This window comes from Sus scrofa, chromosome 2 (assembly GCF_054392235.1).
Source record: "Sus scrofa isolate SSC_HxYL_T2T_F1_AM1 chromosome 2, Sscrofa_HxYL_maternal_Yorkshire_Landrace_v2.0, whole genome shotgun sequence".
Lineage (NCBI taxonomy): Eukaryota > Metazoa > Chordata > Mammalia > Artiodactyla > Suidae > Sus > Sus scrofa.
The window spans coordinates 157,864,382-157,965,844 of record NC_139384.1 but is presented as its reverse complement, the minus strand read 5'-3'; the positions used below and the strand labels follow the sequence as shown (position 1 = coordinate 157,965,844).

The 101,463-nt window shown below is 41.0% G+C and overlaps 1 protein-coding gene across 3 annotated transcripts; it reads left to right on the top strand.

The window, feature by feature from the left end:
* Positions 1 to 13,199: 13,199 nt before the first annotated feature.
* Positions 13,200 to 86,665, top strand: LARS1 (leucyl-tRNA synthetase 1). 3 transcript variants are annotated; one of them, XM_021084961.2, is made up of 32 exons: positions 13,200 to 13,363; positions 21,460 to 21,578; positions 24,931 to 25,018; positions 25,422 to 25,502; positions 27,916 to 28,053; positions 32,098 to 32,259; positions 32,979 to 33,091; positions 34,549 to 34,612; positions 36,997 to 37,064; positions 37,170 to 37,395; positions 41,489 to 41,576; positions 41,662 to 41,738; positions 47,141 to 47,194; positions 48,264 to 48,404; positions 51,148 to 51,225; positions 56,280 to 56,365; positions 56,452 to 56,517; positions 56,614 to 56,696; positions 57,096 to 57,234; positions 57,571 to 57,783; positions 60,508 to 60,565; positions 62,973 to 63,036; positions 66,594 to 66,777; positions 68,694 to 68,784; positions 70,312 to 70,452; positions 71,449 to 71,589; positions 71,829 to 71,939; positions 75,496 to 75,606; positions 78,106 to 78,210; positions 79,648 to 79,743; positions 81,540 to 81,672; positions 86,262 to 86,665. In XM_021084961.2, exons 1-32 carry the CDS (start codon positions 13,358 to 13,360, stop codon positions 86,465 to 86,467), a joined length of 3,531 nt encoding a protein of 1,176 aa, XP_020940620.2. In that variant the 5' UTR covers positions 13,200 to 13,357; the 3' UTR covers positions 86,468 to 86,665. The 3 variants fall into 3 exon arrangements, with proteins under 3 accessions (XP_020940620.2, XP_084871046.1, XP_084871045.1); XM_085014920.1 differs by having other exon boundaries at positions 21,440 to 21,578; XM_085014919.1 differs by lacking the exon at positions 13,200 to 13,363 and adding an exon at positions 13,398 to 13,735.
* Positions 86,666 to 101,463: the final 14,798 nt, after the last annotated feature.

Here is a 101,463-nt window from a genome sequence, read left to right as displayed (position 1 = left end):
TGGAAGTGGAATACAGTACAATATAGTCAGTCCCAATCCCCTTCCCCGTCACTCCATTTGCTAAATAGTTGGTTCAGCTTTGATCAGTAGCCATGGCCCAGAATTTTCCATATACTTTATTCAGTAGCATCTGTTGCATGACAGAACCAACTCTTCTTCAGCCCATGAATGAATGAGGAATTGATTTCAGTCATTTGGTTATTGGGCTACCCTGAAGGCAATGCATCCATATATGTATTAATTCGACACACCTATTCAGGGCTGATAACCAGGTACCAGATTCTGTGTTCTGAGCCAGGGCAGAGACAAAAGTTTGAGGAGTTACACCCAGTCTCTATCTTTTGGGAGCTCAGATGCGGGGGGACTAATAGGCATTGCAAACAGCAGTCAGAGCCAAAGCTGTTGAGTAAATACTCTATGCTGGCCCTAGGCTAGGTATGTTAGGTACCCCTGAGTAGTACAATAGTAGACAAGATTCATACACAAGAACGTTGCATCCCAGGAAGTTCATGAAGCTGATGCGTGGAAAGGCCCAGCCCTGGCCATCTGGATTTGATTCCAAAGCCTACACCTATAATCTTCATTTGGCCACTTCGGTCACAAACACCGACGTTTGAACTCTAGGGCTCATTCAAAATTCACTCAGTAACTATGTATTGAGTCCATTTCCATCTAACAGTCACTGTTATTGGATAAAATGGAGGAAGACTGATTTTATTTACTATTTCTTTATTTATTGTCTTGTTAGGGCCACACTGGCAGCATATGGAGGTTCCCAGGCTAGGGATCGAATTGGAGCTATAGCTGCTGGCTTATACCACAGCCCCAGCAACATGGGATCGGAGCCGCATCTGCAACCTAGACCACAGCTCATGGCAAAGCCGGATCCTTAACCCACTGAGTGGGCAAGGGATCAAACCCAAGTCCTCATGGATGCTAGTCGGGTTCGTTAACCACTGAGCCACGATGGGAACTCCAGAGGAAGACTGATTTTAAATAAATGTTCTTCGCTTAGTTAAGGTGGATTTTAAAATGGATACTTAAAAGGAGTTCCGGTTGTGGCTCCATGGTAACAAACCTGACCAGTATCCATGAGGATGCAGGTTTGATCTCTGGCTCTGCTCAGGGGATTAAGGACCTTGAGTTGCTGTGTGGTTGTGGTGTAAGCTGCAGGCAGGTGTGGCTGTAATTCAGCCCCTAGCCTGGGAACTTCCATATACCATGAAAGTGACCCTGAAAAAAAGCAAAAAGCAAAAAAATGAAATAAAAAGATACTTTTAAAAAATTGACTTTTTTTTTTTTTCTGTCTTTTTAGGGCCGCACCCATGGCATATGGAGATTCCCAGGCCAAGGGTCGAATCGGAGCTATAGCTGCCAGCCTACACCACAGCCACAGCAACACAGGATGCGAGCTGTGTCTGCGACCTACACCTCAGCTCACTGAGCGGGCCAGGGATCAAACTCTCATCCTCATGGATACCAGTCTGATTCGTTAACCACTGAGCCACAAAGGGAACTCCAAAATATTGACTTTTCTCTCAGTTTATTTTCACAGGAGGAGAAAGCAAGTGATGCCCATTTATCCAAGAAAAAAAGAGATTATTAATATGGGGCATTGAAAAGAGAGAGTGCCTACAAGAAGAAAAGATACCTAAATCATCCTTCTTCAAACCAAGTTCACTTTCTTGGCTGAAGGATAACTGTGCCTCCACCAGGAAGAACTACCAATGGTGTCATTTCATACATGTCGACAGAGGTAGTCAGGTCTTCCAAAATTGGAGTGTATCATGCCCACTTTGGGGGTTGGTTGGTTGGTTTGGTTTTGGTCCTTATTCTCCACCCTGTGGCTAAGAATGTCCCAGATGTACAATGAGAGAAGTCGAGAGTCATTTTTCTCTGTTTACTCTGTGAAATTTACAATCAGAATATGCTTCTTTTACTTGTTAAATTAAGCTTTGTTAGAATTTCAAACTAGGAAGCTCCTGCTTATGAACAGACCCTCTCGTGTCTACACATTTGTAGAAGCTCAGCTAATTCAACAATGTAATTATCAAAATGTCAGTCTCTCCTGAGTTTGGGTCACCTGGAGCAGCCCACCTGCTCCGAGAAGAGTCACATCAATAAAAGTCACTTGAATCTTAGTTATGCAAAGGGAACGTGAGTTGGCAGACAAATAGTCATTCAATCAGAACAGTCTCTCTTCTACAAAACAAAATGTAGATTTGTTTTCTTAGGAGAACTTTCTTATAAAGAGCTTTTTTTTAAGAAAAAAATTGCTTCAGTAGTTCCCGCTGTGGACAATATGATTGGTAGTGACTCTGGAGCCCTGGGATGAAGGTTTGATCCCCAGCCTGGCACAGTGGGTTAAGGATCCATTGTTGCTGCAGCTGCAGCATAGATCACAACTGCAGCTGCCGTGCAGCAGGTTGAGGTTGCCTCTGAGGCAGCAAGGCTTCAATCCCTGGCCCAGCACACTGGTTTAAGGATGCAGGGTTGCCGCAGCTGTGGTGTAGGTTCCAACTGCAGTTTGGATTTGATCCCTGGCCCAGGAATTTTCATAGGCTATGGAGACAGCTGGGGAAAAAAAAAAAAAAAAGAGTGGCTAGTATAAAAAAGTGACAATGCTAAATACTCATAAGGATACAAAAAAACTAAATTGCTCATACTTTGCGGATGTAATATAAAATAGTACAGCTACTCTGAAAAACATTGGTGTTTTCTCTCAAAACTAAACATATGGAGTTCCTGTTGTGGCTCAGCACATTAAGAATCCAACTAGAATCCATGAGGATGCAGGTTAGATCCCTGGCCTGGCTCAGTGGGTTACAGATCCAGTGTTGCCACAAGCTGGGGCATAGGTAGCAGATGAGGCTCGGAGCTGGCGTTGCTGTGGCTGTGGTGTAGGCTGACAACTGCAGCTCTGATTCGATCCCTAGCCCAGGAACTTCCATATGCTGCAGGTGTGGCCCTGGGGGGGGGGGGGGGGAAGACAATAACCAAAAAAACCTAAACATGCAACTACCATATGACCCATCAATTACACTCCTGGCATTTATCCCAGAGAAGTAGAAACATGTTCACTCACAAAAACCTATGCACAAATGTTATAGCAGCTTTATTTATAGTAGCCAGAATGAGAATCATCCATCAGTTCAAACGACACCAGGTGAATGGTGAACCTGTGTGATGCACACATACCCTGGAATGATACTCCATGCTTCCCTCCAGCAAGGAAGGAGTTACTGATACATGCCACAATTTGTTTGACCTATGATGAGTAAGGAAAAAAGCCAATCCCCAAAGTTTATATATTATATGGTTCCATTTATATAACACTTGAAAATGACATAATTTAGGAACAGAGGTCAGAGGTGGGGGTGTGGAGGGAAAGGAGGGGTCGTTATTAAAGGGCAGCATGAAGGATCCTTGCTGTGCTGGAACTGCTTTGTATCTTGGCTGTGGGTATGGACACAGAAACCACAGAGGTGATAACATTGTATAGAATTATACACACATAGATGCACAAATGAATACGCATAAAACATGTCAGATTATACTATACTAGAGTTTTACAAATGTTACCACTGGGGGAAGTCAGGAGAAGTGTGTGGAAAGCCCTCCCTGCATTGTTTCTCACAACTGCATATGACTCTGCAAATACATCAATTTTTTTTTTTAAAGTTGCTTTGGAGTTCCCACTGTGGCTCAGTGGATTACTGATCTGGCTTGTCTCCGTGGAGGCGTTGGTTTGATCCCCAGCCTGGCACAGTGAGGTAAGGATATGGCATTGCATGGCCACAGCTATGGCATAGGTCACAGCTCCAGCTCAGATTTGATCCCTGGCAGGGAAACTTCCATATGCCTGTGGGGGCAGCCAAAAAAAGACCAGAAAAAAAAAAGCTGCTCACACATTCAGAGCAGTGGTAACAGGGAGGAAAGGTTGAAAGTGGCATCTCTGGGTGCGTGCATGCCTGATACAGTCCTTGCCCCACCCTCTGACGGTTTCCTGGGGACCCAGGTTAGGAGCTATCCTGGCAGATTAGCAAAGCATCCAGGAGAAATGTGCAAAGCTCCATTGCAGTAGAGAAAAAATTTTTTTTCTCTTTAGGGCCACACCCATGGCATATGGAGGTTTCCAGGCGAGGGGTCGAATCGGAGCTACAGCTGTCGGCCTATGCCACAGCCGCACCAGACCCTTAACCCACCGAGCAAGGCCAGGGATCAAATCCGCAACCTCATGGTTACTAGTCAGATGCATTTACACTGCGCCAGCCCCGGTGCTCTCCTCTGGTCACTATTCTGATACTAGAAGACCACAGCCCTCCCTTCCTTAGATTGAATAAGGCCCCAGGATTTGGACAGATCACATAATAATAACTCATACTCCTTGTGTGCCAGGCACTCTGCCAACCCACTTTGCATGGATTAGCCTCTTTCAGTTCCTGCCTTCAGCCTTTCTTTCTTTCAGGAAATATTGATTGCAGACCTATCATTGTTCTAGGCTCTGGGGATACAGCAGTGGAAAAAAAAATAGGCATTCTCTTGAAGACCTATTTTGGCAGGAGGTGAATGATGACAAATAAACAACGCTATCATGTGTCAGGTGGAATACGTTCTGTACAGAAGAATAAGGCAAAATGAGGGGAGAGAGAGTGATGGGGAAGTTCAAGGACTCCGAGCAGAGCAGTGGTCTGGAGGTAGTCAGGTCACGTGGATACGTGAGAAAAGAGCTTTCCAGGGCGTGCAAAGACCCTGAGGCAAGAACTAATTTGGCAAGTCTGAGGAAAGCAGGAGAGCTCTGGGGCTGGAGCAGAGTGAGCCAGGGGGCTAGAGAAGTAGTTAGGAGACCCATCACGCAGGACTTGACTGGCCATTGTAATAAGGACTTTGAATTTTTATTCTGAGTGAGACTGAAAGACACTGAAGGGTTTTTGTCTTTTGTGGGTTTTTTTTTTTTTTTTTGTCTTCTGTCTTTCATCTTTTTAGGTCCTTACCCTCGGCATTTGGAGGCTCCCAGGCTAGGGGTTGAATCAGAGCTGTAACTGCCGGCCTACCCCACAGCCCAGCAACACAGAATCTGAGCCACATCTGTGGCTACACCAGAGCTCATAGCAATGCTGGATTCTTAACCCACTGAGCAAGGCCAGGGATCGAACCTGTGACCTCATGAATGCTAGTCAGATTCGTTTCCACTGAGCCATGATGGGAACACTGACACTGAAGGTTTTAAAGAAAGGAATAAAATTATCTGGCTTAGTTTTTTAAGTAGGATCACAGTGGCTGCTTTATGGTTATCAGATTGGAGGGGACACAAGAGAAGGTAGAAAGGCCAGTCAGGAAGCAAAATTGCACGCAAGATACGACAGCGGTTTGGACTAGGCAAGCGCTGAGGTGGTAAGAAGTTGGATGCTGTATATATTTTGAGGTTAGACTCAGTGACTTTTAGTGACAGATGAGTTGTGGTATGAAACACAAAGGAGTCAAGGATGACACCAAGGGTTTGGCCTGAGATGGGGAATATGAGGGAAGAGCAGATTTGGAGAGTGGTTGGTGGACATTGAATTCAGTTTGGGACTTAAATTAGGCCTTAGACATTGTCTTAGACATAGGACACAGCGGTAGCCAGCCTCTGAGATGCCCCGAGCCTTACCTCCTAGGAGTCACACCCCTGTGGACTTTGCTCTCACAGTGGATCAGGCCTTGTCTGGGTGCCCAGGAGATCACACTGCAAGTGATGCCATTGACTCCAAGCCTAGGATAAAAAGCACTGCAGCTCCTATTTTGTTTTTAATTGCTTTCTTGCTTTTTAGGGCTTCAGGTGCGGCATATGGAAGTTCCCAGGCTACGGGTCGAATCAGAGCTACAGCTGCCAGCTACACCAAAGCCACAGCAATTCCAGACCCAAGCTGCATCTGTGGCCCTACACCACAGTTCATGGCAATGCTGGATCCTTAACCCACTAAGTGAGGCCAGGGATTGAACCTGTGTCCTCATGGATGCAAGTCAGATTTGTTTCCAACTGAGCTACAGCAGGAACTCCTGTAGCTCCTGTTCTGGGGAAAGCCAGTCACCATGTCAAAAGGCACTCAATCAACACTGTTTTTTTCTTTTTTTGTCTTTTTATGGCCACACCCAAAGCATATGGAAGTTTCCAGGCTAGGGTTGGAGTCAGAGCTACAGCTGCCAGCCACAATAATGCCAGATCCACGCTGCGCCTGCAACCTACATCACAGCTCATGGCAACACCAGATTCTTAACTCACTGAGCGAAGCCACTGCGTCCTCATGGGTGCTAGTCAGATTCGTTACCCCTGAGCCACAACAGGAGCTCCCTCAGTCAACACTTTGGAGAGGTCCACATTGAGAGGAACTGAGGCTTTTTAAACCAATAGCCAGGGCTAACTCTCTAGCCTTGCGAGTGAGCCGTGTTAGAAACATCTTCCAGCCCCAGTCAAACCCTCAGATGATGTAGCCCTGGTCAGCATCTCACTGCAATTTCATGAAAGCCCCAAGCCAGAACTACCCAGTCAAGCTGCTCCCAAACTCCTGACCTACAGAAACTGTGAGAGGTGATAAATGGTTATTGTTGTTTTAAGCCACTACATTTTGGGGTAATTTGTTAGGCATAACAGAGGATTAATATAAAAATTCTCGTAGAGATGTTTAGTAGAGAGATGGATCTAAGAGTCTGGACTTTATGACAGGGATTAGCTTGGTGTTAAAAACGAGGGGCCCATCAGCATGTGACGTGTGGATAAGATTATCTAGGAAGTGAGTACGTAGCAGGAAAGGCCAGTAGGGCATTCTCCTCCTTAGAAGGAAGGGGAATGCTACCTGGTAAAGTAAACTGAGAAGCAGGGCCAGTGAGGAAGAAGAACAGAGGGAGAAGAATTGTCTTAGGAAAGGTGGAGTTTTCAACTGTGTCAAATGAACTTCTTAACATCAAGAGAGATAAGGATACAAAACTGACCATTGGGGAGTTCCCGTCATGGCATAGCAAGTTTGGAATGGGGGTGGGGGGTATCCAAAGTCAGGCAGTCTGGTACTAGAGCCCAAATTCTCAGACACTATATAGAACAGCATTTAGAGGAAGATGCTGACTTCTGGCCTCTAGGACAATAGGAGCTTGACCAATTAATAGGGAGTAAAAAAGTAGGACCATGGATTTTCTGCTGTGGTGCAGCAGAAACGAATCCAACTAGGAACCACGAGGTTGCAGGTTTGATCCCAGGCCTCGCTCAGTGGCTTAAGGATCGGGCGTTGCTGTGAGCTGTGGTGTAGGTCACAGATGCTGCTCGGATCCCGTGTCGCTGTGGCTGTGGTGAAGGCAGGCAGCTGTAGCTCTGATCTGACCCCTATCCTGGGAACCGCCATATGCCAAGGGTTCGGGCCTAAAAAGGCAAAACAAAAAAAAAAAGCAGGACCATGATTGTACAGCCAATTTCTATAGTTTACCCCAGTTTCCATTTCACTAATACTGCAAAAAGGAGACGTAAATGTTGTAAATGCACAAAAAATCTTAAAAATAGTCACAGAAATGGGATCCCAATAACAGGTGATTCGCTGTCTTTACCTGTTTCTTCGCTCTTTTTCTTTCCCCTTCCTCTTTTCCATCTGTCCATCCCTCCTCCCCTCCTTCCTTCCTCCTGTGTCTTAAGAAGCCCCAGACCCCTTCATACTGGTGATGGAAATGGTAGCAGCAGTTTGGATAGGAAAGCTATTTCGGAACCACAGGAGCGTCTTGATGACTCAGCTGTCACGTTGCCCGTAGGACTCCATGACCCGGCTGGCAAAGCTCTGCGGAATGTTGACGGGAGCAGGCTGAAGCACGTGGGTCCAGAGACTGGTGTGGCGTAGCATGACTGAGGCATTTCTAATTCCTGAGAATTACAAGTATCGCCACCTTAGGAGAAATCCAGGCAGCGGGGATTGTGCAAAATTTTAGTACTTGAGAAGTGCAACGTTTCTAATTTGGTTATGTTTTTCTAAATACAAAAGCTCCCTGATAAACATGGCTACTTGTTCCTAGCTCGTGTCCATCAGATTTAGAATTCCCATTAATTGCCTTAGTCTGTCTGGGCTGTTAGAACAAAATTCAACAGACTAGGTGCCTTAAAAACAATAGAAATTTATTTTGCGCAGTTCTGGAGGTGGAGAGTCTAATGTTAGGGTGCCAGCATGGCTGGGTGAGGACCTTCTTCCAGGCCGAACCCTTCTTTTTGTATCCTAACAAGGTGGAGAGAGGCGGGGAGCTTCTGGGTTCTCCTTTATAAGAGCATTAATCCCAGGCAAAAGGGCTTCATCCTCCTGACCTAAGCACCTTGCAGATCTTAATACCATCACACTGGACATTAGGATTCAACTAATGTTGAATGTGTGGGAAGACAAAACATTCAGATCACAGCAGCGATCAAACTGACTTCCTTCTTCCTCCCCTCCTTCCTTCTTTCCATGGCCATACCCGCAGCACATAGAAGTTCCCAGGCCAGGGACCGATTCCAGGCCACAGCTGCAACCAACACCACAGCCGCAGCAACACCAGATCCTTTTAGCCGGGGATCAAACCCAAACTTCCGCATGGATCTGAGCCACTCAGTCAGATTATTAACCCACTGTGCCATGGTGGGAACTCCTCTTTCTTTTTTTCTTTTGGTCTTTTTAGGGCCACACCCACTGCATACGGAGGTTCCCAGGCTAGGGTTCAGATCAGAGCTGTAGTTTCCAGCCTACACCACAGCCATAGCAACATAGGATCCGAGCCATGTCTGCGACCTACACCGAAGCTCACGGCAATGCTGAATCTGTAACCCACTCAGCGAGGCCAGGGATCAAACCTGTGTCCTCATGGGTGCTAGTCAGATTCGTTTCCACTGAGCCACGGTGGGAACTCTGGAACTCCGCTTTCTTTCTCTTTAGCTTAATTTCTTGAGCACTTAGACCATGAGCCACTCGTTGGGATAATCACCTTGCTTGGTAGCGCTCATTTTCCATTCTCAGCTAGATATGAGGACCCAGTGTCATCCTAAGGTTGAAGGAGCAGAGCTAGCACAGGACAGAGCTTCGGATCAGACCCAGGCTTCTTATTCCAAAGCCAGTGAGCACAAGCACTGCACACACTGTCTCTGCTGCCCAGTGCTGCCAGAGGTTGCACACAGAGCAGCCCTGGGATCAGCCGAGGTCCATAAACCCTAGAAAGCTCTTTCCTTCTCTTTCAACTCATTGCCTGTGTCAGAAAGAAAAATCTGTTTGCTGTTTGTGAAACAATAAAAGTAAAGGCACAACCCTAACGTTGGAAATGAAACCATTTTGAAAGCAAAAGATGTCTAATAGGGTAAGTGACAACCATATTTACTGATGGCACATGTTTGTTGAACAGATGTAGGAAAGTACATGCCCACATGTATTCCTTGGCCTGCCTTGTATAAAGTTTGGGAAGTTAGGTCAATATGCATGAAAAACAAATATAAAGAGACTCAGAGACAAGCCAAAGCTAATTATAGTTTTATGGATCTAAATTTAGAAATGTTGATTCAATTGGCTTGAGTAGAGTGGTGGAAAAAACGAAGCAAAACAAGGAGCAAGTGAGTCTGTTGTGGAATTTTGAAGAATGAGGACAACATGGTTTGAGAGTTGTTGACGGTCTCTCACACAATTATACAGCAATAAGCAGTTCAGTTAGGCTAGGAAAGATTATTAGGGGGTGTAGGCAAGCTTTTTCTATTTTAATTAAATAGAAAATGTTTCTGGACCAATTTTCCCAAAATAATAACAAAAAATAGCTGACATTTCAAAGTGCTTACTGTATTTTATATATGTATATATATATGCCCATATACATATTACTCTCTAATCTTCATAGCAATCCTATGAGGTACTATTACCACCTTTATTTTATAGAGTGGTTAATTGAATTGCCAGAGGTCACCCAGCTAGTAAATGATGAACTTCGTCTCTGATTCAGAGCTTGAGTTCTTATCCACTATCCTATCAACTTCATTTATCTACAGGGGGTATTCCACATGGGATAGCAAAGAATCGACAATTCCCAAATAAAAGGCCACATTACTCAGCTGTAATAACTTTGATTTTCTATCTTTTCACTCTGTCCAGCTTTCCCCACCCTGACTGCCACCCCCATCGTCTAAACCACCATCACCTCTGACCTGGACAAGGGCAATAGACTTCTGCTTCCACTTTTGCTCCCTTCCAGTCCTTTTTGAGAATGTTTTATTTTGTTTTGTTTTTTTTGCCTTTTCTAGAGCCGCTCCTGTGGCATATGGAGGTTCCCAGGCTAGGGGTCTAACCAGAGCTGCAGCAACACCTGATCCCAGCCGCGTCTGCGACCTACACCACAGCTCACGGCAGCGCCGGATCCTTAACCCACTGAGCAAGGGCAGGGATCGAACCCGCAACCTCATGGTTCCTAGTTGGATTCGTTAACCACTGCGCCACAACGGGAACTGCCGAGAATTATTTTTACAAGACACAAATAGGACCATGTCCCTTCCTCACTTACAACGCTTCCAGGTCCTCCCATTGCTCCCCCTGATTCAATGTTTGCATCTTCCGGCAGATGTAAGCTCTCCGGACGAGGTAACTGTGCTTGCGTTGTTCAAGTCTTGTATCTTCAATATCTGGCATAGGGCCTTGTCCATAGTAAAAGCTCAACAAATTAGTTCAGTGAATGAAAACCAAATGACCCTTGGGAAAAAAAGAGTAGTTGTCGCTGAAACTCTAAAATTAGTAAGGATGAAGTTGGAGGCATATAGGTAGAGCTTTCATGTTTTGTCATCACAGGTACTTGTTTATTTTTTTCTTTAAGGGCACATGCCCTTTAAACTGTAAGCTCCATGAGGGCGGCGGCCACGTCTGTGTTGTTACCTGTGTTCCCTACTATGTCCTACCTCGCTGTCATGTTCACAGGTGCTTAATATTTCTTGTATGAACAATTTCAGTTACCGACGCAGACTGGAAGCTGATGAGTCAAAGATGACAAATGGTACTGGTTAGGGCAGAATTGGAATAGGAAAGCCTAACTATAGTTATAACAGCTGTGGAGGATAAGGATTCTTTCATTCATTCAATACGTATTTACAAGGCACCTACTATGTGCCAGACACTATGTGCTAGGCAGCCTCTGCTGTTATGGAGCTTACATCTAACGATAAACCAACAGGCACTTCAAATTCAGTAAGATAATTTTCCCAAGGGAGGGGAGGAAGGCAGCGCTTCAGCAAACATCTAGGAAGGGACATTCAACCCAGATCTGGGCTGTCAGGGAGTGACGTCTAAATAGTTAGTAGCTAAAGGAGGAGGGTGTGGTAAGTGATGGAGAGTATTTTTATGTGTGAGAGCACAAAGGTGGGAGAGCCATTGGTAGGTTCTCTATAATCTAAAGTTCCTTCTTAACTTCCTTTCATCTAATAAATTTTCAGTGAGCCCATACCATGTGCCAGGCATTGTTTTAGACCATCGTTAAATTTGTATTTCAAAACTAGTGGTTCAAGAGTTCCTTGGGAGCTCAGCAGGTTAAGGATCAGCATGGATCCCTGACCCTAGAACTTCTGCAAGCTGAGGGTGTGGCCAAAAAGCAAACAAACAAAGAAATAAAAACTAGTGGTTGAAAAATGTAAACATAATATATATATTACACATATATAACAACATTTTTATTAAAGAAATCCCCTCTCCCAGTTTTTTGCTTTTTCCTTGTTTTTTTTTTTTTTGTATTTATTTATTTTTCTGATGTACAGCATGGGGACCCAGTTACATGCTTTTTCCTGCTGCACCTGTAGCACATGGAAGTTCCTGGACTAAGGGTCTAACTGTAGCTGCAAGCTGCGGTCTACACCACAGCCGTGGCAACACTAAATCCAAGCCACATCAGCAAACCACACTGCAGCTTGCCACAACCCTGGGATTCTTAACCCACTGAGCAAGGCCAGGAATGGACCTCTCATCCTCATGGGCAAACTCCCCCCCACCCACTTATTCTTTTAGGAAGACACACTTCTGGTCTGGGCACACCCAGCTCCTTCAAGTGCTTTGTAGATGCTTAATAAATGTTAACAAATTATAAAGGAACGCAGGTGAGAGTAATAATCTGACTACCAGAAAGTAAAAATCTTGGATCAGCGCTTTTCAATCAATCTTTCTTTGATGATGGAAATGTTTTATATCCACCCTCGCTGTCCGGATATGGAACAACTAGCCATGTGGACTTTCTACATGAAAAGTGGCATTAGTGCGACTGAAGAACTACATTTAAAATTTTATTTTATTATTATTATTTTGTCTTTTTGCTATTTCTTTGGGCCACTCCCACGGCATATGGAGGTTCCCAGGCTAGGGGTCGAATCGGAGCTGTAGCTGCCGGCCTATGCCAGAGCCACAGCAACGCGGGATCCGAGCCGCATCTGCAACCTACACCACAGCTCACGCAACGCCTGATCGTTAACCCACTGAGCAAGAGCAGGGACCGAACCCGCAACCTCATGGTTCCTGGTCGGATTCGTTAACCACTGCGCCACGACGGGAACTCTTAAATTTTATTTTAAATTGGTTAATTTAAATAGCCATTTATGGCTAGTAACCAGTACTTCAGACAACAGAGTCTTGGTAAGATGAACCAGTCTGAGCCGGGCACTGGGAGCAGGTAGGTTTCCACCCTTTCCTTTAAAAAAAATGTAAAAAATGAGGATTGTTAATACATGGCTATAAAATGTCTAAATTTTGGATTTTGAATTGGATTGTGATGATCATTGTATAACTACAGGTGTGATAAATTCACTAAGAAATAAAAAAAATTTTTTTGGATTTTGAATGCCACCAACAGTCGTAAACATGTCATAGTTAGCACCTCAGTCCCTGAAGACGACTACAACTTGCGTCCAGGCATCCAGACAAGCCACCTAACCCAGCTCCATAAGGTGAAAAGGTTGGTGGCCCGGGATCTCTACGTCACTCAGGGCGCGCTCACAGCGATCTGCGACCCCGAACTGCATCATGGGCTTTGTAGTTCAACATACACGTGACGTCACTACCGGTTTCCCCCCCGGGGGGTGGTGTGGCTGGACTTAGACTTCCGGTGGCTCTGTTGTTCTCTGGGAAATGTAGTCAATACGTGCCTGCTGGACGTGAGCTCTAGGGTTCTGGGAACTACAACTCCCAGCAGGCCACGAGATGGCCCCGGAGGTAGTTAGAGAGCCGGTGATTGCCTCATCAGGTGTGAAGCGTGTGCTTCAGAGAGGTGGTGGGCCTGACTCCCGCGAGAGGGAGGGAAGAAGTTGTAACCACTCCTTTGAGGGGGGGTCCTCGAGGTCGCTGTCGTGGGTTTGTGCAGTCGGCTGGGCGGCGCCATGGCGGTGAGTTTTGGCGGGAAGAGGGTCCGCGCGGCCGGACTGCCTGCTTTTGCCAGTGTAGGGGCGCCGTGTGGTAGCCTATGTCCTGAGGGAAAACCCTTTTCTAAAGAAAAAGGAGGCCTTGCCCCCCGCGTTTAAGGCTTGGCTGTTGTGAGCATGTGCCTTTTCTTGCTAGCTGACGAGGCGCTAAGGTTTTTAGCTTTAAAGACTGTTTAACGTCACGCGTTATTTCACCAAAGGTTCTAAAAACTGATTTGGAGAGAGAGGAGTATGGAGCATTGACGACTCCTTCAAACAGAAAATTACGGAGCGCCTCTTTGTAGACAGAAGTTCCTGCCTTCATGGTGTTTACGTCTATGCGTGCTACATTTTGAAGTATGTGGTTTAAAAAAAAACAAATGTGTGTGCAGTGTGTCAGGTGCCGCTCTGTGCAATAGAAATGAATAGAGCAGGGAGGGGGCATGTAGAAGCCCGCGCTGAGAAGGTGGCATTTGGGCCGAAAGCGGGTAAGGAGTAAGCCGTGCACCTGGGCAGAGGAAGAGCTTTCCGGACGGCGGCAGCAGTGCGAGTGAGGAACCGGGCGGGCTGTGCGGCCAGAGGGGTCCTCCGGGGGAGGTGGTGTGGACGGCCTGTGTGTTTGTGTGTCGCCTGGCGGTGGAGGTGGAGGACTGAGCCCTGGGAGGGTGTAGATCCTGGGAAGCCTCGTAGGTTGCTGATCAGGAAAGCATGGCTCAGTGGAAACGAACCTCACTAGCATCCCTGAGGACGCAGGTTCGGTCCCTGGCCTCGCTCAGTGCGTTAGGGATCCAGCTTTGCCCAGACCTGTAGTGTAGGTCGCAGAGGCGGCACGGATGGATCTGGCGTGGCTGTGGCTGTGGTGTAGGCCGGCGGCTACAGCTCCAATTGGACCCCAAGCCTGGGAACCTCCATGTACCGCCGGGTGCGGTCCTAGAAAGACCAAAAAAAAAAAAAAAAAAAAATGGGAAGAGAGGGGCTACGGCCAACTCTTTTGAGGAATTATGTAAAGGAGACTAGAATGGGGGTGAGGGTTGAAAGAGGGCTTTTTTTTTTTTTTTTTTTTTTAAGAAAGGAGGAATTATATAGTGCTTGTATGCTTATGGCAATTGCCCTGCAGGAAGGGAAAATTTATGCAGATCTTTTTTGTAGAGGACGCCTATTGCTGGAGTGATGTTCCTGAACAGAAGAGAGGGGGTGAGATCTCATTTTAGAAGTAGAATTTTAATTCATTTGATCCCATTCTGGAGATCATTCTCTTAATCACTGTACTGTTTGCAATTGTAAACTAATTGGGTAATTTATTTTGCAAGCACACTCCTTTAACGAAAGTTTTCCACTTCTTTCTAGGAGAAACCTTACCAATAGTATAAGATAGTAAACATAGAATAGCATGGATATAAAATTAGTTTTTATGTTATAATTAAATTTGTAAAAAGAGCAAACAATATAATTTTCTTTATATCCTGGGAATGTTTATTTTATAGCACTTTTGACAGTTTTAACCCCTTTAGTTACATATCAGACTTGTAGACAGGGCCTGGGGATGTGATGTAATAAGGATAATATCCTTATTTTATCAATATAATTTTATTTTTAAAATTTTCATTTGGGGAGTTCCTGTTGCGGCACAGCAGAAACGAATCTGACTGGTATCCATGAGGATGTGGGTTCAATCCCTGGCCTTAATCGGTGGGTTGGGGATCTGGCATTGCCCTGAGCTGTGGTGTAGGTCGCAGACATGGCTCTTGGATCCCGAGTTGCTAGGGCTGTGGTGTAGGCTGACAGCTACAGATCCGCATCAGTCCCTAACGTGGGAAGTTACACATGCTACAGGTGCGGCCCTAAAAAACAAATAAATAAATAAAGCTAATTAAAAAAAATTTATTTTGGTAAATTTAAATACTGAGCAAAGTAGAGATAATAACAATATTATGTACTTACATATACCCATCACTCAACTTCAATAATTGGTATTTCAGGCCCAGTCTTCTTTCATTCCTACCTTTACCAGGCCCTGAAATGCCATTTTTGACACATAATAAAAAGTACATGATATCTAGTTGTCTTTCTGTAGTAATGATTATAGCATTATTGAAATTTTACCATGGGTCCAGCACCATGTTAAGTTCTTCCTTTTTTTTTTTTTTTTTTTTCCTGTTTTCCTTTTAGAGCCACACCTGTAGCTTATGGAAGTTCCCAGGCTAGGATTTGAATTGGAGCTGCAGCTGTTGACCTATGTCACAGCCACATCAATGTGGGACCCGAGCTGCATCTGTGACTAACACTGCAGCTTGTGGCAATGCTGGATCCTTTACCCACTGCGCAGGGCAGGGTTCAAACCCGTGTCCTCATGGATACGAGTTGGATTCTTAACCTGCTGAGCCATAACGGGAACTCCACATCTTTTAATCCTCATAATAACAGTACAAGGTAGGAGTTTTCTGTTGGCTCAGCAGGTTAAGGGTCCAGTGTTGTCAGTGCTGTGGCTCAGGTCCCTGCTGTGGCATAGGTTTGATCTTTGCCTTGGGAATGTGGTGGCCAGAAAAATAGCGCAAGGTAGATGTGTTTAATTTCCTCACCTTATAGATAGGTAGAGAAATGGGGGCTTAAAGAGGTTAAGGGACTTGTCTAGGATTCTACAGCTGGTAGTTGGTAGAGCTGGGATATGGCCAGAGTACCAAGAGAAAAGCAGAAATGAAAGATGAGTGTTTTCGTCCGGCCTGACCATTTGCTGGCATGATGATCTCTGAGCTTTGGGTTCATCATCTTGGGAATGGTTATCAGTGGTCTGGTCCCTCCCTAAGGTGATTGTTGCCCCCCTCTCAGGGTTGTTGTTAATATCAAATAGGTTAATGTTCATAAAAGTCTTAAGAACTGCAGAATACTATGAGTGTATGAAAAAGTTTATTATCTAGTTTTGCCATTCTTTGCTGGGGTGACTTTGTCCTCCAGAGAACATTTGGTTTGGAGGCTCAAGAAGATCACACTTGGGGGTATGTTGCTAGCAGCAGGTGCGTAGAAGGCAGGGATGTTCCTAAACAACTTATAATGCACTGCAGCCCCAGAAAACAAATAATTATTTGGCTCTACACATCAGTAGAGCCAAAGTTCAGGAACTCAGTTCTCATTAACCTTTTAACAAATTAGAGTAACCAGTCATTTAGTTGAGTAACTAATGAAGAAGCTTAGGCTCAGATTGATCAAGTGACTTGCTCAAAGTTATACAAGTTGATGCTGGGCCAGAATCAGATTTTGTTACAATTGACCTCTGAGGTTTTTTTTGTTTTGTTTTGTTTTTTGCTTTTTTAGAGCCACACCTGTAGCACATGGAAGCTCCCAGGCTAGGGTTGAATCGGAGCTGCAGCTGTCAGCCTACACCACAGCCACAGCAATGCTAGATCCTTAACCCACTGACTGAGGCCAGGGATTGAACCTTCATCCTCATAGATACTAGTAGGTTTCATTACCGCTGAGCCATGATGGGAATTCCATTTGGTGATGTCATTTTTAAGCAAAAATATTTGTCATGTAACTTCTGTGTTCATTGGCATTGTATATGGTGCTGAGGTGACTAAAAAGTTGCTGTCTGCCAGGAGTTCACAACCCATTTGGGTTAATGTCTTAGGGATTATTTGGTTATATGCAATGGAAACCAGCTCAAATTGGTTTAAGGAAAAAGGAACTTAGTATTGATAGAGTGGGCTTTCCTATGACCCATGACCCCAAGGTAGGCTAGGTACAGCTAGGCTTCATGAAGTCCTAGATACGTTTGCCTTTGTGGGCTCCTTCCTCTGTAAAAAACAAAACAAAACAAAACTAGGAATTACATTCTATAGCTGTGTTGGTATAAAGACAGATATATATTAAAGTTTTTTCCTTTTACCCTAAAATTTATTTTTTTCTTCTGATTTTATTTATTTATTTATTTTTTGTCTTTTTGCTATTTCTTGGGCCACTCCCGCGGCATATGGAGGTTCCCAGGCTAGGGGTCGAATCGGAGCTGTAGTCTCCGGCCTACGCCAGAGCCACAGCAACGCGGGATCCGAGCCGCGTCTGCAACCTACACCACAACTCACGGCAATGCCGGATCCTTAACCCACTGAGCAAGGGCAGGGACCGAACCCGCAACCTCATGGTTCCTAGTCGGATTCGTTAACCACTGTGCCACGACAGGAACTCCTTTCTTCTGATTTTAAATGAAATTAAAATATTAAATATTTTGAGCCCCTAGAAGTATCGTGGGCTGCAGGCACTGTGCTTCTTCTAACTGTAGGTGAAGCTGGCTGAGGAGTTGTACAGCGTGTTTTAAGCGAGTGGAAGTGACTTTCTTCTGCTCAAATCTCCTTTGCCAGAACCCAGTCCAAATTCGTGAATTCACAAATTGGAGTTATGAAATCATGAACAAGTGTGCTTAACCACCTCTGCTGCACTACCCTAAACAAGACTGGGCTTTTTGATGCTGAGGAAGAAAGGGAAGGAGTATCACGGAGACAAACTGCCATCTCGGCCGTAGCTTTTTTCAAACAGTAGTCCTTGTGTATTAGAATTGAAAGTGGGTCAGCATATACATGTATAGGAGTAGAGAGACCTCCTTATAACTTACAGGTTATTTGTTAAGAAGAGGATTTTGCAGAGTTCCCATTGTATCTCAGAGGGTTAAGAAACTGACCAAGTTTGATCCTTGGCCTCGCTCAGTAGGTTAAGGATCCAGCGTTGCTGTGAGCTGTGGTGTAGGTCGTAGACGTGGCTCAGATCCCATGTTGCTGTGGCTCTGGTGTAGGCTGGCAGCCACGGTTCATATTTGACCCTTAGCTTGGGAACTTACATATGCTGCGGATGTGGCCCTAAAAAAGACGGGGAAAAAAAAAAAAAGAACACATTAAAAGACAGATTCCTAGGCCCCACCCTAAAAAAAACAGAAAAAAAAAAAAGGATTTTTCAGTAAGAGGGGCAAAGGAGCTGAGGGTGTAAATGAAGGTTGGTGGCAGGAGTGGGAAGGAGTGAGTGGGTGACAGGGCCTTATTCTTTCTTGGAAAAGGAAATGCCTTAGGCAACCACACTTAGTTTTATGGAAATTCTTGGGAAAGAGTCCACACTGCTTAGCACCTTGATTCCAATATGCAACCCAGTTCCTAGTCTGTGTTATTTTGTTTTGGCCACAGTATGCAAAAGCTGGCAATGTGTTACACGTTTCTCTTTTTATTTTTATTATTTTATTTTATTTTTTAAATTAATTTATTTTTTTTACTTTTTTGTCTTTTTAGGGCCACACCTGTGGCATATGGAGGTTCCCAGGCTAGGGGTCTAATTGGAGCTGTAGCTATTGGCCTACACCACAGTCACAGCAACACAGGATCCGAGCCATGTCTGCAACCTACACCACAGCTCATGGCAACGCCAGATCCTTAACCCCTGAGCAAGGCCAGGGATCGAACCCACAATCTCATGGTTCTAGGGGGTTTCGTTTCTGCTGCGCCACGATGGGAACTCTTTATTTCTCTTTTTAAATCTTTAAATATTCACGGATATTTGAGAACCTGCTATAGGCTTAGATATTGAGGATATAATGAGAAAGGAGGTACAGTTCCCTCTGTGAGTGAACTTACAGTCCTGTGGGAAAGGCAGACTGATACTGACACCAGTGTGTGGTTAGTGCCATCCTGGGGGTAATACTGTAGGTCGGAACGTATTAAGAGTGGCGTGTCTTACACTTTTGGGGAAATCCAGGCGGGTGATTAGGTGAGACCTGAAGGATGAGATAGCCAGGCAGAGAGACTGGTGGGCCAGGAGGGCAGAGAAAATAGCTTGAAGAAAGGCCCAGAGGGGAAGGAGGGAGCTTAGCACACTTGGGAAGTGCAGGTGGCTGAATAGGCCTGGAGTGGAGGTGAGAAGGGAGGAGGGAGGGGCCCAGCCAAGAGGAGATGAGAAGGGCCTTGAGTGCCGGGTTTAAGACTCCATCCAGAGAACTGTAGAGAGCCTCTGAACAGGAAGTGACTCTGTGAGATTTGTGTTGTGATGTAATTTCTACTCACTGCCCTTATGATCTGCCCTTCTGGTCAGGATTCATAGAAAAAGAATTTACTTGCCATTTTTATTTTCCTTTGGTTACTAGAAATGCTTGTAACATCCATGACTTTTCAGTTGTGGAATTCTTTCTCATTTCCTCTCTGCCTTTGTGGCAAGGTTTTTTTAATCCATCATCGCATCACCTCCTTGTTAAGCAGACATTTTCATCTTTCTGTAGCTTGTACTCTTCTGTCTTGAACTTGCTTAAAAAAATAAAAAGGAGTAGTAAACTATTCTTTGATTTAAAATATAGAGAACTGAAAATAGTAAAAGTAGGATTTCCTCTCATGGCTTAGTTAACCCAGTTAGTATCCATGAAGCCACAGGTTCAATCCCTGGCCTTGGTCAGTGGGTTAAGGATCACACATTGCCATGAGCTGTGGTTAGGTCACAGACATGGCTCGAATCTTACAGGATGGCTGTGACTCTGGTGTAGGCCAGCAGCTGCAGCTCCAATTGGACCCCTAGGCTGGGAACTTTCATGTGCCGTGGGTGCAGCCCTAAAAAAGCAAAAAAAAAAAAAGTAAAAATAGTTGACAACTTTATAGTACATATGTACTGAATCTTACCTAATTTTAATGTTATTTTTATGACAATGTACAAGGTATCTTTAACATAAAATACTTATTAAAGAAATAGTGGTAAGTTTTTTTTTTTTATTGCACAAATTCCTTTTGGCATAGTATTTAGATTTGTATAACTTTTAAAAAATAGCTGTCTGAAAATGCTGTAAATCTGTGATGTGAGTAGAAAGCATGTTTTAAATTGTTGGATGGGGAGTTCTCATCGTGGCTCAGCGGTTAACGAACCTGGCTAGTATCTGTGAGAATGCAGGTTCAATCCCTGGCCTTGCTCAGTGGGTTAAGGATCCGGTATTGCTGTGAGCTCTGGTATAGGTCGCAGATGTGGCTCAGATCCTGTGTTGTTGTGTTGTGGCGTAAGCTGGTGGCTTCAGCTCTGATTTGACCCCTAGCCTGAGAACCTCCATATGCTGTAGGTGCGGCCCTAAAAAGACCAAAAAAAAAAAAAAAAAATTGTTGGGTGGAAGGACAGGGGGAGGCATGATATGACTTGGCAAGATCAACTGCCTAGTAGGTTGTAAAAGTATAAATAGAACCTGGGTATTTTCTCATTTGAAAATGCTGCAGAATCTGGAAATGTTAGCATGTACGAAGGGGGAGAAAATCTAATTTTGGTTCAGATAATTTTGTACCAGAAAATAAAATTCTAGAACCTAATATTAGGTTTTCAGGACAGAATTAGATTTGTGTATGGTCCATTGGTATCACACTTTCACACTTGCTAGTTCTGTAAGTGCTGTGTTCCCCTCCGGCTTCACGTGTTTTTAGCAGCAAATTCTTTTTCAAGAGTCACACACTGAGAAGGAAGCCCTCACTCCTCCTCTGTTTCAGAGTTAGAATGATCATGTATGTTCTTTCCTTTCCCTTACCTCCGAGGGTGGCGTGAGGGATGATGGGAATATTGCCATGTAAATCCAATATGCTAGAGGTATGCTTGCCGTTCTCTGTTTCACTTTATTGTCATATTCATAGCCTGGTAACCATTTTAGAGAGATGTTCTCCATCAGCTTCCCAGGGAAAAAACACGCTTATGACTAAGCCTCCCTTAGCTTTTACTCATTGGGCCTTGTGGTCCTCCTTTGGTGGGCATCATTGCAGGTGGGCAAGCAGGCACTGCTCCATCCTATGCTTTTCTAGTATTCACATATTTTAACTAAATAGGAGCATTTGCAACAGTATTATATTGTAGTATGTAATTAAAAGCAAGTTTTCCAAACCTTTTTATGTATAAGTAATTCTTTAATCATCCCTTTGAGGTTTGAAGTGGAGGGGTTATAACCCTAATTTTTAATCTTACTCATTTAAATTTCGGGACAACCATGGAAGAATTAACCTATTAGTAAACAGCTCAATTGCGTGTGAACCGAGTTTTTTTCTTTTTTCTAAAGCAAGCCTATTGAAATAGAGTGGATAGTTGTCTTTTGTGTCTGACAGGAAAGAAAAGGAACAACCAAAGTGGATTTTTTGAAGAAGATTGAGAAAGAAATCCAACAAAAATGGGATACCGAGAAAGTGTTTGAGGTCAATGCATCTAATTTAGAGAAGCAGACTAGGTGAGTAACAGTTTGTGAAGTTCTACATGTTGTGTTTGCAGAACCAGTGGGTGCAGAAACTGCTGTGTGGAAAGAGTAAGACAGACTGTATTTATAATGCCTGAAATTGGCTGAAGGAGGTGACTTCCACTTTCTGAATTTCAAATTACCATCCTCTTTTCTGTGAAAATTTTAAAGGATTTTTTTTAAAAAATATTTTTTGGAGTTTTTCTTCTGGTGTAGCAGCTTGAGGATCTGGTGTTGTCACTGCAGTGGCTCAGGTTGCTACTGGGGCGTGGGTTCAGTCCCTAGACTGGAAACGTTGACATGCTGTAGGCACGTCCAAAAACCTCAACTAGTATTTTTCATATTTAGACAGAGGTGGATGTTTAATCTTTTGAAGTTTTATCTTTAATGACAAAGGAAAATTATTGTTACTGAGATTCATATTATAGTGATAATTATCTCCAAGGCACAAAGTATAAATTTTGAAGGGTTTCTGTATTAGAAGATCTTATTTTGTAAAACTCTTGCCTAATGTTAAGAATCCTAGATAATAATGTAGACTGGTGGCTACAGTGCCAATTCAACCCCTAGCCTGGGAACTTCCATATGGCACAGGTGCGGCCCTAAAAAGATTAAAAAAAAAAAAAAAAAAAGATTTACAGATTATTGATACGTAATTGTAAATCAGTTATACTTTAATAAAAAAATACAAAAAATATATATATATCTAACTAATAAAAAAAGAACCATAGGTTAGAAGGCAGACCATAGATAATGATATGATGTTGGAGAAAAGCAAAAACAAAATAATTGCCATAATGTAATGCCATAATAAATATCTGCATCAATTATAAGTTGTATCTCAGTTTCAGCTATGTTAGAATGTAGAAAAATGTGCCTTTTAAGAGTCGGGGAAAGGAGTTCTCCTATGGCACAGCAGGTTAAGGATCCAGCGTTGTCACTGCAGTGGCTTGGGTGCTGCTGTGGGTGGGTTTGATCCCTGGCCCAGGAACTTCTACATGCTACAGGCTCAGCTGAAAAGGAAAGAGTTGAGGAAATAGATTGACAGCAATATATTGGTAATAGTAGCTAATATTGATCTCTTAATTATTCAGTATGCCAAGCCATTAGGAAATAGGCCCTTTTTGTTTTGTCCTCTGCTCTCCTCCCAAGACTGGAAATAGGAATTTAGTTAATTAGTTATTTCTGAACTCAAGGCATTTGGAAGTTCCTGGGGCAGGGATTGAATTTAAGCCACAGCTATGACCTACACCACAGCTGTGGCAATGCCTGATCCTTAATCCACTGTGCCAGGCTGGGAATCAAATGCGTGTCACCACAGAGATGATGTGGGATCTTGAACCTACTGCACCACAGCAGGAACTCCAGTTGCCGTATTTTAACATGCATGTTCTCATTTAATCCTTCCTTTCCTTGGCCGCACCTGCAGCATATGGAAGTTCCCTGGGTAGGGGTGGAATCGGAGCTGCAGCTACCGGCTTATACCACAGCCACGGCAACGCCAGATCCAAGCTATATATGCAACCTACACAGCAGCTTGTGGCAAGGCTGGATCCTTAACCCACTGAGCAAGGCCAGGGATGGGACCTGCATCCTCGTGGACACTACGTTGGGTTCTTAACCCACTGAACCACAGCAGGAACTCCTCATTTGATTTTCTTAATAAACTTTTAAGGTGACCAGTATTTTAATTCTTTTATTTTATTGATGGGAGTACTGAGATACAGAGAGATTAAGTAACCAGCCCAAGGTTGCATAGGTAGGAAATGACAGGGCTTGGACTTATCAGGACTTATTGATTCCAAAGTCTGTCCTTGTTGTTACTAAGCTGCATTCTAATGGAATTTTTTTTTTTTTTAAGAAAAAAGGAGTTTTCTCTAACTCAAAGTATATGATGTTATACTTTAAAGTATAATTTGAAGCTTCTATTTGGTTCTAGAACTTTGGTCAATTATAAGGTAATTTCAAGTAATTGAAAGTGAATTAGAAAGCTGTTTTGCTCAATGAAAGAAAATGAACTGAAGCAACTTAGAAATATAACTGAGTGAAAAAGGCAAATGGCAGAAATCTTTATGAATTAGACTTTTTTTAATAAAGTTCACTAGTTAGTGAAACTATGATACATTGTTTAAGGGCACAGATATAGGTGCAAACTATTCAGAAATGAGAGTATGACAGAAGTAAATTTCAAGGTAACGGTTATCTCTAGTGGGAGGGTGGAGGGGAGCACACAGGAAGCTTCAGTGAGTATGTAAGTTGGGTGATGTGTTTACAAGTGTTCATTTTATTCATACATGTCTTTTAGATACACTTGATTCATTAAAAAAAAGAATATAACAATACATTAAGTGGCTTTAAAAAAGTGCCTTTTTTTTTTTTTTTTTTTTCCCTTTAGGACCGCACCTGCAGCATATGGAGGTTCCCAGTCTAGGGATCGAATTGGAGCTGTAGCTGCCGGCTTACACCATAGCCACAGAAACGCAGGGTCCAAGCCTTGTTTTCAACTTAACACAACGCCAGATCCTTAAGTCACTGAGCAAGGCCAGGGATAGAACCTGCATCCTCATGGATGCTGGTCAGAGTTGCTTCTGGTGAGCCATGGTGGAAACTCCAAAAAAGTGCTGTTTAAGTGAATTTATGACATATAATGTAATTCTGAGAATGTTTTATCTGAGGGCCTTCAAATTGCTTAAAATGTATCTAATGAATGCATATCTCATTTAATCAGTAAAACATTAAATTAATCCATTTTCCTAAGAGTATTAGTATTACTCGTAGCATATCTTTTTTTTTTTTTTTTTTTTTGGTCTTTTTGCCTTTTCTAGGGCCATTCCCACAGCATATGGAGGTTCCTTCCCAGGCTAGGGGTCTGATCAGAGCTGTAGCTGCCGGCCTACACCACAGCCACAGCAATGCAGGATCCGAGCCGCGTCTGCAACCTACACCAAAGCTCATGGCAACGCCGGATCGTTAACCCACTGAGCAAGGGCAGGGACCGAACCCGCAACCTCATGGTTCCTAGTTGGATTCGTTAACCACTGAGCCACGACGGGAACTCCTTAGTATATCATTTTTACTCAGTATTTTAGCTTAAGGTAAATTTTCTACAGGGAAATTTAGTTCTTTAACAGCTGCCTGTAAGTATCTTGCTTTTTCTAAATCCAAAGTAAGTTTCAATTTTAGAGAGTTTTTAATTTCTGGATTTATAAATTTAATTTTCAGTGTCTTTTAAATAACTAAATTTTAAGTAATTTGTAGTAGAAGTTTCCACAACACCACCTTTAATTGTAAAAGGAACTTAACGTTTTCTTTTTTGTACTGTGTTTTTCACGTGACTGTTTTGCAGCAAGGACAAGTACTTTGTAACCTTCCCATATCCGTATATGAATGGGCGCCTTCACTTGGGACACACGTTTTCTTTATCTAAATGTGAGGTAAATCTTCCTCTGTGTCTAATGTAATGGGATGGGGGGTCCTAAATAAGTAGTATGCTGAAGAAAATGGTATCTATGGAATTTACTTCCTATTAAGGAATTTAAACATCCCTTAATTTTAAGCATAATTTTTATATTTAAGTAATTTAATTTCTATATTTTCATGTGCTGTATGTATATGTGTGCAGGGGTCTGGGTATGTATACATGTTCATAAGTAATTCCTAGATGAGTGGAAAGACAAAAAGGGATAGTGTGCTAGAATTTTGGAATGATTATAAATCTAACTGGTGTTCTAAAGAAGATGTGAGGAGGAGAGCGAAACTAATGAGATCTGTGAAAAGTCAGCCTTTTGTATTGCTTAGCCTTTAAACTTGTATTTGAAATTTAATTTCTTTCTGTAGTTTGCAGTAGGGTACCAGAGACTGAAAGGAAAAACTTGTCTGTATCCCTTCGGTTTACACTGTACTGGAATGCCTATTAAGGTAAGATGGCTTTGGGGGTTGCTGTCTACTCTTTTTAGCTTAGAGCAAGTGGTAATATCCAATTCAAGAGCTTGAAGTAGGGTTTTCACATACATGTGTTCTGTATTATGTTAAAGTGTCTTTTGAAATGAGTTGAATTTATTATGGTGAACCAAATTTTTAGAAAACATTTGAGTGAAGAAGTGTTTTAGTAGAGGGTGTACATTAAGGTCTAAGTGATATCTAAGTAATTTTGATATCTTTTGGTTACCTTATACATTCATGTAACTATTAACAAGCAAAATGGGCTCGTTTTATGCATTCATGACATATTTAGACTATTAGCATAAAAATGATAAACAGGCCTATCATATTTTGGTCATATTTGTAAATGTCTTAAGTTTGTCATAAACTTATATTAAAAATAATTTTCAATAAAGAATGGGCCAGAAAACTGGGGTTGAAAGAACTCCCTAAATCCTTAGGAATTGGGAAATTTAACTCTTATTTCTTTTTATTATCCAGTCTTCTACTTTGAAAAATGTCCAGCCTGTAAGAAAGGTAGTAGAATAGTAAGGTGAACACCCACGTACCCTTCACTTCAAGTTACCAAGTAGTAACATTTGCCACAGTTGCTTTAGTTCTGTCTCTCAGCATATAATAAATGCATGCCCGGGAGTTCCTGCTGTAGCACAGCAGAAACGAATCTGACTAGTATCCATGAGGTTGCAGGTTTGATCCCTAGCCTCGATCAGTAGGTCAGGGATCTGGTGTTGCTGTGAGCTGTGGCATAGGTTGCATACGCGCCTCAAATCTGGTGTTGCTGTGGCTGTGGTGTAGGCTGGCAGCTGTAGTTCCAATTCGACCTCTAGCCTAGGAACTTCCATATGCCTCGGGTGCCGCCCTAAAAATCAAAAAAAAAAAATAAATAAATAAAATAAATGCATGCCGATGAAAGATAATATAGGAAAAGGAATCTATATGTATCACTGGGTCACTTTGCTGTATAGCAGAAATTGGCATATTGTAAATCTACTATACTTTAATTTTTAAAAAGGTGAAAAAAAAATGGCATTCTTCCACATTGTCGCAGTCCCCTTAACCCCTCCGAGAAGTTGAACATTGACGTAATATTATCATTAACCCATAGTCAGATCTCTTTGGTTGTCCTAAAACGTCCTTTCTGACAGTTTTCCACTTCTGTTGCATTCGGTTACCACCAGTACTACTTTGGTGAGTGGAAACTTCCCACTGTATCACATCAAAAGGCATATAATGACAACTTGTCTCATTTTTGTGATGTTAAGTTAATACCTGTCAGATTTCTTCATTCTAAAAGTAATTTTTTTCTTTTTTAATTAAAAAGTAGTCTGTGGGATGATACTTTAAGAGCCTTTGAATATGTAGTTACCCAGTGGTTACCCAGTGGTTTCAGCATCCTTTGATGACCCTTGTCTTTCGTTATTGAATGCATGGTTGTAAAATAGTGCCTTTCTTGATGTCTCATTCTTCTCCTTTTTATTAACTGAAATTGTTCATAGAAGAGTCCCCTGGTTTAAAACATATAATTCTATATTTGTATTTTTCTCATACCTTTAGCATTGTCTGCTTGGTGTCATCTTTGTGACATGGACTCATTGTGGTACACTTGAAAAGAGCTGAGGTTGAAAGTGCAGGTTTATGCGTTAATTTTGCTGCTTACTAGTTTTATAACCTTGGATAAATCACTTTTATCATTTAATGTCTGTTTTCTGGCTTAATATCTATCCCGTCTCATAGCAGGCTTCTGATGATAACTAATATATGAGACAGTAATCTTTAAATTGAGAAAAGCAGTTATTAATGTTGTTATTCAAAATGAAAATACTAATATCTATCTTTATACTTCTTTTTTTTTTTTTTTTTTTTCTTTTGTCTTTTTGACATTTCTTGGGCCGCTCCCAAGGCACATGGAGGTTCCCAGGCTAGGGGTCTAATCGGAGCTGTAGCTACTGGCCTACACCAGAGCCACAGCAATGCGGGATTCCAGCCGCATCTGCAACCTACACCACAGCTCACGGCAACGCCGGATTGTTAACCCACTGAGCAAAGGCAGGGATCGAACCCGCAACCTCATGGTTCCTAGTCAGATTCGTTAACCACTGTGCCACGACGGGAACTCCTGTACTTCTAATGCCTAATGTATATAGTGTACTATATTGAGTAGTCTGGGTATTGAATTCAAGCGATTGCTGAGTAAATGGTGTGTATTAGTGAATTTTTAGATACATGATTTCTGTTATTTGAGTTTTCCCTAATTATCACTTATTATGAAAGTATAGATATATTGTAAAAAATTTCACTGTCAGTTTTAATTGGCCATACAAACAAAAACACTCGACTTGTTTGTACCTTGAATTTTGAAATCTATCGTTTCCCATGTTTTTTGTTATAGGCATGTGCTGATAAATTGAAAAGAGAAATAGAGCTTTATGGTTGCCCCCCGGATTTTCCAGATGAAGAAGAGGAAGAGGAAGAAATCAATGCTAAAACAGAAGATATAATACTTAAGGATAAAGCTAAAGGAAAAAAGGTTTGTTGGTTTGATGCTACTTATTTTGGTTGAAGTTTTATATTTGTAATTGTCTCGTTTATACTTACATTCCCAGTCCCAGCATGGTACTTGACACATAAAAAGTACTCAGTAATTTTTAGAAAGTAACACAAAATCATCTTTCTCATTTTTTCATTGCTTTTTTCTCCTTTTTTAGCTTTATTTTGAGATAATTTTAGACTTAGGAATTGCAAGATTATCTAGGTTTCCTTAGAATCCTCATTCAGCTACATCTTATGTAACCATATACAGTCCTCAAGACAAATCAGCATTCCATCAGTACTGTTTAAGAAACTAGAGACTTCATTTGGATTCACGAGTTTTTCCTTACTATCCTTATTTTGTTGCTAGATCCAATCCAAGATCCCACTTGGCATTTATTGTCGTATTTTCTTTATTTGCTGTGATCCTGGCTCTTTTGAAGAATTCTGGTCAGATAATGTATAGAATGTCCCTCAATTTTGGGGTTTGTCTACTGCTTTCTCATGAATAGATTGGGAGGTAAGGTGTCTTCAGTGTATCATACCAGGGAGTGTAAGACCTCAATATGTCTTATTACTGGGGATGGTAACCTTGATCGTTTGGTTCAGGTGGTGTCTGCCAGTTTTTTCTCCCATAAAGATTCCATTTTCTTCATTGTAATTCATACATATTCTGGGAGAAATACTTTTTTTTTTTTTTTTTGCTTTTTAGGGCCGCACTTGGGGCATATGGAAGTTCCCAGGCTAGGTGTCTAACCGGAGATACAGCTGCTGGCCTACACCACAGCAATGCAAGATCTGAGCTGCATCTGCGACCTACACCACAGCTCACCGCAGTGCCAGATCCTCAACCCACTGATCGAGACCAGGGATCAAACCCGCAACCCCATGGTTCCTAGTCGAATTCGTTTCTGCTGCACCATGATGGGAACTCCTAGGAGAGATACTTTGAGGCTCTGGAAATAATGTCTTACTTCTTTTAAAGTATTTGCTAAGTTTATGGAGTTCCCGTCATGGCTCAGTGGTTAACAAATCTGACTAGGAACCATGAGGTTTCAGGTTCCATTCCTGGCTTCGCTCAGTGGGTTGAGGATCCCATGTTGCTGTGAGCTGTGGTGTGGGCTGCGGGCGTGGCTTGGATCCCACATTGCTGTGGCTCTGACATAGGCTTGCAGCTATGGCTCTGATTAGACCCCTAGCCTGGGAATCTCCATATGACTAGGGAGCGGCCCTTAGAAAAAAAAAGGGAAAAAAGACAAAAAAAAAAAAAAAAAAAATTTGGTAAGTTTAGCCTTCATCAGTAGATCTTGCCTGCAACAGTTATTACTATTGTGTTCTACTGGTGATTTTCCATTTCCTTCCTTCCTTCTACGTTTATTATCTGGAATTCTTCTGAAAGGAAGAGTTGTCCTTTTTTTATATAATATTAGTGTGAGTTCATGGTCATTTATTTATTCTTTGGGTTATAATCCAATGCTGCTGGGTTTTTGTTGTTGCTCAAATTTTTCTAGCTGTGGCCATTGGGAGTCTTTTAAGTTGGCTGCTGTGTCCATCTGACAAGCCCTTATCTCGTCTTTTTCTTATTTCTTGCTTTCTTTTCTTTTGAGCACTTCCTCATTTTTTAGTGCTACAGAATGCTTCAGGCTCATTTTGTGTTTTTCTTGTTTTAGCCCTGGGATCAACCACTTTACCAGGGAGTCCTTTTGCTTTTTATTGAAAAATAGTATTCAGAAACTAAGCTCTAGAGTGCCAGGCTCTCTGTAGAAGGAGCAAGGAAATTTATGTGTGTATACTAACCCACTTACATGTATTTGTCTGTATTTATTTATCTCCCTATTTTTTATTTTAGAAGTGCATACTGATATCCCTGGCTCTGATTCAGCACCGTGGGGCTCATTTTGGCACTGTCCCTTTGCTTATTTGTGACTTTTTTCTCCAGTAGTGAGAAATCTGGGCTACTTAGAGTATCTCTGTTATTTGTTCAATTATCTACCAGTAGCTTCAAAATTACCAACCTGTATTCCTGAGAGAAATAGTTTTACCAACTAAAGTATAGTGTATAGTGCTTGTGTATAGGTCTTTTTTTTTTTTTTTTTTGGCTGTGCCTGTGGCATGTGGAAGTTCCCAGGTGAGGGATTGAACCTGCGCTGTAGCAGCGACCTGAGACGCTGCAGTGACTAAGTCACATTCTTATATGCTGCACCACAGGAGAACTTGTGTAGCTCTTTTTGTCTTTAGAATCTAGTCAACACACTGTTTTCCAAAGTTACTTCTAAATCTCCTTTCTTTTCCACTCCCTTTGTGTGTTTATATCACAGGGCTGCACCCTTGGCATATGGAGGTTCCCAAGCTGGGGGTCGATTTGGAGCTACAGCTGCCAGCCTGCACCACAGCCACAGCAACTCAGGATCTGAGACCCGTCTGCGACCTACACCACAGCTCATGGCAGTGCCGAATTGCCAACCCACTGAGAGAGGCCAGGGATCTAACTCACATTCTTTTTTTTTTTTTTTTGGTCTTTTTGCTATTTCTTGGGCCGCTCCCATGGCATATGGAGGTTCCCAGGCTAGGAGTCGAATCGGAGCGGTAGCCTCCGGCCTACGCCAGAGCCACAACAACGTGGGATCCGAGCCGAATCTGCAGCCTACACCACAGCTCACGGCAACGCCAGATCGTTAACCCACTGAGCAAGGGCAGGGACTGAACCCGCAACCTCATGGTTCCTAGTCGGATTCGTTAACCACTGCTCCATGACGGGAACTCCTAACTCACATTCTCAACCCACATCCTTATGGATGCCAGTCAGATTCATTTCCGCTGAGCCACGACGGGAACGCCACCGTATTTGTAATATAGTTAGATACATTTGTCACAGTCTGTATTTCATCCTGGGTTCCTCCAATATCCTGGTCAATTAAAAAAAATTTTTTTCCATGCAGTAAAATTCACTCTTTATAGTCTGTCATCATTTTGGTTTGACAAACTCACAGTCATGTTTCTACCACCACAATACCATACAGAGCTGTTTTCTTACCCTCTAAATTCCTTGTCCTGCCTTTTTACAGTTTTGTTCAAGTCCTTCTAATCCCTGGCACTTGATTGTCTTTATGATATTGGTAAATGTCGGAAAAGGAAGAAACTCTTGTTAGTGCTTATTCGTAACTAAAAAAGATGCATGTGGCACTAGAAAAAAAGGAAATAAAGGAGGTTTGGTGCTAAGGTCTTATCTTTGTGATGATAATTCTTTATGGTTCCATTCATTTAGTTATCTTCAGTTTCAGAATCTAGGTATTAGACTCTGTGGTTTGACAGACAAAATAGTATGTCCTTCAATATTCTGACATATCAACAGCATCATGTTGGAGTTAAAAAATTTTAAATAGGGGAGTTCCCGTCATGGCTCAGTGGTTAACGAATCTGACTAGGAACAATGAGGTTTCGGGTTCAACCCCTGGCCTCGCTCAGTGGGTTAAGGATATGGCGTTGCCATGATCTGTGGTGTAGGTCGAAGATGCGGCTTGGATCGCACGTTGCTGTGGCTGTGGCATAGGCCGTCAGCTATGGCTCCGTTTAGACCCCTAGCTTGGGAACCTCCATATGCCGCAGATGTGGACCTAGAAAATACAAAAAAAAAAAAAAAAAAATTCCAAATAGGTTTATTTTTATTTTGTTTTTATTTTATTTATTTATTTATTTATTTTTGTCTTGCTAGGCCGCTCCCGCGGCATATGGAGGTTCCTAGGCCAGGGGTCCTGTCATAGCTGCATCCACCAGCCTGTGCCCAGAGCCACAGCAACGCGGGATCCGAGCCACATCTGCAACCTACACCACAGCTCACAGCAATGCCGGATCGTTAACCCACTGAGCAAGGGCAGGGACCGAACCCGCAACCTCATGGTTCCTAGTCGGATTCGTTAACCACTGCGCCACAAGGGGAAGTCCCCAAATAGGTTTATTTACTTAAAATTATTATGGTCCTAGAATTTGTTAACCGGTTGTTGGTTGTTCTTTGATGGAGTTTGGTTTTGCTGATGATTTTCAGAGTAAAGCTTCTGCTAAAACTGGATCTTCGAAATACCAGTGGGACATTATGAAATCCCTTGGTCTGTCTGATGAAGAGATCGTCAAATTTTCTGAAGCAGAACATTGGCTCGAGTATTTCCCACCACTGGCTATCCAGGATCTGAAGAGAATGGGTTTGAAGGTATGCCCATCACCCCATAGTTGAAGAAAATAGGAAAAACACATTTATATTTGTGTGATTGTATGAGATTTGGACATCTTAATTTAGAAATAATGTATTCCACCGATACTCCACTCATGTCTTGTTACTGTTATTGTCAGATTAGAACCAAATGGGACCTCGGTGTAAGCAGTGAAGTACTTTCAGAGTTGTTGGTTTGGGCTGTATAAATATATATATATGTATTTTTTTTTTGCTTTTTGGGCCACATCCATGGCATACAGTGGTTCCCAGGCTAGGGGTCCAATTGAAGCTGCAGCTGCCGGCCTACCCCACAGCCACAGCAACATCAGAACCAAGCTGAGTCTGACCTGCACCATAGGTCATGGCAACGCTGGATCCTTAACCTAGTGAGCGAGGCCAGGGATCGAACCCGAAACCTCATGGTTCCTAGTCAGATTCATTTCCGCTGTGCCACGATGGGAACGCGTAATTCCTGTATCTTTAATATATAAATGTGTGTATTTAAAAAAACCTATGCATTAAGCACAAAGTAATGTATCCGTTGTGATAAATAACTAATAGATGGAACTTGAAAATTTTTGGTTTGCTTTTGATATTTGATGTAATTCTAAATTGGAAAATCTAAGGGGGAAGAGTAAGTAATTGATACGTGGGAATTCTCATGCATAGAGACTATGGACTGCTCAAAAACTACCTTTTCCTTTCTCCTTCTGTAGGTAGACTGGCGGCGTTCCTTCATCACGACTGACGTTAATCCTTACTATGATTCATTTGTTAGGTGGCAGTTTTTAACATTAAGAGAAAGAAACAAAATTAAATTTGGGAAACGGTGAGTCTCTTGTTCTTTGATCTAATAAAGGAAAAATCGTGTAATTCCTGCACTGTAATTGTGTGCCCCATAGCTTATTTTCTTCCATTATACTTTCTTTTTTTGGCCTCTTGTTTTCTTTGTTTTCCTTTTTGTCTTGCCCATGTCTTAATTTCTCTGAGCTACTTAGTATTTGTGACAGATAGAACCAGGGAGAACACGGGTGTTAGCTTTTTTTGGTTTCACTAAAGACTCTCGTAAGAATTCTAACCAACAGGAAAATTGTTTCATTTGTGCGTGTGAAAAAAATTTTTTTTTTAAATGCTTTGCTCTGTAAATTGTTCCATAAGGTTCTTCTTTAACGATATGGATTCATTAAGAGTTATTTGCATTTCCAGGGAGTTGCCATTGTGGCTCAGTGGTAGCAAATCTGACTAGTATCCATGATGAGGCAGGTTCCATCCCTGGCCTCACTCAATGGGTTAAGAATCCAGCATTTCCGTGAGCTGTGGTGTGGGTTACAGACGAGGCTTGGATTGGGTGTGGCTGTGGTGTAGGCCAGCAGCTACAGCATTGATTCTACCCCTAGCTGGGGAACTTCTGTATGCTGTGAGTGCAATCCTAAAAAGACAAAGAAATAATAAAAATCTATTCACATTTCCAAAGTGAATACGTATTTTATAATCTTTTGTTTCATACTACAAAGCCAAGATCCGTGAATCTTTTTCATTGGTATTACCTTTGATGAAGGCAGAAAACTTTCGTTAAATAACTGTTGTCGGTAGAACTCCCTATAAAAGCATAAAAATGACGTAGACCTTTGCTCAGAGGTTTTAGTTAGAAGAAATACTGTTGGATGTTAGGAGCAATACTGGCAAATATGTTAGGGTAAAACTTTTATGTTTTTTTTTTTTTTTTTGTCTTTTTGCCATTTCTTGGGCCGCTCCCGCAGCATATGGAGGTTCCCAGGCTAGGGGTCGAATCGGAGCTGTAGCCACCAGCCTACGCCAGAGCCACAGCAACGCGGGATTCGAGCCACGTCTGCAACCTACACCACAGCTCACGGCAACGCTGGATCGTTAACCCACTGAGCAAGGGCAGGAACCGAACCCACAACCTCATGGTTCCTAGTGGGATTCGTTAACCACTGCGCCACGAGGGGAACTCCCCAAAACTTTTATATTATAATATTGTTTGTGGATTTCCTGTCATGGCTTGGTGATAACGAAGCCAACTAGTATTCATGAGGACATGGGTTTGATCCCTGGTCTTGCTCAGTGTGTTAAGGATCTGGCATTGCTGTGAGCTGTGGTGTAGGTCAAAGACGTGGCTTGGATCTGGCGTTGCTGTGGCTGTGGCGTAGGATGGCAGCTGCAACTCCGATTCAACCCCTAGCCTGGGAACTTAAATATGCCATGAGTATGACCCTAAGATGACCAAAAATATATATATATTGTTTGTCACTTATTTGTTTTTAGGTACACTATTTATTCTCCAAAAGATGGACAGCCTTGTATGGATCATGACAGACAAACTGGAGAGGTAATTATTTGTGTAATTTTTTTTTTTTTTTTTTTGGTCTTTTGTCTTTTTCAGGGTCGCACCCGTGGCACATGGAGGTCCTCAGGCTGGGGGTCAAATCGGAGCTATAGCTGCTGGCCAATGCCAGAGCCACAGCAACGCCAGATCTGGGCTGTATCTGTGACCTACACCATAGCTCATGGCAATGCTGGATCCTTAACCCCCTGAGTGAGGCAAGGGATCAAACCCACAACCTCATGGTTCCTAGTTGGATTCATTTCCACTGTGCCAGGATGGGAACTCCATTTGTGTGATAATTCTTTATAGGGTCATAGAGTTTAAGAAGTGGGTCAGAAACTTAAAAATGACTTTATTGTGGTACTGAGGTGTATAGTCATGATGCTCTGGTGGCTGTGAGGAGGGAGGCAGAATATCGTCATAGGTACCTGTGTCTTGTCTGGGACCTTTCTACTACGTGGGGGGGCAGGGGCGTTAGGTAGGTTCAGCTACAGCAGCTTCTGTTAGGAACTTCTTGGAAGTTCCTCTGTGGCTCAGTGGATCGAGGATTTGGCATTGATGTAGCTGGCGCAGGTTCAGTCCCTGGCCCAGGAACTTCTGTGTGCCGAGAGCATGGCCAAAAAAAAAAAAAAAAAAAAACCTATTCTTGAGCCTCATCCCAAAATTGCTGAATCAGAAGCTCAGGTGGGGCCTAGGATTAGGTCTTTTAATGTGTTTTTTTGTCTTTTTTAGAGCATGACCTTTGGCAAATGGAAGTTCCCAGGCCAGGGGTTGAATGGGAGCTGTAGCTGCCGGCCTACACGACAGCCACAGCAACACAAGATTCTTAACCCACTGAGCGAGGCCAGGGATCGAACTGTGTCCTCATGGATACTAGTCGGGTTCATTACTGCTGAGCCACAGTGGGAACTCCCTTTACTGTGTTCTTAATGTGATTCACACGGCTGCTAATGTTTGAGAAGCCCTGCGTGAGGAATGCACTGCTCTGAAAGGAGAGCATGGGGACGGGCAGTGAGATAGGTAGTTAAATGGTATGCGCAGATTCTGTTTATACTTGCTTTGGTCATGTGCCCACTTACTGCCAGAGTACTTCTCGCATGTGTGGCATCAGCTCACTCTGCGTTCCTGCAGGACATGTTAATACTTGAGTGAAGCAAGAGTAAGTCGTGTGCCTAAAGCCTTGGCACAGTAGATCAACAGCAGTGCCAGGACCTGAACTTTGGGGTCCCCACGAACGCATCATTCTTTGTTACCACCTCTGAATACATTTGTAAGTCTAGCCACGCCTTTCCAAAATCAGCCTTCAGTTATGATGTAACTTACCTGATAGGAGTGAGTTGGTCAAAATTTCGAAAGATTTGAGAGACTTCAGAAGGCCCAGTTTCCTGTTTTTTGTTTGTTTGTTTGGTTGGGTTTTTTTGTCTTTTTGTCTTTTTAGGGCCACACTCGCAGCATATGGAGATTCCCAGGCTAGGGATCCAACCGGAGCTGTAGCCACCAGCCTATACTAGAGCCACAGCAGCTCGGGATCCGAGCCACATCTGTGACCGACACCACAGCTCACGGCAGTGCCGGATCCTTAACCCACTGAGCTAGGCCAGGTTTCTAGTCCGGTTCGCTAACCGCTTAGCCACAGTGGGAACTCCATGACTGTATTAAGCTTTAGGGTAATCAGTGGTAACAATATCCTAAATTTCAGTAACACGTCATAGTTTTTCAAAGCACTTTCCTGTCATTATCTTATGTGTTCCTCAGCACAGTCCCGAGTGTGCCTGGCATAGTTGTTTTGCAAGGAGGCAATGAAGGCTCAGAGCGATTGTGACTCCTTGGTTCCAGGGTCCAAGCTAGGTTTTTGAATCTATATCATTTGACCTCTTGTTCAGTGTGTGTCTGTGATGACTGCTCATGTTGTCTTCTGACTCCCATTTTGGCTGATTAATCCAAGTCACTTCTCTTTTTTTTTTCCTGTTCTTCCCTCTCAGCGGTGTCCTTAGCAAACCTTACTCAGCACACTCTGGGCCTCCTTGGCCAGTTCTCGTCTAGTGTGAGGCGGGATGGTGGTCTCTGACGTCACTTCTTTCACAGTAGGCTTCCATGTGGCCAGCACGCAACTGGCCGTCTCTTCATTGGAAGAAAGAATTCTAATGATGCAAGAATCCACCTTAGAAATTTGAATCAAATCTCTCACATGGATTTGCAGGTTTAATTCAAGTCCTTTTTCCCCATTTAAAATTTTTTTGGCTGCACTATTGGCATGTGGAAGCTCCTGGTCTAGGGATTGAACCCTCAACAGCAGAAACTTGAGCCACTGCAGTGACAACATCAAATCCTTAACTCACTGCCCTACAAGAGCACTCTCCCCTTTAAATTTTTGTTTATTTTTTTAGGGTGTTGGACCTCAGGAATATACCTTAATCAAGTTGAAAGTGCTTGAGCCATACCCATGCAAATTAAGGTAAGTTTGCTGAAGAATTGTTGCTTCATCTTTTTGAAATATCATATGGTTGTGATAGAGTCAGCAACATTTTTTTTGCATAAACATGTATTTTTTTCTTCTTAGTGGCTTGAAAGGGAAAAATGTCTTCTTGGTAGCTGCCACTCTCAGACCTGAGACTATGTTTGGACAGACGAACTGTTGGGTTCACCCTGAGATTAAGTACATTGGATTTGAGACAGTGAATGGTGATATCTTCATCTGCACCCCAAGAGCTGCGAGGAATATGTCCTATCAGGGCTTCACCAAGGACAACGGGGTGGTGCCTGTCGTTAAGGAGTTGATGGGAGAGGTGAGTTGGGTAGCAGACTTTTAATCTTGGTGCACAAATTTCGAGGGCAACGGGAGTTCCTGCTGTGGCATAGTGGCATCGGCAGTGTCTCTGCAGCACCAGGATGCAGGTTCCATCCTTGGCCGGTGCTGTGGCTTAAAGGGTCCGTTGTTGCCACAGGCTTAGATCTGATACTTGACCTGGGAACTCCCTATCTGTGGGGTGGCCAAAAAGAGGAAAAAAAAATGTCAGCAATGAAGCTCGAGAGAATATTTAAAGAACTTTTAAATTGGGATGTACATGCAGTCAGATGTGGAAGTCTTAAGTGTCTATTTTGGTGTGTTTTCACATCCTTATATACTCATGTGAGTACCACCCAGTCAAGGTCTGGAACAGTTCCCACACTCCAGAAGGGGCTCCCCTGTGTGTTTCACATGAGTACTCAGCGGGCTCCTGAAAAGGTAACAACTGCTGTGACTTTGTCACTAGGGATTAGTTGCTGTTCTTCACCTTACACAATGGAATTTTATACTCTGTACCCTTTTGTTTCCACCTTCTTTGGCTCAACATGATGACTGTGAGATTCACACATGTGTGTAGGAGTAGTTTGTCATCATCGCTGTTTTTTAGGGCCAAACCCACGGCATGTGGAAGTTCCCAGGCTAGGGGTTGAATCAGAGCTGCAGCTGCCAGCCTACACCGCAGCCACAGCAACGTGGGATCCGAGGCTCGTCTGTGACCTACACCGTAGCTCACAGCAACACTGGATCCTTAACTCACTGACCAGGGCCAGGGGTCAAACTTGCGTCCTCATGGATACTAGTCAGGTTCGTTACCACTGAGCCGCAACGGGAACTGCAGTTGTTTTTGTTTTTCTTTTAATTGATGAGGAGTATTCATTGTGTGAGGTTGAAAAATACGAGATTTAATAGCTGCAGCAGACACTATATTACTTGTTAAGTGTGATTACCTGCATTCCTGGTGTAGAATTGCAGCTGCTTTTTTTCTGAAAAGAAAGTCATAGTTGATCTTAACTAAATCTAGATGGTTACAAAGCTCTTAGAGTTTATTTACTTACTAGTATTTTTGAGTATGTTTTATTCCCTTTGGTACATACTGATTTTTGGTATCATAATAATCTTTTAAAAGAAAAAAATGAGTAGAATACCATCACAATTCATTTTTTTTTTTTTTAATGGCTACACCTGCAGCATATGGAAGTTCCTGGGCTAGGGATTGAATCAGAGCTGAAGCTGCACCTTACGCCACAGCCATGGCAACAACAAATCTGAGCTGCATCTGAGACCTGCGTCATAGCTCATGGCAATGCTGGATCCTTAACCCACTGAGCCAGGCCAGGGATTGAACCCACATCCTCACAGAGACAGTGTTGGGTCCTCAACCTGCTGGAGCACAGCAGGAGCTCCTCAGTTCTCCTTTTGAATTGGACTTCCATTTCTTACTTAGTTGGTAAACTTATTTCTTTATTTTTGGCCACACCTATGGCATGTGCATATACCTGGGCCAGGGATTGAACCTGCCCCACAGCTGTAACCAGAGCCACAGCAATGACGGCAGTGGATCTCTACCCCGCTGAGATACGTGGGGACTCCTGTAAACTTTTATTTTGACTGGATTGTTAAATATTCATAAGTCTCAAAATTCAAAAGACAAAAGGATATACAAAATACACCCAGTAACTCAATTCTCCCTTGCTAGGCAGTCAGTAAAATCACTGTCCTGTGTATCCTTCTAGGAGTATTTCATGTTTATACAAACAAATGTATAAGTGTATATTCCTTTGCCTTCTTTTTCACACGCACACAGAGCTACATATACGTTACTACATTGTTCTGTGTTTTGCTTTCTTTTTTACTTAACTGTGTCTTGGTAATCATTTTATCACCACCTAAACATCTTCCTTGTTCTTAGTTTTTACTGTTACACAGGGTTCTGTTGTTTGGCTCTGCCACAAGTTATTTAACGATTCTCTATAATGCACATTTGAATTGCTTGTTTTTTTTTATAAGCATCGCTGCCACATCTCATTAGTTCCTGAGTTCTGTCTGAGAATAGGATTAATGACACAAATTTTTTCCTGTTCCTTTTTTTGTTTTTTTTTTTTTTGCCTTTTCTGGGGCCGCTCCCTCGGCATATGGAGGTTCCCAGACTAGGGGTCGAATCGGAGCTGCAGCTGCCAGCCTACACCAGAGCTGCAGCAATGTGGGATCTGAGCCACATCTGTGACCTACACCACAGCTCACGGCAACGCGGGATCCTTGACCACTGAGCAAGGCTAGGGACTGAACCTGCAACCTCCTGGTTCCTAGTCAGATTCGTTAACCACTGGGCCACAACGGGAACTCCTTTTTCCTGTTCTTAAATACAGTCTCTTTCCATGTTAATTTGGGCAGATTCTGGAGTGAAGAAAATTGGCAGAGTATAAATGAAAAAAGATAGTTCTCAGTCTTTAAGATTGTACTGATATTTAGCCTTTAACATATGAGTATAAATTTTGTAAAAACAGATTATCAGTGAAGTGGCTGGGTATTCATTGTGTGGAATTAAAAAATGCACTCCTTAGCTAAAATAAACAGCTGCAAGCTGCTGATGCATGAGAATATGGGTTCAGTATTGTCAGATACCAGCTCTTACGATTTTTTAAAGAGAAGCTAGATACATTTTTTTTTTTCTTTTGCTATTTTGAGGCCGCACCCGCAGCATATGGAGGTTCCCAAGCAAGGCCTCAAATTGGAGCTACAGCTTTCAGCCTACACAGCCACAGCAATGTCAGATCCAAGCCCCATTTAGACCCACACCACAGCTCACGGCAACGCTGGATCCATGACCTACTGAGTGAGGCCAGGGATTGAACCCGTGTCCTCATGGATCCTAGTCAGGTTTGTTAACCACTGAGCCATGAAGGGAACTCCTAGATGCGTCTGTGTATTTCAGTTGTTGGTATCTCATATTTTATTAAGTGATTTTTCTATCATTTAAAGTTTTAGTTGTTTCAGGTTTTGCTAATGTAGTTAATACAGCTTTGGGCAGATTCTCAAAAAATAATTTTTTTTCCTTTCTGGAAAATTCGTAAGATTGGACTGCTGGGTCCCAGTCGTGTGAATATTTGTGTGTCTCTTGCTGTGGATTCCTATATTGTTTTCCTAATGGAGTACAACGTTAAAAGCAGTGTATTAGTGGGTGTTCCCCCTGTGATACAGTGGGTTAAGAATGTGACTATAGGGCCTCAGGTCACTGAGGAGGCTTGAGTTTGATCCCCAACCTGGTGCAGTGTGTTAAAGGACCCTGCATTGCTACAGCTGGGGTGTAGGTCGCACCCGTGGCTCAGATTCAATTCTTGGCCCTGGAATATCCATATGCTTTGGGTTCAGCCTATTAGTGTACTAATTTCCTCACAAGATTTGGGTATTAGAATTGTTTTAAAATTTCTTTTAGTCTAGTAGGTATAAAAGAATGAGTTGTTTTGCTTTTTTTAAGATTTTTTTGCTTTTTAGGGCTGAATGTGTGGCATATGGAAGTTCCCAGGCTAGGGGTCCAATCAGAGCTCCAGCTGCTGGCCAACACCACAGCTGCAACATTGAGGGATCCAAGCCACATGTGCGACCTACCCCACAGCTCACAGCAATTCCAGATCCCCAGCCCACTGAGCGAGGCTGGGGATTGAATCTGCATCCTCATGGTTACTAGTCTGATTGTTTCCGCCGCATCACAACAGGAACTCTGAGTTGTTTTACTTTATGTATTTTCTTTCTTTCTATCTATCTATCTATCTGTCTACCTACCTACCTATCTATTTATTTATTTTTTAGAACTGAACCCATGGCATATGGAAGTTCCCAGGCTAGGGGTAGAATCAGAGCTGTAGCCACTGGCCTACACCACAGCCACGGCAACATGGGATCCGAGCCACGTCAGCAACCTACACCGCAGCTCATGGCAACACTGGGTCCTTAACTCCACTCAGCAAGGCCAGGGATCAAACCCTCGTCCTCCTGGATATTAGTTTGAGCCACGATGGAAACTCCACCACTGTTTTAAATTTTAATAATTAGAATGTTATTTCCTATTTTATGCCGATCTTTTTCTTACATAGGAAATTCTTGGGGCATCACTTTCTGCACCTTTAACGTCTTATAAGGTGATCTATGTTCTCCCAATGCTCACTATCAAGGAGGATAAAGGTAAAGAGTTTGTTTCTTTCTAGAAATTCTTTGGTTGGAAACATATTCTAGTTGTATTAGTTAATTCCACACTTTCTTTTATAAGGGACTGGTGTGGTCACGAGTGTTCCTTCTGACTCCCCTGATGATTTCGCTGCCTTCAGAGACTTGAAGAAAAAGCAGGTGAGGATCTGTGTTTCATGTTCCTCATCTCCGTGGTTAGCAGATGAGTCCAGCTGACTGTTGGATTAGGCTAAGTCTGTGTGCGCATCTGTGAAGTGCTGGGCTTCACCTGTTTCTTGATGTTTGCATGTTTTCCTGTGGTTTGAATTTTAAATGTAATATTTCATAGAATCTTTTTTTAAGCATTTTTTTACAGCAATTTTAGGTTCATAATTAAATTGAAAGGGAGGAAAGTACAGAGATTTCCTATATGCCTCTTGCTTCAACACAGGCATAGCCTCCCCATCATCAGCATCACTCACCAGCGTGGTACACTTTTTACCAAAGATGAGCTTGCGTTGACACATTATAACCACCCAAAGTCCATAGTTTACCTTAGGGCTCACTCTTGGTGGGTTGTACATCCTCTGGGGTTTGGACACACGTATAGTGACATGTATTTATCAGTATAACAGACAGAGTATTTTCACTGCCTTTTACTCTTTTCAGCTCTCCTCCTTCCAACCGCTGGCAATCACTGATCTTTTTAATTGTCACCATAGTTTTACTTTCTCAGGAAGTCATAGAATTGGAACTATATAGTATGTAGATTTTTTTAGATAGACTTCTTTCAATTAGCAATATGCATTTAAGGTTTCCCAGGTTTTTTCATAGCTTTATAGCTTATTTCTTTTTTCTTTTTTTTTCTTTTTTCTTTTTGTCCTTTTAGGGCTGTATTCATGGCGTATGGAGGTTCCCAGGCTAGGGGACTGTAGGGAGCTACAGATGCCAGTCTGCGCCAGAGCCACAGGAACGCCAAATCTGAGCTACGTTTGCTATACCACAGCTCACGGCAACGCCAGATCGTTAGCCACTGAAGGAGGCCAGGGATCAAACCTGCAACCTCATGGTTCCTAGTTGGAAACTTGTATGGCTTATTTCTTTTTAGCACTGAGTAGTATTCTGTTTGGATGCACACAGTTTGTTTATTCATTCACCTACTGGAGAACATATTGGTTGGTAACAAGTGTTGGCAGTGATGAGTAAAGCTGCTATAAACATCCATATGCAGAATTTTGTGTGGCAACTCTTGTGTCAATACCAGTGAGTGTGATTACTGGATCATATGGTAAGACTGTGTGTAGTTTTGTTAGAAACCACCAAACTGTCTTCAAAGTGGCCGAATTGTTTTGCATTCCCACCTGCACTGTTTGAGAGTTCCTACTGCTTCCCATCCTTGTCAGCATTTGGTGTTGTCATTGTTCTGGATTTTGACCATTGTAATTGGGGTATAGTGACATCTCATTTTATTTTCCATTTCCCTGATGACAGATGTTGTGGAGCATCTTTTCATATGCTTCTTTTCCATGATGTGTCTCTTCTTTGGTGAGGTTTGTCTGTTAAGGTCTTTGGCTTATTTTTTAAATTTTATTTTTATATTAAAGTATAGTTGATTTATGATGTTCTGCCAATTTCCACTGTGCAGCACAGTGACCCAGTTCTTTGGCTTATTTTTAAAATTAGGTTGTTTTCTTACTGTCTAATTTAAAAGAGTTCTTTGTATATTTTGTCTAACAATCCTTTATCAGATGTGTCTTCTGCAAACATTCTTTTTTTTTCGTCAGTATGTAGTTTGTCTTTCAATTCTCTAGGTATTTTCTTTTGCAGAGTAGAAGTTTTTAATTTTAATAAAGTCCAGCTTATTAAGTATTTCTTTCATAGATTGTCTTTGGTGGTGTATCTAAAAAGGCATTACCATACCCATGATCATTCAGGTTTTCTCCTGTGTTATCTTCTGGGACTTTTTTTCTTTTTCTTTTTTTTCTTTTTCATGCTACACCCATGGTATATGGAAGTTCCTAGGCTAGAGGATGAATCAGAGCTGCAGCTGCTGGCCTACACCACAGCCACGGCAGCGTGGAATATAAGCTGCATCGGGGACTTACACTACAGCTCACAGCAACACCTGATCCTTAGCCCACTGAGTGGGGCCTGGGGTCAAACCCACTTCCTCTTGGGTACTGGTTGAACTCTGCCACTGAGCCATGATAGGAAGTCCTCAATACCAGTGTGATTATTGGATCAAATGGTAAGACTCTGTGTTAGTTTTGAGTTAATTTTTGGGTTGAGTCTAAATTGATTTTTTTGCGTATGGATTTCCAGCTGTTCCAGTAACATTTGTTGACTTTGGTCCATTGTATTGCCTTTGCTCCTTTGTCAAAGACCAGTTGACTGTATTTATAGGGTATGTTTCTGGGATCTCTGTTGTGTTCTGTTCATCTGTCTATTCTTTCACTAGCACCACACTGTCTAGGTTATGATATGTAAGTTTTGGAGTCAGACAGTATTAGTCTTTCAGCTTTATTCTTTGGTATTGAGTTGGTTATTCTGGGTCTTTTGTCTCTCCATATAAACTTTGGAGTCAGTCTGTTATTATCTGTAAAAGTAACTGGCTGTAAGTTTGATCGAGGTTGTATTCAATCTCTCAAGGTTAAATTGAGAAGAGCTGACATCTTGACAGTGTTGAGTCTCTAATCCGTGAACATGGAATATCTGTTTAGTTCTTCTTTGATCCTGTTCATCAGGGTTTTGTAGTTTTCTTCATGTCATAGGTATATATTGTTAGCTTTGTACCTAAGTACAATTGAATAGCACAGGTTTGTACTGCGCAGGTCCACTTATATGTAGATTTTTCTCAATAAATTTGTGTTAAAGTATTACATGATCCGTAGTTGGTTGAATTTGCAGATGTGGAACTTTGGATACAGTGGGCTGACCATAAAGATACATGCAAATTTTCAGCTGCTTAGAGGAATTTGTGCCCCTAAACCCCATATTGTTTAAAGTTCAGCTGTACTTAATTTGGGGAGTACTAATGTAAATGGTATTGTGTTTTTATTTGTTTATTTATTTTTTAGGGCCACATCTGTGGCATATGGAGGTTTCCAGGCTAGGGGTCTAATTAGAGCTACAGCTGCTGGCCTACACCACAACCACAGCAACATGGGATCCAAGCTGTGTCTGCAACCCATACCACAGCTCACGGCAATGCTGGATCCTTAACCCACTGAGCAAGGTCAGGAATCGAACCTGCCACCTCATGGTTCCTAGTTGGATTTGTTCCCATTGCGCCATGACGGGAACTCCTGGTATTGTGTTTTTAATTTCAAGTTACACTTGTTCATTGTTGGTATATAGGAACAATTGAATCTTACATATTAACACTGTAATCTGCAACCTTGCCATAATTGCCTGTCTGTTCCAGGAGTTTTTTTGTTATTGTTTATTTTTATGTATTTTCTACATAGAGTTTGATGTTTTCCTTTCCAATCTTTATAACCGTATACCTCTTTTTTGGGGGGCCATACTCTTGGCATGTGGAGATTCCTGGGCCAGGGATCTAACCCACACCACAGCAGCAGCCTGAGCCACTGTGCAGTGACAACGCCAGATCCTTAACCTACTGCGCACCAAGGGAACTCCTGTATACCTTTTCTTTGCATGCCTTATTTCATCATCAAGAACATTCAGCATAATGTTGAAAAGGAGTGGTCAGGAGTTTTGTTGTGGTGCAGTGGAAACGAATCCATGTAGTATCCATGAGGATGTGGGTTCAATCCCTGGCTGGCTCAGTGGGTCAAGGATCCAGCATTGCCATGAGCTGCAGTGTAGGTTACAGATGTGGCTTGGATCCTGTGTGGCTGTGGCTGGGGTGTAGGCCGGCAGCTGTAGTTCTGATTTGACCCCTAGCCTGGGAACTTCCATATGCCGCAGGTGCGGCCCCAAAAAGACTGAAAAAAAAGGGGATGGGAAAGGATTGGTGGGAGGGGTTATCCTAGCATATCCGATCTTAGTGGGAAAGCTTTAAATTTCTCATCAAGTATGTTGTTAGCTGTAGGGTGGTTTTTCAGTTTGTTTTTTGTTTTGTTTTATTTTTAATTAGCCATTTTCTTTTGGCTGCTCCTGCAGCATGTGTAAGTTCTCGGGCCAGGGATCACATCTGCATCCTTAACCTGTTGTGCCACCAAGGAACTCCAGCTGTAGGTTTTTTTTAATACATAGTCTTTACCAAGTTGAGATCTGCTTCTGTTTTAGTTTACTGAGAGTTTTTATCATCAATGGCTATTGGATTTGGTCAAATGCTTTTTTTCATCTGTTGATATGACTGTGTGATTCTTCTTTTTTTTTTTTTTTGGGGGGGGGGGGCTACGCCTGCAGCATGTGGAAGCTCTGGGGCCAGGGATTGAACCTGTGTCACAGCTGTAACCAAAGCCACAGCAGCGACAATGCCAGACCTAATTCTTCTTTTTTAATCTGTTGATGTGATAGGTTTTATAAAAGTTTTGAGGTAAAGTGTTCTTTTTTTAATCATCTTTTTTAGGGCCACATCCACAGCATATGGAGGTTCCCAGGCTAGGGGTCTAATTGGAGCCGTAGCCACCAGCCTACGCCACAGCCAAAGCAACGTGGGATCCAAGCCTCATCTGCAACCTACATCACAGCTCAGGGCAATGCCTGATCCTTAACCCGATGAGTGAGGGCCAGGGATTGAACCTGAAACCTCATGGTTGCCAGTCGGGTTCGTTAACCACTGAGCCACAATGGAAACTCCTGAAATAAAGTTTTCTGATACATTTTCAGTGCAGTCTGGAATATGAACCTTGTTTTAATTGGGGTGTGTGTGTGTGTGTGTGTGTGTGTATGTTAGCTTTTGCTTTTGCTGTATAGTCTCATTATTTCAGCCATTCACTTGAACTGTTCTGCTTTTTAATTTTTTTAAATTTTTATGTCTTTTTGCCATTTCTTGGGCTGCTCCCACAGCATATGGAGGTTCCCAGGCTAGGGGTAGAATTAGAGCTGTAGTTGCCAGCCTATGCCAGAGCCACAGCAACTCGGGATCCAAGCTGCATCTGCAACCTATACCACAGCTCACAGCAACTCAAGATCCTTAACCCACTGAGCAAGGCTAGGGATTGAACTCGCAACTTCATGGTTCCTAGTCGGATTCCTTAACAACTGAGCCACGATGGGAACTCCCTGTTCTGCATTTTTAAAGTCATACATCCCTTCTTGAGATATTTGGTAAAATTAAAACATTACTCTCAGAGTTCCCTGCTGTGGTGTAGTGGGTTAAGAATCAGACTGGGGCAGCGCAGGTCATTGGAGGCAAGTGTTTGATCCCTATCCCAGAGCAGTGGGTTAAAGGATCCCGTGTTGCCACAGCTGCATCATAGTTTGCAGCTGTGGCTTGGATTCAGTACCTGGCCTGGGAACTTCCATAGGCTGAGGGTAGGGCTATTAAAAAAAAAAAATTGCTCTTTATGGAGAGAACAAAAATAGTTTTAAAAGTTTGGAAGGTGCTTCTTGATGATTATGCAAGTGAAATATTGATCATTAGTACTAACTTCCATTTTTTTTTGTAGGCTTTGCGAGCAAAGTATGGAATTAGAGATGATATGGTCTTGCCATTTGAGCCTGTGAGTACATAGATGATCCACAATATTCATATTTATCTCTTTATTAGAGGGAAAAGGAGCTAACGCTTTACTGGTAATAGGATTAAATAATTGGTAGAGTATGAAGATAAGAGGGAGTTTGCTTAAGAGTATATTTGCTTTAACGTGGTATCTGCCATGGCAAATGAGAGCAAAAGAAAGAGTAATAATAGGCATTACTTTAGCACCTGACACCTGCAGTTCTGGAACAACAAATAGCTTTTTACCATCACCAGTATTACAGTAGCTTTTTTCTAGTGTGGCCAATTTCTAGTCTTTTAAAGACAAAATTTTGTAGTATTTCTCATGAGTATTTAAGTTTTCATATTAGTGTCTGCAGAAGAAAAACCATTTAAATTACTAGTGGGAGTTCCCGTCGTGGCGCAGTGGTTAACGAATCCGACTAGGAACCATGAGGTTGCAGGTTCGGTCCCTGCCCTTGCTCAGTGGGTTAACGATCCGGCGTTGCCGTGAGCTGTGGTGTAGGTTGCAGACGCGGCTCGGATCCCGTGTTGCTGTGCCTCTGGCGTAGGCTGGTGGCTACAGCTCCGATTGGACCCCTAGCCTGGGAACCTCCATATGCCGCGGGAGCGGCCCAAGAAATAGCAACAACAACAACAACAACAACGACAAAAAGACAAAAGACAAAAAAAAAAAAAAAAAAAAATTACTAGTGAATAATTTTTGTGAAGAATCCAGAATACTGACTATAAGCCAAAAACAAGATCATCTGTAAGTTTAGTTGTTTACATGCTTATGCTAGTTTCAACATTAATGATTTAGGTAATTATATGTCAGTGGAAGGTTGAGAGCTGGGGAAGGTGTGCGTGTAATGTGGGGGGTTGGTACAGAGAATTTGGGTGGTTCCTGCGGAAAGGAGGAAGACAGATTCACATTCTGAGTGTTAGTCCCTAATGTGTGACACTGCTGTTTTGATACATAAAATCCGAAATGACTTCATTGGATAGTAGAGGCACAAAGACTGCGTGTCGAGGGCTGCTTTTGTGTTCACTTGGTATGAATAAGTTCCTGACATTGCTGTTGTTTGCAGGTGCCAATCATTGAAATCCCAGGTTTTGGAAAGCTTTCTGCTGTAACTATGTGTGATGAGTTGAAAGTTCAGAGCCAAAATGACCGAGAAAAACTTGCAGAAGCAAAGGAGAAATTATACCTAAAGGGATTTTATGATGGTGTAAGTAATGACTTTTTTATCGTTTTTATTTGATTTTCTTCATGCTTTGTGATTTTCTTCTTAGTGATTTAGAAAAAATTATAGAAAAGTTTAGTGTAATTTTAACTGTATCTTAATTAGAGAGCCCTTACTGTAAGATTGTATTCTTTGTTTCCAAATTTTTTTTTTGTAATATATTTTTGTCTAATAGTATTTACAGAAATTCCATTTTTGTGCCTTCTAATCTCTGAGCGAATTTCTTGTGAAGATATTTAAAGTTAGTCATACTATTCTACCATAAACTCCAAAGGTTTATCATATGAAGAATACTTGTTCCCTTTTTTTGCTCTTTTAATTGAAGAGTTATAGTTAATTAATTAATTTTTTATTTTAATGTTTTTTTATAGCCACACACATGGCATATGGAAATTCCCAGGCCAGAGATTGAATCTGAGCCACAGCTGCAATGTATGCCACAGCTGCAGCAACATTGGATTCTTTTAACCTATTGAGCCTGGCCAGGGATCCAACCCGCACCTCTGCAGCAGCCTGAACCGCTGCAGTTGGATTCTTTCTTTTTTTTTTGTTTTTTGTTTTTTTTGTCTTCTGTCTTTTTAGGGCTGCGCCTACAGCATATGTAAGTCCCCAGCTAGGGGTCAGTTCGTACCTATTGCTGCCGGCTTACGCTGCAGCCACAGCAACACCAGATCCTTAACCCACTGAGCAAGGCCAGGGATCGAACCCGAGTCCTCATGGATACTAGTTAAGTTTGTTAACCACTGAGCCATGACGGGAACTCCATGCAGTTGGATTCTTAACCCACTGTACCACAGTAGGAATGCCGAAGAGTTCATATTTTATTTTATTATTATTACTATTTTCTTTGCTTTTTAGGGCTGTACCTGCGGCATATGAAGTTCCCAGGCAGGGGTTGAATCAGAGCTGTAGTTGCTGGCCTACACCACAGCCTCAGCAATGCAGGATCCAAGCTACATCTGCAACCTGCACCGCAGCTCCTGGTAGCACCGGATCCTTAATCCGCCGAGCAAGGCCAGGGATCCAACCATGGATCCTAGTCAGATTCATTAACCACTGAGCCACCATGGGGACTCCCCAAGGAGTTCATATTTTAAATAAGCAGTTTCATTCAGTTCATTAATTTACTTGTTACTATGTTAGCATAACAAACAACTTTAGAGCCTCTCTTTTCCTTAATTGTGCACTGGTTCATGTGTCTTACATTTCCGTGGAAAGAAGATGAGGCCAGAGAAAGTAAAAACTCATTCAGGTTGCTAGTGGCTTCAGGTTGAAATGAGGATTTTTAAGGTTATAAATGAAAATGTTCTTTATGTAATTTATTTACTTGTTTATTTTTGGCCATACTGCTGGGATGTGGAAGTTCCCAGGCCAGGGATTGAACCCGAGCCACAGCAGTGATGCTGAGTCCTTAACTGCTAGCCCACCAGGGAACTCTTTATTTTTCCCCTTGACTTTCATTTTTCTGGATAACCAAGAATTGGTTATATGTCTCTATTTTTAAGTGACTTACACATTTTGGATGACAATAAAAGTCAACACTTACATAGCATTTACATATTAACTTAATTCACAACTCAAAACCTTGTGAAGTAGGCACTGTTCTCATTTTACAGATGAAGAAATTGAGACACTTAGAGATGAAGTAATTTACCAAGATTAGCCAGGGAGCCAGGCAGAACTAGGACTCAAACTAGGTAACCTGGCTCTAAGATTTGTACTCTTCACCCTGAGCCATGATTGATAACTATAATCTCATAATGATTAATTAGATGTGAAGCATTTTAGTATGTTAGAGGATTGGAAGGTCTTTTCCGTATAAGATAGAAACTGTTTGAGAGAGTCAGGGAAGTCAGATGGATAGACGTCAGAGTGTCACGTAGAAGGGGATTGTGGCTCAGCTCTGTGAAAACAGTAGACAAACCAGGACTTTGTCCTAGAATTAAATTTCTCCACTACATAAAAGGCAGAGTTAAAATACAGTAGGGGGAGTTCCCGTCGTGGCGCAGTGGTTAACGAATCCGACTAGGAACCATGAGGTTGCGGGTTCGGTCCCTGCCCTTGCTCAGTGGGTTAACGATCCGGTGTTGCCGTGAGCTGTGGTGTAGGTTGCAGACGCAGCTCGGATCCCGTGTTGCTGTGGCTCTGGCGTAGGCTGGTGGCTACAGCTCTGATTCAACCCCTAGCCTGGGAACCTCCATATGCCGCGGGAGCGGCCCAAGAAATAGCAACAACAACAACAACAACAAAAAAGACAAAAGACAAAAAACAAAAACAAACAAACAAACAAATACAGTAGGGCTTCCTCTATGAGCCAAGTGTATCATAAGGCTGAGCAAATGCAAGTGCTCGCTGGCAGTAAACAGAGCTGGGAGAAGCCCAAGTAGGGCTGAGCTGCAGTTCCTTCTCCCAGAGCCTTTGGGAATGACATCAGTTAGGGTAGAGGAATTTTCTCCACGTGGAAGCCTCAGAAGTGGGATTCTTTGTAATCATATTCGTAATAGCTATCCTAGTTACACTAAAAGAAAAATAAGTGTGTGAGAACTATTAGGTTTCCAAGCTGTGCCAGAATAAAAACTTGTGGTTGTAAGTGTGGTGAAGTTCACATTAAACATATCTTGGTTGTGGATGAAAGTAAATTTAGTCAGGGAAAGGTTGGGGCAGGGGGAACCCAAAACAAATTTTAATTGTTTTATATGTGTTTTCTCCCCACTTCTCATCCTTTTAGATAATGTTGGTGGATGGATTTGAAGGACAGAAGGTCCAAGATGTGAAGAAGAGTATTCGAAATAGGATGATTGACACTGTAAGTGATAAGCTGTCCTCTGAATACTGTTGTAGGAGAAAAGCTTTTAATTAACAGGCAGACTTGACAGTGTTTATTAGCACCGAGTTCTGTAGTAGAACCTGGAGCAATATTAAAGATACAGTTTTGTGTATAATACATGTATATATAATTGGAGACCTATTTAGCAGGTCACTTAACTTAAACATCCCACCTGCGATGATGAAGGTAGTGTTCTAAAGTTTGCATGTGCAGGGACTTCCCTCCGAGGCTCAGTGGACACGAATCCAACCAGTATATATGAGGATGCAGGTTTGACCCCTGCCCCTGCTCTGTGGGTTAAAGGATCCAGTGTTGCTATGGCTGTGGTGTAAGTTGGCAGCTGTAGCTCCTCTTCAACCCCTAACCTGGGAACTTAAGCCACGGGTGCGGCCCTAAAAAGCAAAATGAAGTTCGCGTGTACAAATCACATACAAAGATCTTTAATGATGCCTCCTGGCAGTGGCCATTCAAGGTACTGGTAGGTAGAATTCTTTTTTTCTTTAGTGCTTTACTTTTATCCTTTTTTCCCTCTTCTTTTTTGTTGTAACTTGTTTCTGTTGAGTTACTTAACTTTTAAAATTGATTTTTGACTTTTTACAGTTTATACTCTTAATATGGAGAGACAGTGGTCTATAAGACTTTTTTTTTTTCCCTTGACCTCGACCTTGGTACGTGGAAGTTCCTGGGCCAGGAATCGAACCTGTGCCACAGCAGTGACCTTGGCTGCTACAGTAATGATGGCAGATCCTTAACCTGCAGTGCTACAAGGGGACTCCCTTAAGGCTTATTAAAATTAAAATAAGCAGTTTCCATCTCCATCTTTCTACATTATCTTTCGTCTGTTTTAGTTATTTCTTTTACCTCCACCTTCCTTAGGTATCGCTAATCTAAATGCTTATAGTGTCATTTTTAAATTTTTTTAGTTTTAGGCATCAGCCATTGACTTTCTACCATGGAAGATCAAGATTTAACTCTTCCTCAACCTGTCTTCCTCTCTAACCTCACATTTGCATGCACTTCTTCACCTGCTGTCTTCCTAGTATTGGTATATTTATAGAGCAATCGTTAGTGTGTATGTTTTTGAGATGTGGCTGATCCATAGTGTAGTATACAATGAGAGCTTCTCTTCCCCAGCTTTTAGTGTTCCCTGGCATGAATAACAGTTTTATTTTCTCCCCACTCTTCTTGCTTTTAAATGTAATGATTGATTCCTCATCCCCAAGCTCTGTCCCAACTGTTTATTTCTCCTCCCAGTACCTTCAGACACGTCAGTATGCTCTTGGTTACGTCTTAGAGAAGGTTCTCGCAGAGCCTCTGGCCTGGTGTAGTCATCCAGGCTGCTTGCTTACATCACGGTGATAAATGTCATTTGAGATGTTCCTCCACCGTTACGTAGGATTTCCTTTGCTTTTCTCGATTTGGATCTCCTGTTTCCTTGATCTCATGGCTGCTTCTTACTTGCTTTCTCATTTTGGTGAAGTTCTGCCTCCAGTAGTGTTCTTGGATATGGGTGCCTGAAAAGTAAATTTTTGTGACCTTCCATGTCTGAAATACCTTTTTTTTTTTTTTGATCTGTTTGTCTTTTTAGGACTGTACCCGCGGCATATGGAGGTTCCCAGGCTAGGGGTCGAATCAGACCTGTGACCGCTAGCCTACGCCAAGGCCACAGCAACTCGGGATCCAAGCCACATCTTTGACCTACACCACAGCTCATGGCAATGCCAGATCCTTAACCCACTGAGTGAGGCCAGGGGTCAAACCTTTGTCCTCATGGATGCTAGTCAGGTTCGTTAGCCGATGAGCCATGATGGGAACTCCTGAAATATCTTTATTATTTTGTCCTCACACTTCAGTGCCTGGGTGTAGAAATCTGGGTTAGAAATAATTTTCCCTTAAAAATTTGAAGCCCATTACCCATGGTGTTCTGGTAATGATGCTGTTGAAAAGTCCAAGACTATTCTGATAATGTGGATTTTTTTTTTTTTTTTCCTTCTATTTTGGCTGCCCCACAGCATATAAAGTTCCCAGGCCAGGGATTTCAGATTCGAGCTGCAGTTTCGACCTACACCACAGCTGTGGCAACGCCAGATCCGTAACCCATGGTGCCTGGCTGGGGATTGAATCTGCATCCCAGTGCTCTCAAGACACCACCGTGCCTCTTGTGCCACAGTGGGAAATCCAGTAATGGCTCTTTGATGAGTGACCTGTGTCTCTCTCCTCCTTCGCCCACTCCCCACTCCTCCACCTGAGAACAAAATCTCTTTTCTTCCAGTATTCTGAAATTTCATGATAATCTACTTTGGTGTAGGTCAGTTTTCATGCATTCTTGTGGATGCATGAGGGGCTCCTTGAACCTGGAAACTTAACATTCTTCAACTTTGGGAAAATTTCTTAACTTTTTGTTTAGTTATTTTATCCTGTTCTTTCTTCATCTTGGCTTTTTGAATTTTTCTGTTTAGGTATTGGATCTCTTTAGACTCTGAAAATCTCTTTGCTCTCCTTTCTGGGGGAGTCCCTCAACTTTTTCTTCCAATGAGTTCTTTTTGTTTCCTGTGTGTTTGTTACATCTGCTATTTGGGTGCTAATGCATGTATATATAACTAAATATTTCTAGGAACTTATTAAAATTTTTTCTTTGTATAGAAGGTTTCAAACTTATAAAAAAGGGAAAAGTACAATAAATTTCTGTATACCTCTTACCCACTTCAGCATTTACCAACTCAGAGCCAGTTTAAGGGCATATTTTTGTTATCTCATCCTGCCGTAGGATGCTGCTATTCTTGTTTCATGGATATGAAATTTTTATCTCTTATTAATCTGAGGAATAAAGTTGATATTTAAGAGTGGGTACAAAAAGGTGTTTGGAACCTGTTTGGATATGGGTAGGGCTTGTTACTGGGCTTCATTGGGGGAGATCTAGAAAGTTCCATTTTGGCCTTAGGGAAGCCCTGTTGTTAGCTCGATGTTAATTAGGGCTTCTTAGTTTGTTAGATTCCCCTCAGAAGATTCTTGTTTCCGGTTTAAAGAGTCTAAGCTAACTGAGCATTCTGGCAGCTAAGTGGGAGAAGACGCAAGGGCTGGTACCAGCACCCAGAGTGCTGACTTTCGCTTAACCCCTTAACCCCCTTTACTGTGATAGCTGTACCCTCAACTTGGTCCTCTGCCTGGGAGACTCTCGTGTTCTCTCCAGAGAATAAGCCTTCATTGCTGTGCTGGCACCGGGAGGGGCAGTTTGCTGTCTGTGTGGTGGGGCTCAGGGTATCTGGGTTTCTGACATCTTTCGCAGACCTCAGTTGGTCCTCTTCTTTCCCTCCTCATGTTACCTCCTCTTCCAGAGCTATCTTGTGCCGCAAATCCTGAGTCTTTTGGCGGTTCTGTAATGCAGGCTGATTGCTTTTCGGCTTTCTCTTCTGTGGGCTTAGGATTCAGCTAGTTTTCTTTTCTGCCAGTATAGTTATCATTCATTCTGCGTATTAGTTTCCAAAATTTGATTGATAGTATTTCTTCTTCTGTTTTTGTTGTTTTTATAGCTTTTTGCCGTTTTTGGTTTGTTTGTTTTTTAGGGCTGTACCCACGGTCTATGGAGGTTCCCAGGCTAGGGGTCTAATCGGAGGTATAGCCACCAGCCTATGCCAGAGTCACAGCAACGCCAGATCCGAGCGGAGTCTGTGACCTACACCACAGCTCACAGCAATGCCCGATCCTTAACCCACTGAGTGAGGCCAGGGATCAAAGCTGCAACCTCATGGTTCCTAGTCGGATTCATTTCCGCTGTGCCACAGCGGGAGCTCCTTTTTGCCGTTTTTTTAAAAAAGCCCCTTTATTGTCATTTTGTTAGAATTTTGAGAGGGAGCAAAGTTAATGTCTGTTTTTAATTTACCATCTTTAAGCCGAAGTCCAGCCTATTTAAGTCAAGTGTGAAGAACTTGCATTAAGTATACAAAACAGTGAATCATTTTATGAATAATAAAATGAATAATAATGCTGAATTTATTTTAAAAAATTATTGTAGCCTAATAAGTTTGGGATCATAATATTTGAGATATTTGTATTTAAATTTATGGTCAGTTTTCTAGTGGACTTTTTCATGATGCTATAAATCTTTAGTAATAGTACTTTCTGTTTTTAATTTTTGTGCATTTTTTTAAGGCCCTGGTTCCATGTATCTAATTTCCTACTTTCTTTATGTTTTCATTATAATAAGAATGAAAGGTGGCCTTAGGCGGCCTAACCTTTTTTTTTTTCTTTTGTCTTTTGTTGTCCTTTTTAGGGCTGTACCCGCAGCATATGGAGGTTCCCAAGCTAGGGGTCGAATCGGAGCTACACCAGATCTGAGCCGCATCTGCAACCTACACCACAGCTCACGGCAATGCCAGATCCTTAACTCACTGCGTGAGGCCAGGGATCAAACCTACAACCTCATGGTTCCCAGTCAGATTCGTTTCCGCTGCGCCACATTGGGACCTGCAGGCAGCCTAACCTTCAAACCATAGCATTAGAAACTGTTTTAACACCTTTTAGTCACAAAAGGAATAATTTGTACCTGAGGAAGGTGATCCATTTGATAAAGATGCACACCTTTTCAGAAGCAAATATTACATAGAAAGAAAGGCAGATAACTTCTGCCCTGGAAAGAGCAAACACATAATACAAATGTGGGGTTTTGGAGTTCCCTTCGAGGCTCAGAGGAAATGAATCCGACTAGCATCCCTGAGGACGCAGGTTTGATCCCTGGCCTCGCTCGGTGGGTTAAGGATCTGGTATTGCCCTGAGCTGTGATGTAGGTCACAGATGCAGCCTGGATCCCATGTTGCTGTTGCTGTGGCTATGGTATAGGCTGGCAACTACAGCTCTGATTTGACCCCTAGCCTGGGAACCTCCCAGTGCCTAGGGTGTGGCCCTAAGAAGACAAAAAAAAGTGGGGTTTTGGTATTGGTAACAGAGCATTTTTTTAAAAGTTATTTTTCTTACCTTTGAGGAATAGAGGTTGCCTTGACATAGTATCTGATATGTTTTTATTTACTTTCATTTAGGGAGATGCATATGCTTACATGGAACCAGAGAAACAAGTTATGTCCAGGTCTTCGGATGAATGTGTCGTGGCCCTGTGTGACCAGTGGTTAGTCTCTCTTACCTAAGAATTTCCTTCTGTCACTTTGCTTATCTTTGACTTCTGTTTTTTTAAATCAATTCATCTACTCCCAGGTACTTGGATTATGGAGAAGAGAAGTGGAAGGAACAGACATGCCAGTGCTTGAAGAACCTCGAAACGTAAGACGGGGAAAGTGGTTGGGGAAGGGCATGGAGATGAGACACGGGGAAGACAGTCAAGGGGAAGAGTGATGCCTTGTCTTCTCCGCTCTCCAGGTTCTGTGAGGAGACCAGGAGGAATTTTGAAGCGACCTTGGACTGGCTACAAGAGCATGCTTGCTCAAGAACTTATGGTCTCGGTAAGCAAACTTCAGGTTTTTCTGTTTGAATGACTTTGCTGCTAACACAGATGAACCTTTTACCTCCCCCCCCCCTTCCAGTGTTTTTCTGAGTTGGAAGTAAGAGGTTTTGGTTAGAGGGTGAGGAAGACTAGGATGTGGTCTGTTACCATCTACCTGTGGTAGAAGCATTTAACCTATGTAGCTTTTATGGTTCTGTTTTTTAATAGAAAGTTCTAGTGCTTCAGCCATTTTGTTCTTTCATTTACCAGTTATTTGTATTAATCATTCAAGTAAACTTAAGAACCTAAATAAGTAGCTTTGTCAATTCTGTGGATCTGCTCTTGAAAATTTAGATTTTTATAGATGAAGGGTCTCTTAGTTTCCTTATGTGTTAATTTTCTCTTTTTTATCTTGCAGGTACTCGTCTCCCGTGGGATGAGCAGTGGCTGATTGAATCACTTTCTGACTCCACTATTTACATGGCATTTTACACAGCTGCACACCTGTTGCAGGGAGGTGACATACGTGGACAGGCAGAGTCTCCGCTGGGCATCAGGTTGGTGAATGGATAAGGAAAGAAATGTAATTTGTTACATGAAATGTGAGCTTTTGATTTATGTATTGAAAGTTCTCTCTAGTGTTTGGTTTTTGTAAGAATTTAGTCAGCAGAATTTTGTCCTCATGTTTTGCTTTGTTTGGTGTTGAACTGAGAAGTAATAAACAGCCCCTCCTCTGTTACCTCTTATCATTCTTAGGGGATCGTTGTCTTCATGTGTTACTGTGGCTGCATTGAGAAGGTGGTTTCTACTTCATGGTTGCATTAGAATATCGATTCTTTCAAAGAAATCGTATATGTATGTTATTATTTTCTGTTTTCATTATTTTAATGCAGACCACAGCAGATGACTAAGGAAGTTTGGGATTATATTTTCTTCAAGGAGGCTCCATTTCCTAAGACTCAGATCCCAAAGGAAAAATTAGATCAGTTAAAGCAGGAATTTGAGTTCTGGTATCCTGTGGATCTTCGCGTCTCTGGCAAGGATCTTATTCCAAATCATCTTTCATATTTCCTTTATAATCATGTGGCAATGTGGCCAGAAGAAAGGTGAGTGCTAAAAGAGATGTGGTATAAACTCTTGATTATTGACAAGGATGGCTTTTAGCTTCAGATATTTATAGAAGTTATTGTGGGGGGGTATAGTTAGATTTGCCAGCTCTATTCTTTTCCTTATATTAAATGTACTGAAGCAGAAATACACCTTGGCCTGTCTGTTATTTCCAGAAGTCCTCATACCTACGTGCGTCACCACGGCCTCTCACGTTTCAGTACATTGATGTTCCGTCAGTAATTCACTCGACCTTTTACATGACTCCTTTGACCTGCTAGGTGCTGGAAAAAGGTGATTTAAGGCAGAGCCTAGGCTGTTGAGGGATAGCACACTCTGATCCCTGTAATTGACGTCACTTCAGGTGCTTTATGCCTGTTACCTGGTATTGGTACAATATGTACATTATTTCTCCTGATATAGTCACTGAAGATGCCCTGTAAAAGTTTCAGAGCCAGAATTTCTTCATGGCTGATCTGACTTCCTTTATTTTCTTCTCACATCTAGTTCCCAAGACTTCTTGCTGTTAGGGTTCACAGAGAGAATCTAGATTGGATTAGAACTGTTGCTCTTGCTAAAATAATTAAAATTATAACCAGTTCAATCTCCAGAGAATTTGGAGAATTATATAAGCACCAGTCCTGTTTCATTTTTGACGTATGTACAGCAGTTCTAACGCGTGTGTGCTTTACTATTCTGTACTGTACCCTCACGTACTAATATGGAGTGAGCTCTCATAAATTAAATGAAAAAAGCAAAGTGCAGAGCAGGGTATACAATATACTACCTGTGTGTAGAAAGGGAGTAAAGGAGTTCCCATTGTGGCTTAGCGGTAAGGAACCTGACTAATATCCATGAGGACACGGCTCCGATCCCTGGCCTCCTCGCTCAGTGGGTTAAGGATCCAGGGTTGCCACAAGCTGTGGCATAGGTCTCAGATGAGGGTTGGGTCTGGCGTTGCTGTGGCTGCAGCTCCTGATTCAACCCCTTACCTGGGAACTTGCATATGTCATGGGTGTGGCCCTTTAAAGACCAGGAAAAAAAAAACAAAAACAAAAACTGTTATTTGTGAGGCAAGGATAGAAGGGAGATTTTTAGATATACTAGTTTATGTTTTCTGCTTTTTGACCTTGGACTTTATTACTTATTTTTTAAAATTACTAAAATATTTAATATTTTTAAAAATACTAAAAAAAATTTTAAGTATAATGTAGCTCATTAGGCTTTTCTTAAGTTCCAGTTTTAATATCTTAGAAATAAGTGTTGCAATAAGATGTGGACTGTTTAAAAAAAAAATAAAAGCCTAGGATGTTAGAATTGGAAGGAAACATCCCTTTAGAGCTGAGAGCCTCAAGGTTCCAGCATTAGTTGGTAGGGATGTTCTGCCTAGACTCTGGGTTGAAGAGGCATTTTTAATACGATATGCTCAAGAGTAATCCTTGTATCATCTTCTGTTTTGGCCCAGACATGTCAAAAAAGGGCCTTTTTCTCCCTGCTCTCAAGGAGCTCAAGAAGCAAACCCCTCCTAGTGTTCAAATTTTATTTTGTAAGACCAGAGAAATCTCATGTGACTCCTTGTGTTTAGAATGAGATTGCATTTTTCCCCCCTTTGGGCTGTGCCTGGGGCATGTGGCATGTAGAAGTTCCTGGGCCAGGGATTGAACTTGAGCCACAGTAGTGACAATACCAAATCCTTAACAGTTAGGCCAGCAGGGAACTCTCAAGAATAAAAGGGAGATTTTGAAAAAGAGAAACAAAATATGTCTGATGTGGTTTTTGTCAGTTATTTTTCTCTATTGTTTAAAATGTGCATTTGGTAAAATCAGGTATCTCAAAAGTACTTGTTAGCAACATAGTTGATTTACCCTCTTGCATCAAGTTTTTGACATGTAATCTGTCATTAAAAATCTGTAACTTTTTAAACCTACAGATAAGTAACAGCATCAAGTGCTTATGTCAGACATTGTTCTAATCACTATTAATATTTCTTGTACCTGTCACTACAGCTTTTCGAAGGTCTGTAATATCCTCGTTTTACAGACCGGGAACCTTAGTAAGGCGTAGAGAGCTCAAATAACTCACCCAGAATTAGCTAGCAGTGGCAGAACCAGGATGCAGCCCAAGCTGTCTGGCTCCAGAACTCTTGCTCTTAGCACTACCCGCCACAGGATCTCAGGGATAGAATGAATGAATGATACATATGTAGTCTGAGCATTCATATGGTTCATAAAGGTAAAAAGTTAAAAGTGAACTTTCACCCTTTTCCCCATATCGCTACATTTCCCAAAGCTCATCACCACTACTGCTTTCTTATGATTTCTTCTGGAAATTGTGTGCATATACCAGCATCAGATAGCTATACTTGTTTATTTTTTAATTTATACAAAGATGCCACTTTGTAGACACTCTTCTGTCTTGTGTTTTTCCTTGTAGTAGTATAGTTTTAAGATCTTTTTATGTCCATATATATAGCCTAGCTTATATTTTAAAAATAGTTACATAGTATTTCCTTGTATGCCTGCACCATAGTTTATACAACCAGTTCTTGACTAATGGACACTTTCCTTGTTTTATTTGTTTCCTGTTCTGCACAGGACTCAGTAAATATCCCTGTACATTTTCCTTAGCAAACTTTTGTAAATCTTAGCATTTACCTCACATTTTTAAGGCTAAACTATAATGTATAAATTTTACTTTCTGTCTTTAAACATTTACCTGTCAAGTGACAAGTGGCCTGTAGCTGTGAGGGCAAATGGACATCTCCTCCTCAACTCTGAGAAGGTAAGGCTCATTGCCGCTCAAAAGGTTAAAATTCTGCAGAAAAATTTGCAGATTTAGGATGTTGTACTATTTAAAGAAATAAAGAACATGAGGAGTTCCTGTTGTGGTGCAGTTGGCTAAGAACCTAACTAGCATCCACGAGGGTTCGGGTTCAATCCCTGGCCTCACTCAGTGGGTTAGGGATTTGGAGTTGCTGTAGGCTGTGATATAGCTTGTAGATGCACCTTGGATCTGGTGTTGCTACAGCTGTGGCGTAGACATGCTACTAGGGCTCCGATTTGACCCCTAGCCTGGGAACTTCCATATGCTGCGGGTACAGCCCTAAAAAGACAAAAAAAAAAAAAAAAGATTATGAAAATCAGAGAGTTAAAGATCCATTTAAAGTGTTTAGGACTGGAATTCCCTGGTGGCTTATCGGGTTAGGTGCTCTGGTCACATCTGTGGCATGGGTTTGATCCCTGGCCCAGGACACTTAGCATGCTGCAGGCACAGCCAAAAAAGAAAAAATGTTTAGGACTAGCAGTGTAGATTAAAGGTTCATCTTTAAAATTGAGCACGTGGAGTAGAGAGTGTTAATTGAGGGGAGGGGATGAGGAAAACTTATTATAACATTTGTATGTAGAGTGACAAAGGGTGACATAAGTTGTAACAGGAGGAGAGACAAGAGGGACAGAAAAAGGGATCAGAAGCGTAAACATCCCAGCATTGTGACCCTATAATATCCTTCTAAGTTGAGAAAATAATTTGGTGGTTTCTGCTTTATATTGTGACTGTCCACTGAATTAGAATAATAGGATTTTGGAGTTTGTAGGATTCTTAAATGTCATTTACTGTGTCTTCCCAGACAGTATATCTCTTATACTACTGCAGCTTCCCCTGTTGTTACTACTACTAATAGATAGGATTTTGTGTAGGCTAATACTTTATCTAATTATTCAGTATCCTCAACAGGAGGTTATTGCAAAAACTTCTTGACAAAGCCCTTGCTTGCTCCTCTGATGCCTTTGTGTACATTAGAAAGAGGTAGCCTTCCTCAACTAAAAAAAATTTAATGTTATTTATTTCTCATTAATAAAAATTGTAACAAGTTGGATTTGTCCTAACTAGTGAATCTTGCTGTATCTGACGGGAGTGTTAATGGTAAATTCATTAGTGTAGGTATATCATAATGAAAATAGTTATAGATTTAAACAAATAGCAGATGATGTGAATTGTGAAACAAAACTTTTTTTTTAAACCGGTGCCCTAATATTGCAAAGAATTAAAACAGTTCATTTAAAATAATCTGTACATTAGATTGGAGCAGCTATTTTATAGATTTTGTTATATCAATAAGGACTTTTGTTATAGAACTCATTTTTTTCTTTGTAAGTCAAAGTGGAGCCTTATGTATATTTATATATGTATGTATGTGTATGTATGTATGTGTATGTATATAAATGTAAATCCTTTTATAATAACATTTCCTTTGGTCTCCACATTGCTTTGTTAAACATGCACTGTACTCATTTTGTTAGAAAGATTTTATTGCCGTTAGTGGAAAATTGATAGATAATCACCTCTCTTGGTATCAGCAAAGCTATAAAGGCATAAAAAATTTCAAGTTATAAAGGTTGCTTGGCTGGAGTTCCCACTGTGGTGCAGCGGAAATGAATCCAACTAGTAACCATGAGGTTGTGAGTTTGATCTCTGACCTCCCTCAGTGGGTCAAGGATCTGGCATTTCCATGAGCTGTGGTGGTGTAGGTCGAAGACGCGGCTCGGATCCCGTGTTGCTGTGGCTGTGGTGTAGGCTGGCAGCTACAGCTCTGATTAGACCCCTAGCCTGGGAACCTCCATAGCCTCAGGTGCGGCCCTAAAAAGCAAAAAAAAAAAAGCTGTCTTGGCTGTCCACCTTACTTCCTTACTTGTGCTGCCCAGGCAGAGCACAACTTGAATAACCAATTATTGTGCCCCTCGTGATGGGAAATTCCCTCAAACCCTAGTTCTGACCTCGTGAACTGATCCATTCTTTTCTGAATGACTGACTGCTATAAAGCTCTCCTTTATGTATGACCAGCCGAGGTGGAATTACAGAGTTACAGTGAAATCAGTCCACATGTCTAAACGAGTTCCCAAGGGACAGTTTTAGGTGATGGAAATAACCAACAGTAGACTGAGTATCAGACTGGAGATCCTGTCCTCACTTTGGCACTGACCAGATGAGGGACTCACACGGGTCACTCTGTTGACTGAACTTCAGTTTTCTCCTCTGTGAAGTTAGTGTAAGATATCTTTTCCTTTCCTTGTTTCTAATCCTTTTTGTCCTTATCTGAAGGTGGCTAATCCATGTAATTGGATGTGGCTGATTTGGTTTATTTTATCTATATATAGTCTTACTAGTGCTTTGTCATTGACTCTTTTTTTAGATGTCAAAATCTACAGGCAACTTCCTCACTTTGACCGAAGCTCTTGACAAATACTCAGCTGATGGTGAGTATAATTTTTTGTTACTGCTGTCCCATAGGGTCCAGTTCTCCCCAGATTATAGAAGGCCAATTAAAATTGTCGTCTCTTTATCACTTTTCTCTTTTGCTTTTACCAATTCTTTAAAATATTCATGTTTTCTTTGTGTACAAGCAATGTAATTTTTAAAACATAAGAATTGCTGATCTGATCTGTTTAAGGAACAAGGTTAAGCTAAGATGAATAGTCTTCTTTCAAAGGAAACTCACTGTAATTGCTACTTCACTTGCTCCTAATTTCATACTACTTCTAAGATTAAAGAATTAGTTTTAGAGATGTTGAGTATGTAGGAGGCTTTTTTTTTTTTTTTTTTTTTGCTTTTTGGGGCCATACCTATGGCATATGGAGGTTCCCAGGCTAGGGGGCAAACTGAAACTATAGCTGCCGGCCTACACCATAGGATCCTGTAGTAATTCAGGATCCCAGCCATGTCTGCGACCTACACCACAGCTCATGGCAACGCCAGATCCTAACCCATCAAGTGAGGCCAAGGATTGACCTCATGGTTCCTAGTCGGATTCGTTTCTGTTGCACCACGATGGGCACTCTTGTGGGAAGCTTTTTCAAAGTGTTTTCTCCATATTTGATATACATATAGGTGACTTGGGCTTGGGAACATGCATTTTTTAGAAAAATATGTTTTCCCTGGGCTCATTACTGTCCATTTGATCATTACTTTGTCGAGAGAAGAAATGCGCTGTCTGACCTGAAGGAACCAGTCATTTCTTGGGTTGCCAGGTCTTTGGTCGTCACGGGACTTCTTTTTCCTGATCACAGTTTGAGACTGTGCTGAAGGGGATGGCAAAGAACTAACCTAAGTTACTTCAAATGACAGTATTTTGACCAGATGCTGTAATGCAGAGAATATACAGAAATACTTTAGTTATTAGTAAGTCTGCTTTTCACGAGAGGTTTAAATCAGCATTCCTAAAACTACTGTATGTGTGTATGAGGACTGACCAAGTAAGTAGATGAGCACTCACTGTCAGAAGCTCTGAGTAAATCAGGGGGAAATGATAAAATGAATCCTGTGGTGTTGGGTCAGAATTGGCAATGTCAATATGAACTCATGGTTTTTATTTTATATACAGACATATTTAAAAATAAACATAGATTTATGTATTAGTATACATGCATTTGTTTTCCTAGCTCTTTCTGCTAAGAGAGCCCAAGAGCAGTGCAACAGTGGTAGCAGCGAAACATCTGGCATTCAGATCCTGGTTTCTAAATATCATTCTACAATAAAAGGAACTAGAGGGTTCCCGGGAGAAGTGATTGATTTGAGGACTGGAGTACGGAAAATATAAGATGAGCTTGGAACGTCTTATGCCAGAAAATAAGGAACTGTTTTAAAAAGGATGGAACATTCTGAATGAGCACTGTAGCCAGAGGAGCTCCCAGTTGCCCAAGCTAGAATTATAACCCAACGAATTAATTAAATGTTCATAAATCCGTATGGATATATGTTAATAATTGAGTAAATAAATAAGTGGAGGAGTAAGGACTACTCTTGCTTTCAGAAGAATTCCAGTTAATGAATGTAGAAGGATTGAGTGAAATATAAAATCACCACTAGGCAAACATCATGGTAATATTGTCATAGTCAAGATGCATTGGTGGTTGCCAGAATCAGTGGGTAAAAGCTTAAAAACAAACAAGTTATGTGCATATTCTCAGAGTATCTCTCCCAAGATATTTCATAATCACAAAGGGAAAAACAGTACCGTTATGGTGGAGAAATTGGTAGGCACTTCCTGAGTGAGGAAGGTGTGCAGCAACAGTGGTGAGTGGAATCAGTATCAGGTACCTCCCTGATAGTGATGCACAGGGAAGACACACGGCATCACTTCTGTGACATTCTCGTCAGAGGTGTGTAACGTTAGTGTGATCATGAGAAGACACCCAACAGACCCACGCAGGGAGAAATTCTCTTAAATAACTCACTACTACTCATCAGAAGTCAAGGTCCAGAGCAGACTGAGAAACTGTCACGGATTTGAAGAGACCAAAGAGATAGAATAGTCAAATGCAAGGTAAGATTCTGGGTTGGACCCTGGAGCAGAAAAGGGATACTAGAGGGAAAATTGGGGAATGAAGCCTGTAGTTTAGTATCATACTAACATTAACTTCCTGCTTTTGAAACTATGGTTATGTAAGTTGTTAGTGTTACAGAAGTCTGGTAAATGGTATATGTTTATTTTCATCTTTTGCATCTTTTCTGTAACTAAAATTATTTCAGAATAAAGTTAAAAAATATGTTTGGTTTCTTGCATATTGTTGAAGATATTTAATGCATGTGTAACTTGCTATTGTATATTCTCATCTACCTCTTTAAGACACGGATGGTAGCATACCCTCCCTACCATTCTGAACTTTGCCTTCCTCACTCAACAGTTCATATTTGAGATCACTTCATATTGATACATTTGAGTTTCCTTTTCTTTTTCCTTTCTTTTTAGGGCTTCACCTGCAGCATATGGAAGTTCCTAGGCTAGGGGTAGAATTAGAGCTACAGCTGCCAGCCTACACCACAGCCTCAGCAACATGGGTTCCAAGCCATGTCTGTGACCTACACCATAGCTCATGGCAACGCCAGATCTTTAACCTACTGAGCAAGGCCAGGGATTGAACCCACAGCCTCATGGATACTAGTCATGTTCTTAATCTATTGTTCCATAACTGGAACTCCCCATCTGAGTTTCCTCATTCTTTGTTTGTTTAGTTTGTGTTTTTTAGGGCCACACTCTTGGCATATGGAATTTCCCAGGCTAGGGGTTGAATCAAAGCTGCAGCTGCCAGCCTACACCACAGCAGTGTCTGATCTGAGTCTCATCTACAACCTACACCACAGTGCACGGCAATGCTGGATCCTTAACCCACTGAGCAAAGCCAGGGGTAGAACTTACATCCTCATGGTTGCTGGTAGGATTTGTCACCACTGAGCCATAATGGGAACTCCTCTTCTCTCTTTTTTACAGCAATCTAATTTTCCATTGCAAGAATGTCCTATAATTTATTTTGACCCTTATTAATGATTTTTAAAAATATTTTAGGATGAAAGATTTTGGCTAAAAGTTAAATTTTGGTAGTAGAAAATGTAGAAGAATCTTCTTTTAGAACTTAGAAAATATGTATTTGTACACATTAGGTATCAATGTGTGTTTTCATCCATTAAAATATCATAATATTTTGCTACCTCTAAATGAGGCTGAGATGTTGATAGGGGTATCTTTCCCCAGTTTATCATTTTTTTTCACTCTGCCTCATTAAACATTACTTTATCTCATTAATGCAACATGCCTAAGAAGAAATACATATTGATATTAAGTGTATGCAGATGAATACAGAAAATTCAGATATTTTTAACAACATCATTATGAATCCTACTTTTAGTGATCTTTATTTTTGCTGTCGATCCATGCAGTCCTTTAAAGCATTTGTTAGGTACCCAACTGAACACATCGTTGATATTCGGTAACCACATTTTCAAATCATTGGTTAATTTTTTTTTTTCCTTCTTCGAGGTATGCGCTTGGCTCTGGCTGATGCTGGTGACACTGTTGAAGATGCTAACTTTGTGGAAGCCATGGCAGATGCAGGTGTTCTCCGTCTGTACACCTGGGTAGAATGGGTGAAAGAAATGGTTGCCAACTGGGATAGCCTAAGAAGTGGTCCTGCCAACACCTTCAATGATAGAGTTTTTGCCAGGTAATCCATGAGCCCAGCCACTTTGTACTTAGTCCTTGAATATTTTTAAATTTTCTTTTTCTCTTAAATATTAATAATAGCTACTCTTTATTGAAAGCTTACTTATACCACACACTGTAGTATGTAATGTGCATCCATTATATGATTTTAGCCTCATAGCAAAAAAGATACCATTAACTCTGTTTTATAGTTAAAGAAGTAGAAGCTCAGAAAAATTAAGTATTTCATTACATGCCTCAAAGCCAGTAATTTCATACTGGGGACATGAATTTGTTTCTGTCTCTCTCCAAGGCCCATCCTCATAAACATTTTACCGTGCTGTCTTGCATTAGAAGAGGGCAGAATTGTTGAAGGAAATGTAGGTTAAAAGAAAAGAAGTGTCTTGGGAGTTCCTCTCGTGGCTCAGCAGTTAACGAACCTGAGTAGCAACCGTGAGGATGCGGGTTTGATCCCTGCCCTTGCTCAGTGAGTTAAGGATCCAGCGTTGCCGTGAGCTGTGGTGTAGGTTGCAGATGCTCCTGGATCCATCGTTGCTGTGGCTGTGGTGTAGGCCAGCGGCTATAGCTCCAATTCAATCCATAGCCTGGGAACGTCCATATACTGTGAATGTGGCCCTAAAAGACCAAAAAAAAAAGAAAGAAAAGAATAGTTTCAACAGAACACCGTAAACCAACTATAATGGAAAAAATAAAAATCATTAAAAAAAAAAAAAATTGTCTTTTTTTTTTTTTTCCTCCTTCGAAAGGTATTTCTCAGTCTCTGTATCAGGAACCATCCTAAGCACTGGTATTACAAAGAAGAATAAGACTTGATCCTTCACACTTATCCAGCCAGATTTTAAGTGTGATAGTAGAGACAGAGGGAAGTAGAGGGGGTGGCAGCGCGTTCTGGGTTTCTTGAAAAATAAACAGAATTTTTGAAGCAGAGTATGGGAGCGCAGAAGTAGATCAAACAAATTGGGGCCATATTAGGCCAAATTATGAAGGGTCTGAGGTAGCATAAGGAGTTTTTTTAAACCCAGTTTCAGTTTTTTAAAATGCAATAATTAAACCTGACTACAGCCTTAGTAAAACTCTTTTCATACTGCATTTTGGACTTCATAATGAAATTTCAATCTTTTTTTTTTTTTCCTTTTTAAGGCCATACTCATGACATATGGAGGTTCCCAGGCTAGGGGTCAAATCAGAGCTGTAGCTGCTGGCCTACAGCACAGCCACAGCAATGCCAGATCTGAGTCGCATCTGCGACTTACGCCGCAGGTCATATCACTGCTGGATCCTTAACCAACTGAGTGAGGCAAGGAATTGAACATGCGTCCTCATGGCTACTACTCAGCTTCGTTACTGCTGAACCACGATGGGAACTCCTCCATCAAGGAATTTTTAAACAAGCATTCATTAACTGTGTTGTCATAAATAGGAGCCCTAAGCAGTGTCCAGTGACAGTACTCGAGTGGGTAGACAGTGGAAGACCACAGCAGTCAGGTTTTGTTTGTTTGTTTTTTGTCTTTTGGTCTTTTTCAGGGCTGCACCCGGAGCATATGGAGGTTCCCAGGCTAGGTGTCCAATCGGAGCTACAGTTGCCAGCCTACACCACAGCCAGAAGAACACCAGATCCGAGCCACATCTGTGACCTACACCACAGCTCATGGTAACTCCGGATCCTTAACCCACTGAGCGAGGCCAGGAATCAAACCCGAAACCTCATGGTTCCTGGTCAGATTGTTTCCGCTGCACCACAACGGGAACTCCCCGCAGCAGTCAGTTTTAAGGAACACCAAGATGGTTTTGTGGTTTAGCAGTCTTAAATGGTTTAAGACATTGTTACATTTTACTGTTTATTAGTATACGGGGAAGTTTTTTATGCCTATATATACTTGCCTTTAAACTCAGTTACCTTTTTTCTCTGTTCAATAGTGAAATGAATGCAGGAATTATAAAAACAGATCAAAACTATGAAAAGATGATGTTTAAAGAAGCTTTGAAAACAGGGTTTTTTGAGTTTCAGGTAGGCTCTTAATTCTTTAGTAGCTATAAAATATAGCAGTGTGAATGTTATATATTTCATCCTTCTTTTCCTCCTGCTGTAACATAATAACTCTTCTTAAGTGAAGACTGAAAATTTGTAAATTCTTCAGTAGATTGTGATTTTAAAGTTTTCTTTGATGCTTCTTCTGTTTTGTCCCTTTAATGTAAGTAATTCTGTTCTAGTTGAGCTATGAGTTAATCAAGAGGTTAAATCTAAAAATTGGTTGTTTTCCGGGAAAACATTTTAGAATTGATTTAAGAAAAAGCATAATTGTTAACTAATTGCCATTAGTTTGGAAGCAAACACTTTCTGAGATTTTCCATAAGGTGTCACTATTTCCTCAAGTTTGGCAGTTCCAGTGCTTTAAGTGAAAATGTAGCTTTCCTCAGTCAGTTTTCTAAAATACCACATTGGGATTTATGCAACTTGGTTCTCAGAGATGTGGTTAAATAAAGATAAGTGATGAGCATAGCAATGTGTCATATTTATAGCCTTTTTGATATGTAGTAATATATGCTACTAAGGGCATTTACCCTTTAAATACAGTTTAAATTGTTCAGCTTTTATGTCTATTGCAAAATGTCTTTTTCAGATATTTTTTTCTTGAGAATCAGTATGAAATTGAAATATCCATTTGTTAAGATTGATGTACATTTTTTTGCTGAAAAATATGTCTCATTGTACATTTATTTGATCTTTGAATTGAAAAAGATTTTCTAATCATAAAAACAACACAAAGGAGCAATAAAAAAATCTGAATTTGCCAACATAAATAAGAAAATCACAACTGAAATCATCTTAGAAATACATAGTTTATTGGAAGAAATTTATTTATAGTCTGTATTTCAGGATTTTGACAAGCCCATCAAACAAATACAAACAGGGGAGTTCCTGCTGTGGCGCAGTGGGGTCGGCAGTGTCTCGTGGCTCCAGGATGCAGTTTCAATCCCCAGCCCGGCACAGTGGGTCAAAGGATCCAGCACTGCTGCACCTGCAGCATAGATCACAAGTGTGGCTCAGATCTGATCCCTGGCCTGGGAACACCATATGCCCTGGGGTGGCCAAAAAAACCCAAATGGGGAGTTCCCATGTGGCTCAGCTGGTTAAGGATCCGGCATTGTCACTGCTGTGCTTCTGGTCGCTGCCATGGCGTGGGTTTGATCCCTGGCCTGGGAACTTCCGCATGACCCAAGTGTGGCAAAAAACCAAAAACAAATGGTCCAGAAAAATAACCGAAGGACATGAACAAAGAGTGCCCCCCAAAAGAATCCTAAGTGGCCAAGAAATACTGAAAAAGAAATCCTCAACAGCAGAGATCCTCAAAGATATATATATTTAAACAATGTATTGTTATTTACCTAAGGATTGATACACACTTATTTTTAGGTTGTGAAAAATAAAACCTTTACAGAAATTCATTATGGAATTTCAAAAAACTGAATACTTTTAATTTTGTTTTAAAAAAAGTAGAAGGAGAGAAATGATAAAAAATTCCAAATTTTATAGGCTGCGAAGGATAAGTATCGTGAGTTGGCCATAGAAGGGATGCACCGAGATCTCGTGTTCCGGTTTATTGAGGTTCAGACACTCCTCTTGGCTCCATTCTGTCCACATTTGTGTGAGCACATCTGGACCCTCCTGGGAAAGGTAGCTTTATGCATTTAAGATGTTATGGATGGTTTTGATTTTGGCCTCATTAAATAAATGTTGTAATAGTGTTACTTAAGAGAAAAAGCCTGAAATGAATAATTCAAGAATAATGTTGGGTTCATCATCTCATAATTATTACAGCAGCTTAAACTGAGGGTACCTGTTTTTCAGATGATACATCTTTTATATGCATATGTATATATATATATATACATATCTCCCCAGTATTTTTTAAAAAACATGTTACTTTGTGCATGTTTTTATCACCTAATTCCTGTTAGGAAACATTGTAATACATTTGAGTACACGTATAACTAATACTGTTTTTCAGTTGTTTGTTAGGTGAAAATATTGAGAAAGGTATAATAACTGTTATGAACTGCTTATGAACAAAGATAGAAGTTATATTTGCATAAATATTCTTGTTTTATATAAAATTCCTGGCATATATAGTGCTGCATATTCAGGGATATTATATTAGCATTCTTACTGTGAAGATAAATTTAGTTATTTCTCCCAGGCCTGCAGATAAACAGATTGGCTGGTTTAATAACTCCTTTCTAGCCTTATTAGCCAGGCTCTTTTGTAGTATTCAGTGCATGAACAATGCAGAAATGTGCTCATGATGTATATATCGAATAGCCATACTTTCAGTATTGGATATATTAATAGGATAAAAGCTGAGAGTGAGCGTAATTTATATAATAATGATTAAATTTAGGCAAATTAGCATTACATAATTTTCTTTGAAAGTGAGCATATGTGTGTGGGTATTAATATGCTTGTACAAATGGATGCTAATTAACAATGTAGAGGCAGACTTCACAGCTTGAATTCTAGGGAACATTAGATCAGGGGCTGTGGAAGTGTGTTATGGGTTGAACTTTGAGTGCAAATTACAGATGGAAGCCTTGCTATGCAACTAACCAAGAATCATAAAATTGTGTTGTCTAATGTCATGGGACCTTTTCTTTTCGTTTTTTATTTTGAAAGCCTGACTCAATTATGAATGCTTCATGGCCTGTAGCAGGCCCTGTGGATGAAAGCTTGATACGTTCCTCACAGTATCTCATGGAAGTAGCACATGACCTTAGACTGAGACTCAAGAACTATATGACGCCAGCTAAAGGGAAGGTGAAGTCATTTTTTTTAAAAGGTCATTCCTTAAAAGGTATCGATCAAATCACATTTAATGGTATTGAAAATAAAGACAACTTTCATTAAAATATCTGGGACTGTTTTCATTACGCATGTAGTTCTGTAGCATATATATGCATTTTTAATGTTAAAGACAGCAGTAGTCTCTACTGGGAGGAGGTCTTTTTCATTTTTGATATATATGAACGTGATTAACTTTTTTTCCTGCCCTGTAGAAGCCTGACAAGCAGCCCCCTCAGAAGCCCTCACATTGCACCATCTACGTGGCAAAGGACTATCCTTCTTGGCAGCACGTCACTCTGTCGGTTCTACGGAGTCACTTTGAGGTGATGCTCTCAAGTGGTCTTTCCTCCTCAACAGTGTTGTGGACGGCCTGTGCTGTTTTTGACTTTAGGGTGTCAGCAGTGTCTTCGGGAGGAAAAACAGGCAGCTTTGTTTAATTACCTTCAGGCATGGGGTGCCCTTGGTGGCTCTTAAATGGGTGCCGAGGGAAAAGTGTTTTTCATCATTTCTGAAACTTTCATATAAATTGCTGGATCTGGTTGTATGTAATAAAAAGGCATGGGACTTTTTCTTTCTTTTTTTTTTTTTTCTTCTTTGCTTTTTAGGGCCAAACCCATGGCATATGGAAGTTCCCAGGCTAGTGACCGAATCAGAGCTACAGCTACCAGCCTATACCACTGCCATAGCAACGCCAGATCCGAGCCATGTCTGCAGTCTATGCCACAGCAATGCTATATCCTTAACCCACTGAGCAAGGCCAGGAATCGAACCCAAATCCTTATGGATACTCATCAAATTTGTTTACGCTGAACCACAGCGGAAACTCCTGGCATGGGACTTTTTCATATGTGTGGTTAAAATTATGAAACAAAAGGACTGAGTTTGTCTTTTGGATTTGTTGTGACTTGGGCACTGGGATTCATGAAGCTTTAACCTTCCTTGTGTTTGAAAATATTTAAATCTTGGCTCTTGAGTAATTTAAAAGAAAATGTCCAATTTGATAATTACTCATAATTATATATAATATATATATGTATAATATAGAAATGGACAGTTTGTTGTTTTTTTTTGACTGTCAAGTATTTAGCTATTAAGTATGATAATTGTATTTCAAGGAAACTCAGTATTTAAACTTAGTTCTAGATTTTCCTAAAGAAAAAAATTTACTGACCTTTTCCCTCTCACATTCAAAAATATGAAAACAAAGTATATGGTGTGGAATTTTTGCTCAGCTTATAAGGTATAATTATTGGTGGACAGAACTGTTAAGGTGCATTTGAAAAAAAGGAGAGAGGAGTTCCCGTCGTGGTGCAGTGGTTAACGAATCCGACTAGGAACCATGAGGTTGTGGGTTCGGTCCCTGCCCTTGCTCAGTGGGTTAACGATCTGGCGTTGCCGTGAGCTGTGGTGTAGGTTGCAGACGCGGCTCAGATCCTGAGTTGCTGTGGCTCTGGCGTAGGCGGGAGGCTACAGCTCCGATTAGACCCCTAGCCTGGGAACCTCCATATGCCTCGGGAGCGGCCCAAGAAATGGCAAAAAGCCAAAAAAAAAAAAAAAAATTAAATAAAAAGAAAAAAAGGAGAGAGATAAAAGTAGGGATTATGGCCAAAGCATAAGGTGAAATATAAAGGAAAAATCCTTAGCTGATTTTCTAGATCTTTTTTTTTTTTTGTCTTTTGTCTTTTTGTTGTTGTTGCTATTTCTTGGGCCGCTCCCGCAGCATATGGAGGTTCCCAGGCTAGGGGTTGAATCGGAGCTGTAGCCACCAGCCTACGCCAGAGCCACAGCAACGCGGGATCCGAGCCGCGTCTGCAACCTACACCACAGCTCACGGCAACGCCAGATTGTTAACCCACTGAGCAAGGGCAGGGACCGAACCCGCAACCTCATGGTTGCTAGTCGGATTCATTAACCACTGCGCTACGACGGGAACTCCTGATTTTCTAGATCTTTATTGAATTTGTACCTTAATACTTTTCATAGAAAATTAAGAAATGCTCAGAGAAACATTTATGTTTGTAAGAGTTGATGGAAAGAAAATATTTTTGTGTTCCATGTAAACCTATTTTTGTGGAGAACTACATCCTCCTTTGTAATAGAGAAAGAATGTAGCCTTTAGAATCTGCTTGCACATTTTTGCCTTATGTTAAATAAAAGAGTAAAATTTACTTTGGTAGGTAGAAAAATGAAATTATGCCTCACTGGTGTACATAGTCATACCGGCATTTTCAAGGAAGCAGTGAAAGAAGTGAATTTGATGTGTGATACCGCAGGTATTAAAAAATTTATCACCGGAGTTCCCGTCGTGGCGCAGCAGAAGCGAATCCGACTAGGAACCATGAGGTTTCGGGTTTGATCCCTGGCCTCGCTCAGTGGGTTAAGGATCCGGTATTGCAGTGAGCTGTGGTGTAGGTTGCAGATTCGGCTTGGCTGTGGTGTAGGCTAGCAGCAACAGCTCCTATTAGACCCCTAGCCTGGGAACCTCCATATGCTGCGGGTGTGGCCCTAAAAAAGACAAAAGACAAAAAAAAAAAAATTCGTCACCCTATTCTTTTAGAAATTGTATTTTTACTTATATTCATTGACTATATAGTTTGAAAATAGTATTTTTTGGAATGACCAGCTTCAAAATTTTCATTTGTTTTCATCCATAAGAACTAAAAGAATGTCAGTTTATAATCAGGAAGAATGTTCTTTATGTTCATTATGCCCCTGTTTTGGAAACATAAGGAAAAGGAATATTTCCTACTCTCTCCTTTTCTCTCTCTTACGTATTTCATAGCAACATATTGGCAAGTGGAGAAAATATTTTTTCCTATGTACGTTAGTAAAGGTTAGAATTAAATAGATTATTGGCAATCTTACTATATGTTACTTTTTTAAAAGATTCATTCCCAACCCTTGCCTTTGGTGCAGTGTTTTTACAATAAGGAGAAAATAGGTCACCCAAAACTCAGAAAAGGTTGCTTGCTTTATTTCTCCTTTGTTGATTACAGGGCTGAATTTAAGTTTAGGTGGCACATTTGGGACTCTGTGCATATTAGTGATTATGATAAAGGTATTTATTTTTGAGTGGATAGAAATTATTTTTAACAGGCTGATACTAGGGATTCTTTTTTTCACATTTGTGCTAACAGTTTGTAAGGAAGTTAGAGTTCCCATCATGGCTCAATGGAAGCAAACTTGACTAGTATCCATGAGGATGCGGGTTCGATCCCTGGCCTTGCTCAGTGGGGTAAAGGATCTGGCATTGCTTTGAGTTGCAGTATAGGTTGCAGGTGTGGGTTGGATCCGGTGTTGCTGTGGCTGTGGTGTAGGCTGGCAGCTGCAGCTCCAATTCAACTCCTAGCCTGGGAACTTCCATAAAAAGACAAAAAAAAAAAAAAAAAAAAAAACCCAAAAAACAAAAACCCAAAAACCCACACAGTTGTAAGGAAGAGCATTCAAAAGCAGACATTATATACATCTTGTGTGATAGTTGTATAGTTTTCATTTTGATATGACTAATGAAATATTTTTAGGACTTTGAAGACAAGTAAGGTCTTTATAAGACCATTTTGTTTTATTACCAGATCAGAGCTAATACTTAAACCTGGATGGAGGTGTCCTTCCTGTAAGGAGAAATTAAATATTCAGCACAGTGCACCTGCTTTTCTCCTTTAGCCTAAAGAACATGTGTCCTTTGAATTTAGAGGAAATAGGAGAGTTCTTTCTGTATGACGCATTTACCTTCACTTCCCCAAGATGCTTGAGGCTGCACACTCATCTGCTCTTCTCTAGTAGGTTGTAGGGGCCCCCTTTCCCTATCGGCATATCTGTTATTCTACGTTATCTTTAAATTATTGTTTTTCCTATTCTTCCCCCTCCCTTTTATTTTAGACCAGTAGCGGAAAATTGCCTGATAACAAAGTGATTGCTAGTGAACTAGGCAATTTGCCAGAATTGAAGAAATACATGAAGAAAGTGATGCCGTTTGTCGCCATGATTAAGGTGAGTGGTGGACCTTGTGCAGCTGTGATTACATGGCTTCTGGTTAGATTGGGTCGTCGAAAGAAGGGGGAGCTTGGGCACCGTCTCCCTGAAAGAATCTGCTAAAAGAGCACTTTCCAGTCAGTAGTTGTAGATGAGAGATCAGACTTGAGGTTTACCCGTGGAATTGCCAAGTATGTGAAAATGTGTATTGTGGAAGAAAAATGGCTTTAGAAATACTGCACTAAATGATTCTCTTCGTATTCTCCCTTCCTCTCCCTTCCTCTCCTCCCTGTCAGTTTGCGGAGGAAACATCCTGCTTTGGCTTACATCAGGGTGTTTTTCCTAGATCCTGTTACTGGAACCAGGATTCCTTATTTGTGTGGGTTCAGCTTAGCAGGATAAGCATTGTGTATAGTGGTTAGATCAGGGTTTCTCAGCAATGGCCTTATTCATATTTTGGGCTGGATAGTTCTTTGTTGTGGGAGGCTGTCAGTGTTCTTAGGGCGTTTAGCGGTGTCTTTAGCTCTACCTACCAGATGCCAGTAGAATCTCTCCCTCCTCTACTCAAGTTGTGACAACCAAAAATGTCTCCAGACGTTGCCCTGATAGCAAAATCTCCTGATAGCAAAATCTGTCCACCATCCCCCCTCCTCCATTGAGAATCTCTGGGTTAGACTCTTAGTTTTCTTCGTATCCATAACTGGTCTGTTGGATTTCTTGACAAAGAGAAACAGAAAGAAGGCTGTATGTTGCTTAAGATCTTAGACTCTGGGCACAGACAAATCTTGGCCCAAATCTTGTTTATCTGTCACTTCTTAGTTTTGAGGCCTTAGGCAAATCACTGAAGTTTTTGGAGCCATGAGGGTTTTCATCTATGAAATGGGAACAGTAAGAGAACCTACCTTTTAAGGAGAGCTTTGAGGGTAAATGAAATAATACCTGTCAAAAAGTAGGCTTGGTAAAAATTGAAAAAAAAATTAATCAGTGTCTTCCAGCCTGCTAGATATTTAATAGTTATGTTTAGGTTAATTCTTTACTCTCTAGGCTACAGATTTCTCTCTGATAAGAGACCAAAACTCTTATCTTGTCCTGTGTTGGAGTAGACTCTATTCTTAGGAAAGCCTTTTAATGCTCCTGGAATCAGAGTCAACCATCTGAGTCTTACGGTGTTTCAGAAAGAGTTTATTTTCAGAAATAATTTAGAATTTTGGCTTGACCTACACAAATCAAGTTATATCATGTTTGCTGGTATGCTCATAATTCCTTGGTTCTCAGCCAGTGCCATTGGTCAGAATGTCAGGTCCATTGTCAGTATGGGGATTCAAGAAAATATCCTATTGTTGGTTGTGGAGACAGTTAATTTTGGTGACATGCTTTATAGAATCCAATGAAACTGATTTTAAGTAATGTTCGATTCAAGGGTTGGCTTTTTGGAAGAAACAGTGTTACATTTTTTGAGTGGTAAAATTTTTTTTTTTCAGTAATATTGGTGATTTTCCAGGCAAATTAGTGGTTTGAAACTTTGAAAAGTGTTCAATAAATCTGGGAATTAGAAAATGGTTTTCTGGCACTTTTTCATGGGAAAACAAACAACTTGGAGAGTAATGAGTATCAGGACTCGGGTCAGGTCACTTTCATGTAAGTGGAGCATGTTCTAGGCAGTTCGCTTTATGGCGCGTGTGAACTTAGGTCTTGAAGGTTGCATTTTGAGCAGCAAATATTTTGTTTCATGTTAAAATTAATTTTTTTTAATGTCACAGGATTATCTGAATACCTATAAAATCTGACTTTAAAAAAGAACTTTAAATTTATGGAAATTTTTGGGAGTTCTTGTTGTGGCTCAACAGATTACAAACCCAACTGGGGTCCATGGGGATGAGGTTTGATCCCTGGCCTTGCTCAGTAGTCAAGATCCAGTGTTGCCATGAGCTATGGTGTAGGTTGCACATGTGGCTCAGATCCTGCATTGCTGTGGTGTAGGCCGGCAGCTGTAGCTCCTGTTCAACTCCTAGCCTGGGAACCTCCCTATGCTGCAGGTGCAGCCCTAAAATTAAAAAAAAAAAATTTGTAGGAATTTTTTACTTGGTTATTAATAATTCAGTATTCTCTGAAATAGTTTTAAAGATGTGGTATCTTGAAAAAAATTTTTTTTCTTTTCTTTTTTCTTTCCTCTTTCGTTACATGAAAGAATATTTTCACGCATTTGTTTGATTCCTGGTCAAAGTAAATTGTTTGGGTTTGCATATTAAATAAACAGTGGTAAAGTATTTCTTATATAAATCAAAAACCTTGTCCTTCTAGTCTTTTCATTGCTGCCTTAATCTTATCATGCTTTAAATGATAATTACTTTCAGCTAGTAATTTCTTTAGCAACCAAACATAGATAAGGAAAACCATGAGTCCAGGGCCTTTCCTTTAACTGTTCAAATTTGAAGATTTTTATCACTTGAGAGAATGATTGCTTTTTCTACATACTCTTAACATGATTTTGTTTTTCAAAACTATTTTGGCTGTTAGGAAAATCTGGAGAAGACAGGCCCTCGTGTTCTGGATTTGCAATTAGAATTTGATGAACAGGCAGTACTCATGGAGAATATAGTCTATCTGACCAATTCCCTTGAGGTAAGAGGGGCCCAGGACTACACTAACTAGTTAATACAGCTCTTTGTTTTATAATAAACCTTTTTATAAACTTTTTCTGTGTTTAGTTCCTTTGTCAAATATGTTTTAAGAGTGAGAGGAGAGAATGGTGGGTATAGAAATTATAGGAAGAAAAAATGATAGATTTACAAGGAGATCCCACTGAATAGCATTGAGAACTATGTCTAGATACTCATGTTGCAACAGAAGAAATGGTGGGGGAAAAACTGTAATTGTAATGTATTCATGTAAGGATAACCTGACCCCCTTGCTGTACAGTGGGAAAATAAAATTAATAAAAAAAAAAAAAATGATCTCTTAGCTTATTTCACTTATCAGTTCTTCTGTACATAAAATGCTAACTGTACATGCTTGAATTTTCCCCTCAAAATTATCTTTAAAAAAATGAAAAGAGGCGTTATATTCAGCTGTTTTAAAAATCTCTCATGTTATGGGGCACTCCGAATTGCTTCTTTTACCCCCTCCCTTTAAGACCACAGATTCATAGAATTAGATTAATTATAATCTATGATTCATGATATATTATCATTGGTCCATACCTGGGCCTGTTTTTTTTGTCTTAGTAATACAACGGACATCCACGAATCTGCTATCCAGCTCAGGAACTGAATATTACTAATAGCTTTCGCATGATGGCGACGCTGTACCCATCCCAGCTTCCTTCCCCTGAACAATTTCATGTATAGATTCTAAAAATGCTGTCTCTCATTCAGCTTAGGCAGAAGGAAAGATACTTCTCTATAGAAAATCGTGTTAGAGGATTCAGAAGTGCTTCTGGTAATAATGAAGACGCTAAAGTAAACAAGTACAGGTTTAGTGTTTGAGTAAAATTGTTTTCTGAAACGAGGGGAGAGGTAAGCATTTCTAAGTAGGCATTTTATGTCATGTAATTATAAATGTGTTAATAAGTTAAAAATTAGTAGACATCTATTTCATGTGTATTTCTAAATGTTCATATGCATTCACAGAGGTCAAAAACTTGGATATTCTCTCAGAGACACTGGGAACACTTTATTTGGGATCATCTTATATTTAAGCATGTACACGTTGCTCCCTATCTGATTTCTTCCGTTTGTTTAAGTGGAAGCCTGTATTTATACTGATTTTTGTTTTCTCTTACAAAAGAGAAAAACATTTTTGTTTTACAGCAGAGAGATGGTAGATTTCCTTATAGAAAATAATAAATATGACTGTATAGAAAACATACTGAGACATGTAAGATGAATTAAATAATTGATTCCAAGTTTCATGTAAGGTTTATATGGAAAATAATAAAATTGCAGAGACCATTTCTTACTTGCTGGAGAACCAGTTCTGCTCTTTGGAGAAATGAAGTAATGGTTAAGTTTAATCATATTAAGTGATGCTGATGACTTCCATTTTTTCCCCTCTGTTTAGCTAGAACGTATAGAAGTCAAGTTTGCCTCTGAAGCAGAAGATAAAGTCAGGGAAGACTGCTGTCCTGGGAAGCCACTTAATGTTTTTAGAACAGAAGTAAGTTGAATGAGTCTCACTGAATCATTGCATTTCCAAGCTAGAAGAGACTTTAGAGAGATCTTTACAGCTAAATTCATTTTTTTGGAGGGGCTACCACGTGGTATGTGGGTATGTGGAGCTCCGGGGCCAGGGATCAGAGCCACAGCCGAGAGCTAAGCTGGTTCTGCTGCAGTGCCAGATCCTTAACCTGCTGTGCCAGGCTGGGGATCAAACCCACGTCCCAGCACTCCCAAGGTGCTGCCGATCTCGTTGAACCACAGTGGGAACCCCTAAGCGCGCCCTTTAAAAGTGGAAGGAAGTGAGGTCCAGAGATGTTAAGTGATGAGTTTGGCTTTGGCCACATAGTTATTAGAAGTGGGGCTGGGTTTGAGATCCTCTCATTCCTTGTTTGGTGCAACCCTTATTTTTCCTAACTTTACTCCCGTGGTGGCATCAGATGTTATTTTTGGTTTTAAAAATAAAAACATGATTTTCAAAACCTGACTTGGAAAAAAAAAAGATAGTGAAAATTGAAAAGTGAGACTTTTTTAAACAGTGAAAAGGACCTTTCATGCTTCAGATTGAGTTTAGGTTTGATATTGTGAAGAGGGTTTGCTTCTGGCATAAATCAAGTTGATATATCATCTTACATTATGCTGGAAATGCTTTTTAAATTTCATATTTTTTGGCCATTCCTAGGTGAAGAAATAGGTTTTGGAGTTCTGGGAGTTTCTATTTATTTACTCTCAAAGAAGCCATTCAGAATGGCAGCACTTGACAGCTCCAGTGGAGTGCAATGTAGAGTCCATAAAATGCCCTGCTTTCTTGATAAGCACAGGACTTATATGTATCCTGCTATTTTACCACATTTAATTAAAAACCCAGCAAACAGAAAAAGGTACCATATTTGGGCCATAAAATCCTGTTCCCTATGCAGATAGGCTTATTTCAAGCTACTTTCAGGCATTCCATTAAGCTATTAGGTATTTAATTTTCATAAGGCTCAGATGACTTTTTCCACTTAAAATAATGAGCAGGGTATTTAACTATATAGCTTATATAATATGGGAGGTAGTACTGCATAAAACTGGGTTTATGCTCAGTAAATCCGAGGCTCTGCCTATTACTAGCTATGTGATCTTGGGCTACTTTGTTCATCTTTCTGGTTCTCAGCTTTTCGTCTATGAAGAGTTCTTAAAGAACTGCCTTGTAGGATATCGGAATAATGTCTATAAAGCACTTAGTATTATATCTGGTACACAGTAGGAATTCAATAAATGGTGGTAGTTGTAGAAGCGAAAATAAAATTATGGTGGAGTTCCTGTGGTGGCTCAGCGGAAACAAATCTGACTAGCATCCGTGAGGACGCAGGTTCAATCCCTGGCCTTGCTTAGTGTGTTAGGGATCTGGCGTTACCTTGAGCTGTGGTGTAGGTCACAGACACGGCTTGGATCCTGAGTTGCTGTGGCATAGGCCAACGGCTACAGCTCTGATTGGACCCCAAGCCTGGGAATCTCCATATGCCTGGAGTGTGGCCCTAAAAAAGAAAAAGAAAATATTGTTACTTATCTATTATCAGTATTGGTATATGCGCTTGATATATGTACTCATAGTCGTTTTTACCTAGGCATTTGGTTGTAAGCATGAGCTTTGTACATCTTTTCTTTCATATGTGAGTATCCCTTGGTCTTGATTTTAAAGTACCAGAAGTAAATCTGCCTTTCATTGGACGTTAAAAATCTTGCAGAAATTCCCCCTCCTTTGGTAGTATTCACGTTTGATTTCTTATAACAGTTGTTTTCTTTTTCTTCTAGCCTGGTGTGTTAGTTTCTCTAGTAAATCCTCAGCCATTTAGTGGCCACTTCTCAGCCAAAATTGAAATCCGGCAAGGAGATAATCGTGATTCTGTAATCAGGCGTTTAATGAAAGTGGACCGAGGAATCAAAGGTAAGTGGTTTCCCTGAAATGCACATTTGGCAGTGGCTTGTGTGATGGGTTCTAAGCAGAGGGGAGAAGGAAAAGTAACTGGCTCGCCTAGGGACCGCCTACAATGAGGAAAGAGGGTTGGGTCCAGAATCAGGACATCTATGTTCGTTCCTCTTTTTGGGGACATTGTGACAAGGCAGCTTGGTGACTTGGCCATGTCACTTAAGCTCTAAACTGATCTCCCTTTTAGTAAAATGAGGACATTGATTAGATATTTTGCCGGGATTTCATCCAGCTTTCAAATCGTAGCTAGTAATTTCTATCTCTTAGAGGTATTCAGAATTAAGGAACATGTTCCCTTAATAGTTCAAGTTAACCTGCCCAGCTGGGTCTGCTTCTGAGGAAGGAAGAGAAACAGAGTAAAAGTTATTAGTGTCTGCCATGTATCAGCCATTTAATGCTTTTACAACCCCGTACACCGAGGGTATTTTTCCCCTTTTGCACAAGATGAAATGGAGGTCAGAAAGGCCAAATAACTTGCAGTTTGTTCAGCCAGTAAATCCTGGAGCTAGATTTCGCATTCAGGCCTATTTGACTCCAAAGCTCTCTTGCTTTCTTTTAGACAATGTGCCTCTAGGTGACATATGTAAATAATCTTAATTTCTTAGCACAAGTAAATCTAGATCTTCTCTGATGAGAGCTGATATAATTTATAGTTTCTTTTTTTATCCCTCAGCTGGTCCTAAGCTGAGAAGAGTGTGAGGAGTGCTAGGCATCTCTATCACTTTTCTTCCAAATTTCGAAGACAAATTAATGTTGAGATTCTCTACTTTGCATGATCCCTCTGTTTTGATGGCAGTCAAGGGTCGATTGGGCCACATACCATTAGTATAAAAATTTTCTGAAAAAGTTTACAGGTCTGATATAGTGACTTGATTTATGGAGTTATATTCATAGTAACAATATTCCAGTAACGTAGAAGATTTGAAATAGCCCTTTGGAATTCATTTTACTGTGTATTTTTTGTTTTGTTGAAGTCATTCATGCAACTTCTGTTGCCACTTCTTGAAAGACTATCGAGTGTAGCGTATGTAGAGATAAGTGTGTATGTAGAAACCCCCTTTGTGGGTACAGGGGCTTTGGGGAGTCTGCAGAATACTGTCGCTTAGGTGGCTGCATCTAGCGGAGGAGTGGGAGACCAAGCTGTTGAAGAACTTAACTGAAGGAGAAACTGCCGAGTATAGTAACAGAGATGTAGGTAAAATTTACGGCACAGAAAGAGGCAAGGTTATTTTCAGCTGTAGTGACCAGGGATGCGTTTACAGCATAAGCATTGTCTGACTGCAGCCTCGAGAGTTACACCTGTGAGGTGAAGGGAAGGTGTTTATCTCACACCGATACTCGTTTCACTGTATACCAGCAGTGTATTAGGGCTACGGGTTTTTTTGTTCATAGATATTTTATTTTATTTTATTTTTTTTGTCTTTTTGCTATTTCTTGGGCCGCTCCCGCGGCATATGGAGGTTCCCAGATATTTTAAAAATTGTGATAAAATATATGTAAATAAGATTGGTCATTTTAGTCATTTTTAAGTGTGCCTTTCAGTGGTATTAAGTACGTTCACATTGATGTGCAGTCATCCCACTGTCCTTCTCTGGAACCTTTTCATCATCCCGAACTGAACTTGAGCCCATTGAATAATAACTCCTCATTCTGCCTCCCTCTGGTCTCTGGTAACTACTACTCTACTCTTTGTATTTGATTGTTCTTGGTAGCTCTCTAAGTGAAAACATATGATATTTGTCCTTTTGTATCTGTCTCATTTCATTTAACAAAATGTCTTCAAGGTTCATCCACGTTGTTGTGGGCATTTGTCACGATCCCTCAATAAACCAGGGCACCCTGTGGCATATAGAGATTCCTTGGCCAAGAATCAGATCCAAGCTGAGGTTGCAGCCTGTGCCCTGGCTGTGCAACACCTGATCCTCAGCCCCTTGTGCTGGACCGGGGATCAAACCTGCATCCCAGTGCCCCAGAGACACTGCCCATCCTGTTGCACCACAGCAGAAACTCCAAATCCAGCTCCCTTTTAAATATATCCAGATACAACACTGACTGGGTTCTTAAGAATTATACTGAATGTGTTTTCTATATCATGTCTTTTCTCACTGAGCCCCTGGCATAAGTCTTACGTCCTTTGTCATTCTATCTGTGAATAGTATTATTATAAAGTGCTTGAGGTTTGGTGTTAGTAGCTGCTGTGAGTTTTGAAAAGTAGAAATGTTAGGGGGAGTTTGCAGTTGATAGTCTACAGCAGAGCTCTAACCTTAAGACTTTTCCAAAAGCCCTCAGGATTCTTTGATATCTAAGGGGACTGAGTGTATTGAGTATATGAAATGGGGAAGGAGTGAAATTCAGTAACGTATTTCTCGGTCTGTTCTGCAATAGCCAGCAAGTCATCCAATTAGTGCCTGTTTTATTGAGGGTGATTATGATCTAGCTCCAGGGGGAACTGGGAACTAAAATCATCATTTCACTCCACAAAGGCCACTGAGCAGCTATTTGATGATAATGACTTTAAATCACTCATAGCCTATGCCACATATGAACTAATAACTTGGAGGTGAAAAGCTCCATTTCACATTATCAGTCCCTAGGGACTTTCAATCACTCTCATCTTTTCTTTAAGTGCCTTAAAACTTGTGTAGTTGCAGCCTAAATTTCAACATTTTCAGTGATAAGAGTTGTCTGGGATAAGAAAAGATAGTAAAATCACTAAGAAAGCTCCAAAAATTTTATTGGCAGTAATGCAGTACATGGTGAACCATCAAGGCAAATGTGTTCTGTCGCTTAGAGGTCTGGTTGGGTACTAAGGCTTCTTTGAAAGAGTTTGATTCAGAATTGCTTGGAATGATGAGGAATGTCTGTTTAGAGAGAGAAAGAGACAGAGGCAGATCTGCAGCGAAAGGCCTTGTGCACAAAATCTGCTGGCAGGATTTATCATTGCTTCTGTAAGAAAATAATTTGGGGAGTTCCCATTGCGGCTCAGTGGTAACGAACCTGACTGGTATCCATGAGGATGTGGGTTCGATCCCTGGCCTTGCCCACTGGATTAAGGATCTGGTGTTGCTGTGAGCTGTGTTGTAGGTCTCAGATGTGCCATAGACGTGGCGTTGCTATGGCATAGACTGGCAGCTGCAGCTCTGATTCAACCCCTAGCCTGGGAACTTCCATATGCCATGGGTGTGGCCCTAAAAAGCAAAAAAAAAAAAAAAAAAAAGAAGAAGAAAAGAAAAATGGTTTGGTATCTTCATTATGCATGTCGAATTGCATTAACTGTTAAAATGAATTGTATTCTTCCTTCAAAACAAGACCATGGCAGTCCTGAGGATTCTCTGCTCTTTTCCCATTTCCATCTCCAGGGCTTGTATCTGGGGTAGATTGTATGGCCTCTGTTTGCCTTCATGTTAGTTGCAGGTAATTACTCTGTAAGCCCCAAGATCCCTGCTGTAAACTTAAAGTCCTTTAGTCTCTTGTTTCCCAAGGAGGGTGCAATGCCTAGATAACTTATACTTCTAGCATAGCTGCCAGCTGCATTAATGTCTCCTTTTATCTTTTAAAAAATCTTAACCCTGTCATACTCTCAAGCCAACATTAGGGAGTGTAGCTTGTGGACCACCTAGCAATCTACTTTAGAAAGGAGTGGGGAGTAATTCAGAAAATATCTTCAGTTTCTGTGGACCAGGTTAAGCATAACTAACCATGCTACACTTCAAATGAACTCTAAACCCAGGATCATCGTTTCTAGTCATTTATTGTATTTTTCCACCATATAAAACAAAACCATTTGATGTTGAGGAGTCTCAGAATTACTGAAATAAATAAATTTCTTTTGGTCCCAGTTTTTGGCAGGATTGTTAGATCATAAATTTGTTCAAGGGACAAGTGCTTTCTTTGCCAAGAGGCATCTTAGCAACTTGTACAAGAGCAGATCACAAAAAACTCAGGCAGGGGGAGGGTTGGAGCCCGGCCAAAAGCTCAGAATTCTGAAATCTCTGCCCTTTCCCCTTTTCTTCCCCTTCTCTCCTTGTCTCTCCTCAGCTTGTTAGTGCACTTCCATCCTTTGAGCAAAACAAGAAACTGGTAATGCTGTTTCTTAGAGTAGTAATTCTTTCTCCAAAAGTGTCTTCCAAAAAAAGCAACAACTCTTGTACTTTTAAATATTCCAGGAAGCAAGACAAAAAAGAGAAACAAGTTTTAAGCCTTTTGATGTTTTGAAAAATGGTTAATTAAAGCATTTTAAAAGTGATTTGAAAGACCATATAGGGGAATGCTCAAAAATATGCTCAATCTCTCCCCTTGGCTTATAATTCCAGGAGGTGTGTTATAGAATTGCTGCTAGTCTTTGATCTGGGGAGAAGTTGACAGGGGATGAAGATTGGTTAGCTTTGGCTTTGCCTTTTTGAGATTGGGTTCTATTTAATAATCTGATGAAAAAATTTTAAAGATACAGCAGCCAGTGTGTTTAAAACATGAATTACCAGACTCAGGCATGGGTTTGAGTCAAAAACTGTAATTAAATGTTCATCTTGTAATCTCTTTTGCTGTAGACCTTTCCAAAGTAAAACTGATGAGATTTGATGATCCGCTCCTGGGGCCTCGGCGAGTTCCTGTGCTGGGAAAAGAGCACACTGAGAAGACCCCCATTTCTGAGCAGGCTGTTTTCCACGTGGACCTTACGAGCAAAAAAGTTCATCTTACTGAAAATGGGCTACGGGCAGATATTGGTGATACAATGATCTATCTGGTTCATTAAACTCACGCACATGGAGATTTTTCCTGTTTTCTGGGGATATTACTGCTCTGATTGTACCTATAGATTGGCTACGAGAACCTTAGGCTGGACCAAAAGAGATTTCATTTCTAACTACCAAATTCTGCATGTAATCATAATTATACATGTCATCTTGAATTCCTGGACCTAATAAATTTTTTTCATTCTTGAGGCCTCAAAGGGAAATAATGTAGTATTCTTTGTTTTTAGTTTTTAACAAATTATTGCTGTTTCTCAGAAGCTTCTAGTATTTCAGATTAACACAGAAGTGTCATTATGCTTCTTATATGAGGTGTACTTTTTACAATTGATGAAAGCTAAGAAGTATCTAATAACTTTTATATTTATTATGGAGTTAGCTGGTTTTCCTTTCTTTTTTCTTGTCTTTTTAGGGCTGCACCCATGACATGTGGAAGTTCCCAGGCTGGGGGTCAAATTAGAGCTGTGGCTGCTGGCCTACTCCACAGCCATAGCAACTCAGAATCTGAGCCTCATCTGAGAACCCACTCCACAGCTAATGGCAGCACCAGATACTTAACCTACTGAGCAGGGCCAGGAATCAAACCTGCATCCTCATGGATCCTACTTAGATTCGTTACTGCTGAGCCATGATGGGAATTCCTCTTTTTTTTTTTTTTTTTGTCTTTTGTCTTTTGTCTTTTTAGGGCTGCACCCACAACATACAGAGGTTCCCAGGCTAGGGGTTGAATTGGAGCTATAGCTGCCAGCCTGCGCCGCAGCCACAGCCACAGTAACTTGGGATCTGAGCCACCTCTGTAACCTACACCACAGCTCATGGCAAAGCTGGATCCTTAACCCACTGAGCAAGGCCAAGGACTGAACCGGTGTCCTCATGGATCCTAGCTGGATTCATTAACCACTGAACTACAACAGGAACTCTATCCTCTTTTTTTTTTTTTAATGAAAAATTGAAATTTATTTTGAAATTTTTTTTCTGCTAAAATTTCAAATGTTTATTGTTTTCTTTAATAAAAAGGAAAGAGTGAGCTAGACAGCTACTTTTGCTTTTTTTTTTTAATGGCTGCACTCATGGCATATAGAGGTTCCCAGGCCAAGGATTGGAGCCAAACCACAGCTGCAGCAATGCTGAATCCTTTAACCCACTTTGCTGGGCCAGGGATTGAACCCACGTCTCCACAGAGACCAGAGCCCCTGCAATCAGATTCTTAACCCACTGCACCGTAGCTGAAACTCCTAGTTTGGCTTTTGTTTTGTTTTGTTTTTTTTCCCGGGCTCCTCCTGCAGCATATGGATGTTTCCAGGCTAGGGGTCAAATGAGAGCTGCAGCTGCGGGCCTACACCACAGCCATAGCAATGCAGGATTCTAGCCTCATCTGGGACCTACACCACAGCTCAAGGCAACACCAGATCCTTTAACTCACTGTGAGCCAGGCCAGGGATCAAACCGGCATCTTCATGGATATTAGTTGGGCTCGTAACCTGCTGAGCCACAACAGAAACTCCCTTGTTTTGCTTTTTAGAGAGAAGAACTCTCTGAGTTCCCACTGTGGCGCAATGGGTTAAGGACCTGGTGTTGCCAAAGCTGTGGCATAGGTCACAGTTGTGACTTGGATTTGATCCCTGGCCAGGGAACTTCCATATGCCACACATACGGCCAAAAAAGAAAGTAAATAAATAAATAAACAAACAGAAGAACTCTAATGATGATTTTTTTTTTTTTTTAGGGCCACACCCATGGCATATGGATGTTCCTAGGCTAGGGGTCTAATCAGAGCTACAGCTGCTGGCCTATGCCACAGCCACAGCAACAGCAAGTCTAGGTCCAAGCTACATCTCTGACCTACACCACAGCTCATGGCAATGCTGGATCTTTAACCCACTGAGCAAGGCCAGGGATTGAACCTGCAACCTCGTGGTTCCTAGTCGATTCATTTCCTCTGCGCCACAATAGGAACTCCTCGTGATAATTTTTTTTTTCATAGATTGGTATGTATTCTCTCCTTTTTGATTTTCTGGAGGAGTTTTTGTTTGGGGTTGTTTTTTTCCTCTTTTTTTTTTTTTTTTTTTTTTCTTTCTAGGGCTGCACCTGTGATATATGGAGGTTCCCGAGCTAAGGGTTGAATTGGAGGTACAGCTGCTGGCCTGTGCCACAACCACAGCAACAATGGATCCAGGCTGCATCTGCGACCTATACTGCAACTTGCAGCAACACCAGATTCTTAACCCACTGAAGCAGGGATCGAACCTGCATCCTGATGAGGTTTGAACCCTAGCCACTAAGCCACGACGGGAATCCCCTCATGATGATTTTTGGGGAAGCAGCTGAGAGTGGTTTGACTTGACTGTGATCACTAAGTATTTTGTATAAAGAACAAATAAATAGGTCTTATATTTATAAGATTTTTTTTTAGCTTTAATATATTCAATAACTACCTGTACTAGTTTTCTAAAGCTAATAGCAATAGTTTTATTTGATCTCCACTAAACTTAGATGTTTTAAAAGAGAGGGTTTTTGGGAGTTCCCATTTTTGGCTCAGTGGAAATGAATCTGACTAGTATCCATGGGGATGCAGGTTCGATCCCTGGCCTTGCTCATTGGGTTGAGGATCTGGCATTGCCGTGAGCTATGGTGTAGGTCACAGATGGGGCTCAAATCTCATGTTGCTGTGGTTGTGGTGTAGTTCTGCAGGTACAGCTCCAATTTGACCCCTAGCCTGGAAACTTCCATATGCCACAGGTGCTGCCCTAAAAATACAAAAAAATAAATAAAAGAGGATTTTTTCCCCCTAGAAATCTGCATTTATCAGCTTTGTCTTATGTCTAATTGTGTTTAAAAATCAAACCAACAGGAGTTCCCTTGTGATGCAGTGAGTTAAGGATCTGATTTTGTCACTGTGGCAGCTTGGGTTGCTGCTGTGGCGTGAGTTTGAACCCTGGCCCAGGAACTTCCACATGTCTTGGGCACAGCCAAAAAAAAAAAAAAAAAAGATATATATAGATATATATATATATATCTCCTACCAAGAGCATTGTCCATTTGTTCTTTTATGCTTGCTAGAATGTCTTTTGATATTGTCTGTGTCATTGTTTCATATGAGGAAAAAATTGATATTGACTGACAGGCAAGAAAAACATTTCCATTTTTTGAAGGGTTTAATGTGGGGAAAGATCAATTCTGATAATCTTAAGGAACTGAATTCTGTCTTTCAGATTATGTAAAGAGATTTTATTGAGCTCCTTTATTTTGCTTTATACAGTTTGAGATTACTGGGCCTAGTTGAATGCTTTACCATAGATGTATTAAGGTAAATCATAGAATGTTAGAACTGAAGAATCCCTTAGAGACCATCAAGTTCAAGTCTGTGGATCTGCCCGGTGCAGGCATTGCAGCAGAGTGGGCAAGATTACATACATGCTCTGCCATCAGGCTAGCTGAGTTCGATTTACATTTGCTCCCCTTGCTACTCGGGTGGCTTTGGCCAGTTGCTCAGCCTGTTTCTTCCTCCATAAGATGGAATTAATAGTGTGCCTATTTTCTAGGCATGTTGTGAGATGTTTAGATGACGCAGCCTAGGAAAACCTTTTATGTAGCATAGTGCCCAGCAAGTGGTAAACCTTCCGAAATGTTACTGACTATGGCGATGATAAGCCTGCAGTAAAGTTAATGAATTCTGCTGGTACTACCGCTGCTACTCCAGGGTATATGGGCTTAAGATTGCTGGGCCATAATCACTCATATTCTTTGAGTCCTTTTAGGGTAACTGTTTCATTGTTTGTTCTCTCTAGATTCTTTCTCTGCACCCTCAATCTACACAAAGCCTTAGTTATTCCCCAAATCGAAGTAATCCTTCCTGGTACCTAAACGAAGCCTACTTATTCATGTTTATTTATGTTAATTTATTTATTAACTTAGGGACACTAAATAAAACGTGCTGGGAAAAAAGAAAAAAGGGGAAAATAATTGTAATGTTTTGAGAGATTGTGCCTATTTTATTCGACGAGCCTGTGAACCTGTGCTTCCTTGGGTTAAGTGTGAGTTGGTATTCATGGCTCCTCCGTTGCCTCAGTCGCAGTTCTTATATGTCTGAGAATAAATGTATTGTGGACTGAATCTATTTATTGTGTTTAAAGATATATAGGTTTTGTATAAGGAAACTTTTAAGCAAAAGCCCATTATATCATCTGGTGGGCAACTAGAAAAACAGCACTTAGTTGAAATGCTGAAGAAAAAACAAGCTGCATCGGCCTTTTTGTATTATAGGAGATTGGTACCTTCCTTAAGAATTTTAACGCTTTTTTTGGTTGGTTTGTTTTTTGGCTCTATCCACAGCATGTAGAAATTCCCAGGCCAGGGATCAAACTGCTGCTGCAGTGACAGTGCCAGATCCTTACCACTGTGCCACAAAGGAACTCCCTTTAACTTTTTTTAGGTTGTAAATATAATGTACATAAAAAATGAACAATAATAAGAAATGTATAATATATACACAAGATATATAAAACATATACAAAATGTATAAAAATACACATTAAAATGAATAACAACACAACGGAATTTATCAACAAAGCAAAAACCTGTGTAATCACCACCCAATCAAGGACTAGCAGAAGCCTGCCTTATGCCTTCTTCCATAAAGACAAGCTTATGACCCAGTGTATGAGCAGTCTTCGTACATGTTCCATGTGAGCTTGAAAAGAATATTGATTCTACGGTCATAAAGTTCTGCATATGTGCATTAGGTCATAGTTGCAGGTATGAATTATTCAAATATATATCCTACTGTTTTGTTTTCTAAGTGTACTCTTTGGGAGAGATGTACTGTAAAATCTCTCATGATCCGAGATTTACCTATTTCTCCTAGTTCAGGCAGTTTTTATTTTGTATGTTTTGATTCTGTGTTACTAGATGCATATAAATTTAGATTCTGTTATCTTTCTGGTGTATTGAGTCTTTCTAATTAGGAAGTGTTCCTTTATAAAATTTTTACCTTAAGGCTACTTTGTCTAATATTAATATAATAACATTAATATAATATAGTCTTGGGAGTTAGGTCAGCAGATTAAGAACTCGACTAGTATCCATGAAGATGTGTATTTGATCCCTGGCCTTGCTCAGTGGGTTAAGGATCCTGTGTTGCCGCAGGCTGTGGAGTAGGTTTCAGATGTGGCTTGGAGCCCATGTTGCTGTGGCTGTGGCATAGGCTGCAGCTCTGATTCAACCTGGGAACTTCCATGTGCCTTTAATGAACTAAAGGTTTCATTAAGATTTCATCAGTTTTTCTACTAATGTGTCTTTTTGCTATTATAAGATACCATCTTTTAGAATATACTTTTTCTCTTTTTTGGCTATGCCTGTGGCATGTGAACATTCCTAGGCCAGAAATTGAACCTTAACCCACTGATCTACCAGGGAACTCCAAAGAATATAATTAAAAAAATTTTTTTATTGTAGTTGATTTACAATGTTGTGTCAATTTCTGCTGTAGAAGCAAAGTGACCCAGTTGTACATATATATATATATATATATATATATATATATACATATACATATACGTTCTTCTTTTATCTTCCATCATGTTCTATCAAAAGTGATTGAATATAGTTTCCTTTGTTACACAGCAGGACCTCATTGCTTATCCATTCTAAACGTAATAGTTTGCATCTAGTAACTCCAAGCTTGCAGTCCGTCCCACTCGCTCCCCCTCCCCCTTGGCAACCACAAGTCTGTCCTCTATGTCCATGAGTTTGTTTCTGTTCTGTAGATAGGTTTATTTGTGCCATATTTTAGATTCCACATATAAGTGATATCATATGATGTTTGTCTTTCTCTTTCCGACTTCACTTAGTATGAGAATCTCCAGTTACATCCATGTTGCTGCAAATGGCATTGTTTTGTTCCTTTTATGGCCAAGTAGTATTCCATTGTGTATATGTATCACATCTTTATCTGTTCATCTGTTGGACATTTAGGTTGTTTCCCTGTCTTGGCTATAGCGAATAGTATTGCCATGACCATAATGGTGCGTGCATCTTCTCGAATTGTAGTTTTGTCTGGATGTATGCTCAGAAGTAGGATACCGGATCATGTGGTAGTTCTGTATTGAGTTTCTGAGGTACCTCCATACTGTTTTCCATAGTGGTTGTACCAATTTACATTCTCACCAACAGTGCAGGAGGGTTCCCTTTTCTCCACACTGTCTTCTGCATTTGCTATTTGCAGACTTATGAATGATGGCCATTCTGACAGATGTGAGGTGGTACTTCATAGTAGTTTTGATTTGCATTTCTCTAGTAATTAGTGATGTTGAGCATTTTTTCATGTGCTTGTTGGCCACCTGTATATATTCTTTAGAGAGTGTCTATTCAGGTCTATTGGGTCGTTTGGGGTTTTTTTGCTGTTGTATGAGTTGTTTGTATATTTTGGAGATTAAGCCCTTGTTGGTTGAATTGTTTGCAGGTGTTTTCTCCCATTTTGTAGGTTGTCTTTTTTGTTTTGTTTTGTTTTGTTTCCTTTGCTATGCAAAAGCTTCTAAGTTTGATTAGGTCCCGTTGGTTTATTTTTGTTTTTATTTCTATTGCTTTGGGAGACTGGCCTTCTAAGAAAAACATTTGTATGGTTGGTGTCAGAAAATGTTTTGCTTATGTTCTCTTCTAGGAGTTTTATGGTGTTTTGTCTTATGTTTAAGTCTTTCAGCTATTTTGAGTTTATTCTTGTGCCTGGTGTGAGGGGGTGTTCTAGTTTCATTGATTTACATGCAGCTGTCCAGTTTTCCCAGCCCCACATTTTGAAGAAACTGTCTTTCCCCCATTTTATATTCTTGCCTCCTTTGTCAAAGATTAATTGACTGTAAATTTCTAGGTTTATTTCTAGGCTCTCCATTCTGTTGCCTTGGTCTGTATGCCTGTTTTTGTGCCAGTACCACACTGTCTTGATTACTGTAGCTTTGTAATGTTGTCTGAAGTCTGGGAGAGTTAGGCCTCCTGCTTGTTTTTTCCCCTCAGGATTGCTTTGGCAATTCTGAGTCCTCTATGGTTCCATATTAATTTTTGGATTGTTTGTTAATAGTTCCATGAAAACTGTCATGGGTAATTTGATAGGGATTGCATTAAATCTGTGGATCAGATAGTGTGGCCATTTTAACAGCATTAATTCTTCCAATCCTGGAGCATGGAATATCTTTCCATTTCTTTGAATCCTCTGTAGCTTCCTTGATTGTTCTGTAGTTCTCAACATATGTCTTTCACTTTCTTAGTCGGGTTTTTCCTAGGTATTTAATTTTTTGGGTACAATTTTAAAAGGTATTTTTAAAATGTTCCTTTTCTAATATTTCGTTGTTACTGTACAGAAATGCGACTGATTTCTGAATGTTAATCTTGTATCCTGCTATTTTGCTGACTTCATTGATCAGTTTGAATAGTTTTTGGTAGAATCCTTAGGGTTTTCTATATATAGTATCATTTCATCTGCTAGAGTGACAGTAACCTCTTCTCTTCCAATTTGGATACCTTTTATTTCTTTTGTTTGTCTGATTGCTGTGGCTGGGGCTCCCAATATTGTGTTGAATAGAAATGGTGAGAGTGGGCCTCCTTGTCTGTGCTAGATTTTAGTGAAGGCATTCAGCTTTTCTCCAATGAGTATTATATTGGCTGTGGGTTTGTCATAAATGGCTTTGATTATATTAAGATATGTTCCCTCTATACCCACTTCAGTAAGAGTTTTGATCATGAATGGATGTTGGATTTTGTCAAATGCTTTTTCTGCATCTATTGAAATGATCATGTGGTTTTTGACTTTTCTTTGGTTAGTGTGTATGACATTGATTAATTTGCGTATGTTGAGCCATCCTTGTGAACTTGGGGTGAAACTCACCTGGTCGTGATGTGTTTCATGTGTGATGTGTTTTACTCACTTTTTTATGTGTTGTTGGATTCAGCTGGCTAAAATTCTGTTGAGAATTTTTATATCTGTATTCAAACCTAAAATATATCTTTGATATATATTCTGTGTATATATCAAAGATACTGGCCTATAATCTTTTTTGGTAGTGTCTTTGGTTTTGATAATAAGGTAATGGTGGCTTCATAGAATGTCTTTGGGAGCGTTACTTCTTCAACCTTTTGGCAAAGTTTAAGGAGGATGGGCATAAGTTCTTCTTTGTATGTTTGGTAGAATTCACCTGTGAAACCATCTGTTCCTGGACTTTTGTTTGCAGGGCATGTTTTTATTACATATTCAATTTCATTTCTGGTGATTGGTGTGTTCAGATGACCTATTTTGATTCAAATTTGGTGGGCTGTAAGTTTATAGAAAGTTTCTAGGTTGTCAAATTTATTGACATACAATTTTTCATAGTATCTTCTTGTGATTTTTTGTATTTCTGCATTAAGTAATCTGTTGAGATTTCCCCTTTTTCATTTATTGTTTATTTGGGTTCTTTCTCCTTGCATATAGAATATATTTTTAAAAATATGAATTTAAAAATTAAAAAATAGGCATTTAAAAAATATTCATTTAGGAGTTCCCATCGTGGCACAGTGGAAATGAATCCCAATAAGAACCATGAGGTTCTGGGTTCGATCCCTGACCTCGCTCAGTGGTTTAAGGATCTGATGTTGCCATGAGCTGTGGTGTGGGTTGCAGACACAGCTTGGATCCTGTGTTGCTGTGGCTGTGTCTGAGGCTAACAGCTGTAGCTCCGATTAGACCCCTAGCCTGGGAACCTCCATATGCTGTGGGTACAGCCCTAAAAAGCAAAAAAAAAAAAAAAAAAAAAAAAAATTAAATTAAAATTATAAAAAATATGCATTTAGAATATCCTTTTTTTTTTTTTTTTTTTTTTGGCTATACATGTGGCATGTGACCATTACTAGGTCAAGGACTGAACCTGTGTCACATCAGTTCCAATGTCAGATCCTTAACCTGCTGAGCCACCAGGAAACTCCATAGAATATAATTTTTAAAAATCTGGGGAGTTCCTCTCATGGTTCAGCACAAATGAACCCAAGTAGCCTCCATGAGGATGTGGGTTTGATTCCTGGCCTCGCTCAGTGGGTTAAGGATCCGGTGTTGCCATGAGCTGTGGTGTAGGTCGCAGATAGGGCTCAAATCTGGTATTGCTCTGACTGTGGCATAGGCCAGCAGCTACAGCTCTGATTCGACCCCTAGCCTGGGAATCTCCGTATGCCTGGTTGGGGCTCTAAAAAGACACACGAACAAAAATTTTGAACCATTTGACATTTAGTTGCAAACATCATAACAATTCACTTTTCAATACTAAATACATAATACTTAATACATAATTTAACAATACTTAATACATAATTTAACGCATAATCCCTAAGACTAGCATATCTCCTATGTAATCACAGTATACATATCTCTTTCCCACAAAATTTACTTGAGCATGTATTTTATGTGCTCAGTATAGTTCAACAATAATATTAGGTAATGAGCTTTCCTACTGCAAATTTGGTAATGAAATTTCCCCAACATCTCATCAGTAATTTTTTTTCTCCAGTATCTATTGAGGGATTAAGCATTTCATTTTGTATTCGTGCCTCTTGATGTCCTTCTTGCTAGAACAATTTCTCTGCGTTTCTTTCTTAGTCTTTCATTATGGTAACATTTTTAATGACTCTGTGCCAGTTGTTAGTAGTTTGCCTCACAGTCCAGATTTGTCTGTTTTCTCATGGTGCAATTCAGATTTTTTGTGTGTGTGTTTTAGGGCCACACCCACGGCATATGGAAGTTCCCAGGCTAGGGGTTGAATCGGGGCTACAGCTGCCTGCCTACCCCACAGCCACAGCAACGCCAGATCCAAGCCACGTCTGCGGCCCACACCACAGCTCATGGCAGTACCGGATCCTTAACACACTGAATAAGAGCAGGGGTCGAACCCAAGTCCTCATGGATACTAGTCAGGTTCGTTACTGCTGAGCCACAATGGGAACTCGGATTCAGATTTAAGAGTTTTGGCAGGATTCCTACATAGGTGCCTTTCCGGTTGCCTCGGGTATTCGTGAATGTGGATTCATATATTGTTGGTGTGCTCCGATTACTGATGATACTAAATTTGATCACTTGGTTAAAGTACTTCAGACTTTTCCACTGAAAAAGCAGTCTTTCCTGGTAATTAATAAATAGTCTGTAAGGTGATTTTTTTTTTTTTTTTTTGCTTTTTAGGGCCACACTCGTGGCACATGGAGGTTCCCAGGCCAGGGGTCCAATTGGAGCTGTTGCTGCTGGGCTACACCACAGCCACAGCCACGCGGGATCCTTAACCCACTGAGCAAGGCCAGGGATCGAACCCGCCACCTCATGGTTCCTAGTTGGATTCGTTTCCACTGCGCCATGACGGGAACTCCTGTAAGGTGGTATTTTAAAGCTTAGGTGAATATCCTGTTTATCGGCAAGCTTTGAGCAATGGTAGCATTCAGGGATCATCTTGCCAGTTACTACACTGGTAGTTGTAATAAGGTGAGTTCTTAATTTCATGATTTCTTCTGCATTTATTAAATATCATTCTTCTATAAAGAAGAGACCTCCCTTTTGCTCCCAATTTTTGTCTTTCATTATTCGTTTCAAACCACTGTCAACTGGAAGATTCTTTTTTTCATATATGCTGTAATCTATTAACATCGTGATGCTTTGACTGCTCATGTTTTCCCGAGTTACCAGTGGGAGCCCCATTTAAGCTAGTTCCTGTGTCCTTTTGCTATCTCCCCCCCTTTTTTTTCTTAATGGCATAAGAAGTTCCCAGCTCACCTTGTTATTTCCTATCCCAGAACAGGAATCAATATTTTTCTCCAAAGGAGCTTTCCTTTTTTTTTAAATGGATAATGTTAAGCAATCAAGATCTGGGTGTTTTATGTGCTCATTGCTACTAAGTTGTCATTTTTTTTTAAAGTCCTTTCCAGTGAGCAGAGCTAAGAAATACGTGTGTATGTAAAATTATATTTTTATCTAATACCACAATTCTTTCTTGCATTCTCCCTGTAAATATTTGTATCTTTCAGTGAGAACTCTGGTTCCCAAGAACCTCCATTTATTTACTCATTTGGTCCGTTAATTTCAGAATTGCCAATCCAGTGCTACTATTTTTTTTTTTTTTTTTGTCTTTTTTAGGGCCGCTCCTGTGGCATATGGAGGTTCCCAGGCCAGGGGTCTAATCGGAGCTGTAGATGCCAGCCTACGCCCGAGCCACAGCAGCGTGGGATCCGAGCCGCATCTGTGACCTACACCACAGCTCACAGCAACGCTGGGTCGTTAACCCACTGAACGAGGCCAGGGATTGAACCTGCAACCCCATGGTTCCTAGTCAGATTCGTTAACCACTGCACCATGACAGGAACTCCCCCAGTGCTACTATCAATAACAAATTTACTAGAGTTCCCATTTCGGCTCAGTGGAAATGAACCCAACTAGTATCCATGAGGATGTGGGTTTGGTCCCTGGCCTCACTCAGTGTGTTAAGGATCTGGTGCTGCTGCGAGCTGCGGTGGAGGTCGCAGATGCAGCTTGGATCTGGCGTGGCTGTGGCTGTGGCAGTTCTTTGTGTCCTTACAGCATATCTCACTGCGTTCAGATGCTAACTTGATGAATTCCTTTTCATTTGTGATTTCAGTATAAAGTCATTTGTTTCTCTTATTCAATTTTATGAGTTGCTTTTTTCCTTTTATTTATTTTTGAGTAAAAATACTTAACACTGCTCAAAAGTTAAAACTACATCCATTCCAAGAATTTACTCTCTTGCACCACATTTCCTATACTCTATAGCTACCGCTTTTCGTTTCTAGATAATCTTGCCTTTATTTCTTTTTGCAAAAATAAGCCAATATTTTTATGTACTTTAATTCCTCCTTTCTCATGCACAAAGTAGATGTTATTTATAATTACTTTATACTTTGCTTTTTTAAGTTATAAAACTTTAATATTCATTTACTTATTTTTTCACTTTAGTTCACGGGAATCTATTTCCTTCTTCCTCTTTATCCTTTTCCTCCCTCCCGCCTCTGTTTGTCCTCTTCTCTCCTCTGTGTTATCCTACTGTGAAGGTGTATTATAATCTATGCAGCTAGTCTCCGGTGGATGGGCATTTAGATTGTTTCTAAGAGTTTGATATTTTATAGAATCTGTATAGAATTATATAGTAACTAGATATGTTGCTTTATACTTGTAGAGATCAATCTTAAGTGTAAATTTCTAGAAGTGAGCTTGTAGATCCAAGGGGAAATGCATATGTAGTTTTGATAACAGATAGCCTGGGCAAAAAAGCCTATTAGGTAGAGGGTACTGCGAAAGCTCTGAGGCAAGGGCATATGGCTGGTGTGCTGAAGGAGTAACACAGAGGTCACATGAAGAAAGGTGTAGAGGTGGCACGTGACCTGTCCAAGATCTACACGCCAGTGGCAGAGCTGGGTCCAGCCCTGGCCTCTGTATCTTGTCCTTGGCAGCACGCCTCAAAGAATGCACACGTGGGAAACGAATGTATTTGACCGAGGTTGGCGTTGTCAGGGTTGCTGGATCTGAGGAGGGGAATTTCTGTGGACTAGGGTCAGGTGAGACTTCACGCAGGAGGTGGGATGTGAAGGATGATTAGGACTAGGATCCCAGGAGCAGCTGGAGGGCACGGCGGTGTTCCTAGCTTTTAGAACTAGGTGTGGAGGAGGCTTGGAGGTGAGAGCAAATGTGTGTCTTGTTTGGGAGATCATGCCAGGAATGGAGGGCTTATCTTGGAGGAATGAGAGAGAGGTCGGTAAACTGGGTTTTAAAGATATCCTTGGATTCCAGGCAGAAATCTGAAGTTGATTTATTTACCTAGAGAGTCTGCAGATTTTTGAGGTGGGAGCGAGATGATACGCTCCTTTGTATCTTGTATAGTTTGTGGTAGTGGTGTCTGTTTTTTCCCTTGAAAAATTCATTCACATAGTCATTAAAATGACTATTTACTAGGTATCTGTGTAGCTGGCTCTGGCAGGTTCTCAAGGTTAGCTGATAACTTTGCTAAACTGTTTTCTTTCCTTAATATCTTCAAACGCAACTTCACATCTATATTAGAAAATACTCAGATGCCGGAATTCCTGTTGTGGTGCAGTGGAAATGAATCCGACTAGGAACCATAAGGTTCTGGGTTCCACCCCAGGCCTTGCTCAGTGGGTTGGGAATCCGGTGTTGCTGTGAGCTGTGGTGTAGTTTGCAGACGCGACTCGGATCTGGCCTTGCTGTGGCTGTGGGGTAGGCTAGCAGCTGTGGCTCCAATTTGCCCCCTAGCCTGGGAACCTCCACATGCTGAGGGCGTGGCCCTAAAAAGACAAAAAAAAAAAAAAAAAAAAGAAAAAAGAAAAAAATACTCAGATGCCACCAAGATTTAAAGTATCAATTAAGTTTTCTAATTGCCCACTGCTATTCTTAGAGCTTAAGTGTTTTAAGGTTTGGGGGGGGGCACCCACACACACATGAAAAACAAAAAAATGGGATAAGTAGGACATGTCCCTTGTTCTTAATGGTTTAAGGAATGTGACAAAGGAGTACTTACTGCATATTCACTGTGGGAGAAAAGGTGGTAGTTTGTTGTACCCCTTGTTTTCCTTTCCTCGGTCTAGAGCTGTGCTGTCCAGTAACTTAGCCACTAACCTCATGGGTCTATAGCGGACTTGAAATGCGGGTGGTCTGAATTGAGGTGTGCTGTGAAAGTGTGGAATACACTTCAGATACCAAAGACTATGACAAAGAGGACATAAAATACCTCAGTAGTAATTTTCTTTTAGTTGATGATGTGCTGAAATAATATTTTGGATAAATTGCATTAAATATATTAAAGTTAATTTAATTGGTTTCTTTTTGCTCCTTTAGAACGTGGTATGAGAATATTTTAAAGTGCATAAGTGGCTTGCTGCACATTTTTATTGGACAGCGTGGTCTAGAGAGAATGAAATTTGGGTTAAACATTACTTCTTATTGTACCATATCAAGAGGTATGTAATATTAGTTTGTCCCACTCTTACTAATGTTACAATTTGTAATTTCCTAAATGCTTCATTTTAAAGATAGCTTGTGATCACTTCCAGAACATTTTGAGTGTCTATGGAACTCTCCAGAATTAAAGTCCATTCTTTCTTCTACAATAGAAATCTGCAAAGTGATGTTTTTGTCACCTTGGGAATGGTCTGTTCCCGATTTTTTTTACTTAATGCTTTTATTACCCTGATCTTTGCCTGAATAAATTACATTGGAGGCTGCAAAAATGGTGATTTTCTTTTTTTTGGTCTTTTTGCTATTTCTTGGGCTGCTCCCGCAGCATATGGAGGTTCCCAGGCTAGGGGTCGAATCAGAGCTGTAGCCACCGGCCTACGCCAGAGCCACAGCAACGTGGGATCCCAGCCATGTCTGCGACCTACACCACAGCTCACGGCAACGCTGGATCCTTAACCCACTGAGCAAGGGCAGGGACCAAACCCGCAACCTCATGGTTCCTAGTCGGATTCGTTAACCACTGCGCCACGACAGGAACTCCAAAAAAATGGTGATTTTCTAAAGCCACAATTGTTGCTGGGACGAACTTGGGTTTGTTTGCCTGCTCCTCAGCAAAGCCAATCTACTGACACTGGGTTGTGGTGAGAGAAAGTACAGCATTTATTTGTAGGGTTCCAAACAAGGCTAATGAACAGGCAGCTTGTGCTCAGAAGACCAGAACCCCCAGGTGGCTTTCCAGGAGGGTTTTTAAAGACAGCATTTGGGGTGAGGGTTACAGCTCATGGACTTTCTTCTGATTGGTTGGTGGTGAGGGACCAGGCTAATGTTTTGGGAATCTGAATCATCCGCCTTCTAGTTGCAGGCAGTCTGAGGACTGTGCGCCTGGGCTCAGCAAACATTACCAGGTTGAGGTCTTGGTTTCTGCAGAACAACTCAGATGTGTGACAGGTTGTTACGTATATCCCTTGAGGAGGAGCTAGGACTGTTGTATTGCTGAACTGTTTACTTTTCCTTTATTTTTGT

Excerpts from the sequence above, each read along its gene's own strand:
- LARS1 (XM_021084961.2), top strand. Across the intron at positions 21,579-24,930 it reads AATTTAGAGAAGCAGACTAG|CAAGGACAAGTACTTTGTAA; the intron begins GTGAGTAACAGT and ends ACTGTTTTGCAG. Across the intron at positions 28,054-32,097 it reads ATAAAGCTAAAGGAAAAAAG|AGTAAAGCTTCTGCTAAAAC; the intron begins GTTTGTTGGTTT and ends GATGATTTTCAG.